This window comes from Lacerta agilis, chromosome Z, assembly GCF_009819535.1.
Source record: "Lacerta agilis isolate rLacAgi1 chromosome Z, rLacAgi1.pri, whole genome shotgun sequence".
In the NCBI taxonomy this organism is placed as follows: domain Eukaryota; kingdom Metazoa; phylum Chordata; class Lepidosauria; order Squamata; family Lacertidae; genus Lacerta; species Lacerta agilis.
In genome coordinates this window covers 1,845,447-1,955,176 of record NC_046331.1, presented here as the reverse complement: position 1 = coordinate 1,955,176, position 109,730 = coordinate 1,845,447, and the positions used below count along the sequence as shown (strand labels likewise).

The window sequence follows — 109,730 nt, the reverse complement described above, 5'->3', positions numbered from 1 at the left end:
AAATTATTATTTGAGGACCTTAAGGTCATACCTGGCACATACCAGGAGAGGCGGTCCCTTAGGTACGAGGGTCCTAAGCCACATAGGGCTTTAAAGGTCAAAACCAGCACCTTAAACCTGACCAATTTATTGTGTATCAATTTCCCAAAAGACTTTGTTATCTTACATGACCACCACATGATAAAAGGTATCTTCCTTTTCTTTACACTTCCAACAAATATTGGAGCTTGTTCTGCACATTTTGGATAACTTAGTAGGAATCAGATCATTTTCATGTAATTTTCTTTCAGCGAACTACAAACTGTGAATTTCAGTTCTGTTCTCCATAGCATCTCCCAATCTGCCATTTGTATGTTATGTCCTAAGTCCTTTATCCAGTAGTTTATCATAAGCAATTTAACCTGTTCATCCTTTGTACACCATTCTAGGAGCAAGTTATACATTTTGGACAGAGTCTTAATATTATTTTCTAGAAGTTCTACAGTTCTTAAGTGTTATGAAGCTGTCATATGGAAAGAAATACTCAAGAGAGCTTTGAAGGGAGAGTGCTTTGAAAATGCAGATTGGGGAAGACCTGTGCTTTCCTTTTAAAAAAAATATATTTATTGATTTTTTAAAACTAGACATACATAACAACAAGAAAACAACACATCACAACAATAATACAATACAAAAAACAGAACACTAAACTAATCTAAGATTTATCTCAATTTCTCTCTCACATCTTTGTTGGACTTCCTCCAACCACTCCCTCCTGGTTTCCCATATAAATCTTTCTTTTCCACGATTTCATCTTCCTTTTTACCCGCCATTTCAGTTACTTAAACCTCTAAATTTTACCTCTAATAACTTTATCCTATATCCTTACTATCCTTAACTTATTTTCATATATCTGAAGAAGTGTGCATGCACACGAAAGCTCATACGAAGAAAAAACTTAGTTGGTCTCTAAGGTGCTACTAGAAGGATTAAATTATTATTATTATTATTATTATTATTATTATTATTATTATTATTATTATTATTTTCATATATCATTATCCTCTATATCTCATTATTTTCTTTACTCCCCAATTTCCCCAGGAACCCCTAGACCTGTGCTTTCCAGGTAGATGTCTCCCTAGAGAGCCCTTGATGAATATATTTCAGGGGCAGCTCCCCAGATGTGCTGCATTCAAACTTCCATCAGCCCCAGCAAGCAAAGTCAATTATTAGTGATGATTGGTGCTGTACTCTAAAACATGTGGCTTGGTGATCCCTGAAAGAGTTTGTTAGAGCATCAGACTAGGGCCTGGGAGAGACCAGGGTTCAAACGCCCACTCAGCCGTGAAACTCACTGGGTGACCTTGGGGGCCAAGTCACTGCTTCTCAGCCTAACCTACCTCCCAGGTTTGTTGTGGGGATTAAATGAGGAGTGGGGAAGAACCATGTGTAGCAGCTTGAGCTCCTCGGAGAAAAAGGTGGGATAGGAAACAAACAAACAATTTTTATTATTATTAGCAGCTAGCAGCATTGGACAGGGAAGAAAAGGGAAATCTATATCATGGCTGGCCACAACATTAGTCAAATATCACCGAGCAAGGCAAGTTAGGAGTTGCAGTACCACAGATAGCTTCAGGTGAACTTTGTTTCCTTCCTGTGGTTTCCTCAATCCCCGTACAATGGTGACCTGGTGACTGTAGAAAGGACAAAGACTAAAGTGGTGAAAACCAGCTTTGCCTAAACTCCATATTCCTCATCTGAGTGGTTACTGTTCAAGTGTTATGTTTAAAGAATAGCAATGACTGCTGCCGTTATTTGAATGCAACATTTTTACAGCAACATTTGCATTCTGAAGCATTAATGCAGAATGGGAAAGGTACACATGCGCCAAACTGCAGGCTAAAATATATATGAAATCATCATCGTCGCCTGCCCATGTTCCCATTGGATGCTACCTGGGCCAGGTGTCTAACCTGCCTCATCTGAAACGGAGACTCAACCTGAATCTCTATGGCAGAAGACACAAGCAGTTTCCACTTGACACCCCAAGAGCTCAAAATGGTTAGATAGAAGCATCCTGTATATTATAGTCGGCGCTAGGCCTTCACATCACCCAAAGGTGCACTCTGGAATCACTTCCCAGAATCCTCTGGGCGCAAAGATTACTGTACTTGGCAATCGAAATCAAGGCAGAAGAGAGTCCAGTCCCCCAATATGGAAATCCAGCATACTTCCTTAAATATGCCCTTTAAACCAAAGGACCTAGAAACCAGCTTATCTTTTGAGTGCAAGTGGGTTAAGAAAGAACAGGAAATCATGATTTGGTTTGAAATTTAGTCATTTAATAAAACTTCCCCTTCTTTAAAGTAACACTAAGCACAGTCCATACATTAGTTTGGAGGAGTCACATGTAACAGAACAAGAAGAGAGAAATAAATCAGAGAAACTGGATATCTCCCCCCCCGCCCCCAACACACACCCTGGGCTTAGCCCCCCACCTCAGTAAGACTTGGGCGGGGGGCTTTTGAAGCTCTTTGCAGATGCCAAACAAGGAGCAGGAAGAGTGCAGAGCCTTCTCAAATATCCTGACTGTGTGCTCAGGATATTTAATACTGTAGAGCTATAAAAAATGTTAGCATACAATCAAGGATTCCTTCCTTCTCTCCTTCCCTCACTTTATGATTTAGGAACCTGCATGCCCCACAGCTGAAGTTAAGACTCTGAGCTGCACAGTCCGGCTTCGAACGCCAGAGAGCTGTAGAGCCTCAAGCAAGTTATAGCCTGGAGAGTGCCCTACTTTGCAGGGCTGTCATGATGGAAAATAAGTTAAAAGAGTACTTTGCTAAATTCAAAGCCAAGCAATAGAAAGCAGAAGGGACTGCCCCAAAGATGCTATGACCCCCATCAATACATTTTCATGACACTTTCCAACCCCTTCCACAGTTTTAACAGTGTGGCTCACTCACACTGTAGTATACAAGGGATAATCAGCAATGGTATATTTTAAACATCTGAACTAAAAATCAGTCCAGCAGCTGAAGAAGGAGCTGCGGATTCTCTCGCACCAGGGGCTTACAAGGAAGGAGGATGCGGAACATCAGATCTCTTCCAAATTTGTGCATTTAAAATTGTATAAGGTTGCCATCTCTTTTCCCGGTAGATCTTGTCTCTCATTCCACAGGCCCAGACTCTGCAGCCGTAGCAGAGGAAAGCAGGTGGGAGGAAACCACAGACGTGGCTATATATGTGTACACACACACACACACACACACACACGTGTTGAACCTCAGATACACATTTGGCAAAGCTTCCTAAATGCCTCTGCCCTGCAAATGCAGCATGAATCTTAGAAGGCATTGGGTAAGACGATATTCAAGGTTTCTTGGGTCAGTGTTGTAGAGGTACACTCCTGTTTCAAGCATTGCTTCCTTCCCCATGCCAACCAGCTAAGCATTAAAAGAAAATTAAGAAAGCCAAGTTTCTAGACCTCTTGACTGGGGCAAAACTTTAAAGGGCCTGGGGCTGATGGGAGGTAATAGAATCATAGAGTTGTATGGGACAATGAGGGGCATCTAGTCCAAACTCCATGGTGGGGCTCGAACCTGCAACCGTGAGATTAAGAGTCTCATGCTCTACCAACTGAGCTATCCCAGCATGTAGTCCAATTCATCTGGTTTACAAAGGCTGCTCTATGAACCAAGGTCTCCCTCACCCCAATCTTCTCTTAATGCAAAACAACTGAGTTACCCCAAAGTTAGGAACCTCATCCTCTCCCTGTTCAGCAAATTAGGAGAGGAAAAACTTTCAAAAATTGTGTTTCCAATTGTTTTTTTAAAGAAGTGTCTCAGAATCAGCATTAGAATATCCCCCCTCCCCCCCAAAAAACCAGGGTTTCAGCTTTTAGAAACACAGCTCAATCCCAAAACCATGAGGAATAGTCCCATTTTGGTTCTTGTGCAGCTCAGGGGCATGATTGTCAGGAACAGTCGACTCAGACCCCGATTCCATGTAGCTCAGCACTGCCTACACTGACTGGCAGCAGGGGCTGTTCAGGGCTTCACACGTGGGTCATTCCCAACCTTACTGGACCCACAATGTGATTTTAACATGGAGCCCTCTGTGCAAAACAAAGGGGTCTCCAGCAGGGGCCCTCCAGAAGGGCCGGCTGCTTCAGAAGCCACATTGGACATCCCTTCTGCTGCTCTTGGCTGAACCAGCTGCAAAAGTGATCTTACCAAGGACACGGACACACACACACACACACACACACACACACACACCACCGCCCCCTGCCAATAATATCTCACTTATCACAAAGAATGACAAGGGGTATCCCTCATCAGCTAGATGCTGATGGGGTTAGTGGGGTAGAAGAAAAGCAACAGAACAGAAGTTGTCACCCCTGTTGTCAACTAGGGTAGAAACAGGGAGGTAAGCACTACTGTGTGGTGAAAGAAGGGGAAAGAAGCCAGTGTTAGGGGCAGCAAATTTGCACGGGTGTCAGGGACGGCCTGCTCATGAGACAGCTGCCTCAGGCACCAGGGTGGGGACAGCTTGGATGGGTGGCAGATCAGGGCTCCTGAGGAGCGCCCATCTCACCTCCCCCTCCGCTTGTTGCCCTCCCACCCACCCACCTACCTGCTCCTCTATGGAGCAGATTTTCTGTTTTGCCTCAAACCATCCTGTGCCAGGCCTGACTGCTGCACACCCAGCGCACGAACACCCAGCACTGTCCAGCTTGGCAACCTCCTGTGAACACCAGTATGTTTTATTTGGTTCCTGTTAAAGCCCATAGGCTGGATCACTCCTGCCCCCCGGCAGTCTGAAATGGCCGGCCAGCCACCTTTGAACTGGGCCTTTAACTTCTCCCTCTTGCTAGCAGGGTGGATTCTCTAGACTCTAAAGGGGAAGCATCTTTGCCACCCCCACGCCCTGCCCCCTTGCAGCACCAGGTGGGGCAATCTGTGAAGACCAGATGCAGTGCTCTCCCGCAACAGTGCTTCAATTAAAGCACAGTGATTTGATGACTTTAAGGGCACACTCTGAAGCTTGGGAGAAAGTCCCATCAGTGCAGCAAAGCTTACTTTTGGGTAAATGCACCCAGGATTGCACTGTTATGTTTTATCTGAAGAAGTGTGCATGCACACGAAAGCTCATACCAAGAACAAACTTAGTTCGTCTCTAAGGTGCCACTGGAAGGAGTTTATTTTTTATTTTTTTATTATGCTTTAAAGCAGTTCCACTTGTGTTTAACTCTCCCCTTCCTCCACAATTTTCATTATCCCACAACATGGCCATGATAATGAACGAAATCTTGTGAACCACAGTTCTGCACAGAAGACCCCTGGAACCTCTGGAGTTCTCAGCAGTCTTAAAACTGCAACTCCCAATTTTATTTGTGAGGGAGACATCCTGAGTGTTAAAGGGGCATTAAAAACGTGGTTTTATTTTTGGCATGTAGACAGGCTCTCTCTCTCCTTCTCAAAGGGACTGTAACCCATCCTAGGATGGGGCTGGACCTTGCTGTAGATACTGCCTGGCAGATAAAAGCCCAGAAGTGATTTGAAATTGTTTCATTATCATGAATGTCGTTATCCTTCTGCTTTAGCCTGTCCCCCTTCCCACCTTGAAAATGGGCATTTTAATGTCCTAGGAATACTATTGGGTAGGAAGGTCAAACTTCCCTTTCAATCTTCACAAAATACAGAAAGTTGGGGTGGAGGGGCACGATCCCCCCCATACTGCTCAAATAAAGAACTGCAAGTTATAAGCATTTGTGTTTTTATATATTACAAATTGGAGGGATGACACCACTGGGTTAAAAATAGATTTGTAGCATTTTATGCACGAGGCTGTGGGTGTGGATTCTCATTTCGGGCTTTTGCTCTGAGGGCTGACAAGACGACTTGGCCTCCAGGACAACGGCCCCTTGCAGGAGTTGGGGGGTGGGTCCGAAAGTCAGGGAACTCCCCTTCCTTCTCTCACACTCCGCCCCCCCCACCCCACTCTACAAAACAGCAAATAGGCATTTCCAACCCCCCAACCCCAATTCACGTGCCCAATCATCTAAATAGTGATAGGTTGTTGTATCTAAGAGGAGTTGGGGGGGGGGGGTTGCAGTGGTAGCAATGAAGAGCTGAAGAGTGAAGCCCCGCCCTCCCGCCCTCCCCAGAAGCCAATAATGTGCATTTATTTCAGAGATTCATTTGTTGGCGTGGGGAGGGGGGGAGGGGAGATGTGCATTCGGGCATCTGGAGGTGCTGCAAAGGAGACTCTTTCTTTAGGTAGTGAGGGTTCGAATGTCAGCAGGTTGGGACATTCCTACACATAAGGCTCGGCAGACACAGTCCACAACATGCTCGGCCGGAGGTCATGGGTGCAACTTGGTGGGTGGGGAGTGCAGCGAGGAGTCGTCAAACAGAGGATTCTTCACTTCCATTTCGCCAGTCTGCATTGAGTCCAGGGTGGCGCAGGTTGGGGGGGGGGGGGAGAGAAGAGAGAAGATGTGAAAAGCAGCAAAAATTAATTGCCCACAGGAATTTTTAGTCATCTTCTCCCCCCCCCCCAACTCCCAGTTTTTTCAGCATTTTCTTTTAAAAATCTTCTTCCCTACACCATAGCTGTCAACCTTTCCCCTTTTTTTCTGGAAATTCCCTTAATATAGCATTGGGAAACAGCAGGGAGGGTTGACAGCTATGTCCTACACTGTTCAGCTGGAAGAGCTCAAGAGTTCTAACACACAACTGAAATGCTCTCTCACAATAGAGCAAGACTTGGCATTCCCCTTCAAGAGCCAGCATGTGGTTAGAAGACCAGACCAGGGAGCCAAGGGTTCAAATCCCCCTTTCTTTTTTTTTCTTTTTCTTTTTTTTTATTAAAGATTTTCTTGGTTTACAAAATGTCTCTCGCATTTTTCCATGTAACATTTTTACAGATCAATTTTAGTTGTTGAGACATTAGGCAGAGAAGGGGGGAAGGAGGTGGGTGGGATGGGGGGAGGGTGGGGTGATGTTTCTATTTTCCTTAGTGTATGTAGAATTTGGTGTCAGCGTCGTTTGTGTTGGTTCTCTGTTGCTCGCTTGTGTTTCTTTGGCGGTGAGAGATTGCGATTGGCGTAGGGTGTGCTTGTTCCTTTGTGGTTGGCTGTGTTGATCTTTGGTTTTTTGTGTGAGTGGGGTGGGTGGGTGTTTTGGATCAGGTTAGCCATATTGATTTGTATGCTGCCGGTAGATTTTTGTCATTATCTTGTTGAGCTGTGTGTGTGATGAAGGGGGACCATAGGCGATCTCGTCAAATCCCCCTTTCTGAGGCCATTCCCCTCACCAGTCCTGCTCTACGCTCTCCACAAGGACTTCTCCCTGGGTAGAAGGTGTCCTTAAACTGCAATCCTGGCTCTGGCTTGCCTGGATGGAGGACTGAGGGCTTATGAGGGAACCCTGGAACATAACCCTCATATAATTGAGGAATCGCCTGTATTAATAATTATTAGTCTGTGAATTCAGTCTGGAGGATACCAGGGGTTCCTTCCCAAACCTGCAATCCTGTATCTGTGAAGCTATATTCTGCAAGAGAGAAACTGCCAAATCAGTTTCTTTTTCATGGTGATGGCCTTAGCAGTACAGCTAAGTACTCGCTCTGTTGCCATAGAGACAAATGGGTGTACCTTTTCTGAGGACAACAGGCCAAGTGGGAGGGGCTAAGGGTTGTGTGAGTGAGTTTGGGTTGATGCTGGAAGCTGGGGAGACTGAGGCATACCTTGCTCTGTGCTGGACCCCAAAGCTGTGACTTGGAAACCTACTGAAGTAGCAAGATCTGCTGGGGCACTGATACTGTGAGCCCCTCCATCCTATGCTCAGGTTGTATATACCCGTAAATAAAACCATGTTTCAATGTCTCTGTTGATCCTCATTCCAAGGAAACTGAACTCTGGGTAAGTGCAGGAACCCCCGGCCACTTCCAACACTGCTTGGAGGTGTGGGTTAAAGCGCAACAACAATTATCTATCCTAATTTGAGTGTGTGAACCATAAAACAAGCAGAACTTAAGTTATCAAGAAGCACACAGAAAGAGTTAAGAAAAAAACTATCAGAGGGCCAAGGGCACTCTTTGGTGCGTGGAAGAGGAAACACTTACAGGAGCAAGGCCCGGGCACTCATAGACGGTGAAGTCTCCATCTTCGTTTTCTTCATCCGATGACGCAGATTCTGGAACTTTGGCCTCCTCTTTATTCCTATTGATGGGGTGGAGGAGGTGAGATGGTGGCAGGGCAGGAAGGGAGAGAGAGAGTGCAGCACACACATACTGGCACACCACTGCCTTTCACCCGTTCAGAAGACCCAACCCACTCTCCCCACGGAGTTGGGCTAGAGGACCCTTTGGGTCCCTTCTGACTCAGTCCTATGGCTCTATGACTCCACACACAGATAGCCAAAATGTCTTGGGGGGTGGTGTGGTGATGGTTCAGAAGCTCCAGGAGTTAGCTGGAGCCACTCACAGGTTTTAAAAAAGTCCTGTGTTGAAACCCTGGAGTATCAAAAGCTGCGTTTCAAAGCTTAGCCATCTGCAGAACTCTGGCACTCCGACGTGACACGTTTCTGAAACTCGGCTAGGTGTGTTGGGGAAACTCAGCACCATAAATATGGCCTTGCTGGGTCAGCCCACAGGGGACCTGGTCCAGTGTTTCACTTCTAACGGGAGCCACCAAGGATAAAGATTGGCAAGCAGGTAATAAAATGAGACTGCTACCCCCCCCATCCCACCCTCCTTGACCTTGGCACCTGGTACTCAAAAGCGCCCTGCCTCTGAACACAGAACACTGCACTCGGCAATTTTCAGGTGTATACACAGACCTTCCATCCATTTAACTACACCTGTCCAAAATCTGTCATATAAGAACCCGACAAGAGCCCTGCTGGATCAGGCCAGAGGGGGCTCACCTAGGCCAGCATCCTGTCCTCACATTGGTCACCCAAATGCCTGTGGGAAACCCACAAGCCAGACCTGAGCACCAGAGCCCTCTGCCCCTTCTGTGGTTTCCAGCAACTGTTATTCAGGAGCTTTGCTGCTTCTGACTGTAGTGGTCATGGATAGCCCCCTCCTCCTCCTCCTCCATGAATTTGTTGCATCCGTTATTAATAATAATCAAATTATTATTATTATTATTATTATTATTATTATTATTATTATTATTATTATTATTTCCATGCTGTCCTTCATCCAAAGATCACAAGATGGTTTACAATGCAAAAACACAAAACATAGTAACAAACAAAAACAATACCCTCCCCCATTATTATTTTTAAAATACATTGTTTAATTGGTCAAAGGTCTGTGAGAAGATAAATGTTTTTGCCAGGTGCCCAAAGCTGGTGGCCATCCCTGCCTCCTGTGGGAGTTCCACAATTTAACTATGTGATGTGTAAATAAGCACTTTCTTTTGTCCGCCCTGAATCTTCCCAACATCCAACCAGCCTTCCCCAACCTAGTACCTTTCAGGTGTTTTGAACTGCACCTCCTATCCAGCACGGCTATGCTAGCAGAGGTTGGTGCAAGCTGCAGTTTGGAGGTTTGCTGGGTTGGGGTTGAGAGGCTGACCTAAGCTTTAAAAAAGGCTATCTGAGCCAGAGGCCACATCACATAGGCCAAAGGAATGTAGAAAGCCAGTGTGGTGTAGTGGTTAAGAGCGGGAGACTTGTAATCTGGTGAACTGGGTTCGCATCTCCGCTCCTCCACATGCAGCTGCTGGGTGACCTTGGGCCAGTCACACTTCTTTGATGTCTCTCAGCCCCACTCGCCTCACAGTGTTTGTTGTGGGGGAGGAAGGGAAAGGAGAATGTTAGCCGCTTTGAGACTCCTTCAGGTAGTGATAAAGCGGGATATCAAATCCAAACTCTCCTCCTCCTCCTCCTCTTCTTCTCCCAAGTGAGTCCACATTAAAAAGACATTAAAGATGTGGATGCAAGGTTGTGGACTGACTGTTCCAGACGTTTTTGAAATGCACCCTCTACAGGAATCCAGTCCCAGAACCATGGATGGAAAGGAAGAGGCCTAGCTGAGTTTGCTTTTTTCCTATTTCATCCAAATCCATTCCCCTCTCTCTCTCTTATATCATGCCTTTTTAAAGATTGTAAGCCTGAGGGGCAGGGGATTGTCTCCTCGATGACATTGGGGAGCTGCTCTAAGAGGACTTCCCTGTTTTTTTAGGGCGAAGAGTGGGATAAAAGTCTTTTAATAAGGCAGACTTGTTGCCATGGGGTGAGGTGGGGTGTGTGGAAGCTGCAGTCTGAAGAAAATGCTTTAAAAATGGGAGGAAAAGGTGCTACTCACTTCTCCATGGAGAGCATCTGTTGTTTCTGGTGTTGGTAGTGGTACATCTGGGCACTCTGTGCCAACTTCTTATCGCCAGGCTTTGGGGAGAGAAAAACAGACACAGTGTACACAGCACTGCAAGTTGGGCTGTTGCAGTGAGTTTGGAAGAGAAGAGCATGCAGAAATCACCACAGCCCAGTGAAGTATTTCCTATTGAGAAGGAGCCAGGTCCAGAGCAGTTGTTCTCAAAGGGAAGCAATGTGCAGACTCCTCCCTAGGGAAGGTAATTCTTATGCCCCAGGAGCAATTGTATTAACTGCACCCAGTGCAGAAACATGCCAAATGACTTGCCCCTGCTAGCAGAGATGTATTGGGGAGGTGGTGACGCCAGAACAGTATATGATACAGAGATGCCAAGGCAACCCCCTGCTGTGGCTGGGTAACTGGGGCTCATTACTGCCTGGAATTAGGCATACAAGTGTTTTTTTCCACATTCCCTTTAAACAGTGAAGAGCACCACGTTTAGTGCATAGCCAGCAAACAGGCATCAAAGAGGAAAGGACATACTGAGATCTTGTCATACGATGGAGGGCCCGGGAGCTTCTGAACTGGGTAGTCCGCTTTCTGAGCGAGGCGTATTTCCTTTTGCAGCCTAGGAAGAGGAGGAGAAGAGGAAAGCAAGCGAATAATTAGACACACCAGCAGCTTGCTGGATCAGGTGAGAAATCCACCTAGCCTGTTACCAACAGTGGCCCGCTTACGAAAAGCCCGAAAGGGCAGCATTCCACGTCCCTCAGCACTTGATAGTGCAGCAGTGCATCGCACACAGGGCTGCCTTGTTTAGTGCTTAGAGTGCAAGGCTTGAACCTGGGAGAGACCAGGGTTCAAATCCCTACTTGGCCACTCATTCACTCTCAGCCCAAACCTACCTCACATGGTTGTTGTAGCGATTAAATGAAGACGGGGAGAACCAGTGAGCTCCGTGGAGAAAATCGTGGGGTGCAATTGCAGTAAGTAAGTAAGCAGCTCCTCATTCCAGCCATTGTTATACCTGCACCCCCACCCCTCCTGGGGCTAAATAAAGCTGCTGGCCTCTTGCCAAGTAAAGGTTTTTGCATGGGCCTACCTGCACCAGCAGACAGCTGCCACCACCAGAGCTGCGATCCCTGCAGCTGTGCAAACGACTATCATCCCTGCAGAGACACACAGGCGGAAAGTTTGTATAGAGACACACCGGGGAAGGAAGGAAGGAAGGAAGGAAGGAAGTGGGGGAAGGAACCAGCAGTAACCTCCTGGGATGTTGCAGGTGAAGCATCGTCAAAGAACGACCAGCCTTTGTGATCTTATTTTCTTCATTAGCATTTTATTTGTTTGCTTGAACACTGTCCTTGTTGTAAGTGTTCATATACTGCCCCTCATGGCAGGTGGAAGCATAAAATCACTACCTGCAAATCAGCATCCAGTGTTGTATTCAGCAGTGTTGTGGGACAGTTGTGTGGAACCCTCTCATGGTTAAGATCAGGGGAGTCCCCTCCCTATTACACTTCTGGCAGCTGGAGATGCCCTTTCCACCTCAGCGGACAATTTATGCAAGTTTTGTGACTCTGTGGTTGAGTTTAAACTGATTTATCTTCATTGTGTCTTTTCAACTTTACTGTACACCGATTAAAAACATCATCGGCATCATTATTATAAAACATTTTTTTCTTTCGTAAGACCGCCGCTTCTGTGGCCCCCTTTTGAGCCGCAGAGCAAAAAGGCGGCTCGTGGGGCTGCCGTGCACAATCAGCGGGGAGCTGCCGACAGTGCTTGGCAGCCCCACGAGCCGCCTTCTCTCTCTGCGACTTAAAAGGGGGCTGCGGAAGCGGCGGCGGCCCACCGATCGTGACGTCATAATTAGACGTCACAACGCCCCACCCTCGGGGCATTTTCTTTCGCCGCCCCGGGTAGCGCGGAGCCTTCCTCTGCCACTGTCCATTAGTTCCACGCGTATTGGGACCAAAACTCTGTGGTGGGAAGGGGAGGCCCACCCCCAAGTGGAAACAACTATTTGCCTCTCTGCTGTGCGTTCAAAATTTGGATTGATATAGTCTTCCACTGTTATATTATATTCTGCCATATATGGAACACCCACTTGCCTTGCTGAACCGCTTACCCAGTATGAGAGCGTCATTTGATGAGAGTGACGTTTCCACTGGAGTACTTTTGACTGCCTCCGTGCGAAGGGAAGCTGTTGCAGGAGGGCGTCTTGCCCACCCCTTTGGCAAGGACTCTGACTTTGGTGCACCGGTCCTGGGGTGCTTGCCTGTCGGGGCCGGGGTTTCTGTATAAGGCAAAAATATGTCCACAAAGGTTGGGGTGAGGGTGAAAGATTAATGCATGCAGAAGGACAACCCCCCCTGCCCCCCTGGATGGTCTCGCCCTATCTGAGAAGAAAGCAAGGACCAACCCTAATGGTTCATCCAAGATGTGCGGAGTGGAAACTGGTCCGCAGGAGAGACTTACCATCCTGGCGAGGATTATCCTGCTTGGACAGCGCATCCACCACTAAATCAACTTCCTCCTCTAGGTTGGGAGCACTGGGTCGCCCTAAGAAGGAAGACAGGACGTATTTTTTTGGGGGGGGGGGACAAAGCCAAAGAAAAGTTATCAACAGATTATTTCATAAAATTCATAGACCAAACAACTGCTTAAAATAAACCCTCAGAGTGGTTTACTGATAATTACCAGTAAAAATAGTTTTAAAAGATGTAAAACGTTCAAAAATAATAATTAAAATCAACAATAAGCTTGACATCGCTTGTAGGCACTGGCGGAGGAAGAGGGGTGGTGGTGGGAGCGCCCCACCCCCGGCAGTGCGATCCCAGTGGGGTTCCACCGCGGCTGCCCCCCCACCCACGCTGGGCACCCTGCCCCGCCCCCTGGGATGCATGCCAGCCCTGCCCCCGCCTGCTCTCCGCCCCCGGTGCCAGAGCACGAAGCTCCACCACTGCTTGTAGGGTTAAAATAAGTTTTGTAAGGAGCAATGTATAAATTATTGTGAGGAGAATTAAGAATAGATGTACTGGAAATTTGAGTTTATAGCAGTAACTATAGCAGTAACAAAATGCATAATTAGAAAGACTTTAGAAAACCATCAGTCGAGGTTGAAGGAAGTCTCAGGCTGTTTAAATTTCGAAATGATGTTTAAAAGGATGTTATGCTGGAAAATATGTGTAAAAACTAATTTAAAAAAAATATAAAATCAACAATAGGCTAAAAGTAAGATTGACTGTGTTTCTTCCCCAATCAAACAGCCGTTGGACTTTTAGCTGACATGTCTGCATCCTGTTCTCTCCCCCCCCCCACTAGCAAGTGGCATTTCACCCTCACAGCAACCCTGTGAGGTGTTGGGAAGTGAACTGGACTTTCTCCCATACTGAAGTCTAGTGCTCTTGCTGCTGGAAGACAGTGGCACATCTAAATGTTAATATGCTTAAATATCCATTGCAGAATCACAGGCAAAGTTGTGTGTGCTACTTCACCTGTTTTCTTTTGGCATAGGTTCGATCACCACTCAATAGATCATCAAGGTGGGAGTCTTCGTTGATGTTAGGACATAATTCCGAACCAAGATGGCGGACCAAAACATGACTGCCATGATAGGTCCAAACTCACAAATTACACTATCCATTTTTTAAAATGTAGTATTTTTCAGTTTCTAAAAAATCCTGGGCAACACTGGGCACACTCTGCTAGGCAGGGGGGGGGGGACAACTTGAGTAAAATATTGGGGGGGGGGTAAGCTCTGCCCTGCATAATTGATCACATGAAGCAGTGCACACACACCATTTCAATGGCAATGCCCGTCAACTTTGGGGGGCCATGGCCCCCTCAAATGTTTTATGGAGGACAAAAACCCCTCAGCCCCCAGGAGTTGGCTGCTATGTTGCTAGGAATTATATAAAGCCAGGCTTCTTCGAAAGGATGGAATTGTAGATCTCCCTCCCTCCCTCCACTCCAGGTCACTTCTTCAAATTCAGTTAGATGCAGTTCCCTGAGTGGCAATTATGATGTTCGCCGGAGGAGCTAAGTGTCCTCAGATCAGAGTGAATGATTGCCAGGGTTTCTTGTGCACAGGGCGTGGGAGGGGGCTGGCATGGGGGAGGGAGGGTCAAGGAGCACCTTGCACAGCCAGCTGGCTTTGGCATCACACTTTTCTTTAACAAAAAACAAAACAAAAAAAACACCACCCTAATAGTGTACATGAGAAAAGCTTATACATGCCAGCCTACTCCTAGTGGTGCTGTGGTCTAAACCACTGAGCCTAGGGCTTGCTGATGAGAAAGTCGGTGGTTCGAATCCCCGCAATGACGGGGTGAGCTCCCGTTGCTCGGTCCCTGCTCCTGCCCACCTAGCAGTTCAAAAGCACATCAAAGTGCAAGTAGATAAATAGGTACCGCTCCGGCGGGAAGGTCAACGGCGTTTCTGTGCACTGCTCTGGTTTTGCCAGAAGCGGCTTAGTCCTGCTGCCCACATGACCCGGAAGCTGGACGCCGGCTCCCTCAGCCAGTAACGCGAGATGAGCGCCACAACCCCAGAGTCATCCACGACTGGACCAAATGGTCAGGGGTCCCTTTACCTTTACTCCTAGTGGTAGAGCAATAAAACTGCTACCACATTTTCAAAGCTAAGCAGGGTCTGGTAGTTTCAGATTAGATGGACCCCTGCGCTGCAGGGGGTTGGACTAGATGACCCTTGGGGTTCCTTCTAACTCTACAATTCTATGATTCCTTCAACCTGCCCTCCAGATATTTTGGACTATCATTCCCATCAGCCCAACCAGCATAGCGGTGGCATCAGGCTGGGGAAAAGCTGCCACACTGTCTGTAGACTTCTGTCTGGAATTTGATGGGTATTACAGTCACCCTGCAAGGTAGGCCACTAATATTATTCCTGGTGGAGAGGATGGGGGGGGGAGATTGAAGACTTGCCAAAAGCAACTTGGTAAGATTTGAACTGGGGACTTGTAACTTCATACTCAACCTATTTTATTCTGCAATTGCTTTTTTCATATATTTATTCATAATAAAACATAACAAAGTACAAAAACGGACGGCGAATAAAATAAAGCAAAAGTTGAAGAGAATATCTAGAACCAAACATAATGGAACAAATTTACATACCAGAATCAAATATAATAAATTAGTAATCACAAGGTTCCAAGGAACATAAATAGGTTCAGTTTATCCTGTCCCCTTATTGTTTAATCTTTATTTAGCAAAATTTAAATACTCCCCGGTTTAGGTTTTATTACAAAGCAGATTACCAGAGGGGGGGGGAAGGAAAGAAAAATCTACTACATGGCATTAATCCTTAATCCTTTCATCAGGGATGGGGAACCTGCAACTCTGCAAATGCTGCTGAACTCCCATCATCTCGGACTACTGGTCAAAAACACCTGGCCTGCCACCAATATCTCCCAGCCCAGACTGACATGAAGCCCTGATTCGAAACATGACTGAGAAGTTGTAGCTTGCATTTCCCTCACCACCAACCCAACATCGCAGATCTTGGCCCCTGCATCACTTTCCCCTAGATATCAAGTGTTTGCCCGCAAGGCTCTCTTTATTTTAACCACTCATCAGTTTCACTCTTGAAGCAGGCAATACTGTCCTCACCACTTAAGTGTTGATTTCTGGAGGTCCCCTCCCTCCCACTGCCAGCCAGAACAGGGAAAGTTTGAGACTGAGTTTTACAGGCTCAGCTGAATAGCAGGCCAATGGGCAGCTGTGCTCGATCGTCCACCAGCAGCTGACCAGCTATATTCTGGGAGTTGGTAGAAATGAATTGAGTTGGAGGAAGTGGATAGAGAAAAGGTGTCCTTCCCTCTCTTGTAACGCTAGAATTTGTGGAAGCTGAACACTGGAAGATTCAGAACAGGTAAAAGAAAGTCCTTTGTGGAACTCAGTGCCACAGGAGGCAGCGATGTCTGCCAACTTGTTGTTGTCGTTCAGTCGTGTTTGAGGCAGTGATGCTTCTGAAGATCAGTTGTTGGAAGCCACAGGAGAAGAGAGGGGTCTTCTGCTCAAATCCTGCTTACAAGTTCCCCATAACAGGCATCTGATCAGATACAGTGAGAACAGTATATTGGTCTAGATGGGCTACTGGCATGTCCTTATGTTCTTTCCTACACTCAAGAGCCCCAAATTCTGGATACCAGCATCCCTTTGCGGGGGTGGGGGTGGGTGGGTGTCCACTACCCAGGGTACACCTTGTGTCCCATGTAGTCCCTGTGTTGCTATTTTTAGAACTCTGTGAATATTTCATGACTCCGGCAAGCTTTCCCAGCTTTTCATTGCTTGGGACATGAAAATGTGTCTTTAATAATGCAAACACATAGCACAGAACACACACGACCGAGGAGACCTGCTCTCTCTCTCTCTCTCTCTCAGGTTGGCAGAGTTAACAGGGCTTTACTCTGAACAACTAGTAGAAACAGACACACCAGCCCTTGCTCAGTTCACATTCTCTACCCTTGAGGTGGCTTCCACCAAAACATCACCAGGATCTCATGCTAAGATTTATTTGCTTGGAAGGGTTAATAAACAGTTTCACCAATAAATAAATAAATAAATCTTTTAGCACTGTACATAAGCACAGTATAAAGCAATCACTGGTAGTACACAAATAAGACCAGACACATTTAAAAATAAGTGTAGCCAACTAGATGGTGCGCCCTGGTAAGGTTTGCTGAGACAAAACTTCCAGGCACGCAAAATCATGCAAAGAGGGCCAAATCTGAAGTGTCCCAACCGACCTTGGCTGTAGTGGAATCCCTGCAGACCAGCAGCTGATGGCTTCTGGGCCAGCACTGATCCATGGACCACCACTTTTGAAGAGCTTACTCTGTTTCATCTCTCTTCCCTGCCCCCCAGTCAGCCACTAGGGCTGTTTTGTGAATACGTGTTGTGTTCCCATCCCTTAAATGTTTTTTAGACTTCTGCAAACTGGTACCTCCTCCTCCTCATGCACTTGTGGTGGTGTTCTTGTTATTATTAGTTCATTTATTATCTGCCTTTCACCTACGTGTTGCAGCATTGAAATCAGTATTAAAAATATACAAAACAATTTACAACCATAAAAACAAGGTGAGGCCTAAAACCATGCCCCTCATGTATTAAACGTCAGGTAAAGACGTGTGCCTCCAGCATTCCACAAAAGCATTTGGGACTGAAATGTGGGTCCATCTTCAGAGAATCCAGTTTGTTATTCCTCTGTCCGATGAGTGTGCCTCTGCTAAGGGGGATATGAGTTGTCTAGGGCAGGGGTCTGCAACCTTTAAGACCAAAAGAGCCACTTGGACCAGTTTCCGAAGGGGGAAAAAAAAACTGGGAGCCGCAAAACCATTGCGACATTTAAAACAAATATAACACTGCATTTTATTTTTAAAAATCTGATTTAAATTTTAAAAAATCCGATTTAAATAAAAAAAATCCGATTTAAATAAAAAAATCATTCATTTTTATCCACCCTGGGGACCACTACCAGGTCACAGCCTGATCCAAGGTGGGTTGCAACAGCATACAAATATTTGATTTGTTGTTGTTTTTTTAAAAAAATGAGTCCTCAACTGCACACTTGTGTTAAATGTTTGTCCTATGACTTATTGAAGACTGCTGGCTTTTACAATAATCTTAGTGTCTTTTACCCTTAATATTCCAGACCAGAGGCTATGTTCACCTCTTCCAACCTCCTCTCTTGCTAAATAAAGCACAGAATTGCACCAGAGAAGCCTGTGATGTTTGTGCTGACTTGCATACAGGTGGCTGTAGTAGTTCGTAGTGTTCAAACCTTTTTAGGGGAGTTCCCTGCCCCCTTAATGACAATGGCGATAGATTTTGCACATGAACACAGATCCAAGTTAGGACTCCTCTCTTCCACGCCAACAGGTGCTTTGTCAAGGCTCCCCTAACACACACTCAGGACAGAGGAAAAACTGCAAAACGTCCTGGCCTTGCTCCGGGGCGGAGAGAGACGCGCGCCCGCGAGAGCGCGGTCTGAGGCTGCGAGCGGAACCAGGAGTGAAGGAGGCAGCGGCAGGGAAACAGGCGCCGCTTCCTCAACCATTTTTAAAAAGAGGGCTTCCCCCCTCGCCCGCCACCCGCCGCCCCTGGCCCAGCCCGCAGCTGCCTACCTCGTCGTCGCCTCGACTCAGCAGCCAGCAGCCTTCCGAGAGGAACCGCGGCCAGCCCTCCCCGCGGTCCCACGACCCAGTCAAGGAGTCCTGGCCTCCAGTGCCCGTGCGGGGATGCGTCTGAAGACCCCCTTCTTGCCCGCATCCCGTCCCACCTCCCAGCTGCCTCTGGATGCCGCGGGGTCCCGCCGACCCTGGAGCTCCCCTGTCCGCCCCAAGGCCGCCTCCCATGCTAGGAAGACTCCCGGAGCTGGGCAGGGTTGGTCCCGCCAGGCAGGCTCGGGGGGCGGCCTCTCCCATGGGCGCCTGCTTCGGAGGTGGGGTCTTCAAAGTTCCCCCTCCCGCTCGCCCAGCTCCATCTCTTCCCGAAGGAGCGTGCGCACCTCAGGCGCGCTCCCCGCCAGAGCCCTCGGCTGAGCTGCGCCACCTCTACTGCGTCCCCACCGCCTCCGAGCCCCGCTGCCCCGCTGTTCAAGGCCAGGTGATCCTGGGTACGCCCCTGAGCAGCGCCCTCAGCCTCCGGAGGGCGGGCCGCCGGCCAGCTGGAGGGCGGTCACTGCCAGCTGGAGAAGTGGGCGGGCGTATCCGCCCCGGAGTCCCGGAGCCGCGGCAGCCGTGTAAAAGAGCCGCATGCGGCTCCGGAGCCGCAGGTTGCTGACCCCCGGTCTAGGGCAAGCTGTTTCTCTTGAGGCTCCATTAGAAGTTAAACCACTGCATGAATGTTAAAGGAAATTACAAACAGCGCAGTAACAGAGAAGCCCCAAATCTCCAGCATTTTAAAGAGGAAAGGATGTGCCACTCGCAGTACATAATCTCCCCGGGTAACTGAAATGCAGTCCAAACACCAATCCGTTAACAACCAAGCTCTTATGTAAGCTCCCATCTGTCACTAAGAATCATCACTTTGCATGAAGTCATGTTTCAGGCAGGAGACTGAACACCACAGTGTACAAACTGCATTCCTTTCCAACACCGCTTCTCACTTTTCAAAACATGGGTAGGTGGAAGGCAACTGTACCCACATGTGTCCAGTACATTCACCTGGGACAAATAGGTTACTTGTACAACAGGTGGCAATATCTTTAAACTCGGTACACCTTACACTTCCAAAACCAGCTTTTGCATCAGGCTAGAATGAATAGCACCAAAGTGCACTGAAGAACTTTTTCCAGTTATCATCATCAGCTGCCTAGAGATGGCGCTATTGCTTAACACGAACCACTGAGTTATGAAACTGGGGGGGGGGGGAAGCCCTGAGAAAAATTAACGCTTTCTGCTCTGCCTGGGAGGGCCTATCTAGATGTGTGCCCTATCACTGGAGCTGCTGAGCTACAAAGGGATAAGAAACAGGTCAGATACTGATGCAACAAATGTGTTACTGCAAGGATTTGGACCTCCTCCCCATAAATTTTCTAGTAGGAAAGTTTCAGCAAGTTTCTCCATGCTGTAGGAATCCTGGTTTCATGTTGTCATGAGTTACAATTGTTTTATTCTGTGTTCACAAAACAACAACAACAACAACTCCTTTTTAACACCCAAATGCATCCTCTGGGTTTAACGGCTTTCGCCTTTCACACCAATGCATGGAAGCTGCCTACAAGTCTCCCAAGGGAATGCAGCTCTGAGGAAATACTATACAGCAGAGTGTGGCACCAGAGGGAAAGGGCCTTTCTTCCAAACAGAAAATGAAGCAGCAGAGGGCAACATGGACACCAGACTTCTGATTCTGGCATGGATCGTCCAGAAATAGCTTTACTGGGTTGGAGCTGGGGAAAGAGAACTGGCAATATTGTTCTGGCGGAGGCATTCTGCACCCAGCCCTACCTACCGCTGGCCGCCCGTGCCTTCGGGATGCATTGGCCGTCTCCATCCTCGATGAACTGAGAGAGACACGGGCCACAGGCAAACGTTCCGGGGATGCAGAACTCACGCCGCAGCAAAGCGCATTCCAGACTTCGAGGGCATGACTCTGTGTGCGAGAGAGAGAGAGAACCCATTAGTGATCTGTATGCATTTTGCACAAAGTTGTCATCCCCAACGCCACTGCTAGATAAGACAAAAGCACCACCTAGTCAGTGGCGGAGCTTCATGCTCTGGCACCGGGGGGGGGGCAGAGAACAGGCGGGGGCAGGGCTGGCTCACGTCCCGGGGGCATGACTCGCCGTCTGCGGGGGGCAGCCATGATGGCACCCCACCATGATCGCACTGCTGGGTGCGGTGCGCTCCCCCCGCACTCCTCTTCCTCCGCCAGTGCACCTAGTAGTCGAACTAAGCCAAACAGAGGCCACAGGGGCTCCAGCCCTCCTGCTCCCCCAGCAGCTGCAACCCAACCAAATATCACTGCTAAACAGAGACAACATCACCAACAGCTCCGTGGAAACTCCATTTTAAAAAATCACCTTAGTTAGTGGCCATCCCGTTGTTGCATAAATTAATGCAACACCGTGGCAGTGAAATTAATGTTGCATTCCTTTATTTGGCCTGAATCTACCATCCACTTTTTGGTAGACACTGGCCTCCCAAGTTCTAGTATTGCGGGTGGGGGGGGGATACCCAAACCCACTTCCTGCACACCCTGCATTCTGTTATAAGTCTCTATCACACACACACACACACACACACACACACACACACACACACCATGGATGTCTGCAAATTGTCCCCAGGAGCAAAACAAAGTGCTGAAAAGGCTGTAGGGAGCAGGCTAATTTCTCAGAAGAAAAATATTAATACCACCAGTATGTTTCACCCCATATCTCAGATTCTACAGATCTACAGATATGTATATTTTTCAAAAAATGAAAGCTAGGAATCTGGGGATTTGGGTTCACCTAAGTGGAGGACCTACCACTCTCCTACCCTGTGTGGGTGCCCAATCCCTTTTCACCAACTAGAATGTAGAGCTTTGCACAACTGGCCTATTCAAAATCAACTTACCCCATGTATAGTGGAGGCAGGGGCGTAGCAAGGTAAATTGGTACCCGGGGGCAAAAAAAAATTGTCACCCCCCCCCCAAAGGCATGGGAAGGTCAGGTGGTACCCGGTGCGGAAAATTTCTTGTCAACCCCCCATTGACTCTCCCCCCCGCAAAAATGGTTTTACGTTATTTCATGTTTTCTTACAAAGGAATAATAACAAGTAATAATAAAAAACCCTTTTATTTATATCCTACCCTCCCCAGCCAAAGTCGAGCTCAGGGTGGCTAACACCAGATACATAACATTGGTAAAAAATCAAACAATAATTAAATTACCTGCTAAAAACCTCTCAAAGTCTAATTAGATGGCTTTCCACAGGGTTAGGGTTGGGAACAGTAAGTGTTCTCTGAACTGAAATTTCAGCCTTCATGACATAGGAAAACAGCCAAGTGAACAGCTCTTTTGGTGGAGGAGGGTCAAGATATTAACCGATATGCATGAAATTTCATATATAGCTATATAATCCCTAGTATAGTAAGATAAGACCTTCGGAGCAGGCATTTAATTTTTAAAAAAAAAAATTCAAAAAAAATATTTCAAAATTCCCCCCCCCCTTACTCATTTGTCACCCCCTCCATTATGGAACCCGGGGTGGCCCGCCCCCCCTTGCTACACCCCTGAGTGGAGGGAAACAGCATGTGGTTTGTGTGTGTGTGTAACTTAAAAATGGTCACGAAGAGTCGGACATGACTACAACAACAACAACAACAACTTTAAAAAAAGCAAACAATGCAGATTTTTTTTGGGGGGGGGGGCTTAAGACTGGGAAAATGCAAAAGTGGCAGCAACCAAGACTGATGGGATCTGCCATCCTTACACACAGTCACTTGCCACACACCAGCTTTAAAATGCTCCAGAGTCTTCCAGGAGGAGAAGGTGCAACTCACAGGAGCCTCCCCCGACATCCTGCTCCCTTCCAGGAACTGTTTGCTTAAACGTGGCCCAATGGGTGTGTAGACTGAATTTCCCCCACCTGAAAAGCAAACAACCCATGCCCAGCCTGCCAGCAGAGGGAGAATGTGATGTGATGGTGTTGCCGCAGGTTACTATATTCTTCGTACTGTGGGTTATTAGTGGTGGAGAGAACAGTAAAGCAAGGAGTGTTTACTATGTACTTCTTGCAAAGCAATGGTGAGCATGGGGCGGGGAGAGAATGTTGAGAATTTGCTGATTAAAAAGAACCGAGCAGCTTTTTTTTTTTAATTAAAAAAAGTCACAACAAGGTGGTGATGCGAGGGGAGGTGACGACACAGGAGCAGTGTCCATCCACCGCAGACACAACCTGGCTGCACGTGGTGACTTTGAGCTAGATCTCAGGACCACTGGCTGCCTGTCCACAGGGCTGGAAGGTTGGCAGAAGAGAGAGAGAGAGAGAGAGAGAGAAAGAAGGGTTTTGCAAAGGAAACCCAATGATTGCTCCAGTTACAGGTAGGTAGCCATGTTGGTCTGCCATAGTCAAAACAAAATAAAATAAATTCCTTCCAGTAGCACCTTAGAGACCAATGGTATACCAATGATTGCTCGTTTGCTTAGCTGCTGGGCCGGCATAATGCTGGAGGCACAGAGACGCAGTTTCCAGTGGGGTGGGGAGGTCGTTCCTCTAGCTGCGCACGCACGGACGCACACACCGGACATCCATTTCACGTATCTCCTAGCTGTTTTATAGCATTCTTTTAAAATTAAAGTGTACAACTGAATAATGTATGGGTTAAGTGACTGCCTTTCCTCCCCTGTGTAAAACTTGATTTAAAAATGATGGCAAGCACCTCTCCTCCTTTGACACTGCTATTAAAGAGCAACAGCAGCAAATCCCTTGTGGAGAAGCCATCAGGGCCAGGAAGCCGGCCAGCCAGAGCACCAAACAAGTGCTGGAAACCACAGAAGGAGAAAGTTGCTACTGTGCTTGAGGTCCTGCTTCTGAGCTTCCCATTGGGACACCTGGTTGGCCATTTTGAGGATGCTGAACTAGGTGGGTGCTCTTTGGCCTGATCCAGCAAGTTCATCTTAAGTTAACAGGAGAGAATCCTCACACCCATCCTCCAGACAGAGGGGATTCTCCAAGCGAAGCTCTCAGGATCCTGCAGCTGTCGCCAGCTTCCTGTTAACAACAAACATATCCTGCTGCTGCTTTGCCCTCTGGGAGGTTTTGGCACAGTTCTGCTTTGCCCTCTGGGAGGTTTTGGCACAGTTCTGCTTTGCCTCCCTCTCCCTCCTTCCAACAAGGATTAAGCAGCAAGAGAGATACTTCTCAATCTAATTAAAGCTCCAATAAGGTTATCGGCTGCCATTTACAGTCTCCGGTTGCAACTGAGTCCTCTGCTCCGCTACTTACGATGCAATTAAATTCCCATTTGCTGGTGGTTAACGGTGCTGGAAATTTAGTTTCTAGAAGGGCAGCGGGTGGGGAGGGAGGCTGGCCTCATTTACCAGCACCTGAGATTTTCGTAAACATGAACTCTTCAGCACATCCTTGGAAAAGAATCAGACACATTTGCCAAGAATTGTTTCCGTCAGGTGCCATTAGTCATGTTTGCTATAATGGAATCAGAGCCTGTCTGGCACAGGGGGGTGATGCAAGATGCCAGGCAGATCTGAGGGTCTAGTCTAGGACCAGCTTGGAACCCCACAAATTGAATTAAGCAAAGCCTCCACACTCCACACTGCAAACACGTCACACTGGCTCTCAGCATTAGGGTAAGAACAGGAAACAGGGAAACTTTTTCATCCCGAAGGTCACATTTCCTCATGAAGAGCCTCCTGGGGGAGGCTTGCCAGAGGTGAGAGTGGGCTGAGCAAAGGTTGCATATCTTACTTTCAGGTAAGGCAGAGGTTTCTGTGCATGTATGTGTGAGTGTGTACCTATGTGTGTGCACGTACAACCCACCCCTCTATCCTAGCAAGCAAGAGCATTAGGTTGACCGGGTAGGTTGACCATGTTAAGGACACATTCTGGTTGGCCAAAAGCACTCAAGGAGGGTGCTGAGCAGGAATTGGTAAGGAGGGATGTCTGGCCTACACCAGTCCCAAAAGCTTAAACAGAGAGGCAAGGGGGAGACCCGGGTTCAAAACCAGGGGTCAGCAAACTTACCGCGCCTCGGGTCGGTGTCTCCAGCGTGATAGCGCAGCGGGCTGGAGGGGCGGGGAGCGCGTGCGCATATGCTATTTCTGGTGCACTTCCCGGTTGGAGGAGCACCGGAAATAGTTTGTGCGCATGTGCATGGGCCTCCTCCAACCCGGATGTGCACCGGAAATAACGCTTGCGCATGTGCACAAGCTATTTCCGGTGCTCCTCCGACCTGGAAGTGGGCAGCTGCGCAGCGCAGTGCCAGTAAGAGTGGGCGGTGGCAGCGGGGGTCGCTGCGGGCCGGATAAACAAGTCCCTTGGGCCTTATCCGGCCCGCGGACCTTAGTTTTGGGGACCCCTGTTCAAAACCCAGCTCCAACCATGAAGCTCACTGGGTAATCTAGACCAGTCACCATCCCTCACCCTGATCTACCTTATAAAGTTGTTGTGGGGGTAATAGAATAATAGAGGAACAACCATGAATCCTGGTTTTCTTTTGGAGAAGTGGGCATACAGGGGAGCAGAACATTAGGAGTATATCCAGGCCTCTGAGTTTCAAATCTCCAGCACTGCCCTGTCCTTCTCCTTCTCCTTCTCCTTCTCCTCCTTCTCCTTCTCCTTCTCCTTCTCCTTCTCCTTCTCCTCCTCCTCCTCCTCCTCCTCCTCCTCCTCCTCCTCCTCCTCCTAGCAGAGGTGGTGTGGGATTCACCTTGCAAAGGATCAGTCAGCCTTCCATCTTCATTTGTCCAGTGGCACCCACACACATACAAATTCCTCTATGGGGATTTGTGCCATGGGCTTGCACCCCTAAGGACCTAGCAGCACCCCTGCAGAGAGGAGGGCTGCTGTCCTGCTTGAAGGCTTCCCATAAGCAACTTGCTTCTGAACATGGTCAGGAACATCACCTGCTGGACTAAACGAAGCCTTGGCCTGATCCAGCAGAGTTCTTTGAAAACAGTTTGGTGGGGGGGTTGATGAGTCAAAGCTGCACAGCAGCTCCTTCAGTCGCACAGAATATCCTTTGCACTGCTCTTTGGCTTCAGTACAGCCCAGCAACTCTATGAAGCAAGCAGGAAACATGCCCATTTCACAGATGGGAAAGGGGTGCCAAGAGATAAATGGCTGGCCCATGGCCAATACAAATCTTACAAACCAGCACAAATTCGACCCTTCATTTATAATAGCCTCCAAATAATTTATAATTCACTGACCACTATTTTATCAGCCTCACGTTTTAATCATTTTAGTGTAAGTTTTCCAATTGGAAGGGGGGAGAAGCACAACCTTTAAGCAGAGACTGCTAAAAAATAAATAAACTGAAATTGGGGGGGGGGGAGGGGAATCGCACAAGGACACATGGTCAAGAGGCTTTCAAAAATTTGGCCAGGCAGACTGGACAGCAAGCTCAGGAGGAGCAGGCTCAAAGTGCAGCACACAGCTAAACTATGGAACCCACCGGAGGGAGTGATCAGAGCCTTCTTTCCCATTTGGTTTACTGGTGTGTTGCGCTAGGGCACCAGCCTCTCAGGGGCACCCCAGCGAGTGGGGGAGCTGCGTGGCTTTGCTGGCAGCCTCCCCTTTCCCTCCTGCACATCCGCCAGCTGCGCCCTGTCAACCATATGGCTGGTGGGCGTGCAGCTTGCCTCCCAAGCCCCCACGGGAGGAGAGCGATCTCTGCAGAGGCTTGGGAAAAGGTTGACAACTATGGGAAACAGGGGGTGGGGTGCCGGAGGGATCTTTGCACCACAGCGCCGGATATGCTTAAGACGGCCCTGGGAGTGATAGTGACCAACTGGGAAAGCTTTAAAAGAGGATTAGATGAATTCATTGAGGAGGAAAGGGCAATTGATGGCTCCTAGCCACAGCGGCTATGCTCTTGTGCTCCAATCCTGCTTGCTGGTTGCCCACCAGGCACCTGGTTAGCCAACACGAGAACAGGCCTGATCCAGCAGTCTCATTTAATGGTTATGTTGCAGTTCACTACTTGCTCAGGAGTCAAGCCGCACAAACACTAAGGAAAATCCGAACTCCTCCTTCTGCTGCAAATAAAAGAAAACAGTTCTAAAAATTATTTGTCTGCCTTCCAGAAGGCCTTATATAACGGCTGCTACAAGCAAGCTGAACGCCTGGTAGCAAGGGAGAGCAGGAGGAAGAAACACCAAGAGCTTTAACACAGTCCGGAAAGCCAGGGAGAGGCTGTGACGTCCTTCTGAGGGTTGCAGCAGCTAAGAGGGAAGGGGGCAGAGCCAAGCCTCCCATCCTGCCATTGTCCCAGGCAAGCTTTATGTCCCCAGATTATCATCAAAGGCGAGGCCTTGATAGCACTGCTCTCTTCAAGCGAAGAAACAAACAAGCTTTTCAAAGTGTCAGCTTTCTAAGAAAGAAAAGAAAGAACCACGGAAGGAACAGCGGAAACTGACTGAGCTTTGGGAGGGGGGCGGGTGGGAGGGAAATGTGCCATGTACTTGTTACAAAATATTCAACTGTAATAGTACTACTCCATTCTGCCTTGGTCAGGCCCCACCTGGAGTCCTGTGTCCAGTTTAAGGAGGATATTGACAAGATGGAAGGTGGGGAGAGGAGGGCGACCAAGATGACCGAGGGTCTGGAAGCCCAGCCTTGTGAGGAGCTGGGTATGTTAAGAATGGAAAAGACAAGACTGAGAGGAGATATGAGAGACATCTTCCAATATCTAAAGGGTTGTCACATGGAGGATGGAGCAAGTTTGTTTTCTCCTGCTGTGGAGGGTAGGTCCCAAACCAATGGATTCAAGTTACAAGGAGATTCCGACCAAACATCAGGAAGAACATTCTGACAGTAAGAGTCAGCCAGTCAAACGGACTCATTCACTGAACGTTTTTAAGGTTGGGTGGCCATCTGTCATGGATGTTTTAGTTGAGATTCCTGCATTGCAGGGGATTGGACTAGATGACCCTCTAGGAGGTCTCTTCCAACTCTACAATTCTGTAAAATCGCTGCTAGATTGGATTATGGGAATTAGCTAAAAGTGGATTTGAAGTCTATGAATGGCTACTAGTCTGGGTAGCGGAACAGAACCTCAGTTTTCCAAAGCAGTCCACCTGCAAGCCTCTGGCATGTAGTGCCTTCCTTATTTTATTTTTTCAAAAAGTAAATGCTGGAGCAAACAAGGCTGTTCCTGCACTGCTATGTCAGACACAGAGCTGAAGTGGAGGAACATCAGAGTCTTGTTTCTGAAAAACTCCTACCATACAAATGCACACTTACAAACTTTGTGACAAGTATCCACCCTCACCCCACCCCAAAGAAGGTAAAGTGGATGTTAATATTTATCAAGTGCACACACAAATTAACAAGAATAAAAATCAGGACTCTCCACAGTAAGTTGGAATATATGTACTATAGCAGGGGCCACCCCTCCAGTTGAACACTAAAACAAGTTTGCACCCCAACTTTGTTTTAAAAAGACACGGCCGCTCCACTTTTCAAAGAATTAAAAATGTGTGTGCAATGTTTAAACACCACTTGCGATGCCTCACCGGGTTGCAAAGACGCTGTGAGCTTAAAACCCAGAGAACTGAGAAATTAAACAACAGGTTTGCAGGTTCTCACGGAGGGTGTTCTCAGCTGTGCAGCAGCAGTTGGACACGTCAGCCGAGTCTGTTACACACACAGGGGAGTAAACAAGGGCCCGCCAACCACGGCGAGGAAGAAAGAGCTTTCATCAGACGGCAAGTAGAAGGGATGGTATTTGAGATCAGAACAACAGTTTTGGTAACTGTGACACAAGGCTAGGTCTCTTCAGCCCCCCAAGTCAGAATCTGGGCAATGTAGGTATTTCATTGTATGTCAAGATTGATAGGAAAGTTGTACAATTGCGGGGTGGAGGGAAGGGGATGTGTCCCCCGCCCTTTATTAAAAATGCTCTTAAAAAAAAAAAAGAAAGAATCTGGGCAATGGAGAGCTGAATTTTGCAGAGAAACTTGGGAGCATTATTTCTGCCTTCATCAGCTATGTCCCAAACATCTGGAGGGAACCAGGCTGGGGAAGTCTAGTATATTTTATACAAAATATTTTAAAAAAATCCTTCCAGTAGCACCTTAGAGACCAACTAAGTTTGTTATTGGTATGAGCTTTCGTGTGCATGTGCACTTCTTCAGATACACAGTCTGAACAGGTTTTCCACACCTATCAGCCAATCACCCATTCACACCACCCTTCTGAGTAATACCCCTCCCCACCCTCTCACTATATATATAAGGGTCTGGTGAATTCTGTTTCAGTGTATCTGAAGAAGTGTGCATGCACACGAAAGCGCATACCAAGAACAAACTCAGTTGGTCTCTAAGGTGCTACTGGAAGGAACTTTTTCATTTTGTTTCGACTACGGCAGACCAACACGGCTGGCTACCTACCTGTAACTAGAAATATTTTATACACTTTGCTTGGTTGCCAAGTCAGAACAGGCTTTGAAAGCACATATTGGCAGTACTTAAGACAGCCCCAGAAATATTTGGGGGCGCAACAGGAAGCACCAGTGCTAGCTTCCAACAACCAACTTGGTTTAGATTGCAGACCCCAAAGGGTTGTGTGAGTGGAGGCCCTCCTCCAGGTGCCCCTGCCATCAGAGGCACGAAAGCTGCAACGCCAGAAGTAGACCTTCTCTGAGGTGACGCTCCCCAGAACAGATCCTACCATTAGGTAAAGAGATGTGACGGCCTTGGGCACCTGATATCAAGTATCATAAAGGACAGTAAGTTTGCGGAGGGGGCGCCATTTAATTCATTATGTTTTTAAGCCAGGGAGGAGAAGAAGAAGAGTTTGGATTTGATATCCCGCTTTATCACTACCCGAAAGAGTCTCCAAGCGGCTCACATTCTCCTTTTCCCTTCCTCCCCCACAACAAACCCTCTGTGAGGTGAGTGGGGCTGAGAGACTTCAAAGAAGTGTGACTAGCCCAAGGTCACCCAGCAGCTGCGTGTGGAGGAGCGGGGACGCGAAGCCGGTTCCCCAGATTACGAGTCTACCGCTCTTAACCACTACACCACACTGGCTCTCTTTGCAGCCTTGGGTGCAAAAAATCACCTGGCCAAGCCTTGGGCACTCTGCTTGAGGTTGCTGCATTTGCTATCCTGTACATAACCTTGTACCAGCCCAGCTGCACCCCAGGACATTTTGCCTGGTGGCACGGTTTTTGCCACCTCTCAACCCTCTTTTTTTCATTTTACCAGGACTTCAAGTTCAGTTTCAGTGAGATCATAAAACTATGTGAAACTGTTTAGGGGTGCAGCTTCTATTTGGCATGCCAGTTTTTAGTGTTGCTGTAATTTGTACCTATTTGTATTTGCTCCTCCATTTGATAACCCTGCCTACACCCTCCAGCCCCCTTCCCCCACACCTGGCCAACCCCTCCTCCCTCTGAACCTGACCAAGCTCCCTTCCTGTCAAGCCACTCTCCGAAATGCCTCCCCCCTCCATTAAACCTCGCTGCAAGCTACATTTAATGGAGGGGCTGCCGTGAAATGCCTTACCCTCTGTAAGACAGATTGCCTGGGCTGCCTGTCACCCACGCTGCTTGCTCACGCGCCTGCCCGTAGGTGGCCATGCAAACTGTGGCATGACGACAGTGTTACATTTTTATCTTATGTATGAAGAAATGATGAAAGCAGTCTTGGGGCACAGCAAAAAAGGGTGTTCTGTTCTGAAGTGCAGGATAACCTAAACTGGAAAATAAACTTGGAACAATGATTGCACCACTGAGAAAAACAAGGACATAAACAGATCACTCGGGTGTGTGTGTGTGTGTGTGTGTGTGCAAAACTCATTTCATCCCTACCTCTTCCATCTTCCATATGCACTCACAACCCCAGCAGTCTCTGCCACTTGCTTTAAGCAGTGAAATCCCCAGCCCCTTGAATAATTGATCCGGACACAATTTGTACTCAAGTGTCCCCATTTCAGCACAGTTCAGGGTACACAGAAGCCATGGATCAAACCAGACTGTTTTAGGAAAACCCATCCAAACAACTTTCACTCAGGCGCTCTGATGCACAATTTCATCACTTCTGGACCTGGGATCAGGGAAGGAATCTCACATTTACCTTCACTTATTTATTTCATATGGTGCTGGAGGAGACTCTTGAGATTCCCATGGACTGCAAGAAGATCAAACCTATCCATTCTCAAGGAAATCGGCCCTGAGTGCTCACTAGAAGGACAGATCCTGAAGTTGAGGCTCCAGTACTTTGGCCACCTCATGAGAAGAGAAGACTCCTTGGAAAAGACCCTGATGTTGGGAAAGATGGAGGGCACAAGGAGAAGGGGACGACAGAGGATGAGATGGTTGGACAGGGTTCTCCAAGCTACCAACATGAGTCTGACCAAACTGCGGGAGGCAGTGAAAGATAAGGGGTGCCTGGCATGCTCTGGTCCATGGGGTCACGAAGAGTTGGACATGACTAAACGACTGAACAACAACAACAAATTTATTTCATTTACTTACAACATTTGTATACCAACCAATAAATTAACCTTCTCTGTGTGCTGATCAATACAATTCACAAAATCAACCTCCCTCCCTAATTAACAAAGCAAGCAAATCACCACAGCATAGTAAGCAGAAGAAATAAAACCACCAAGCCATACAAAGAAAGTGCAAAAAGATTAACCCCAAACAGCTGGGAAAATATAAAGGTCCCCCCCGATGCTCAAAGAATGACAATGTGGGTGCCAGTCCACATTGAGGGCATGAGCAATAAAGTCCTCTCTCCAGGAACCCACCAATCATTCCATTTAAAACACTGTCGTGCCACTTCAAACCGTCATGGCTTCCCCCAAAGCGCTGTGGGAGGTGCTGGGGGTTGTTTCTCAGCTCTACTGAGATGCAATTCCAAAGAGGGGCTTAACAATCAACTCCTCTTTCCAGGAAACTCTGGGAATTCAGGTGGAGCTCAGGTAAGGGAACAGGGTGTGAATGTGGCCTAGGTGGGACTTTGGTCTGATTCCGCAGCCAAGTTCCTCTTCTGCTAAGCTCTCTTAAAATAGGGCCTGGGAACACCTGTGACTGAGAAGGCAATGCTGCACTTCTTGCCCCCGGCCACCACCAATGACACAAAGCAGGAAGGGTGGCATTTCCCATTTGGCTCCGCCACCCCTTTCTTTGTTCTTTTGCAAGGCTCTGAGCAGCTCCCCTTATAAGCACTGCTCTGCCCACGGCAACAGTAAGCCATGTAAGCAGTGTTGAATTATTGATGGTGTTCTCCACAACTCTGAGGAGCGGCAAAAGAGCAAAACAGAAATAACCCCCATCAAGGTAACCTTCAGAACCACCAATGCCACCCTTTGAAAAGGGGGAAAGCAGCCTAGCCTTTGACACACATTGTAGTAGCTGCTGTTGTTGTTGTTGTTGTGTTTGTTTGTTTTTTAAGGTTCTCTCTCACTTGCATTTTCAAAATAGGAAGCTGCCTGTAAATTCAAAGGGCTTTGGGATGCCACCAGAGAAATCCACTGTCAGGGAATGACAGCAACAGGCCTCCCCAGCCAGCTGGAATTCAAGGCTATGCTACCTCTGAATGTGGAGGTTCCATTTAGATGCCATTCTGTTTCTGATGCTCTGGCATGAGCCCCAAAGCTTTTTTTGTGAGAAAGAACCCCCAGTTCCCACTGATGCTCAAGAGGGAAGGATCAGAAGCTTTGGTGGAGCCCTGAGGTTCACAGAAGTGAGAATCTTTAAAGGTGTGGGTGGGAACTAGAGGAACAGCCCCCACTCCACCCCACCCAAAAAAAGTTCAATGGTTAGTAAGCGCACAAAAGAAACTCTTTCATGTAGCACATAGTTACACTTTTGAACTCACTTCCACAAGAATTTGTGGTGGCTGACAATCTAGATTGCTTTATAAGAAGATAGGGCAAATTCGTGGAGGAGATATGGCTGTCAAAGGCTACTTAGCCAGGATGGCTCGGCTCGGCTCTGCTCCCACAGTCCAAGGCATTAGTGCTTCTGAATGCCAGTGGCTGGAGCACGGAGGAAGAGTAAGAGGAAGAGGAGGAGGAGAAAAGGAGAAAAGGAGAAAAGGAGAAGGAGAAGAAGAGTTTGGATTTGATACCCCACTTTATCACTACCCTAAGGAGTCTCCAAGCGGCTCACATTCTCCTTCCCCTTCCTCCCCCCCCCCCACAAACACTCTGTGAGGTGAGTGGGGCTGAGAGACTTCAGAGAAGTGCGACCAGCCCAAGGTCACCCAGCAGCTGCATGTGGAGGAGCGGAGACGCGAACCCAGTTCACCAGATTACGAGTCTACAGCTCTTAACCACTACACCACACTGGAGGGGGGGTCCTTGTGCTTATGTCCTGCTTGCAGGTTTCCCACAGGCATGTGGCTGGCCAATGTGAGAACAGGATGCTAGACTAGGTAGGCCACCGGCCTGATCCATCAGCCAGGCCTCTTGTGAATGAGATGTTGTGCCTCGGGGGGCGGGGGGCGGGCACTGCTGCCTAAACAGAACCCTGAAGAAGAGTGCTCTACGCTGCAACATTTTGTTGCAAATCCCACTCCTTATGACTAGTAAAGCACTGATGAGTAGGCAAGGATTCCTCTCTCTTTTAACAGTTCACTATGGCTATTCCCTATTTCCCTCCAATACACAAGGGGATATTGCTCCTGAACTTGGAAGCCCCATTTGTGTCAACCTGTTTGCAGGCTAAACTTAAGCCGCCAGAGAAAGAAATGAGCCGCTGGTTTTCAAGCTAGATCAGCTGCAGCTACTCTGGTGAAGGTTATGCTTCTGGATCCCAATATCTCTTTTGACTCAGCTGCTTCAATATTTGCTCAAGCTCATGAAATCTGCCTGTGCTCCATGAATACACATGAAGCTTTGCACAATATTTCCTCCGTTGCAACAGGAACTGTTCCTACCCAGGAAACAAATATACTCCCGTTCCTTCCAATTACGGGGAGTGAGACAGGGAGAAAGTTACCGTACTAATTGCAACCCTGCTGCCTCCCATTAAGCATCCTTTATCACATTAGCCTCCTGCTCTTGTAATAATATGGAGCTGGCAGCCCATCATATAACAGCCCAGGAGGCATCTTTGTCTGACTGTCAGATCTGCCTGCAGCCACGGAAGGAAGGAAGGAAGGAAGGAAGGAAGGAAGGAAGGAGGGAAGGAAGTCGCTCTCATGCCCAGGACAGGCCAATGGACCTTCCTGATCTAGGAGCCCCTCCTTATGCAAACCCAAAGCAGCTGAATCACCCACTCTCCTGTCATCCACCAACTGCATGGGCATTTATTTTATTACTCATTTGAAAACACTGACATACAGTTTCCCCAGAAGTTTCAGCACGGCTGTTGTTCCACCCACCAGACACACAAGCACAACACAACAGCAGCACTTCAGGAAGCAGCCAGAAGCAGAAAGATCTGTAGGAAGGTCCTGCCATCATGCAGGAGGCAGCTGATATTGTGCCATGTGGCCAGCCACTGAGCCGCCTAGGCTAGTCTGCTGCCTTCAGGTGTGTCCGTGGCTCCTTGGCAGCAAATCAGCAACGCTCATTAACAGAATGCCTCCATGCTCAGTTTCTCTCAAGGAACCAGATCCCAAGGAGGGCAACTGCTTTCCTGTGCTTCCTAGAGCAGGGGTAGGCAACCTAAGGCCCGTGGGCCAGATGCGGCCCAATCGCTTTCTAAATCCGGCCCATGGACGGTCCAGGAATCAGCATGTTTTTACATGAGTAGAATGTGTGCTTTTATTTAAAATGCATCTCCGGGTTATTTGTGGGGCATGGGAATTCATTCACCCCCCCCCCAAATATAGTTTGGCCCACCACGTGGTCTGAGGGACGGTGGACCGGCCCATGGCTGAAAAAGGTTGCTGACCCCTGTCCTAGAGGCATCTAACTCAGCCGCTGTGGGATGTTGGATGAGATGGGCCTGCTTTGGTCCGATCTAGCTGGGCTTGTTTTCAATTCAGGTCAGAGACACGGAAATTTTCAAGGAGGGGGCTGGGCCCCCTCAAAATTACGCAGCGGCTGTGCATGCACACTGCGTGTCATGCTCGTGTCATGTGCACAAGCCACGCAGCATGCCATGACATGTCAGCATGCCCTGAAGCGTGCGCAAGTGATGTCAGCACACCATGTGGCATGTGCGCACGGCAAGCGCATGTCGCATGGTCACAGCAACCTCATCTGCAGGGGCAAGCCGGGGCACTTGGTTCAGATGCCAGTTTCTCTAGGAAAGGTGTGGCTTTACAATTATATGTTAGTTGGTAAAGCACAGGGGTGCCAGCTCCTGGGGGCAGAGCTGTTTTGGGCCCCCTCAATGTCTTTTTTTGGCGGCTGAGTGCAGAACTGAGCATGGCGCAGCTCCAGGGGCTGGCTCGTCCTCCTCCTCCCCCTCCTCCTGCCACAGGGACAAGGAGGGTGGAAGCAGCCTCCCACCAGTGGCAGAACCAGGCAGCGGTGGAGGAGCCGTTGAAGTTGCCCACCCCCCTGTGTTTGGCTCTGTCCCCAGCTCCTCCCAACACCCTGACATCACCCATGCCCTCACAATTGGGTGCCTCTGGTAAAGCATGAGACTCTTAATTTCAGGGATCTGGGTTCAAGCCCCATGTTGGACAAAAAGATTCCTGCATTACAGGAGTCTGGGCTACATGACCGCTGGGGTTCCTTCCCAGCCTAGAATTCTATGATTCTGTGAATTCTGTAGGCAGCCATTCTCCTCCTTCACCCTCTGCCCGCCAGCATAAGCAAAGCAATCCATGCACCCTTTCCTCTAGCCCAGGTGCCTGGGCATCGCCAGAGCGAAGCCACAACTCACAGCACAACAAAACGGCACAAGAGTTATTATTACTATTATTAAGGAGCCCAGAGTTGCAGGCACTACAATAACAAAACTTTCTTTTTTAAGAGAGTTGTAAAACATTCTTTAAAAAGCTAAAATATAAATATAAATGCAAGGTGGTAGAGGGTCTGCAGCAATTGTTCACACACTGTTTTGGCCCCTCCCCCTCCCACCCCTGGTTCCATAAACTCACTCTCAGTGCCCCCTACCCTATAAAAAGCTTAATTCAGAATAGCAGTTTGCAGCAACCACAGCACAATCAAATTCAAAACAGTAACATCTGTCCATTTATTTGTTCTGGAAGAAAGCATGTTATGCTTGGTCACTGTTTTGAAAATTTTCCCATAAAGTTTATATTTAAAGGGAAACAGTAACCTATAATTGCACGTTTATTCAAAATCCAATTTAAATGATTTTCTTTGACCAATAATTGATGAAGTTGATCCAGTGATGCCAGTGTGATAGTCATTTGCAGTGCCTCCAGTGCCCCCCGCTACCCGCTTGCTTCTTAGAGCCCCACTAGGGGATCTTGGGGGGGGGGTGTACCAGTCACTTTGGAAACCCCTGGACTGAAGTACCCCTAAGGTTGGCTGGGGGGGGGGAGGCTGAGCTTCCACAACTATGGTCAGGGAAATAAAGCAGCAGTTTGTTTTTCTTTTTATTTCATTGCATTTATATACACCTTCACTGTAAACAAACAAACAAAAAAACAAGCTACAGAGAGCAGTTTATGAAAAGACAGGTGTTGTAGCCAGGTAAGTGTCATTCAAGTTTCACTTTGGTCAATGGCTAGTTGTTGTTTTTTTTAATTCAAAGACGTCATGATTATAAACTCATTTCAGCTACACTGAATACCTTTGGCTTTGTTATTTTCCCATAACAAAAAGTCCTGAAAAGTACGCCTGCTATCACGGCCTGGAGTCTCCTCCACACACTTTAAAAATGAATGTTATCACTATGGCAATTAACTTTATCTACTCTGCACAGCAAACCCATAGCCTGGGCAGACAACTTGCACAGCTGTGATCACCTTGCTAAAGAAAGGAAGAAGAAGAAGAAAAGAAGAAGGGGGGAACCACATTGATAGGGAACTGAACTGTTCACCAAATTGTGTAGGCTACACAATGCAGGCAGAAACACAATTATTACTGTTAGTAGTAATTTCATTTAATAACACACACCTTTCTGACACCTCTTGAACTCAGAGCAAGCAAATCAGCAACGTTCATGTAATTAAAAACAGATTAGGTGACACACAAGCCCTGATCCTGGTACCATTAGCTCAAAAACAAAGTGGGGCTGCTCACCCCCACTCCCCGCCACCAAGGCTCTGCATTAAATAACTTAATCTCTCCTCTTCAAATATTATATCCAGTTCAGCAGCACATAAGGGCTGGGGGGAGTGGAGGGGGAAAATATGAGCTCCGTGGTGCTCCTAAAGCTGGAGATTTACAGTAGCTGGGAATAAACACTAAATCTCTTTCTTCCTCAGCCGAAAAAGGCACCTATAGCTAAATTTGCACAAGGCAGATTTAGAAGATTATACTCCTCCTCTCTTGGGTTCCATGATCACTGCAGATGGTGACAGCAGTCACGAAATTAAAAGACGCCTGCTTCTTGGGAGAAAAGCAATGACAAACCTAGACAGCATCTTAAAAAGCAGAGACATCACCATGCCGACAAAGGTCCGTATAGTTAAAGCTTTGGTTTTCCCAGTAGTAAGGTATGGAAGTGAGAGCTGGACCATAAAGAAGGCTATTCGCCGAAGAATTGATGCTTTTGAATTATGGTGCTGGAGGAGACTATTGAGAGGCCCATGGACTGCAAGAAGATCAAACCTATCCATTCTCAAAGAAATCAGCCCTGAGTGCTCACTAGAAGGACAGATCCTGAAGTTGAGGCTCCAGTACTTTGGCCACCTCATGAGAAGAGAAGATTCCCTGGAAAAAAACCCTGATGTTGGGAAAGATGGAAGGCACAAGGAGAAGGGGACGACAAAGGATGAGATGGTTGGACAGTATTTTCGAAGCTACTAACATGAGTTTGGCCAAACTGCGGGAGGCAGTGAAGGATAGGGGTGCCTGGCTTGCTTTGGTCCATGGGGTCACGAAGAGTCGGACATCACTGAATGACTGAACAACAACACTCCTCCTCTAATGCTCCAAAACAGGCAGGAAGAGGAGACCTTTCCACAGATTCCCTCTTAATGAACAAGGCAAGACTGTACACACACACCCTTCATCTTTCCTGCCAGGAAAAGCAAGCCCACCCACCACAAAAAAATCCAGGCACTGATGTTTCCCTAAAAGCAAAGGAATCCCTTCCTATATAGTGCTGCAATGGGGGGGGATTTGAGATCCATTGCAGCTTTCTGACAGTACTGCACATTCTCACACCAGTCATGCAGGTTGCTGGGTGACCTGGGCCTAGCCTACCTTGAAGGGCCGTTGTGAAGGTAAGATGGGGAGGAAGGAGAACTGCTTGGTAGGAAACACGTGGGCTGCAAATAGACCTGTGTATGCTTTTATTGTGTTGTAAAATCGCTCCACAGTGCCTCATCGAAAGAAATCCCTAAACTGAAATTAAATGCAGGCGGCTCCCTACTTGTGCGGGGGTGACTTTCCAGGCCCCCGTGCGCGTAAGTGAAATTGTGTAAAGCGGGGAGCTCCCTCTAAACACCCTCTCTGCCACTCTCTCTACAAGCAATACCAAAAATACTGTGTCCAAAATAACTAGAATTGAAGCTCTGGGGCCGGCAAAAGGCTGGAGGACAGGCAGGAACGTGGCTGCTGCTGCGGCTGCTGCTGCGCCACATCAGCTGTTAGACGGGAAGGCTGAGCAGCGTAAAAAAAAATGCCCTGCTCTGGCTTCCTCCACCCTCACCAACATCCAGGGAGAGTCTCCTTATGAACCACAAGGACTCTCTGGATCTCTCCCTCCCTTTCTGGGTTTGAATTATTTATTTTCTGGCACTATGCACACACCGAGTCACACGTAAGTTGATTGCACCTAAGTGGGTGAGGAGAAGCCTGTAAATAAAGTAGGGCCTGCCAGAACAAGGAAAATCAATGTTTTAAAGGAGAAAAAAATAGGTTGGGTGTTATAGTAATGAGGTCAATTTACAGATTATATGAGGTCAGGATAGGGCCACAGCCCAGTGGCAGAGACTCTGCTTTGCATGCAAAAGGTCCCAGATTCAATCCCTAATGGTATCTCCTGTTTGGGCTGGGAATGTCGCCAGTCTGAAACCCCAGAGAGCCGCTGCTGGTCAGTGTAGTGGGTTGGGACCTCCTGGTGGTCTGCAGGCTGACCCAAGTGGGTTATAACAAGAGCAGTAAAGGTAAAGGTACCCCTGACCATTAGGTCCAGTCACGGACAACTCTGGGGTTGTGGCGCTCATCTCGCTTTACTGGCTGACGGAGCCGGCGTTTGTCTGCAGACAGCTTCCGGGTCATGTGGCCAGCAGGACTAAGCCACTTCTGGTGAACCAGAGCAGCGCACGGAAACACTGTTTACCGGTACCTTCCCACCGGACCGGTACCTATTTATCTCCTTGCACTTTGACGTGCTTTCAAACTGCTAGGTTGGCAGGAGCTGGGACTGAGCAACAGGAACTCACCCCATCATTGTGGGGATTTGAACCACCAACCTTATGATTGGCAAGCCCTAGGCTCATTGGTTTAGACCACAGCGTCACCCGAGTCCATTTTAACAAGAGCACTACCACCATGCAAACATATGGTAAAAGTATGTTTCAAGGTACTGTAATGTTTGGCAAAGTTACTCCCTGGTGCTGAGAAATCAGCTAAAAAAATGACTGCTGCCCAGTTCTATGATTGTCTGACTTAAAACAGATTCCAGGGTTGGTTTGTTTTCTTAAAAAAAAACTGGTTTACTCTTGTGCCTATTTATTACATATGGTACCCAATGCTGTAACCTGCCCCTGTGACCTTAGGGTGAAGTGTGGGATATAAATTTAAATATGCACATAAAAATTAGTCATCATTACATCCAGCCCTGTGGATGGGTCAATGCTCATATACCCATTTAAAAGTCCTGCCCCCCCACCCCTTGCACCACACGCACGCAAAAAGAACAGACAGCTTTCCCTTCACAAATCAAACCAGGTGCCTCCAAACTGAAAGCCAATCCATACACATTGTAGGTTCACAAAGGTGCCTTCACCTTTGGCACACCAAAGAAGAAGAAGAAGAAGGAGGAGGAGGAGGAGGAGGAGGAGTTTGGATTTGATATCCCGCTTTATCACTACCCGAAGGAGTCTCCAAGCGGCTAACATTCTCCTTTCCCTTCCTCCCCCACAACAAACACTGTGAGGTGAGTGGGGCTGAGAGACTTCAGAGAAGTGTGACTAGCCCAAGGTCACCCAGCAGCTGCATGTGGAGAAGCGGAGACGCGAACCCGGTTCACCAGATTACGAGTGCACCGCTCTTAACCACTACACCACACTGGCTCTCACAGATCTCCAAGGCTCAAAAACATCTTTCCCCAACCTGGTGTCCTGTCGTCATCCCCACTGTTTCAGGCTACAACTCCCACCGGCCTCTGCTGGCTGAGATTGATGGGAGTTGCAGCACAAAATATCTAGTCTGGGGCACCAGCCTGGGAAAAGGCTGAGCTAAGACACACCTCAGATTTCTGTTGGAGATGCATGAGCCATGCAGAATCAGATGATGCTTTCAGGAGGCAAACGGTGCTCAGAGGCAGCTCAGGAGCCAGGCCACAGATGCTTGCCTTCCCCACACAACGAGCTGTTCTTGCATGATTCATGCAGCAATAAACCGCGGTTCCCACCGCCACATGGGGTGCCAGCAAGAGACCTGGCCCAGCCTTCTCCTCCTCTGCCAGGCCATCCAGCCCACCTCCCTCCCCACAGCAGATGCTCCTGCTGCCCAACACCACCCACCCGTGCCTCCCTCTGCCAGGTGCTCCTGCAAAAGCCAGGCTCCTCTTCTGCTTGCGAGACAGATAGATACTCTATGAGGCAATCCCAGAGGCTGGAGAAAGAGCAGGGGAGAGGACAGGCAGACAGGAAGGAGCAGCACAAGAAGAGAAGGTTTCAAGAGAGAGAGAGAGAGAGAGAGAGAGAGAGAGAGAGAGAGAGAGAGAGACCCCTAGAGTCTACAGCTCTGTCAGCTTCCATTTGACTTGTCTCAGAAGAGTTTATTGTGGCACAGGCCTCAGAAACACAACAGGAACAAGGATGAGTGGGTGAGAGGTGGTGTGGTCTAACCAGGGTAACATGGGGTGGTGGTGCCAGGAGGCTGTGGCCCCAGATGCACAATTTATGAGGGTGCACAAACCAGGCACCCCATGCAGGTGCCCCCAGTGCAGCCCAGCCCAGTGCTCCTTTCCACCCACCAAGGGCTGCATGAGCTATATGGGCTCCACCCTGTGCGGGCGGGCAGCTCAGTGCGGCCCCACTTTGTTCCAGCAGGAGGGGTGGAGGTTGCTCCAGCAGCATCAGGCTTGAGGGCTCGGCTGGCACCTGCTCTGCACATGCACTTCACCCAGCATGCATGTGCATGCCCACCCCAGGTACTGGCAACCAGCACTACGCCACTGGGTCTAGCAAGGAGCCTGGGTTAAAGTCTGCACTCATTTCTAATGGGGAAAGAAAAACGAATGTGCAAGGCCAACAGCGAGACAGACCAATGGCTCACCTAGCTCAGAATTAGGAAGTTTGCAGGCTAGTACTGTTGTGGGCTCATTTGCAAGGCTGGAAGGCGAAACCTTGAGGTTTTCCAAGGGTCACTTCAAAAGCTTGATTACTGAAAACATCTTTTTTGCTTTTTGTATCAAAGCTAACACCACCATTGTCACAGGATGTAGGAAGCTGCCTCATTCTTAGTGAGGCTAGCTCAGTATTGTCTACACAAGGGGTCAGCAAACTTTTCAGCAGGGGGCCGGTCCACTGTCCCTCAGACCTTGTGGGGGCCAGACTAGATTTTGAAGTGGGGGGGAAATGAACAAATTCCTATGCCCCACAAATAACCCAGAGATGCATTTTAAATAAAAGGACACATTCTGCTCATGTAAAAACACGCTGATTCCCAGACCGTCTGCGGGCCGGATTGAGTAGGCGATTGGGCCAGATCTGGCCCCCAGGCCTTAGTTTGCCTACCCATGGTCTACACTGATGGGCAGCAGAGGCGGAGCAAGGTGGGTGGGGCGGGTGCGGTGCGCTCTGGGTGCCATCCTGATGGGTGAAATTCCGCCCCCCCTATGACTCCCAAGCCTACAGCGAGCCGGGGAAAGGGGGGAGCAGCAACGCAACCCTACCTGCTAGCCATTGGCTGCACATGCTTTGCAGCTCCAGCTCTCTCAGAGCTGCAGCCACGAGCAGAGGATCCCAATCATAGTGGCACCATGCGTGCGCCATACGTACAGCGCACACACATGTGCTACTGGGCGGTTTGCCCCGCCCCCAACACCCTGCACCGGGTGCCAGTTAACCTTCCTTCACCCCTGATGGGAGATGCCACTAGGGACTGAGCCTGGGACCTGCTCTACCCACTGAGCTATGTTCCATTAAACTCCCCATCTACCCTCATGTTTACAACCCTGAGCTCTTTGAAGGGGAGGGTATGATACAAAATACAAAGGGTGAAGAAGGAAAACATAAGGAGAACCCTGCTGGATGAGGCCAATGTCCCATCTAGTGTGGATGCAACCCCACACTGCCGTTTTGGGCAGCGCGGAGCCTGCAGGTGCCCAAGCAACCACATCACACCCAGGAGAGGCGTGTGGCTCAGGCAAGTGTCGCCCCCTGCTCCCCCCCCCCCAGCTACGCCTCTGAAGCCTGCAAGCAGGATTTGAGCACAAGAGCAACACTTTCCCTTCCTGTGGCTTCCAACTACTGGAGGCATTCGGTTGGCCAGTGAGAGCAGGATTCTGTTTCCAACGAATTGGAACATCAAATAAAAGAATCCATTAGTGAAGAAAGCAACCATAAAGTATACATTCAAAGCAACACAATCAACAAGCAATTAAAATATTATTTAAAATATTTCAAAATAAAATACTACAAAGAAGGTCAACTACAGAATGCACATTTAACGCAGCAAAGCTAACAATAAATAAATTCTGAAACATTTCGAAGTGAAGCATTTCTAAAGCAAGTCAAAATGCACATTAAAAAACAGCATTATTAACAAGTGAGTTATTATCATAAGCACAGAACAGGGCTGTTGCTGCCAGTCCTGGCTGTGGTGGTTCGTGGCAGTTGGTGGCTGTGGAAGCTCAGGCTTGATGACCTGAGTCTGCACTAAGAGGCGGCCAAGATGCTCTGTTAGAATGCTAGCTCGTGAGTGGCTCAGCCCATCGTTAGTCAAGGTAGGGTGCAGATGGGGACAAAACGGATCGATTTATTAGAGGACACAAACTTCCAGCCTCCTCCTGATGGCCTGTAACAGGGGTTGGCAAGGTTTACCTCGCCTAGGCCGGTTCACTCCAGCGGAGATCCCTCCATGGGCTGGATCGCTCGTGCAGCCACAATTTCTGGCATCTGCGCAGACACAATTTCCAGCACCATGGAAGGGTTGAGCACAGCGCACAGGGACTTACCGAGCGGGCGGTTTGGTTCGGGGGCAGCTCGTGGGTCAGTTAAACAACCCTGTGGGCCGCTTGTGGCCCATGGCCCTTAAGTTGCCAACCCCTGGCCTATAAGCCCCAGAGGGAGCCACTAAAGGAGAGTGGGGGAGAGGCCAAAGCTGGCCCTAGGGGGAGAATCAAGGAGCTGGTGGGGCTATCTACCTTCCCCCACGCTGAGGACAGCTTCTCTGATCCAGTGGGCAGCCTGGGCTCCTGAAAGAAGTGAGGGCAATTTCCCTCAGCTGCAAGGGGTTTGAGATCCCCTGAACCAGAGACACCACGCCTGTATTTTAAAACTTCATTGTTATGGGAACACTGTTGAAGAACGGCACATTCCTTAATAATAAAAATACATTGATTGCTCCTCTTAGGAGGAATGAATTTGCTCCCCCCCCCCCAAAAAAAATCTCTTCTCCTTCAGAAGTTGCTCAAATGGGTCATATAACCACCCATTCCCAAAAGCTCCCCCCCTTCCCCCCCCCCCGGGATTACAGGCCTGCCCTTGAAGCGCAGATGTCCAGAACGCGGGGAAGTTACAGCTCTAGCTCCAGATTAGAAGCTGGGTTTTCGAAGCAACCTTGGGAGTACTTCCAGGAAAGGCAACTCCTTAGGGCAGCTTAAGGGATTATTCGAGCAGAGCCAGCCATCACTAGGCGCTATTAAGGTAGTGCTTTATTTGGGGGTAAGAAGAAGGAGAGAATCTCCACGCAGATGTCCTTGGGGCCCTTGGGCTCCCCAAGCACAAATTTGTCAGAACAGGACAATCTGCAGAGTGCTACTGGTTATGAAGACCTTCTCTGCAAAACCAGGGGTTTCTGGTTGCTCTAGATTTTTGTGTGGCAAAATGTGAGTCAGCAATATCAAAGGCAACACGATGACCACAAACAAATACAATATGAAAAACTTCATATGAGCAGTGACTACATAATTGCATGAGCTCTGTTCCAGAGCATTTTCATGTTTATCATATGTATTCGCGAAAAAAGACTGGTTAATGAAGAAATTACATATCTTTCTACTAACAAGCGTTGAACTAATTCGCTGATGAAGAATTCAACGAAACAGCAGTTATTATCCGGAAACACTGTACATAGTTGGACATCGGAACTGGACATTTGCCGATTATACAAAGCTTCACAGCTTGTTCTCCGCTGGGTAAAGTCTGGCATCGCGATTCATTTAAGGACTTTCAGAGACTTCAGTTTGTTAGTCTTGATGTTTCGAATCATTCTATAAAGTTTTTCATATTGTATTTGGTTTCCGGTCATCGCATTGCCTTTGATATCGCTGCTCTAGATTTTTAGCAACACGGAGTGTTAAATTTTCAACAGCCTTATCCGTGTTTCACCTTGGGTGGCTACAAAAATGTCAAAATGACCACCAGCACACGTGGAGGTACTTGAGGCAAAATTTTCAAAAGGCTGGGGAGGTCCAACATCCAGGCAGTTTCTCCTCCATCCCAAATAGATTTCCCAATACTGTACATTAATGGAAGTGGGAAGGAAAAGGAAGAGAATTTAGGGGAGAATGATGACCTACACATGGTGCTCATAGTTTGTCAAATATATGACACAGTAACAGCAGAGGCTGCCCTATGCCAATAGTCCATCTACACTGACTGGTCCCCAGATATTGTTGGACTACAACTTCTATCATCCCTAGCTAGCAAGACGAGTGGTCAGGGATGGTGGGAACTGTATTCCAACAACAGCTGGGGACCCAGGGTTGAGAAAGGCTGCTATAGAGAATCTTATCATTTGAAGCCTCAAGTGGGATGTAAGCACTACGAAGAAGAGAAGAAGAGTTTGGATTTGATATCCCGCTTTATCACTACCCGAAGGAGTCTCCAAGCAGCTCACATTCTCCTTTTCCCTTCCTCCCCCACAACAAACACTCTGTGAGGTGAGTGGGGCTGAGAGACTTCAGAGAAGTGTGACTAGCAGCCCAAGGTCACCCAGCAGCTGCATGTGGAGGAGTGGAGACACGAACACGGTTCCCCAGATTATGAGTCTACCACTCTTAACCACTACACCACACTGGGTGGGGTGTAAATATTTACTTAAATCAGTCTCAACCAGCCCCTGGTAAAGTACATCAGCACAATTATCACCATATTACAAATGAAGATTATAATATGTCGGGGTCTGGGGGAGGAGGTCAGAACCCCAACTCACAGTCATCTAGAGACACCTCCTGTACTAGTAAACTGAGATTTTAGCCCAGGACTTCCCACTCACTGCTCATGCTCTCAACCACAATGTCAAATCAGCTCACCAAATCAAATGAGGCAGCTACATGGGGGGAAAGGGGGTGGTGCTGTGGTCTAAACAACAGAGCCCAGGGCTTGCCAATCAGAAGGTCGGCGGTTCGAATCCCCGCAACGGGGTGAGCTCCCATTGTTCGGTCCCTGCTCCTGCCAACCTAGCAGTTCGAAAGCACGTCAAAGTGCAAGTAGATAAATAGGTACCGCTCCGGCGGGAAGGTAAACGGAATTTCTGTGCGCTGCTCTGGTTCTCCAGAAGCGGCTTAGTTATGCTGGCCACGTGACCCGGAAGCTGTGCGCTGGCTCCCTCGGCCAGTAAAGTGAGATGAGCACTGCAACCCCAGAGTCGGACACGACTGGACCTAATGGTCAGGGGTACCTTTACCTTTTATCTAGGCCACCCAGCTTTCACCAACCTGGTGCCTTCCAGCTGTTTTAGACTACAATTCCCATCAGCCACAGCATTATACAACCACTCTGGCTGAGGCCTTTGGGAGTTGTAGTCCAAAACATCCAGAAGGCACCAGGATGATGGAGGTTGGGCTAAGCTATCCTGACTAGGGTTGGGAGATGCTGCAAATTTCAGTTTCCCTGGGTTTCTCATTTTTCCAATTTAAAGTTCAATTCTCCAGTTTATTGAACTTATATACTTCATTTACAACAGAGCTTTCCAAACTGTGTGTGACGACACACTAGTGTGCCAGCTGCATTGTGTAGGTGAGTCGTGTGAATGCTCCCCGCGCTCCTCCCGGGGCTGGAAAGGGGTTAGTTTAACCTCCGGTTTGCTAATAAAACTGAATTACAGTACTGTGTAGCAATATGATGCATGTCTACAAAAGCTTTGTAACCAACATGAAAAGTTTGGAAAGCTCTGGTTTACAACATAAAAGTTACATAGTTTGTGAATTTTTGAGAAAAGGGACTCATGAAAATCTATTAGCATTTTAGCGCAAATTTATCTCACTAATGCCCATCTGCACATGGTATTTACAATAAAATATGCATTTTATGGAGATTTTACTATATGCATTTTTTTTCATGTTACTTGGCTGCAGAACAGCAGTGCAAAAATTGGATAAGGGTGATCTTTGTTTCATTCTCGTATCATTTCAGAATGTGTGATTTGGGTAGGTTCGCCTATCAATGTGAACTTACCGTAATTGAATTTCTCCCCATCCTTAATCCTGGCCTTCCCCATCTTGGCCATGCTGGTCCATAATAGGTTCAGGATTCCCACCCACCCCCCTCCTTCCTTCCTGCAGCCAGGGGTAGCAGAATCAAATATACTGCAGAGGTTTAGAATTTAAGGGCGCTTCACTGGTCCGTATCCTTGCCCCCAAAATTTTGCATTCAGTTAACAGGAAAAAAATCTGAAGGAGGAAAATGAGGATCTGACACACTTGAAAGGTAAAGCCCCACAGCTCAACAGCAGAGCCTGCCAGAAAGTCTTGGGTTCAAATTCCCAGTGCCAAATGACTGGCTGAAACACAGGCCTTACACTGGAGAGCCAGTGACAGGCCAGAGACCTGGGCTGATGGGCCCATAATCCTGTTTGCCTGCAGAAGCCCAGCCCAATCCTACAGCACCTCCACTTAAAAGATCCATTTCAATTCACTTTAATATTCAAGGCCCATTGTCCTATCCAAAACAAACCCAGTTTTTAAATATAATATGACAAAATCAATAAAACAAAACATCCATTAAAACACAATGATACAGCAGAATGCAAAACGTCACTGAAGGAACAACAAATGCAGCAGGTCACTTATTTAAAGCTAGCTTGGCTTCAAAACGAAAGAATTCACCATCCAGCTGAAGATGGAAAGAGGGAAAGAGCTTGGGCGGTCTCCAAGAACAAGTTCCACAACTGTGGAGCCACCACTGAAAAAGCCATGAAGGCTCATCTCAAAGTCCAGGAAGAAAAGAGACACCAGAAAGATTAAGAAGCTGCAACAACAACTCCTCTATGAGGAAAGGTCACAACATTTGGGGCTTTTTAGCTAGGACAGTGACGGCGAGCCTTTTAGAGACCGAGTGCCCAAACGGCAACCCAAAACCCACTTATGTATCACAAAGTGCCAGCACAACAATTTAACCTGAATACTGAGGTTTTAGTTTAGAAGGGGAGGTTGGCGCACCCGTGTGGAGAGGGAGTGGAGCAATACAGTGGTGCCTCAGTTTTAGAACAGTTTAGTTCTTGAACTACTTGGAACCTGAACACTTCAAACCTGGAAATGAGTGTTCCGGTTCTGGAACTTTTTTTGGAAGCTGAACATGCTCTGTTCTAAGTATAACTTCCATAATTTGTGAGTGCCACACTTCCGTTTTCCTGGTGAGGGAAGGTGGGCCGAGCGGCAAGCAAGCAGGCAAGGGATGTCGCCCCCCCCCCCCCAGCCTGCTCCTACTTGCAGGCAAGTACCGTATATACTTGAGTATAAGCCTAGTTTTTCAGCACATTTTTTGTGCTGAAAAAGCTGCCCTCGGCTTATACTTGAGTGAGGCGGGCAGTGGGGGCGGCGAGAAAGAAGCCCTTTCTCTCCACTCGTGCCGCCGCTGCCCGCTCACCCGTCAACCATTTCTTAAGAAGTGTACAAGAACAGCGGTTCTTTACTCTCCCCAGGCAGCTTGTTCCATTCCTGAACTGCTCGCATAAATGCAAACTTGGCAAAGGAGCAAGAGGAAGGAGCAGCCCAAAGGGCTGCTTTCGGGCTGCTCGTTCCTCCTCCTCCTCCACAGTGGCAAAGGTGAATCGGCTTATACTTGAGTCAATAAGCTTTCCCAGGTTTTTGTAGGAAAATTAGGTGCCTCGGTTTATATTCGGGTCGGCTTATACTCGGGTATATACGGTAGGTGTGTGGGATTGGGCTGCTCTGCTAGGCAACGTTGCTGCTTGCACAGGAACAGGAGCTGGATTGGGGCTGCTCAGCACACTTTCCATTGAGGGGTTTGCGGCTGCACTCCCGTCAAGGGAAAAGTTTAAAGGAGCCCCCACCTCCGCATCAGATCCCCTGCAACCCCATGAAGGCAGCCACTCAGGCTGAATAGTTGCTGGGGTTGGGGAAAGTGGAGGCAGCCCAGAAGCTGCATCTGAGCCCCTGCACCACCTGAGCTGCCTGCTCTCGCTCCTACTTGCGTGCAAGCAGGAGTGGAATCATAGAATCACAGAGTTGGAAGAGACCCCAAGGGCCATCCAGTCCAACCCCCTGCCAAGCAGGAAACACCATCCAAGCATTCCTGACAGATGGCTGTCAAACCTCTGCTTAAAGACCTCCAAAGAAGGAGACTCCACCACACTCCTTGGCAGCAAATTCCACTGGAGGTGGGGATCCCTCAGAAGTGGAGGCTTCGTGCTTCCAAGCTGAGCGGGATCGGGCAGCTCAGCTGGGGAGCAGTAAGCCTCCACTCCACTTCTGACTCCACTCCCATTGGACCCTCAATGAACTTAGCACAGATATTTTGTTTCTGCAAGAACCGGGGGGGGGGGCCTTCCTCCCCATCACTCTGAGCCAGGTGATCAGGATATTGCAGGAGAGGGCCAAGCAAAGAGGCAGCATTTGAACCACAGCCATTAATAACAACAAACAACACATGTTCCTTGTCCTCAAATCGTGTCACTCTCATGCCAAGCCCAGGACGCATTTCTCTGGCTGCAAACCTTTGGCCTCCTGTGAAAAGCTTCAGGAAAAGCAGGTTTGGCAACCCTGAATGTTCAAATCCAGATAAGCGTAAAGAAACATCTGCCCCTTGTTTCCTTATTCACAGGGAGGACTCTAAATTATCTAGGCCAGTACCATCAAAGCAGCAGCCTGATTAAACATATATGCATATATACACATATGCATATATGTATATCTAGGTTTTACACGAAGGGCTTTAAACACTCAGTCATAATAAAACTTCGAAAACCACATTTCTCTGAATGTTGCAGTGATGTTCTCCAAACAAAAAATGGGTGCAAACATGCTAAGATGACGTACCTAAAAATGGATACATTGGTAAAAAGAACATACAGAAATGCATTATTTTACAGGAAACTGCTTGCAAAGATGTGTGTATTTGTCAGCACTGCATAGAAAAATGTGTTTATTAGGAGAAAGCTGCAGTAAAATGCTGGTGGATGCAGGCCCGTCTTAGAGGGATCAGCCGCCCTGGCGCAGCGATCCCTCGGCGCCCCCAGCCTGCCGCCTCTCCGCCCGCCTCCCTCCCGCGCTGGCCGCCCCTCGGGAGGGGGGGTGGGCGAGCGAGCGGGGGATGAGAGGCGTGGCGTTGGAGCAGGCGCTCGCGCGCCGGCGGGCGGATGATGAGGGGCGGGCGGGCGGGCTGTAAGCCGGCCGCCCTCGCCTCCCAGAGCCCCAGCTGGAGTGCTGGAAGGTCGCGCAAAGCCCCGCACCGCTCCAGCGCTCCAGCTGGGGCTCTGGGAGGCGAGGGCGGGCGGCTTACAGCCCGCCCGCCGGCGCGCGAGTGCCCGCCTGCCCGTGGGGGCGGGGGCGGGTTGGGGAGGAGGAGCCCGGTATGCCGGCGGGCTCGCGGGGGCGCCCCTGGGGCGCCCAGCGCCCTGGCGCACCGTGCCACCGGCTTCTATGGATGAGACGGCTCTGGGTGGATGTTAACCCAGGATCAAAATTTGTGAACTGCTGGGCCCTAACCCTCTTCTTGCTGGGAAACGTATGAAGTTGCCTTACGGAATGCAACCTAGTTCAGTTCTGCCCATATGAACTGGCAGTGGCTCTCTGTGGGCCTCCAACAAGAATCTTTCCTCAACATAGAAGGGTCACGCCAGGGAGCGAACCTGGGACATTCTGCACGCGATGCAGGCACTCTGCTGCTGAGCGACAGCCCTGAAACAGATTTCCCTTCCACCTAAAATTCAACTGTTTTGAGAACCCATTCAGTCTGCCCACAAGTCTCAGCTTCAAAAACCTCTTTCGCTTCCTGCTCAGATCCAAGAGGATGCTAGCTGGAAGATCAGGAAACAAGCAAAGAGTGCTAAAAAAGAACCCAGAGGTGCATTTTAAATAAAAGGACACATTCTACTCATGTAAAAACACGCTGATTCCCAGACTGTCCATAGGCCAGATTTAGAAAGCGATTGGGCCGGATCCAGGCCCAGGGCCATAGTTTGCCTACCCTTGTTCGAATCTAGGAGCTCATTTGTACAGCATCACCATATGTCAGCCTGGTGACCTCCTGATGTTTTGGACTACGTTGGTCCTCCCTGCAAGGCAGAGCATCCTGGGAGCTGATTCTGACAGGGCTGTGCAGAAGGTTCAGAAGCATTCTACCTGCTGCAGCTGCTCTAGGTGCCACCCTTGCCTGCAGCCATGGCATCTCGACTCAATGGGCTGTGCTACCCAGGAATGGGCAGCAAACAGACTTTCCCCAGAACAACACCACACCCCTGTAAGCAGATGCCTGCAGCACAGGCCCAAAATACTGAGGGCACCACCTCCAAGCACACAACTTTTGCTGCGCCATCCAATGCGGCACTAATGCAGATGCAAGGGAAGCAGTGCTGGCAGGGAGACGGGTGGGGAACTGGCAGAAGACAACTGCAGTGCCTGGATGGACAGACCACCTAGGACAGGGATGGGGAACTCCCATCATCCCTGAGAGCCAGTGTGGTGTAGTGGTTAAGAGCGGTAAACTTGCAATCTGGGGAACCGGGTTCGTGTCTCCGCTCCTCCACATGCAGCTGCTGGGTGACCTTGGGCTAGTCACACTTCTCTGAAGTCTCTCAGCCCCACTCACCTCACAGAGGGTTTGTTGTGGGGGAGGAAGGGAAAGGAGAATGTGAGCCACTTTGAGACTCCTTCGGGGAGTGATAAAGCGGGGTATCAAATCCAAACTCCTTTTCTTCTTCTGACCATTGGCCACCTTGGCTTCTGGGGCTGATGGGTCTGGCAACATCTGGAAACTTCCCATCCATGGCCCAGGAGAAAGCCAAGTTCAACCCTCCCACTCAGCCATGAAGCCCACTGGCTGAAACTAGGCCAATCACTCTCTGTCAGCATAAACTACCTCACAGAGTTGCTGAGAATATAAAATCGAGGTAGAGAGATTGAGAGAAGATGGAAAAACCATGCGCTGTGCCCTGAGAATCTTGGGTAATAAATGTATCAAAACACACATGAAAAGCAAATGTACTAAAAATAAACAAACAAACCAGTAAAGGCATGTCATCAGTTGTGATGTTAAAACTAATACCTTGACTCCTTTACCCAAATCATGGTTACCAGAGTGTCCTTCACAGGATACTAATAGGCAAAATGGTTTCAAACCAGCTCAGGTTTCAAATTGTGACCTGCATATGCACAGCATTCAAATGGCCCCTTATGGGCATACCTAAAAATAATGCATGTACTGTATTATTGATTAGTATTTGCAAACTTTCCCTCAATAAAATGTAAACAGGAGGGTCCTTTCTAAATTATCACTTTACACTGCACCAACATGCACTTCCTGCATGTAGAAATACCACATAAAGGAGTGGGGAAGGAAATATTATATTCCCTGATGAACTAGCTTTCTATAAGTAAGGACTTAAAAAAAAGGAACGAACACAATTGCTCTTATGAAGTGGTTCAAGCCATTAAAGACTCTTATTATGAATGTGCGATTTAGCACATGGCCCTCAAACACTCAGGCTATTTGGACACAGGCGTAAAACCGAGCCATTAAGCTACAGTCTTATCAATTACTGTGCAATGGAATGGATGTGGGTGGAGCATAGATGAGCCCCAGATATGCTCTGCCAAATGCCTTCGAGCTAAGGAAGGATATACCTATTTAGCTCCCCAAGAATAATAATGTTAATAACTCTTAATTCGTCATGTTCAGAACAGATTTGGGGCTGGCAAAGTGTCAAGATATGACCAGCTCTGCATGCATTTTGCTCCACTGAATCTGAGTGACTTCTGAGACTGTTTTTGCTTGGAATCTGGAATCAGAACAGCAAATCTGCACAATGCTTCACTTGGGGCTAAATTCTCCAGAGCATTTCCACAATGACAAACCCCCACAGATGAGGTCTCAGCTGAAGTCTGCTCACTCCACTCCCCCCCCCCCCCGCTCCTGTATTGAAGAGTTGGACCCTCCGGGTGCCTTCCAACTAGTATGATTCTAAGGTCCTTTAATTAGTCAATTCCCATATAGCACCTGGCCACAATCTGTCTCTTAATTGGTGCTTTAAAGCCCAAACAATCACACCAATTGCTTGCTTGCTTGCTTGCTTGTTGCATTTTCAGCTTTCACTTTTAAAAGACACATAAAGAGACAAGGTCCTGTCCCTCATCACCAGCAAATATAACAATGAAAAATATGTGGAAGTACTTGGCAAAAACCTCAAGAGCAAGAGGGGAGCTGAGCAGGGCTACCTGCTGTTTGTGTGTGTGTGTGTGTGTGTGTGTGTGTGAGAGAGAGAGAGAGAGAGAGAGAGAGAGAGAGAGACTTATCCTGCCTCTCTTCCCCATGAGAGGCAGTAGAAGCCAAATAAATGAGGCAAAACAAGCCAAATTTGCCTTTTTTTTTTTTTGCCAATCGCAGAATTCAGTTTTTCTTGGCACATAATTCTTTGCACAGAGGATAGGCAGCCCTGGGTGCATGCCAACAAGTCAATGATCCCCCCCCCACACACACACACTCACTTTTTGCCAAACTGTCTGTTAAAGCAATTTAATTCCTGCTTGCAAAGCGAGTTTAAAATAGCAAAGTTGAGACAAGCCCCCCCCCCCCAATTTCCCTTATGGTGCCAGCCAGCACTGACTATGGGAAGAGGGATTGATTGCTAAATCACTTTAAGAATTGGAAACTACGCTTCCAATAATCCTTTGCAGGAAGCCATGACTCTTTAATGTGGTATCGTATTTATCATTTATTGCACACACATATTCACCCCACCTTTCCTCCAAGGAGCTCAGGTTGGTGTACATGGTTCTCCCCCTCCTCATTTAATCCCTACAAGAACCCTGTGAGGTAGGTGCAGCTGAGAGGAAGTGACTGACCCAAGGTCACCCACTGAGCTTCATGGTTGAGTCACAGTCCAGCAGTCTAACCACTACTCCACACTGCTTTTAATGCTATGGTGTGACTGGGGCCAGAGTTGCAAGAGAGCAACCCCACATATTAGCACAGCAGCTCTTCTTAATTTTGCACTGTGCCAGGCCAACAACAGCTTTGTTCAAAATTATGTGCTTCAATGATGCAAAGATGGCCTCAGCATTATTATGAAGGCCAGACACCCAAGAGGACACCTAAAACATTTGCTCTAAACTGTCTTCCACATCCACTGCCTGAATGCCTCATAGAGTTGAGCAGTACATCCACAATTTCTACCACAGAGAAGGGTCGCTGCAAGATTCCAGCATCCTGCCGCCCATCTTGAGATAATAATGCTTCCCAGGCAGCCACTTCAGGTAAAAGTCAAGATGTGTCAATCCACTGAGTGAGGAAAGTCAAGAGCTTTGCTGCTATCTGAAGACAGCGGCAGCTCCTCGGGTGAAGGTAGCAGAGAGTTCACGAAGTCCACAAACCCAAACAGCTGAAGGGGGAAAGCTTACTGCATCTCAGAAGCCAGGCCCTCTAACACAACAACTTCCACACAGTGAGAAAGGAATTCATTAAATTTTCACAATCAAGAACAGTCAACTGCAAGCTGCAACCCTGGCTGATTTACTGATCTGACTCCACCTCCTTCCAATCACGCCAAGTCTCTTCAAGGGGTCTAAATGGCTTATTCTGCCACACCAGCAGGCCTCCCTTAGAGGACGCCGCCCTGTGTCTCTCTGCAGGAGCCTTTACTGTGGATCAGTAACTCATGCAGATGAACAACATGCAGCATCTTCCAAAGGTTGGGCCACCCTAATCCTGACACTCTACTGGGAACACGGGTAGCATCTCTGCTATTAATCAATCAAGGAGCTTTGTGACTTATGTGATGTGTCCAAGGTTGTATTCGTGAGAGTCAGAAGTTGCAAAGCCAGGAGGGTGAGCATGTGTGTGTGTGGGGGGGTCTTTGCCAATCTGGTGCTCTGCTGGTCTGTCGGACAACAACTACCATCAGGCCCGTGCTGGTTTGTGTGGTGCAAAACATCTGGAGGTGCCCCAGATTAGCATAGCTGTCAACTTTTACCTTTTTTTAAAAGGGAAATTCCCTTATTCCAAATAGGATTCCTCGCAAGAAAAGGGAAAAGTTGACAGCTATGCAGATTAGCAAGGACTGCCATGCTGCAACATTTGCAGCACGGGCAAACGGGTATGATTCCATACCAAGATTAAATTGTAAATTAGCAACAAAAAGAAAGCTACCTGCCCATTATACACAACAAGAAGAGAGGCCCTCTTTTCCAAAATCTCTTTCTTTACTGGATGACACGTGGTTTTGGGCGCTCCATCCATCAGATTGGGAAGGAATGAAGCCCCTCTCCTCTAGCGAACACCAGCGGGTGGGGTGGGGGTGGGGGCGGGGTGTGAAATCCACCAGTAAGCAGGAGCTTATGCTCCAAGGCCACACATGGAAGTCACATCGCAAAGGGACCTTGGATGGATCAGGGGCACCTTCTTCCTAAGGGCACAATAAGGGCACTCCCGTTCAAAACAACACCAAGGAAACCAGCCTTGAGGCCACATATCAGCACTGTATAACTTTGGCAGAAGCTATCCAATCCTGCAGCTAAACTCCCCGCCCCCAATATAAGCCAGTCCGCCTCAGACAGAACTGCCAACGGTGGAACCCCCTCAACCCACCCCCCAAAAAACCTTCCCTCTAACAACAGAGTGCTTAAATAGCAGCACATAACTAAGAGGAAATTATTCGGGCAGGGTGGGGTCAGCCAGCCAGGCACAATCAGGGTTGGGTAGAAGCGAGAGGAGACAATTAAAGCTTCGGAATAGAATCATTAGGAAAATAAAGCGGGGGGGGGGGGCATGAAGGAAATGGAGGGAGAACGGGAACGAACCCTAGTAAGAGAAATGTTAATTAAGGAAAGGACGGGTGGGGGGGGGGGCGTTTCTAAAGGAGAGCAAGGGGTGTGGGGCGGGGGGAGGACAAAGTGAAGCAGGGCGGAGAGGAAGGTGTGTGTGTGTGGGGGGGGGGGTTATTCCAGCTAGGGGAAAAAAGTAATGGTGGGGGAGATTATGACTGAGGAGAAAATCCAGGAGGGGATGGATGCGGGGTGAGGGGGGGGGGAGGCAGCGACCGGGAGGAGAGCAAGAAGCCCGCCGGCGGGGGAGGCCCAGAGAGAGAGAGAGAGACCCCCCCTGGGCGAGGGGGAGGGGGGCTTACTGAGGAGGCCCCAGGCGAGGGGCGTCAGGAGCAGCAGGCGGAGGAAGGGACAGGCGCTCATCCTTCAGCGGCTGGCCCGGCGGAGCATCGCGGCGACGTCGGCGGGGCGGCAGCAGCAGTAGCAGCGGCTGCTTGGAGATGCGGCACAGGGGAGCCGAGGGAGCAGCGCTGCGCTGCGCTGGCAGGAGCAAAGCAGAGCCCGGGGCGGGGCCAGCCGGCGGGAAGGGACCAATGGCAGCCCTCCTCCCATCAGCTGGCTTCGCCCCGCCCCGCCCACCTGGCCGCCCGTCGCCGCGAGTGGCCGCAGGTGCAGCTGGGCTTCGCAATGGCCCCGGGACGCAGGAGGGAAAGGCCGAGGCGGGGGCCAAGCGGAGCGCGCAAAGCTCCGCCCCCGACTCCTCCACCTGGCGGCGCTGGTGGGGCTTCAACCCCGGGACATAGTTTTTTTTTTATGTTTGGCCAATAATATCAAAGCATACTCTAGTAGTACTAGCATTTGTTCATGATGAAAAAATGAAATACTCTCGCCGTTATTTTATATTTATTGATGATGATCAGTTGCTTAATACTAAAGCCTGATCTATTTTTATTATTATTAGTCATTAATACTGAATACAGGAGTGCTGCCCTGGCGTGTTCTGGTCCATCACGGGGTCACGAAGAGTCGGACACGACTAAAAGACTAAACAACAGCAGCAATCGCTAATACTAAACACTAAATACCCACACGACTTTTTTATTGCTATCAATGCTGATGGGTTTATTTAATACTAAAACATCTTTATTATTACTATTAGTCATACATAATAAAAATGAAATACACTCCTGACCATCTTACAGTTAATTGATAATTGGTTGATTAATACTCATACTCTATTATTATTAGTCATTGATAATAAAAAAGAAATACTCCCCTAACTTACAGTGATTAATAATGATTGCTGCTATTATTAGCCATGAATAATAATCAATATTCTGCTAACTATTTTATTGTTATTAATGATTATTGGTTTATTTTAATACTAAAGAATGCACTGTTGTTGTTATTAGTCATTAGTAAAAATAATGAAATACTCTAATTATTATTCTGTTGTTATTTATGATTATTAGTTGATTAATATTGAAGCATATTCCATTATTATTATTATTATTAATCATTGTTATTAATGATTCAGAAGTTTAAAAATTAGAATATTACAAAGTACCTAATAATGCAATTCTATTCATGTCCACTGAGAAATAAGTTTGTTCAATGGATTTAATTCCTTCTAGGTGTGTGTCTATATAGGATGGGGGCCTAAAAGGGCTAGCAACTGCATTAAAATTTAAAATAATACTATTTAAAATTGTGGTTGTGTGTGTGCCAACTTGAATAAAATATGGGGGCCCCCCCAGGTAAGACCCACCCTGCATAATCAGTCACGTGATGTAGTGCACACACACAATTTGAATGGCAGTGTCCTTTACCTTTGGGAGGGGGCAGCCCCCTCAAATATTTTATTGGGGTGGGCATGAAAACCCCTCTGCCCCTTAGAGTTGGCTCCTATGCTGTAGCTAGTCTCGTTGACTAGGCCTGTGGCCATCTAGATGCAAAGCCCCACGCAGCTGCAGAGCTCACTGGGTGACTGTGGACTAGCCACTGTTACCCTAAGGAACCTACCTCACAGGGTTGTTGTGATGATGAAATGGAGGGGTGAGAGGGAGCCAACCTCACTGCCCTGTGTTCATTGGAAGGGCAAGATAAAAACAAATTCAATAATAAGAAAAAAAGAATGCATTGTTTTTTTATTTATAAAAATGGTACCATTCTGCTATCAGAGGCAAGCTGGGACATTGCTTCACACCCCACTTCCCCATCTTGGTTACCCACAATGCAGTGTGTGCACTCCACTCCCAAAACAGGAATACCTGCTACATATGAGCTGGCAGCAACTCAAAAACCACTGGACTGTAGAGCCCGCCCGTTCTTAAATCACAGTTCATTTCCCTACAGCATAACATAACAATGCCATCTTATGGCCAAAAACCTCCACACCAGCTACAGATCTAGAGGTACCTAAAGCCCAACTGGACAAATACTTCACCACATCTTAACTGTCAGTTTCAAATTTGTCCTGGAAGCAATTGCTGCACTGCCCAGAGGCTAGGGTCATCCCTCCCCCACTTTTTTGTTTTATTTAATCTTATTTATTCAAAGCATTTGTACTGTGTGCACTTCAGTTAGGAAAGTCTCCCAGAGCAGCTTATAGGTCAGTGGAGATAAAGCAGTCCCTGTCTCTCAGGCTTACGGTCTAAAAAGATGAAACACAAAAGGAAAAGTGGATAGGCGGGGAAGAGGAAAGCAAGTGAACTTGGACACCCCAACTAGACCCACTGAAATGGACCTGTGTTAGTCATGCCCAGCAGCATAGCATGGTTTGCTGGTGCTTGGGGTGGATGCGTGCATGCGCTGGTGGGCAGGGCATGAAGGATGGATGGATGGAGTCATCCTTGTGCCAATGTAGCCCTCACCACCAGCACTGCCAGAGCAACTTTAGCTCTGAGCCGCTTCGTGAGGCTGGGATCTGAGTAAGCCAGAAGAAGAGTAAGCCAGCCAAGATTTTCCATTGTCCTGCCTGTCTCTTAGCAACAGTCATTCCGTAAGGGTACCTGAACTGGTTATTGATGCACAAGTTTGCTTTTTGTTTCCACCCCTTCTCCCTCCTTATCCCCTTTTCCTTGTGTGTTGTGTCTTTCAGAATTGCAAGCCATTGGGTGGCCTTCAGCTGAAGAGGGGTTTTTAAAAAACCCACATAATTCCCGCCCAGTTTGAGAAGAGGAGGAGGAATCCGTTGAGGTTTAACCGTTTTGGAGGACATTTCACACACACACACACACACACACACGTGTTAGATTCATTGTGGGGGTTGGCACATGCAGTGTGCTGGGCACTGAAAATCCCGGGCACCCCATACCAAAAACAAAGCCAGAGTTTGCATGCCCCTCCACCTCTGCTATCTGAAGTTCAGCCTGAATTTGAAAATTTGTGTCCTGGGCCTGTGGCCCAAGATGTCTGAGTACCTAGTAGTACCCCTGGCCAGAGGTGTGAGGGGACTGAGGCCCAGGGGTGGGGGAATCAACCCCTCCAGGTCTATTTGCCTGGCAGGAATGTTCCTTCAAATTGTGACATGCTTCTGGCTTGCTCGGATGGCGAGATCCATACATGCGTCAAAACCTCTTGGAATGTAGTTGCAGCATACCACCCAGGGGCAAAAGTCACACCCATTGCTCCTCCCACTTTTGTCTTTCGCCCTGCCCACCATTGGCATGTGGTGTCACAGGAGGTTGACTGTGGAGGAATTGTGGCCCTTGGTGTCTCAAAAAAGGTTCCCCACTGTGAAATTGTAACCTGATTTGTTGGGAAGGATCTGTGGTAGAGAACCTGCTTTGCAGGCAAAGGTTCCACGTTCAACCCCTTGCACCACCAGCTTACAGAATAATACCCTAACCCAAATCCCTGGTCAGGGCCCTGAAGAGACCCTACTTGGAATTTGCATTTCACTTTTCAGCCATTCCATCAACAGCATTCTGAGGATTTTAGAAGCGCATTCTTGGTAAAAGGTAAAGGTAAAGGGACCCCTGACCGTTAGGTCCAGTCGTGTCCGACTCTGGGGTTGCGGCGCCCATCTCGCTTTATTGGCCGAGGGAGCTGGCGTACAGCTTCCAGGTCATGTGGCCAGCATGACTAAGCCGCTTCTGGCGGAGCAGAGCAGTGCACAGAAACGCCGTTTACCTTCCCGCCGGAGCGGGACCTATTTATCTACTTGTACTTTGACGTGCTTTTGAACTGCTAGGTTGGCAGGAGCAGGGATTGAGCAATGGGAGCTCACCCCATTGCGGGGATTCAAACCGCCGACCTTCTGATTGTCAAGCCCTAGGCTCTGTTGTTTAGACCACAGTGCCACCCGGTCCCAAATCAGGGCATGCCCCACTACACATTTGCAAAATGCAAAAGGTATCTGCTTAGGGGAGGATGGGGAAATACGTTTCAGTTCACAGTTGAACCTAATGGGCACGAACTGAAACACAGCTCTCTTTCAAAATCCATGGGGTATTTTCGAAACTTTGTGGTCCATTTTGCCAACCAATTATTATCAGGGAAACGTCTGCAGTAGTAGCATGCAGCAGTGCATTTTATTAGGCAAGATTGTGTTCAAAAATCTCTGTGTTAGGAGAAATGAAACACAAATGCATACGAATTTTTAATGTTTTTTTTAATAAAAGAATCACAAACATGCAAAAATGGAGCAAATTCAACATAATGCTGGGGGCAGGGAATGAGAAATGGGGAGCAACTGAAACTGACAGGCTTTCTCTTCCACAACACCAGTGAATCTGTCTGGAAACCAACCCTAAAAGCGATGGGTTCTAATGGTAGAAAACTGTTATTTTGTCACTCTCCTGATGCTGAAGTCGCTGTTTGGAGGCAAACCAGGGGCTCACAATGATCAATAACTAACTCCTCAGCCCAACACGCCAAATGTTGGTATCCATGAGATGTTTTCATTTGGTTTTTTTTAAAGACATGCAGTGTTTTTCTTCAAAAGGAAAACAGATGGAATATGCACATACAGCTGCATTTTGTTTTAAGAGTGCAGAATATGCTAATGAGTCTTGGGGTGGGGAAGAAACCAATGAAAGCTTGCCTGTTTTGCACCAAGGTCTAGTCAGCCACGGTGAGACCAGGATGCTGGACTAGATGAGCCACTGGCCTGATCCAGCAGGCCTTTCTTCTGCTTTTACACGAGGGATCCGTCATGTGTGTGTGTGTGTGTGGGGGGCATATTTAATGTAAAAAACAGCCAGAAGTTGTGAAGGGGGTGGGGAGATGTTTTATCTCTACATCCCTCATCAAATTATTTCAAATCAAGTTAGTATATTTAAATGCAGTATCCCAGCTGCCCCACCTGGAATTTTGGCGGAGCAATTTTTCATGGGGAAAAAATAGTGATTTCTTTATCCTGGAATTGCGGCTCCTCTTTCAGAGACCTTCAACCCACTTTCACCTCCATCTGCACAGTTCAGAGTTCCCAGGAAAGCAAGCAAATAATAAAAATTATAATATTCTAAAAATCAGTGGTGCATTCCTGCTACCCACATTTACGCAGAAGCAAGTCCCACTGAGTTCAGTGGAGCTTACGCCCAGGTAAGTGAGTGCAGGATTGAAGACTAAACCAGAAGTCTCTACTATGGGTACCGCTTTGATTCAAAAATTGTCTTTGGTATTTAATTTTGGGTGAGACTTTTGAATGCAATGTTAGCAGACTATCATAAGAAGTTTTAAGAAGTCAGGTGTGGCTTGAAGTAAAAGGCAAGAGAAGAAGAAGAAGAGTCTGGATTTGATATCCTGCTTTATCACTACCCGAAGGAGTCTCAAAGCGGCTCACATTCTCCTTTCCCTTCCTCCCCCACAACAAACACTCTGTGAGGTGAGTGGGGCTGAGAGACTTCCGAGAAGTGTGACTAGCCCAAGGTCACCCAGCAGCTGCATGTGGAGGAGCGGGGAAGCGAACCCGGTTCACCGGATTACGAGTCCACCGCTCTTAACCACTACACCACACTGGCACAATCCCAGATAGTTGACTAGAGTGGCTGTCCCATCTTACTTCAACCATGGCAGCGTTCTCCAAAGCTCCCATGGGCAGCAAGTTGGCTCAGGGGCCAAGAACTTAGGAAGCTACCTTCTACTGAGTCAGGTCAATGATCCACTTAGCTCAGCCTTGTCCACACTGACTGACAGCAGGGGTTCAGGCAGGGCACATTCCCAGTCCTATCTGGAGATGTAACCAAGGACTGGACCTGGGACCTTCTGCATGTAAAGCAGGAGCTCTACCGCTGAGCTGCACGCAGGTCTCTCTGCCGCCTCTCAGCCTTGCTTTGCTCAATGGTAAGGTGTCCCTGGGGGAGCTCAAAGAAATCAGAGCCACAGGTGACCACATCACAGGTGCAATTTGTGCCGCACCTGGTGCTTATCTACAGTGCCAGATTTCAGGCACACTGGTCTATTTGTAATGTAAAAAGTTGGTGTGGTTTTTTTCCCCAATCCCCCCACCCAACATTTCTTCCCAGGGCTGGAGCCTTGCCAAGAACAAAGCAGTCATGGCAGATTCAATATGAATCTAACTTGGGGGTCCCTGAGCTTCAATAAGTAACAGATACGCAAGCAGAGCAGAGGAGTGGGTGAAAGTCCAGAAAAACCTTGCTTTCAGCTGGAGTCCACATTAAGAGAAAACAAGAACAACCACAACCACTCCTCTTCCAGAAGTTGTGATTTTTTTCACTGGCTCTTCAACAATGGAAGAAAACGAGGGAAGCCGATTGTTCAGGCTGCAGCACTCTTGGATCCAAACAAGGGCTTTGTCACAAGCCTCAGGTAAACTGTTCTTCTATCCAGCATCAGTCTCCATCTCCTCTCCCTCTAGGCTGTAGTTGTGGTTTTGGTGGGGAGGGGGCACGTGAGGAATGGGTTCTGATCTCCACAGGGGGATCCAAGCCAACAAGCCGTGAGGTCAGGCTGGACACTGGATGTGGCCCAGGGAGACCCGCCATCTTCACATAAACCCCACCGTTTATGGGCTCCCACCTGCTCAGGGCTGCCCTTACATCACTCCCCGTCCCTTGGAGGATCTCAGCAGGCAGAAGATGCTGGCCAGAGTGACCAGGATGATGGCAACGAAGAGGAGGACCAGGGCAACCCAGGGGCCGTACGCTGTGCCCTTCCAGAAGCCGGTCTCCTCGGCCGGGATCATGTTGGTGAGGTTCAGCATGTATCCCAGGGCCCAGCCGATGGATGTGTCCCCAGCCTGCAGGTAGGAACAAAGAAACTGTTGGAAAAAAGACTCACACGACTTGGGGACGCTTCCCCTGTGGCTACTTCCACCACAAAGCGCTCTCTCGCTTGCGCACCACAGCGACCAGCAGGTCCCCTCTCAAAGCTCCCTGCATCACCATCAAACAACAGGGCTCTGCATGTTCCAGAAGAATTCATGTTGCTAAGAACATAACTGCATTTTTTGCAGGCAGAATACAGGTTACCAAAAGCACAACTGGGTGGTTTTTTCGGGGGGGGGGGAGCTCATATTAGTTATTGAAACACTTTGGTTGGAATCTGAGACGAATGACAGATAGCAAGCAGCAAAAGATAAACTTAGGAGGAAACAGAATGCACATGTTTAATTTAAATATAGATCATTCTCTACCTAGGTCTACATCTAAATTCAAATTGTGTGCTTAGGCACACTCTGTGTATGTATTATAGACTTGGGCCACATTCACACCATATGTTCAAAGAGGCATGATACCCCTTTAAACAGTGCTGGTTTCTTCCAAAGAATTATTTGGGAGCTGTAGTTAATTAAGGGTGCTGAGAGCTGTTAGGAGGCCCCTATTCCCTGTCTCAGAACTACAATTCCCAGAGTTCCACCACCTTCAAGTTCCACTCTGGGAACTGTAGCTCTGAGACGGGGAATAGGGGGCCTCCTAACAGCTCTCAGCACCCTTAACAAACTACAGTTCCCAGGATTCTTTTGAGGGAGCCAGCACTGTTTAAAGTGGGATCATAGGGCTTTAACGGCATGGTGTGAATGTTGCCCCCAGTCTCATGTTTCATGAGGACACACAGTGCTGCTAAGCAAGTTCAGCCATTGGGACTTCCCTACATACATGCACATCCCCCTACCCTTGTCCTTCAAGCCCCACTCTCAGCCTTCAGGGCCACACACACACACACACACACACACACACACACACCTTTCCCCTGCCCCTCTGAGCCCACGCAGCTCCATTGCTGTGACATGTGCTACAATCAAGCCTCACCCATGAGCATGCAGGACGCAGTGACCACATCGTTTCTACACTCCTTGCTTGCAGCTGACCAAGGGTTGTGTGATGCTGTTATACAAATACATTGTGCAACAGCATTTGGATGTGCAGATCTGGCTGCCTCAACTCGAAATGATATTGTAGAGTGGGGGAAAGGTTTAGAAAAAAACAACTACAAAATGATTTGGAGAATGCAGCAACTCCCCTGTGGGACAAGGATGCAGTGTTCAGGACTCCTTAGTTTAGAGGAAAGCCTAGTCAGAGGGGAAATGATAGAAGTGGACGGAGAAATGTTTTTATTCCTCTCACATAATGCCAGAACCCAATTTGACCTGAAAGTTGGAAGATCCAGCACCGATATAAGGAAGTCATTTTTCACACAGTGCCTAGTTAAACTATGGAACTCTCTCCCACAGGAGGAAAAACAAAATAAAAAAATTCCTTCCAGTAGCACCTTAGAGACCCACTAAGTTTGTTCTTGTTTATGAGCTTTCGTGTGCATGCACACTTCTTCAGAACACACTTCTTCCCACAGGAGGAAGCGATGGCCACCAATTTGGATGGATCTGCTCTGCGCCATCAGAAGTAGGAATGCTTCTGAATACCAGCTTCTGGAAACCTCATGAGGGGAGGGGGCTCTTGTGCTGGGCTCCTGCTTGCAGGCTTCTCAGGAGAGGCATCTGGCTGGCCACTGTGAGAACAGGATGCTGGACCTGATGGGCCATTGGCCTGATCCAGCAGCCTCTTCTTAGCTTCTTACCTTTTTCTGGAAGGCGATGTTGGGGAAGGTGCTGTTGTCAAATTTGTAGCCCCGCATGAGAATGAGGTTGATGAAGGTGGTCGCGGAACAGTAATCTGGAAGCCTCTTCTCTAGGCCTGGTGCTTTCTCAAGAAGCTAGATTTGCAGAAGCATGGCAGGCAGAGAGGAGGGAAGAGAAGACGCTTGGTATTCTTCTCAAATGCAAAGCACAACTCTGACTGCCCCCCTCCCAACCTTCTTGGGTCCTGTGCTGCCTGAGGGGAGGGTGTTCCTGGCTGTCACAGGCTGTCACAGGGTACTCCTTCTGCTCAACCCATTCTCCTACCCCAGACTCAGTGGCCTGGGGGTTTTCCTGTGAGGAAATGCAGCCATCTGGCTGAAAAAGATACCTCATCACTGTGTTAAGAGCTGTCTTCTAATCTCAGTTATGTCACCCACAGAATTAACCTCCCAGCTTCCAGGACATCTCCAGCCATCCAAAAGGGGGCATTGCAGAGCCCCCTGCCCTTTCCTCAATTATCTGTTTGCATGGCTGTATCTTTCCTTTGTCCCTGTTTCTGCCTCTTTCCCGGTCCTTAAGGAAAGCAACCACAGAATCACAGAAATGAAGAGCTGGAAGGGAGTCAAAGGGTCACCTACTTCAACCCCCTGTGATGAAGGAATAACACAACAAGTATGGTCCTTCCTCTACATACATCCTGCCTTTCCTCCAAGAAACACAAGGTGGCACACAAGGTTCTTCCTCTCTCTCTCTTCCTCTCCCTCCCCCCCTCCCATACCCACACACCATTTTGTCTCAACAGCCCTGTGAAGTAGGCTAGGCTAAGCGAGAGAGTGAGTCACTCAATGTGAGCTTCGCAGCTCAGGATCCTGCCCCAATACTATCCACTTCTCATCAACTGGTGGGTTGGGACCTGCCAGTGGGTCACAGCCTGATCCAAGGAGGGCCACAGCAGAAATAAAAAAAAATTAAGATATGGGTCCCCCAAATGCATGTTTGGGTAAAACTGGGTCCTGGGTCTAAGAAGGTTGGATGTATCTGCACTATACACCATGCCACCCTACAGCTGAAATCGAAATCTTTTGAAATATCAGATTTCTTCTTAAACCACCAGGACCTTAAAGTCTGGTGCGTGCTTCAGTTTTCATTGGAAAAGCTCCCCCTTACGAGGAAAACCCACCTCAGACCAAGTTGCGCTGCATATTTCATTAGCAGCCTGCTCAAGGTCGCTTGGCACGGCCACCCGTCTCTTCATTTGCGACTGGATGAAGTCCACAGTGTAGAAAAAGGCAGAGAAGGCCTGTTGTTGAGGAGGAGGAGAAGAGGGGAGAGGAAGAAGGTGAGGAGGGTGTGGCATACCACTGGTCGCACTTCCTGGTCACTATAATAATCAATTTCATTTTATTATTATTATTATTTTATTTTTTTAAAAAAATGACTTATTTACATAGCACCAAGCTAAGCCATGGAACAACCTTGATGGCAGAAAGTGAGGAGGAATTAAAGAACCTTTTAATGAGGGTGAATGAGGAGAGCGCAAAATATGGTCTGAAGTTCAACATAAAAAAAAAACTAAAAATGGGGGGAATGGGGTGTCATCCAAACATTCCCCAGTAGGGGGCAGTAGTTAACAACATCCCTGAAACTAGAAAACAGAGGCAGGTACTGTATTCATTTAAGTAATCCAAATGAATGAATTATTCATTACAGTCACAGACCAATGAAAGGAAACACCCAAAAAAATCATCATAGGAGCCAACTCCTAGGGGCCAAGGTCCCTTCAGCCCCCCCCCCAATAAAATATTTGAGAGGGTCACCACTACCCCCAAAGTTGATGGGCATTGCCATTCAACTGGTGTGTGCGCACTGCATCTTGTTATTTATTATATGGAGCAGGGTTTATCTGCTGACTCCCCCCCCCCCAATTTTTTTTATTCAAGTTGGTACCCTGCAAAGCATGCAGCTATGGTTTAATCCAGGGGTAAGCAACCTAAGGCCTAGGGGTTGGATGCGGCCCAATCGCTTTCTAAATCCGGCCCTCAGACAGTTCAGGAATCAGCGTGTTTTTACATGAGTAGAATGCGTCCTTTTATTTAAAATGCATCTCTGTGTTATTTGTGGGGCATAGGAATTCGTTCATTCCCCTCCCAAAAAATATAGTCCAGCCCCGCCCCCCCAAAGGTCTGAGGGACAGCTGAAAAGGATTGCTGATCCCTGCTTTAATCTAACAACTGCACTGTCCAGGTTCACAGAATTTGAAGGAGATTAGAAACTAGGAAAAATATGAATAGTCATAGAAGTTTTGGCCAGATCAGGGTGGAGGGCTGAAGGCTGAACTATGACTTGGAGGTCACTGTCCTCCCTTCCTCTAAGGAAAATAGGAAAATGCCTTACACCGAGTCAGACCAGTTAATCTTGCGCAACATCACCTACGCTGAGTGGCAGCAGTTCTCCAGTGTTTCGGACCTACCTGGAGATGCCACTAGGGACTGAACCTGAGACCTGCTGCATGCAAAGCAAGCGCTCTAAGCTGCAGCCCTTCCCCTTAAATCCTTTGCAAGACCCTGATTAATTGGCGGGAAATGCAATGTGCTCTACACATGCCCAGAGGCACCCTTATCCATCTGTACTTGGTGTATTCTGAATTCTGGTCCTGCTATTTGGGCCAAGGCTCAAAGAGGGCCTCCCTTCTCCCATGACATTCCGCCGCCTCGAGCTACTCACGATAAAGTTTCCTGTGACACTTGGCTGGAAGATTTGGTCAAAGGAGCAGTGGGAATAGGGGCACGCAGTGAAGTGGAAGAGGCTCTCCACGTGCTGGTGGCACTTGGCTGCATTTCCAGAGCCGCTCATGTTGACTATTGCGGTGGGGAAATAGCTGGTCGGCTTCTCCGCTTCAGTGCATGGCGAGTCATAGATGCTTCCCACTGTGAAGTTCTTCCAGTATCCTATGGGCCAGCAGGGGTTGCTCACCTGGAGAACATACCTTTCGGCCTGTTGTGGGTGAAAATAACCAGTCTGAGTCAACCAACCAAACACCAGGCCCTTTGGGGTTCTCTGGAGTTTGTACTATCATTGAATTGTGGAGCTGGAAGGGACCCCAAGAGTCACCCAGTCCAACACCCTGAAGTGCAGGAATCTCAACTAAAGAATCCCTGGCAGGCAGCCAATGAAGGAAAGTCCAGAGGGAGCCACTTCCACTGTCAAACAGCTCTTGCCACTGGAAATTCTGTGCTAGGATGGCGCCCTCCAGATGTTTCTGGCCCGCAACTCATGGAAGTCCAAAACATCTGGAGGGCACCAATCTCTCTGTCCTGGAGCAGCCCTCAATTGGCAGGCATTGGTGGGAATTATAATTGTCCTGTCCAGCACAGGTTGAAGTGCCACCACTAAGGGGGGGGGACTTTTGTGGATGGGAGTCCCAGGTAGGTGCCCCCAGTGGGTCCTGATGGTTGGTGAAGCCTCCACACATATTCATTTTCAGCTCCAAACATAGGTCTAACACACCGTCTTGAGCTGGCTTCGATTCTATGTGGGCAATGACCAGATGTTCACATAAGCACAGCTAGAGGCCCAAAAGTGATTATTTTTTTTAAAAAAAGCCCAACAATACCTTCTGTTGCCTCTTTCTAAACCTTCTACACCTTCTGTTGTCTCTGCCTCTCAATACTACATGTGATGGATGTTCTTCAAATGCTGCTCACTCAGTCCACAAGGACTGACTGGCCCAATCCTTCCTACCCTACCCAACCCTAAACCATTTGCCCTAAAGAGACTCTCGTAGCACATAGGTCTGTGGGGGGGCATGGGGGTGATGGCCTTGGTGTCAAACAGAGTCTTCCAGAATTCAAGCAACTTGGGAACAGGCAGTGATGGCCACCAACCTGGATGCCTTTAAATGAGCTTTGGACAAATTCATGGAGGAGAGGGTTACCAATGGCTACTGGGTACAATGTCTATGCTCTGCCTCCATGGTCAGAGGCTGCAATACTTCTGAATACCGGTTGCTGTTTGGACTCTACTTGAGGGTTTCCCACTGGGGCATCTGGTCAGCCGCTGTGAGAACAGTATGCTGGGGCCATTGGCCTGATCCAGCAAACATTTCTTATGTTCTTATGGCCTCCAGCCCTACTCCCTTACCTTCAGCACCTTGGACAGAAGCCTCTTCAGGATCTGGTCCCTGCCATAGCAGAGGAAACTGTGTGTGTAGACCTTGTAAGTCTGCCCGTACAGCCGCAGCATCACCTCGTTGGCAGGGCGGCTCTCGATATCCTCTGGTGTCTCAAAGGTGATTTGGGTGGAAGCTCCCCCCAGGTCCATGGCGCCCAGGGTCTTCTTCTTGGGATGGACCCACTGTCCAATCCATCCATACTGAATTAAAAGGAACAGGAATTGTCATCTTAGAGGAGCTGCCATCAAAGCACAGAACTAGCCTGGTGGCTCTTGACTTAGTTTGCCAGAGCACCTGAATGCTCAGCCTTTCTACGAGACGTGTTTTTCTCTCTGCATGGTGAGTTCCTCTTATGAGGCCCTGGCAGATGTTGGTGGACCAACTCCCCTCACCCCTGAGCACGGGGCCTGCAGGCAGGAGCTGGTGGGAGCTGGAGTCCAGCAGCATCCAGAGGGCACCCCAGCTTTAGCCGCTGTATCATGCAAAGCCTTTGGGGCAGAAACTGCACTGTCTCAATGTCCTGTTCCACACCTGGCAGCGAATGACTTCGGTTCACGTTTAATAATAATAATAATAATAATAATTTTATTTATACCCCGCCCTTCCCAGCCAGAGAACCGGGCTCAGGGCGGCTAACATCAATTAAAATCACAACAAAAAACATAAAAACGATCAATTTAAAATAACAGATTAAAATACAAATTTAAAATTCAATTAAAACTGCAGGTCTCAATTTCAAAATAACCCACCAATAAAAGATGAAGCATAAATATTAAACAGAAACCAACCCAAAGGCCAGGTGGAACAGCTCCGTCTTGCAGGCCCTGCGGAAAGATGCCAAATCCCGCAGGGCCCTGGTCTCCCGTGATAGGCTATTCCACCAAGTCGGGGCCAATATTGAGAAGGCCCTGGCCCTAGTTGAGGCCAACCTAACGTCTTTGTTGCTCGGGACCTCCAAAAGATTATCACTTGAGGACCTTAAGGTCCTACATGGGACATACCAGGAGAGGCGGTCCCTTAGATACGAGGGTCCCAAACCGCATAGGGCTTTAAAGGTCAAAACCAGCACCTTAAACCTGATCCTGTACTCCACCGGGAGCCAGTGCAGCTGGTAAAGCACTGGATGAATGTGGTCCCGCGGCAAAGACCCGGTAAGGAGCCTCGCCGCGGCATTCTGCACCCGCTGGAGTTTCTGGGTCAGCTTTAGGGGCAGCCCCGCGTAGAGCGAGTTACAATAGTCAAGTCTGGAGGTGACCGTCGCATGGATCACTGTGGCCAGATCAGGGCGAGAGAGGTAGGGGGCCAACTGCTTAATACGGCGGAGATGGAAAAATGCCACCTTTTAATATAGTTAAAAGGGTTTCAAAGAAAGAAAGTAGGACTCTTCTACCTTGATGAAGTTCTCCAGGAGATAGTTAGCTGTGACCCAGCCAAACACACCCTCATCCTCTCCGCTCAGGATCCTCGCTCCACGGAAGTCAAAGGGGTACTGTTTCATAGTGGAGCTCACAGCTGCAAGGACCCTGTCCGAAGCCTCAGGGTTAGTGAGGCTGCCAAAAGAACAAGAACAGATGTCTGGATCAGGCTGGAAGTTGGACAGCAGTGACCCAAGCAGCCAGCTAGATACATGGGTGCAGAAACATGGGAACATAGGAAGCTGCCTTAGTCAAACGATTGGTCCACCTCACTCAGTACTGTCTGCACTAACTGGCAGCAGCTGTCCAGGGTTTCAGGGAGGGGGTGTCTCACAACCCTACCTGGAGATGCCAGAGATTGAACCTGGGACTGTCTGATTGCACGGCAGATGCTCTCTGCCACTGAACTAAGACCCTTCCTTCAACTCTCCCTACTCAACAGCAGATAGTGCAAAGCGGGCAAAACTGAACTGGATGGCCAGTGTTGTCTTGTTGCTGTTGTTGGTGTTGTGGTTCATTCATTTCATTCCTATGCTGTTTTATATTTTTAAGGGGGGGGCGAACCTCAGGGCTGTTTACCACACAGAAGCATCAAATAAAATAATCCAGAATAAGACAGTGCTGAAGAAAGTCAAACATTCAGAGCAACATTCAAAGCAACAGGAAACTAAAACATAATAATAATAATAATAATAATAATAATAATAATAATAATAATAATAATATTTATTTATACTCTACCCTCCCCGGCCAAGATCGGGCTAAATATAAATACAGTAAAAACATTAAAAACAACAACAACAACAACAACAACAACAACAACAACAACAACAACAACAAACAACAAAACAGTTGATTAAAATGTAAGTTAGGATACAGTTTAAAATGCAGCTTAAAATGCAGCCTCATTTTAGTGGTAGCCTATAGATCAAAACCATAAGGGGAGAAAACGTCAAATATTCACCGGGGCCAATTATCCATGCTGGTCCTATATGGGCCAGTAAAAAGAGCCAAGGGGAAATTTATATACATGTCCCATATAAAGATAAAATATAATCTAAAAGGTTCGAAATGAAACACTACTAAAGGAAGTCAAATATAAAATGAGCCTTTAAAACAGCATAATTAACAAGAGAATAAAATATTATCATAAGCATACTGTTAACAGTTTTGGGAGTTTGTTAGAACCCCAACGCACACAGTGATTGCTCATGTGCTTACTCACTGGGTGCTGATGATGGTCAATACCCTTCAAAGAAACTGCGGGAAGGAGAAATTGTGATCAGAGCTACGTGTGCAAATGTAACAATTGATCTTTTAGCGCCCAGCACCTACACTTTGGAATTCCCTGCCTCTTGATATCTGTGCTTTTCTAAAAACACGGCTGCGCCTACCCAGTTGGTGCAAAGTTTTGATTTGTTTTTAGTCTATTGTTATTTTAACTTTTCAAAAGTCTTAAAATGTTGTTAATTTTTCTTATTGACAATTTTATTGATTTATATTTTTGTGAACTGTTTTGCAGTGTGTGTGTGTGTGTCTGTGTTTTACAATCAAACGGGGTATAAATTTAATGAAATAAAATAAATGTGTAATCCTATGTGGCAGAGATAAATCATGCTCCAAAACAATAAAGTGGGTTATAATTGGAAATTTTAAACAAACACACAAACATGCATGTGATATTAAAAATGCATGTAGTGTGTGTGTGTGTGTGTGTGTGTGTGTGAGAGAGAGAGAGAGAGAGAGAGAGAGAGAGAGAGAGAGAAGTTCCTCCCCCGCCTTGTAATACTATTGTAATACTAGAAGTGAGGATCATCCAATTAAGTTGATGGGCAGCAGGTCCAAGCAAATGATGGAACTCACTGCCACAAGATACCGTGGGGGCCCACTGGCTTAGGTGGTTTCAAAAAGAGACTAGACAAATTCAAGGGTGGTGGAGGAGGAGCCACCCATGATGTCAGTCTCCCTCTGAAAGCCTGGTGCCTGGCGTGCTCTGGTCCATGGGGTTACGAAGAGTCGGACATGACTAAACAACTAAACAACAACACCTCTGAAAGACAGTTCCTGGGGAGCTGCAGCCGTGACAACCAGTGATGAGGGTGACACGGCAATGATAGATAGAAGCATGGAAAAAATGCCCCGAGATGCCAGGATAGGCTACGGAGTTCTCACTTGAGCAGTCGCATGCCGGCCGTGGCTCCCAGGTACAGAGGGGTGGCTGCATGCCTCTCCTTCGGAACATCAACTTGGGCCTGGTCAAGACAAGCCTGCAAGCTCCGTCCAGCTGCTGAGGGGTCTGCAACGTAGCTGGAGATGCCTCCACCTGCAGATTCAACCAGAGACAAAGCCATCATTCCCAGTCTAGGGGCACAGTAGGGGATGGGCATTCAAAGGAGAAGGTGTACTGGTCATGCCAGTTGATCATTGGTCACAGGGAGCCTCTCTGGAAGAGCATTCCCAGTGCCAACCAGACAACGGCACAGAAAGTGCATCTTCAGAAGAGGCTTCTGTCACCTCCAATCACACAGTGACCATCACTGAACTCCGCAGGTGTCAATCGTCTGGTGCCATGGTGACATCAAGTGGCTGGCAGGTGGGTGGTGTGGTGTGGTGTGTGGCCGTATTGACGTAGGCATATGCAGGAACATAGGAATCTGCTTTGTATCAGCTCAGGCCTTTGGTCTATTTAGCTCGGTATTGCCGGCACTGACTGGCAGCAATGGCTCTCCAGGATTTCAGATAGGGAGCCTGGAGATACCACTGAGGATTGAACACCTGGGACCTTCTGCTTGCAAGGAAGATGCTCCTGAGATAGCAGTTCCAAAGAACATCTGAAATTAGACTCTCTGTGTTAGGGTTCATCCACACTTCCTCTGGCCCCTAGCCTAGAAAGCACATGTCCAAGCAGTTTTCTGCTTGTTCCGCCACTTTCCCTGGGAAAACTCACTATTTGGAGTTGAACTGGGCAAACAGTCATCTGTGGTGGAAACCGGATCGGTGTTTGCTCCAATTCAGTGGTAAAGAATAGGTTTTCCTGGGGAAAAGCAGCGGGACAAGCAGAAGTGTGCTTAACCCTCTTGCTGCCGTGGCAGAGTCTTGTGTGCTGAGAGAGAGAGCGGGAGCCGGGCCGGCCAGACGCCCGGTGCATTGTAGGGCTGGCTGGCTGGGCTGGGGGGTCAAGGTGGCGGAGGGGAGTCCCGTTCACGGGAGAGCAAGGAGCAGCCAGGGAGACGTGAATAATTATTACCAGGAAAGCACACCAACAAATTTCCTGAAGAAGAGAAAAAGCTTCTCGTACTTATTGTGTGAGAATCATGTCTGTCCAGGAGTCCTTTAATCCAGAAAGTTATGAACTTGACAAGAGCTTTCGGCTAACAAGATTCACTGAACTTAAAGGCACTGGCTATAAAGTGCCTCAGGACATTTTACAGAAATTGCTTGAATCTCTATAAGAAAAACAGTTTTGGGGAGCTGTTATGCCTAGATTGGGAATTGGAATGGACACTTGTGTTATTCCTTTAAGACATGGATGCCTATCTCTGGTCCAGACAACAGATTACATTTATCCTATTGTGGATGATGCTTATGTCATGGGACGTGTAGCCTGTGCCAATGTTCTTAGTGACCTTTATGCCATGGGAGTATCTGAGTGTGGCAACATGTTGATGCTGTTTGGAATAAGTAATAAAATGACAGATAGGGAAAGGCACAAAGTAATGCCTCTAATTATCCAAGGTTTCAAAGATGCCGCAGAAGAGGCAGGAACTTCAGTGACTGGTGGCCAGACAGTATTAAACCCTTGGATTGTTTTCGGAGGTGTGGCCACAACAGTCTGCCAGCCTAATGAGTTTATAATGCCAGGAGACGTGCTTGTGTTAACTAAACCCTTGGGAGCGCAGGTTGCTGTAGCTGTCCACCAGTGGCTAGATATTCCAGAAAAATGGAATAAAATCAAGTTTGTCGCTACACAAGAAGATGTGGAGCTAGCCTATCAAGAAGCAATGATGAATATGGCAAGACTCAACAGAACAGCTGCAGGACTGATGCACACATTCAATGCACATACAGCCACAGACACCACAGGCTTTGGAATCCTGGGGCATGCACAAAATTTAGCCAAGCAGCAACACAATGAGGTTTCTTTTGTTATAAACAATTTTCCTGTTCTTGCCAAAATGGCTGCAGTCAGCAAGGCATGTGGCAACATGTTTGGCCTTATGAATGGGACGTGTCCTGAGACTTCAGGAGGACTCCTTATTTGTTTACCATGTGAACAGGCAGCACGTTTCTGCGCTGAAATCAAGTCTCCGAAATATGGTGAAGTGTAGGGAAACTGGCCATTTGGGCGTATATGACAAAAACCACTAACTGCCCTTATCAGAAAGACCATGCACCAACGTGCACCACACCTAACTGGGTGTAGTGAGAATCATATACAGACAGGCCCATTGATCCACGCAGACATGGCATGTTACCTACGTAAGCAAGAAATAAGCCCAACCATCCATATATGGTACTTCCATATCCTATGGCTGATGAAATGTAGTCCAAATATGATGAAATGTTCCTGTATGCTTTTGTATAAATAAGGCTCTTGCAGCCCAAATAATCATCAGACCCTTTCAACCCACACTGTTGTGAGACTGATCATTTTCGCACAAGACGAGCAGGCCTCGTCAGTGAAGGTCACCAAGCATGGATTATTGGGATTGTAGAAAAGGGCAACCGCACTGCCAGGATGATAGACAAACCTCGAATCATTCAGGTAGCACCACAAGGGGCTACTCAGAACGTGAACCCAACGCCTGGAGCAACTTCTTAATCTAGATGAAATAGCTTTTTAAAAAATAAATAGATCTATTCCTTTATCATTTTACAGCCTAAAGAACTGTAAAAGGAGAAAAGGAAACAACAACAATCTTTATTACGGTCCATAGACCCATCAATTAATTACAAAGCGATACCCAATTTGGCATCCTTCCTTCAGGTAACACAAGACATTTTGTTCAAACTTAGAGTAGGGATCATTAGTTCTTGCAACCACAGATAGAAACTTCGCCACTGCTAATGTTCTGGCACTTGACCGGTCTTCCAAAAGGAACCTGATATAGTAATCCTCTGATTTTCCTGGGAGCGGAGCAAGCAAGGGTAAAATCAGTTCAGCCCTAGCTTGCTCGAACTTCACACAGTGCAGCATAATATGTTTTATAGAATCTGTGTCTTGGGCGCACGAGCACCGTCTGTCCTGGTAGGGGACTCTTCTCAACCTGCCCTCCAACACTGCAGAGGGGGGAAACGTTTAGTTTGGCTTTTGTGAATATCCTTCGGTTGTTTGGTACAGTCAGGTTTTTGATGTAAGATGTTAACTGGCTGGGTGGCCGTTCAGCGAGGGGGCCAGGGGGCAAAGCAGCAAGGCCAGGCCAGGCTTCAGGGCCCAGGGACACCTGGCAGCAGGCAGGGCAGGGATCCATGTGTGGGGTAGCTTGGCTCGCACCCCCTCAAAATCATGTGCCCAGGGCTACAGCACCCCTGGCCCTCCCCACCATATGGAGGGAATGCCTCCGTATAAGCCTGTGTAATTTATGGAGCTGGGGGCTCCACTTTTGTGGGTTCCCAGTGGCCACTGCTGTGGGCAAGTAAGTAAGTTGCCTTAAACATCACAATGGCATGGTTATTGACGAAATTTACTACACCACCATTTGGATAAAGTTCTCCTAAAGGTAAAGGGACCCCTGACCTTTAGGTCCAGTCGTGGACGACTCTGGGGTTGTGGTGCTCATCTCGCTTTATTGGCCAAGGGAGCTGGCATACAGCTTCCGGGTCATGTGGCCAGAATGACTAAGCCTCTTCTGGCGAAACCAGAGCAGCGCACGGAAACACCGTTTGCCTTCCTGCCGGAGCGGTACCTATTTATCTACTTGCACTTTGACGTGCTTTCGAACTGCTAGGCTGGCAGGAGAAAGTCCTCCTAGCTTTCCCCAAAGCTGTGTAGAGCCAGCATGAAATGGCCAGGAGATTAACTTGTGCCCCTTTACATCGCCGAGCCACGCCCTGTTGAGCCACCTTCTGGATCCCAAAACCATTTGTTGGTTTGGCACGGGCAGAGCACCCACCTGGCTCTCTGCCTTGCCTCCCATCATTGTGACATATTATTTTATGTTTTGAAAACAAGCACCTGGGCCTTTTGTGCCATTTGCCCAGCCGATGCCAGCTCTGGAACAGAGACCACATTGCCTTTAAAAAAAGAAAGAAAGAAAGCTGGCACTAAAGATTTCAAAGCAGGTGGGCGAGGCTGGTTCTTTGTCTGGCACTCCGTGGGAAAAGGGAAAGGGAGAAAATGGTGGACTGGCCAACCCAGCTTCTTCTGTGGCATGCCCACTGTACAAAAGCCAGATTGGAGAGCTCAGACAATGGGTCGACCAGATAAGAGCCAGCCGCCACAACGCACTCCCAAGGCAGGCGGCACCAGTTTGACCCAAGAAGGAACAAGTGCCGCACAGAGCAAGATGGAATCCCAGAGTTGTGCTCTTAGGCCGTTGTCTGCTGCATCTTCGCAAGAGTCTTCCAGTCAGGGCTGCAGATAATTCTGCCACATCACTAACTCAGAGGCAATTTGAGCCCTATTTAGAAGACGCAGGTGGCGCTGTGGGTTAAACCACAGAGCCTAGGGCTTGCCAATCAGAAGGTTGGCGGTTCGAATCCCCGCGACGGGGTGAGCTCCCGTTGCTCGGTCCCAGCTCCTGCCAACCTAGCAGTTCGAAAGCACGTCAAAGTGCAAGTAGATAAATAGGTACCGCTCCAGCAGGAAGGTAAACGGCGTTTCCGTGCGCTACTCTGGCTCGCCAGAAGTGGCTTAGTCATGCTGGCCACATGACCCGGAAGCTGTACGCGGGCTCCCTCGGCCTATAGAGCAAAATGAGCGCCACAACCCCAGAGTTGTCCGCGACTGGACCTAGCGGTCAGGGGTCCCTTTATCTTTTTAAGAAGAATGATGATTTCTGACTAGAGTTCCCATTGCCCCTCCAGGAGTCCCTGTTCTCTCCTATCTTCTCTCAGGGAAAAAGGAAGGGGGTTGCTTTCTCTTGGGGGCAGATCATTTTCTGTCACTGCGCCAGAGAGCTTTTCAAGAACAAGAGTAGACCACCGCTTCAATTTTAATTGCGTAATTAAAGTTACAGGTAGGTAGCCGTGTTGGTCTTCCATAGTCAAAACAAAATACAAAATAAAAAAATCCTTCCAGTAGCACCTTAGAAACCAACTAAATTTGTTCTTGGTATGAGCTTTCGTGTGCATGCACACTTCTTCAGATACACGGAAACAGAAGTTACCAGACCCTTATATATAGTGAGAGAGTGGGGAGGGGTATTACTCAGAAGGGTGGTGGGAATGGGGGATTGGCTGATGGGTGTGGAAAACCTGTTGGCGACTGTTAACGACTGCAATTGGTCTTACAGGAAAAGGCAAGGGGTGAGATGGCTAAAGATAGCTTTGTCGTGTATAATGAGATAAGAATCCAATGTCTTTGTTCAGACCAGGTCTCTCCATGGTTTTAAGTTTGGAAATTAGTTGCATGCTATGGTCCATGGGGTCACGAAGAGTCGGACACGACTGAACGACTGAACAACAACAATTAGTTGCAATTCAGCCACTTCTTTTTCCAGTCTATTTTTGAAATTCCTTTGTAGTAAGATAGCTACTTTGAGATCTTGTATAGAATGTCCTGGGAGACTGAAGTGTTCTCCTACTGGTTTCTCTGTCTTGTGATTCCTGATATCAGATTTATGTCCATTTATCCTTTGGCGTAGGGTTTGGCCTGTTTGTCCAATATAGAGAGCTGAAGGGCACTGTTGGCATTTGATTGCATACACAAGGTTGGAAGATGAGCAATTAAATAGTCCTGAGATGGTATGTTGGATGTTGTTGGGACCAGTAATGGCATTCTCTGGGTGTATGTGGCAGCAAAGTTGGCATCTGGGTTTATTGTAGGCTCTGGTACCAGTGTCCATGTTAAGTCCTGTTGTTGTATTATTGTGGGTGAGGAGCTGTTTGAGATTGGGTAATTAAAGTGAGAGTTAAGTCTGCTTTCAGAAAATATGTTTCCTTAGTGCAGAAGCGATACAGGTGGGTCTGAGTTAAAGGAGGATCCTCTAACAAGTTCCAGGCAGTGGCAACAAACAGAGTCGACTACAGATCTTTCATAAGTCTAACCAGCTGACGACCAGCTAAGATTTAAGGTACAGTGGTGCCTCGCAAGACGAAATTTATTCGTTCTGCGAGTGCTGTTGTGTAGCGAAAATTTCGTCTTGCGAAGCACCAATGGGGGAAGAGCAGTTTGACACACACACACAAAAATCGGAATTTTTTTTCGTCTTGCGAGGCAAGCCTATTGACAAATTCGTCTTGCGAGACAGCCTTCCGCTAGCAAATGCCTTTCGTCTAGCGAGTCTGTTAATAGCATGACGGGAGGTGCAGGAAGGGTAGAGCCCCCCCCCCTGCAGACTGGGATGCAAGCCACACTTACCCTCTACTTCGCACATGCTGTGTTGACTGACGATCCCGGTGTCGTTCTCCTTGTCCGCAGGCCACTTGTACACGAACATGGCAGTGTGGGAGGATCCTGCATCCAGGACAATTCCATACTGGGCACAAAGAGAGAAGGGGTGATGTTAGCTTCAGAAGGAACTCCGGATTGCAGATGGCCAAGCCCTGAAACTCAAAAGGTGACCCTTGACAAGAGGCTTCTCTGCCTCGCAAATTAAACCACCTCACAGGGCTGTTGTGAAGATCCTGCAAGAGGAAAAGCCCACCTATCCGACCCAACCAAGAGGTAGCAGGCATGGGTGTGTCATTAAAAGGGGATCAATGGGTAAGTATTATATTTAACACCTTACAAGAGGAGGCATTATTGGAGTTTATAAAAACGATGCATAGCATGGGGAAAGTGCACAGAGAAAAGTTTTCCTGTCTGCTGGAAGGTTCAGGACAGATTAAAGACAGTCCTTTTTCACGCAGTGCATAGTCCAACAGCAGAACTCCCTCCTGCAGGAGGCAGTAGTGGCTACCAACCTGTAGTGGCTACCAATCAAATTCATGGAGGAGGAGAGGACTATCAAAGGCTACGAGACACCTTGCCTCTTCTCTGCCTCCACGGCCAGAGGCAGGAATGCTTCTGAATAATGCCCAATGCTGGGAGACACAGGAGGGGAGAGAGGGCTCCGGTGCTCAGGTAACTACTTGCGGTTTTCCACTGGGGCACCTGGCTGGCCACTGTGAGAACAGGATGCTGGAGGGGCCACTGGCCTGATCCAGTAGCTCTTCTTCTGCTGTCATGAATATTATATTTTTAACCATGGTTGGAAGAGCAATCTCTGGGTTCAATCCTACTCCCTGCCTTGCATAGCCTCTTTCACTTCCAGTTTAGGAGCAAATTGTGAGAGAAAATAAAAATTAAGAAAGGTGTGTGTGGGGGGGGGGGTAAGTACAGTCCCCCCCTCAATCATGAAACTCATTGGGTGACATTTAGGACAGTCACTCCTTTTCTCTCTCGCCCCCTACCTTGCAGTGTTGATGTGAGGAAATGAAGTGGGTACCTGGCGACTCCCTGGGAAGGTAGCGGGCTCTCCTTCATTGGAGGCTTTTAAACAGAGGTTGGATGGCCGTCTGTCAGTGAGCCTTTAGCTGTGACTCCTGCCTTGCAGGGGGTTGGACTAGATGACCCCTCAAGGTCCCTTCCGACCCTACGGTTCTATGAAAACTATGCACGCGGCCCCAAGAGCGATGGTAGGGTTAAAAATAATAATGAATATATAAAATAAATATAATTTATTTAATTAAATTCGAATTAATCAATTTAATACAATTTAGGGAGGCCATAGGTAAAGGCTTGCCTCATTCATATACTTTGTTTTAAGCAACAGGGCTCCTGTTGCTTTGGGGTGGGGAGTGGAGCCACCACGCCCCTCTCTTTTAAAGTGCAAACTGAGCTTTGCCCACACTTAACTACGCTTCAAGTGGAGGATTTCCATACAGGGATTACAAGGCTACTCACTTCAGAGCTACGGTAACATCCCGGGCTTTGCTCTTTGCCAGAGAGAGAGCGTCAGGAAAGATTCGGCTGTCACCTGAGCAGAGAGACCCACAGCTCCTTCTCAAAACAGACCATGGCAGGAGAACGGCAGGGTTCTCAACGATTCCTGTCCTTTTGACCATCTATGGACTGAACAGCCATTCTATAAATAGGTCCTTTCTTCTCCCTCCGGCTTGCCAAAGCAAGCCCCACCAAACGCCCATGAAGAACGGGGAACTGAAACACACAAGGCTTCCGCAGGGGGTGGAGAAGGGGAACCCCATCACCAATGAGAGGTGCAGGAGAAATTTGGTCCTCATCATGTAAAGGCAAACCTACCCAATTCACATTTCCCGAAGCAAGAAGGGAACCGAAACAGAGCTGTGCATCAGAATCTCTGTTTCCCTGAATCTTGCAGTGCAGCCTTTTGGCCAATCAAAAAGGCCAAGCTGAAAACCATGCACAAATATGCATATATCAGGGGAAAGTGCGCATTAAATAATTCATATTGTAACATACAAAACAAAGTGTGTTGTATTAGGAAAACTACATACAGAAATGGATATATTAAGGAGAAAGGTGCACTAAGACACTGCTGAGTTTTCATGAGGGCATGAAAAAAATTATGCTGCACTGTCAATAATTGGACTACACAGTCCATACACCTCAGTATTGCCTACACTGACTGGCAGGGACTCTTCAGGTTTCAAGCAGGGAGTTTCTCCTAGCACTGGCTAGAGATGCCACTGCAGACTGTACTCAGGAGCTTTTTTATGCATAGCATGTGCTGCATCACTAAAGGGGTGAAGGGGCAAGAGATCCCGTGCCCACTGCAAAAGAGGGCAGGGCTTGGGCCACCCTCTAACAATGCCCCTGAATTGACCCATACACCTGTATTACAGGGGAGGAATCCTGAAGGTAAGAGAGAAGCTCTGAGCACAAGAACAGCAATGGAATATTTTATTATTACTACGACTACTTGGTGTTAAACTGTTTGGGAGCTGGAGAGCGTTTGCCCAGAGATTTTCCTTGTGCGGCGCACGGGCCTTTGACACACCAAAGCCATGCAACCAGAATGTGGTGCCGAACTCACAACTCCTTGATAGCCCCCTGAGTTAGCAGGCACTTCCGTCCAGTTTCATGTCAAGTGGGATAGGAAGGACGCTGATAAGAAGCTTGCAGCGGGTAGGAGAGATTCCATTTGCTAGGCAATCTCAGATCCATTCCCAGATGGCAAAGTCCAGCAATGTCTGCCAAAATGCCGAGTAGAAAGAAGGGAACGGGACTAGATGACCCTTTGGGTCCCTTCCAACTCTACAATTCTATCATCAAGTGCATTTGCGTCAAATCGTTCTCCCTGATTAGAGGAATACATCGTGAAATGCACTTGCTCCAAACTGCCCTCCCCACTTAGAAGAAAGGCCCTCAGGATTTTGCCGCAATTGCATTGTTGGCAACTTAAGACTTATACAGGAACATAAACTATTATTTATTTAGAAAGCTACCATCAAAGGAACAGAGAGCTTAAAAAAAGAGAGGCCCCTGCCCGAAGAGGTGAGCAACCAGAAGCACCTGAACATTTTCATCCCAGTTAACCCTTCTGTTTCCCCCTTCTCAGAAACTCAGATTATCTGTCCTGTGAGGCATATATGGGAATGTAGGAAGAGAGACCCACTGGGTCAGTTTTGCTGCAGTTGCATCAGCTGAACTTTGTAAGGCACAGGCAGCAGAATACTGTTGACAACCCAAGGTAACCCCCCCCCCCAAAAAGGCCAATGCAATTCTAGGCTGCATCAATAGAAGCATCCAAATCAAGGGAAGTAATAGTCCTGCTCTCTTCTGCCTTGGTCAGACCACACCTGGAGTCCTGCATCCAGATCTGGGTACCACAATTTAAGAAGGATACTGACAAACTGGAAGTTGTGCAGATGAGGGCAACCAAGATGATCAAGGGCCTGGAAACTAAGCCTTATGAGGAGCGGTTGAAGGTGCTGGGTATGTTTAGCTTGGAAAAGAGGAGACTGAGAGGTGACAGGATAGTCATCTTCAAATATCTACAGGGATGATGGAGCACAGTTTTCTGCTGCTCCGGAGGGTAGGACCCAAACCAATGGATTTAAAAACAAGAAAGGAGATGCCAACTAACCCTCAGGAAGATCATTCTGACGGTAAGATCCATTTGGAAATGGAACAGACTCCCTTGAAAGGTGGTAGACTCTCCTTCAGTTGAGATGTTCAAAGAAAGTTTGGATAGCTACCTGTCAGGGATTCTTCAGCTGTGATTCCTGCATTGCAGAGGGAGGGACTAGATGACCCTTGGGGTCCTTTCCAGCTCTAAGATTCTATTATTGTATTTAGCCACCCATCAATAAACATTTCTTGGGAATCCTACAGCATAAGATCAGAAACCCAATACTTCGCTACCTGGCTGCTCTTCTGCATTTGGTCTTGCTCCCGTGTGTCCAATGGGCAGGTTTCTTCTTCCAGCCTTTGCCAACTTGGAGTCCCCACCCACCCACCCACAGCCATTTTGGACTACATCTCCCATGAGCCCCTGCCAACGCAGCCATCAGGAGGGCCACAGGCTTTTGTTCATGGAACCACAGGAAACTGCCCTGGCCCATTAAGAAAACAACAACAACAACAACAATTCATACCATCAGCATGAACGTAATCCTTGGACACATACTCCTTCCAAGCCTCCTCTCCCTCAGCCGTCCCCCGGGGGCAGCCATTCCACCAGGCTGCCTCAGCAGGAGAGATGGGATGCTTTGCCGAAAGACCGGCTGCACCAAGCACCTCCTTCCCTTGAACTGCGCCAGCATTTGGTCATTTACAGGGACAACTGTTCAAGAGTTGGTGCCTGAGTTTGATCCCCTGCCCCCTCCTTGTCCCTCGTGTGCCATGTTATATTCTGTTCTTTACATTGCAAGCCTGTGTAATTAATTAGAAGAAATGGCTTTAGCAGATTAATGAAAGATATAATTGCTTAGAAGAAATTTGGGATGTGAATGATTTAAGGATATAAGATATTTTTTAAGATATAGAATATAAGGGAAGATTTATATTGGATAAGTAAATTTAAAGATTATTAAGAGAGTTGGTAAAGGTTAATTGAAAAAGAAACAAAGCTACCGAAAGAATATATATGATTTTAAAGGCAGTGGAGGGAACAGGGGAAGTCCCCTGAAGTTAAAGACAAGAGAAAAAACAAAGATAGGTGTTGAGTAAGGTTTGTATGTGATTTTTCTTTGTTTGTTTGTTATCTTCTATTTTGTTTATTGTTTATCATGTATTATGTTTCTATTGTGTTTATGTCTGCGTAATGTTGTTTTTCTTACTTTGTTTATTGGAAAATAATAAAAAACTTTAAAAAAAAATACATTGCAAGCCTGTGGACAGGGGCTGTCTAGTTTTAACGGAGTGTGTGTGTGTGTGTCAGCTACTCTGAGAGCCTTTCTGGCCGGCAAGCACAAGCACTTGGGACACAAGTACCGGTAGTACTCTACATGAAAGAAACAAAAAGCAATATTAAATGGGAAGGGAGATAAGCCTTCTTCGCGTTCCAACAAGTAACAGGGCACAATGGAATGAAATAGCGGCTTGTGCTTTGGCACTGAAGGGTGGCGGCGGCTGGCAAGTGTCCATCATCTCCACAAGGCAATGAGTCTGCCACACGGAACTCAAGAATGTCAAAAGGCAGGGCAGCTGAACACAGTCTCAGAACCAGCAAGGTAACCCCTGGAGGTCTTCCTTGTTCTGTAAGCTCTCTCCTGATGAACAAAACGCAGCCAAGAACCACAGGACTATAAGGGACCCCTCAGATTACATCCAAGCTAAACCCATCATTGTTATTGTAGGCCGTATCAGTTGCTTGGAATCGCAAGTGGGGAGTGAGCTGCCGTTGCATTCAGCTCCTGCTTGCCGGCTTCCCATAACGGGCCTCTGGTTGGCCACTGTGAGAAGAGGATGCTGGACTAGATGGGCCCCTCTGGTCTGATCCAGCTGCTGCAGGGCTCTTCTTAGGATACGTTCTCAAATTTGCAACAATGCACACACAGCACCAGCCTTCCACCCTCCACTTTGCAGAGAACCTGGGGTGATCCAGTTCTCTGTCAAAAATCTGGTGGAGATTCTTGCAAAAGGGTTTTTTTTCTTAATGCCTTCTGATTACTTAATATGCACCTCAAGGGCATTTAATTTTCTAGGGCGAGACTCGCTGGTTTGCATTCAAGCAATTACTTGATTGTCCTAAAGAGGCTGCCCAGACAACATGATGGTATCCAGAGCAAGCAAAAAATGCATTGTAACTGGTAACGCTGCTTCAGTTTCCTTTCAAACAAGTCCTGGCACCTCACTTACCCTACTAGTGCCTGGCTCTGTCTTAACAGGATGGGGGAGAAATTCCATCCAGATCACCTTTAAACGGGAGCCTGCCTAATTTTTTGCTTTCTCAAAAGAATATGCAGACAAAAGCACAACCACCCTCCAAAATATATGTTCCTCTGAATTTTGCAATGCCATTCTCCTCCAGTCCAGCAATGTGCACAAAAATACATAAGACTGGGTAAAGTGTGTGGAACAGTGTGTGAAACAAAACAAAACAAAAAATGTTGGGCAAAGCTGTGTATAAAGATGAATATATTAGCAGAAATTGGCATTAAAATGCCAATAAATTTTCATGAGAACTTAAAGAACAAAGAGCAGGCTAGTGTGAAATTGAACTCAAGATCCAATTCAGATTTAAGATTCAAGACAGGTATATCCAAACTCACAGAAGCAGGTCCCAGTTGGCCAACATTCTATGACAGACACCATACACCTGAGAGGAACATTTGCAAATACTCCAGGGCATTTGTGTAATGTGTGTGTGTGTGCGGCTGCGCTCAAATCGTGGTGGTTTCCTGCAGGAGCTTGGGCTTCTTCCCTTTTTTTGGTACCTGCATTGCAGGGGTTTGGACTAGATGACCCTTTGGGATATCTTCCAGCTCTACAGTTCTATGATTTCCAAAGCAGTTTGGCTGCAGTCAGGGGCGAAGGGCATTATAAACTCAGAGCAGCAGCTCGCTTGCTCTGCCCCCACAGTTTGCACATTGGTTCCGCCTATTGCAGCATCAGCAGCTGCCCCTTGAAATCTCTTTCCCATAACCTCTGACGACTCCAAGCCGAAAAGGGACATTCAGATCGACAGCCAGCCCATGTTCCCTTGTACATCTGATAGTCATCTATGCCTCCCGCCCTGCTCCACAGTCCAGCCTCCCCTCCCGTTTTTAAGCAAGGCTCCCCTGGAGCTTATTTAGCTACAAGATTCACAAGGCAAATCTTTCCGTAAACAGCGTATTGTGAGCTCAGCAACAACAGAGAGCGGCCCATTTCCCAGCCTGCACATCTGTAGGTCAAACCTCAGCCAGGAACACCCCACCCCCCCACCCCAAAAAATCATCTGCTTCCTTGACAGGCCCCCGCAAAAGAGCCTGGAGGGAAGTCTGTTTTTTTTATTACCCTCCTTTAGGTGGAAAATCTAGAGTTGGGACTTGGACTCTTGCAAATTCCAAAACAATACATGCTTTGGATTGCCAGATGCATGACTTGTAAAGACCACAGAATTCTTGGAAAGCTGACGCATTCAGGAGAGGGGTGTGTGCGCAAAGAATAACAACATATCCTAAGAGGAGCCTTGCTTGCTGGATCTGGCCAAAGGTCCATCTAAACCAACACCTTCAGCAGCCAACCAGGATGCCTTCACGAGCAGAGCATAAAGGCAAGACCCAAAGCCAGATTCTGAATTTCTTTACACCACTGAGAAAACGTTTCCTTTCAACTTCACAATGCATCACAAATTGAAAGCTGGAGGTGGCAGAGTGGGTTTGTGTTTCCACTTCAGAGAATGCCCTTATATAGCAAATTTTGAAAGGTGCTTGCATGAACTCAAAGTTCAAGCTTTTAACCATTTACCCACACCCACTGACCAAGCCATTGCAATTCATTGTTATGGCAGGATAGACAATGGGCCGTCAAGGCTAATTGGCTGGCTCTAAGAATGGGAGGACACGGGGTGAAAGAGACCCCAACATTACCACATGGATCACCTGAGCTACCCTCTTGACCAGCCTTCATTAACCTGGTGCCCTCAGCCCTCCAGCTCCCATCAGCCACAGTCAGCATAGGCAAAGGCTGCTCTTGACCAAGCATAGGCCCTCCTGATGTTTTGGGACTACAATTCCCATCATCTCTGACCACTGGTCTTGTTAGCTAGGGATCATGGGAGTTGTAGTCCCAAAACATCTGGAGGGCCTAGTTTGCCTATGCCTGCTCTTGACCACCTCTCCCCCCACACACCAGTACACAACCTCAACTTTCAGAAACTGCACTGGCCTGTCAACCAGCATGTATTAATGACATCTTCAGCCTGAGAGTAATCTTTCTTATGCATCAAATGCTGTGGGGAGGGGGGATTAGGCAAGACCAGAACAGGGATGCATACAGAGATGCATTGAATAACCACCTGTGGATGGCTACTTCAGGCCCAGGATGGGGAACCTGTTGCCCTACCTCCAAGGTGTTGCTGGACTACAACTCTGGCCATCATTGAATATGACAGCTGGGGATAATGGGAGTTCAACTGCATCTGCAGGGCCACAAGTTCATTACCTCTGCCTTAGGCTCACAGGTGCCTTTTATGCAGCTTAGGACCAGAGTTCTTTCTGTTTGGGATAATTCAGACTGAAATCCCCAGGTGTCAAAAAAAGTTATTTATGTATGCTACAACTGTGGCTTGTGTTTTGTTAGCCCCCAAATGAAAAACGAGCGACGTCCCAACCAAAGAAGAATGGCAACTTAAGTTGACAGAAGATGCACAACTTGCAGACTTAACATACAGAATAAGACAACGAGATGAAGATGTGTTTAAAGAAGATTGGAAAACGTTTATTTAATATATGGAAAGTAATTGTGTACAGCTGAAAACGCTGGTAGCATTAAGATAAATTCAACTGTGTAAATAAGTTTTGATGGATTCAATAATGGAATGCTGATTTATATTTGTAAAATATAGCCATTCCTCTCCCTCTCATTTTGAAAAGACCTCTATGCATATTGTGCCAAAAAAAGAAGAAGCCCTGTTTGATACCACACTATACAGGGTGGGGTACGCCCCACCCCATATAATCAATCACAAGACTTGGCACATGCGCACCATTTGACTGGCAATGCCCATCAATGGGGGTGGGGGTGGGCTCCCTCAAATATTTTTTTTTGGGGGGGTGAAGACCCCTCAGCCCCTAGGAGTTTGCACCTATGTCATGGCCCAACCAGAACTCTTAGCAGAAATCCTGAGAAAGGAAATAGCCACAGAGGCAGAGAGAGAGAGAGATAATGAATTCAAGATATCCTCATTAAAACAGTCTTGGAGAAGTCCTGGCACTCAATCTGCCGAACAGAGAAGAATTTTTCTAAACGCAAAGGGGCTTGTTCTGGCAGCGGCTGAATATGACCTCTGCAAAGAACATCTCTAGGATTCCCAGAAAGAAGAAGAAGAAGAATTGATTGCAGCTTCTCTGTGTCCTGATTTGAAATAAAGAAGGGAAAGACCTGGAGTCTCTTGCAAGCCCTCCAGGATGCTGCTTGACACTTGCAGCTCGTAGTAGATCATAAACTGTAGATTTGGAAGGGACCTCAAGGGTCATCTACTCCAGCCCCCTGCAATGCAGAAATACGCTGAGACTTGTTGCAAGGCAGCATCTAGAGGGCCACATTTATTCCTCGGGGCCCTGGAGCACCAGGAAACTTGGCTGCCTCACTGCACATCCCTACATATAGTTTGTGAACAAGTTAAAAAGCAGAGGTCACAACACCAATCCTTTGGGGTCTCCATTTCCTACATCTCTTTATTTAGAGAATTGTCCATCTATTCCCACTCTTTGCTTAGTGTTTCCCGTTTCTTAATAGGTTCCTGGTTCACACAAAAAAAGATCTGATCTTTCATTCTGTGACTTACTCAGGAGTCCTTGGTAAGGTGCTTAGATTTTCAAAAATATTTTGACAAAGTACACGATTTCAGCTGGGTCACCTCTATGTGCCTGTAGATTCTATCAGATAACTCTTAAAAGGTTAGTGAGACATGGCTTGCCTTTGCAGAAGTCATGCTATTTCTGCTTTCTACTTTTGAAGTCAAATATGAATGTTACTAGGAACGCGGGTGGCGCTGTGGGTTAAACAACAGAGCCTAGGGCTTGCTGATCAGAAGGTCAGCGGTTCGAATTCCCACGATGGAGTGAGCTCCCGTTGCTCGGTCCTACCTCCTGCCAACCAAGCAGTTCGAAAGCACGTCAAAGTGCAAGTAGATAAATAGGTACCACTCTGGCGGGAAGGTAAATGGCGTTTCCGTGCTCTGCTCTGGTTCACCAGAAGCGGCTTAGTCATGCTGGCCACATGACCCGGAAGCTGTACGCCAGCTACCTCAGCCAGTAAAGCAAGATGAGCGCCGCAACCCCAGAGTTGTCCGCGACTGGACCTAACGGTCAGGGGTCCCTTTACCTTTATGAATGTTACTGGCAGTTGTCCATTTACATATGTGAAGTTATGGCTCTATGATCACTGTTGCCAATCAGTCCAGCAACAGTTAACATATTGCACCAGGCCATGGGCACCACTTAAGGTTCAGTCCAGGGTCACCCCACCCCCACCCTCTGCTTCGCTCTATGGCCAACTGTTCTGGGGTGTGGTCATTCAACTGCCTTACACCATCAGACCACTGGGTGCATCTTGCTCAGTATCTCTACATACACTGACTGCCAGCAGATCTCCTGGGTTTCACACAGGTAAAGCAGGTGCCCTTGGACTGAGCTGCAGCCCTTCCCTGACCCAGGTCTTCCTTGTATTCCTAAGATATCATGTCAGTTTGTGACAGCACATTTTGTCACTTCCCAAAGCTCTACTTAAACCCACCAGTGCTTCCAAGTGAAGAGAGATTGAGAAACAGGGCTTCAGGATTGCTCATTGTCTCTGTTTGGGAGGCTGCAGATGAAGTCACACTTTGGCAGAGTTACAGGAGAGCCAGGGAGAGTTCCAGCTGGAAAGTAGGAATGGAAGCAAGGGAAAGAGCACAGCATTTATATAACTCCTGAGTGACTTGAATGCTAATCTGGAGGAAGAAGGAAGAAACACCAGAGGAGGCACCGTCAGACTTGAATGAAGAACCGAGCAGAAGGGGATGGAAGGAGATTAAGTCCTGGGAGGTCACAGAGCAAGGCTCCAAATCATTCCTTCGACTGATAGATTCAGGCTATGACAGTCAAGGTTTAGGTAGCCAAAATAACATCACCCTCCCCGCACAAGAAGGAAGGAAGTCAAGAGGCTTGGGGCTGCCCCAAAGTTTGGAGAAGTACAAAAATAGTAATAAAATTAAAAAAAAATACTCAGTAAAAAAAACCAAACCACCCAGTGCAGTCGGAGTGGTGGAAAGAGAAAACTGCTGAATAAAGACCGAGCCTCAATCAAAGGATACTGACTGACAGAGTGGGGATGGAAAACAGGGGCATGGCTGACTGGAATGGCTCAGATCCTGATCAAGTAGCACTCCATATGGCAATCTGTAGCCCTCCAGGTGTTTATAAAAATATTTACATATGATGATTCATAAAATCATAGAATTGTAGAGTTGGAAGGGACCCAAGGGTCATCCAGCCCAACCTCCTGCGTTGCAGGAATCTCAGCTAAAGCATCCCTGACAGGCGGCCATCCAACCTCTGCTTAAAAACCTCCAAGGAAGGAGAGTCCACAGCCTCCTGAGGGAGTCCCCTTAGTTGCTTCTTCCTATATATATCAGAGCCGTTTACAACAATTGTGTGTAAAGGCATACAATAAAAACCATATCAAAAGGTTAAAATCAGAAATCAGCTAACTTTTGTGGAAATATGTATTCCAAGCCTGAAGGAATAGAAATTTTCAGCGGATATTTAAAAGTTGAAATGGAAAGAATTTGCTGATTCTCCGGTGGTAGAGTGTTCCACAGGACTGGCTCGGTTTCTTGATGCTTTCAAATGAACTTAACCAACTCAGAGAACGACCAGCAGTGCTGCTGCAGATGATCTCAGTGACTGAGATGGGATATAAATATACAGGTGGTACCCTGGACCAAAGCTATTCAAGGTACTGTAAACAGATACAAGGACCTAAAACCTTGTTGGACTCCAACTCCCATCATCCCCATCCAGTCTGGCCAATGATCAGGCATGATGGGAGCTGGAGTCTGATAATATCTGTAGGGAACCATGCTGAAAGAGAACGGATTAGGGGATCATGGTTAATGCAAGCCACTCATCCTTTTACTGTGGTTTAGACTTTGCAAACTGACTTGAAACGTCTCTAGTAAATGCAGTCCACGAATTAGCCCCAAGGCTTTCCTGATCTCCCTCCAGCAAAGTCAAGGTGCCAAAAGGCTTCTGTGCATGCAGGGCAGGTTTCTGGATGCAGGCCTCAGCAAAATTGTGCAAGATTGTTCCCAGGCTTCTTAAAAGGCTCTCTCCTGCCCTGGCAAAGCAGCACTCTTAGACTTGGCTGGGGTGCCAAGGGATTTAAAGAGATTTACATACCAAGCATGGTAGGCAGGGTGCCCGTGCAGAGACCGTGCCTCTCCCCCCCCCCCCCCGCACCACCAGGAGACTCCAAATGCAATGCTCCCACAGCAACCAAAAGCAGAAACCCGCCCTGAACCATCTCTATATTATTTCACTTTTCTCAAACAGCTTTCCAGTAACTGTGTAACATAGGTCACTGTGGCTCTTCCCATGGTGCAGATTAAAGGGGATGATGAGCAAGAATACTGTACTTGAAGCAAGGTAAAGGTAAAGGTAAAGGTAAAGGTAAAGGTAAAGGGACGCCTGACCATCAGGTCCAGTCGTGTCCGGCTCTGGGGTTGTGGCGCTCTTCTCGCTCTATAGGCCGAGGGAGCCGACGTTTGTCGCAGACAGCTTCCGGGTCATGTGGCCAGCATGACTAAGCCGCTTCTGGCAAACCAGAGCAGCGCATGGAAACGCTGTTTACCTTCCCGCCAGAGCGGTCCCTATTTATCTACTTGCACTTTGACGTGCTTTCAAACTGCTAGGTGGGCAGGAGCTGGGACCGAGCAACAGGAGCTCACCCCATGGCAGGGATTCGAACCGTCAACCTTCTGATCAGCAAGCCCTAAGCTCTGTGGTTTAACCCACAGCGCCACCTGGGTCCCCCCACCACCTGGGTCCCAGTGGAAGCAAGATATGAACCCACAATTCCCCCTCTCTGTCGTTCATCCCCCTTCTATGGATCCACAGATCCCATGTCCACAGGTGGGAAATCTTGACTACCTTTAAATAAAAATAATTAAAATAAAGTGACCCACCCTCGATCCTATGTTCTGGCAGTGCCACCTCAGAAATCAGCAGGAGATGTAAGCCTGCCAGAGGCAGGAAGTAGGTAAACCACAAACAGGAGCGGAAAGCAATGATCTCACTTAGCCAGCACCGTGGGTCCCAAAAAGGGCAATCAGGGGGTGGTAGTTGATGGTGATCTACTGTTTGTCTGCCCTATCTGTTCTAGAGATAGACTGCCCCCGCATGTGGAAATTCCATTTACCTTTCAACTCTCTGCGGCCCCGTGGAATCCATTTTCCATTGGCCTCAACATGGCAGTGGGTGGGGAACAGCGAAGCTGCAATCCAGCAACATCTGGAAGGTTACAAGTTCCCCATCATTGTGCTAGGGTTAACTCCTCTCCCCTTCATTTTACAGCGTCCCTTCCAACTCTACAATACTATGATTCTATGGATGAAAGGTTGGCTATAAATGCAAAGATCCATAGAGCCCTAGAATCTTTCTTCCATAGAATCATACAACTGTAGACTTGGAAGGAACCCCAAGCGCCATTTAGTCCAATTCCCTGCAAGACAGGGATCTCTCAACACAGTTTCCCATCCAGTTTGAAACCACACTGGACGCTGCTACCATAGAAGCCAAGGTGGATGTGGCTTCCAGGTGCTCACCCACCCAGTCCAAGACCAGACCTAGATCCCATCAGCACCAGCTAATGTGGCCAGGACCAGCACCAGCTAATGATTGGGAACACTGGGAACACTCCAGTCCAGCAACGTTATCTAACCATATCTCTCTCTCTACATCGAAAGCCACCTAAATGGCCTCCATCATGATGCAGGGCAGTGAGATATACAAAAGGAAATGCTAGCAGATTTGCTTACATTTATGCATGTCTGCTTTGTGCCCTACAAGGAAGATACAAGTATGAGATTTCCATGGTGCAAAAATGTGGTCAAAGAAAACGATGACTACAAGGAAGTCTCTTTCGCAATCTCTCCACACAGCCTCGCTCCATTTGCAAACTGCACCAGCAAGTATATATATTCTTAATGTTTAACCTGACCCAGCCTAAATGTGCCACTTCATTTCCTAACCTCACGTTGCCATTTCACAATAGACCCTTGTTGCCGAATAGCTGGGATACCTCTCCCGCTTGCCTCCTTTCCTCTGGGGAGGGCGTAAGCAGCAGTGCCGCAAACAATTTAAACGAAAACAAAATCCAGGAGGCGGAGAACTACCACACTGCCCTGTGTTTATTTTATGGCAGGAATTGCACGTGGCATGAGGCATGCTTGGCAACAGTTTCCACTGTGTGGATGACACAAGAGGGCTTCCCCGCTCTAACCTCACCTCATCTTCCCTGACAGCAGATATTGTGCCTGCCCTGCTGATGGGAACACAGATAGGCCCTGAACTTAACTGGGAATTTGTGATCATATGGAAGGCATCTTGTCTGTCTGGCATGGTGCTCAGCACCCAAAAAGGGGCCAACCCAGATGCCCAGATGGAAGAGGCTCCCAGGGAGAAAAGATTAATGCAATCTTGTAGTGTTTATATAGTACTGAAATGCTACTGTTGTTGTTTATGTTGCTCTATTTGCTATTGTGTTGTTGTTGTTGTTGTTGAAAGATATGGAAGGAGCAAGCAGAACCTTGATGAGTGTATAAAAGAGAGTGGGGAGCTTTGGATGTGAGGCTAAGCTCATGGATCTAGTACAACCCTCATCCCTTTGATGCAGGAAATCTCCTCATACAACAACCCTGAGAGGAGGCCACGCAGCCTCTGCTTTAAAACTTCCAGTGCAGGAGAAACCACAGTCTGTTCCACTGTCTACCACAGGGGTAAGCAACCTAAGGCCCATGGGCCGGATGTGGCCCAATCGCCTTCTCAATCCAGCCCACGGATGGTCTGGGAATCAGTGTGTTTTTACATGAGTAGAATGTACGCTTTTATTTAAAATGCATGTCTGGGTTATTTGTGGGACATAGGAATTCGTTCATTTTTTCCTCCAAAATAGTCTGGCCCCCCACATGGTCTGAGGGGCAGTGGACTGGCCCATGGCTGAAAAAGGTATTGACCCCTGGTCTACCACTTCATTCAAAGCCTTTTTTCTTGCAACGTCAACCCACTAATCTGGGTTCTTATCCTCTGGGAGCAAGAGATAAAAGAGAACAGCATTCCAAATATTTGAAGATGGCTCCTATTGCATAAAAAAAATATCAGGCATCTCTCCAAAACAGAAACTACAAACTGTCCAAGAAGATACTTCACACCAATCCAATAAACCACCATGAAAAAGGAAGGCACAGAAACTGGGAGTATTTCCAGCAAACAGGTTGCTTGTTCAGACGCTGCCTTGTACCAGGTTAGACCTTTTGTCCATCCAGCCTCCTCTGACTAGCAGCAGCTTCCCAGGGTGGTCTTAGGCCTTTCCCATGACCTGGGGTCTTCTGCATGCCAAGCAGATGTTCTATGCCAGCAAAGTCCTTACCCTCCCTGATCTAAATGGATGATCCTTGCATTCTTAAAATGTTTTGGAGCGCTTGAGCTGGCTGTTTGCCTTTCTCTTCAGGGAGAAGGGAAGAAAGATTGTGGCCATTACTCCATGCCAGTATTGGGAGGGGGTTGGTTTCTGTGGTGAGAGGGTCAAGTGCAAACCCTGGTCCACTGAAAGATCTTGAAGGAGCTGATGTGTGTGATAAACTGGGATTTTTCTCCCACAGGGTGAAGCTGCCCACTAGGCCAGGTGTGAGGAACACCTGAGGCCATTCAGATGTTGCTGGACTATAACTCCCATCATCCCTGACTGTTGGCAGTTCTGGCTGATGGGAGCTGGGGGCCAGCAGTACTGGGTTCCCCAAAAACAGGACATTAAATATTCCTAGCAGGCTTTGCAACTAAATGAGTTCACCTGTGTCTCCCTCACCAGGTACCAAAGGCCTTGCAGGGATAGCAAGAAAGTGCATTGTCATCCAGTCCATTAATATTTCTTAGCAGATTCCCCCCCCCCACACACACACACCTCCTTCAAACTGTTGATAATTGGTTTCAAAAGGGGTGGGTGGACAAGGTCAGGGGGTCCTTAGGTCCACCCAGCAATCCACTGTTTCTTAAAAGAACACTCACTCAGAAGTTGTTCTTGTTAATATCTCAGCTTGTTAATATTAACTAGGAGATGTAAAGATGGGTAATATCCAATGATAGATTAATGGGCACATTCAGTGGCACTTTGTTGGAGACAATGCATGACCTTTTAATTCATTTTAACCCCTTCTGCTTTGAAAAAGTGTGGTGTGCCATCTGAAAGATTTGCACCATGGCTTGTTTGTTGGTTTTTTGTTATAAGTAAAGGTAAAGGGACCCCTGACTGTTAGTTCCAGTCGCAGATGACTCTAGGGTTGCGGCGCTCATCTCGCTTTATTGGCCGAGGGATCCGGCGTACAGCTTCCGGGTCATGTGGCCAGCATGACAAAGCCACTTCTGGTGAACCAGAGCAGCGCATGGAAACGCCGTTTACCTAGGCTCTGTGGTTTAACCCACAGTGCCACCCATGTCCATGCTGATAAATAAGATACTAATGCAGAGTTCCATGTCCAATGTCCTGGACATAACCCAGTTTTAGCACCCAGTAAAGCCACCCACGACCCTCGCCTCCCCCACATACATAACACAAAGTATTTAATTAATACAACAGAGGGATTATAGGCATTCAATCCTGTACTCAAATTATTCTGTCACATTCAGAAATATTAGCCTCTGGTTTTAGATGGTGCAGCTTGGGTGTGGTTATTCAACAACAACAAGTTTGTTGTTTGGTCAGCCAAATACAGGTTATAGCCAAAAAGCAGAAAATGAAGAAAATGAAAGATGTAAGCAAACAAAGCAATCTCAAAAGATTGTTTCCTTCCCCAGTTTAATTATATTTATTGATACTTGTCCAAAGATATACAAAAGTTCATACCCAGTGCAAAATATATTTTTATAATACACTGAAATACTGTAAATGTTTAATCTAAAAAGGAATAAGGGCAGAAAGAAGAAGAAAGGGAAAAGGGAAAGAAATACTGTATGAAAAAGACTCCTGGTTCTCTGTCCTGCTGGTAAATATAGTTTTCACTCATTAACTTCCAACCATTCTATCTTCTATAAACCATTTTTTTAAATCTTGAAATCCAGACATTACAAGTTCATTTTCTCTTTCATACGAAAAGTCCATATGAAGTTTCCAGTCCTCAATAAATGTCAGTAAATATTTTTCTCTAATTAAACACGTTAACTTTGTCATCTCAGCTAAGTACAAAATCTCAGGAGCATATTAAAACACAGGTGATAATTTTATTTTATTTTAAATAAGCAGAGCATGAGTTTATTCAGGAGTAAGTAGGGTGGCACTTTGGGTGTGCTCAGAGGTACTGTTACATTTTTAGCCATCACTTCACAGCTATGGTGGCTGGCCTTCCAGAAAATTTGTCTTCCACTTGACTGTTAAAACAACAACCAAATCTCAAAGCGGCTTACAAATATTATATTATATTATATTATATTATATTATATTATATTATATTATATTATATTATATTAATCAATAAGAAAAACTAACAGCAGTTTAAAACTTTCAGAAAGGCAGAAAGCAGGGAGACCAACAGTAGGTGGCGCCAGAGGCAACAACAGACAGGGCCTTAAAGGACCGTCCTTCGTTGCGCTGCACGAAGAGAGACTGGATTAGGTCTGAGTTCCAACGAAACCCCTAAAGAGTTGCTACCATTGAATCACAGTGCAAAGCGCTGGACTATCCCACTTGTTCACCAGAAAGCTAAACTTTAAACTGCCCAGAAGGAGCCTGCCTGCTGCCCTTCCTTCGCCACCCGTTCAAGTGATCCCCTCTCCCTAGTAACCCATTTCCCTCCCCAACCCCATTAACCCTGCCCGCCTGCAATCAAACCGCCTGGAAAATGCATCTAGATCGACAAACCTTTAAACGCCGAGACAACAGAACGCAAAGCAAGGAGATGTCCCCACGCCTGTGAAAGACCAACGCTTTTAACACAGGCGCGTGTTTTTGGACCCAACATATTTTTATGGTTGCAAGTTGTTTTAAAGTTGTTTTAAATATTGGTTTTAATGCTGTAACCCGCCCTGGGACCTTAGCATGAGGGGCGGCTAATAAATTAATAAATAACAATAATGATAAAAGAAAATTTGAGCGTTGTCCCTAATGACTCTCCACACACACACACACACACACACACAAACTGGAGATAGCCTACTTCTCCACAGCTTTTGAATAGAAAGATGAAGAGGTTCCTATGGAAACTGCGTAATACACTGAGCTCTCTCCAACTTTGCATCCTGGATGGGGCCCTTGCATTTCATCTTCTGAACTCTTCAATTGGATAAAACATTTAAGTTGGTTTGCTTTTAACTCAAGAGTTCGGACTGAACTGGAGGTCATTAAATGGGTTTGGAAACTCGAGGCGGGGAGAAGCGATCATGCCACCACCCGCAGAAAAGTGGAAGTTAGAAACAACACCCTATCCCATCTCCCTGTTTGAGGAACTGGTCCTCTTACACTGACTGGCAGAAGCTCCGTGCGGATCCACTTGGAGACGCCAAGGACTGGACGAGGAACTTCCTGAGCGCAAAGCAAGCGTTCTGCGGCTGAGCTACAGCCCTTCCCCTACTGAAATAAGGTTCCGGTCCTGATTGTTCTGAATAAAGAGCTGGATCAGAATGGAACCATAGGAAGCCGCCTTATACTGGGGTGAGGCCACTGGTCCGCCTAGCTTAGCGCTTCTCTCCAAGGTCTCAGACGAGGGAGGCTGCCAGCCCTGGTGGGTGATACCCATGACTGCGCCTGCGACCTGCCGCGCATAAGGCAGATGCTCTGCTGCAAAGCGCTGCCCCTAGCCCGCTCAGTTTGCAAAGCTGAGTGCCTCTGCACATGCTCGGCGGTGCTCTTCTTCCTGGAGAAGACAGAGCTGTGCCCCGATTCAGGTATCTTCCCACCACCAGCTGCAGCGGAGGCTACCCCGGACGTCTGGATTGTGCCGGGCGCTGCGCGCACGCTACCTACCTTAAAGGCGGGAGGCTCCCGCAGGTCCTTGGCGGGCAGGCAGAGGAGCAGGAGGCCCGCCACGGCCGCCAAGCCCAGCCCGCCCAGAACCACCGCCACCTTCTTGTTTCCGCCGCTGCCCATCTTGCTGCTTTGGCCGCCTGCAAATCGGAGCTGATGCGCCTCGCCTGGGCTCCGCCGCTGCTCCGAAGCCTCAGCTCCGCCTCCTTCCTGACCGGGCGGCACAAGGGGCTGGCGCAGCCAAAGAAGGAAGGCGAGGCGGGACCTGACTGGGCAGGTAGGGGAGAGTCTCCTCCTCCTCCTCCTCCTCCTCCTAGCAAAGCTGCCAAGTCAGCTTGGACTGGGCTTCCTGGGAAGTATCAGCGCCCCATGCGTGGGGATGGCAGGTCGGTGGAACCTCTCTGTGCAGGCTCAAGCTACCGCCGATTTATGTGCTAATGTCTCTGTTTCATAAAATTTGTGCACCATTTGACTGTTAAAACAGCAGCAGCAGTAGCAGCAACAACAACAACAAACAAACAAACATCGAAGCAACTTACAAAAAAGATAAAACAATAAAATTCACAGTAAGGAAAAACTAACGCAGAATGTTACATTTTCTTAAACATTCTGCTAAAAGCATTCTTGTTTAAACAAAGCTGCCCAGATGTTTAAATCTGTTTTAATCTATTGTTTATTGTTTTAAAAAAGTATGTTTTTAGCAGGTGCCACAAAGAGTAAGGTGAAAGCACCATCAACAGGCGGGGAGTTCCAAAGTGTACAGGTGCTGCCACACTAAAAGACTGAGTACTTACAATACGGAATGGGTACAGCAGGTATAACAGTGCCCAACCTGGCAATCAAAGCAGTCAAGTGGGCATATATGGGGTAAGGAAATCTGATAGATACCGTTCATTTCCATCCTACCCTTTCTTCAAGGAGCTCAGGGTGGCACACAATGGTTAGGATTGATGGAGGTTGCCTTCCTCTTCTTCTTCTTCTTCAGCAACCACTCGTAGCCAAGTAATATTGTCTTCAATGAACACAGGCTTAATGGTCAGTGTGGATGCCAATTTTGGATCCACACCGCCTTCCACAGTGGGGACACAGTTTTCCGTGTGAGAGTTGATCACAGTGAGGATCTGCCAAACATGCCTTCTTCTTAGCGTGGCTAAGATACCCCAGATAGGTGGGGTATAAATATTATCATCATCATCATCATCATCAACATCATCATCATCTCGTTTCTTCCTTTCATCCTGAGTTCATGCCTCTTCAAAGTCCAATACACATTGGTAAAGGATATCCCCCAACTGTAGTGCTCGCAGGCCAGTGTTTCCCAATGTTCCATGCTTATACTGCATTTTAAAAAAGATTTGCCTTGAGAGCGTCTTTAAACCTCTTTTGTTGTCCACCTGCGCTTCACTTTCCATTTTTAAGTTGGGAATAGAGTAGTTGCTTTGGAAGATGATAATCAGGCATCCGAACAACACGACCCATCCAACCAAGTTGATGGAGGTTGTATTCCTAGGTTAGGGCGTCAGCCTAGGAAGAAGGAGTGAGTGGGGTCCAAGTTAAAATCCAAGGCCACCTAGGAAGTTCTCTGGGTGGTGTTGTGCCCACTGCTATCTTTCAGCCCAACCTACCTCACAGGGCTGTTGTTAGGAAGTGAAGAGCCGCCTAGCCCTCCTGGGAGGGAAAGCAGGCTATAAATGTCATAAAAATGAGCCTCTTTGTGGGCTCCCCTTCAACAGAGGCATCTGAAACACCACTGTAGGAATCCCGGGTGCCAAGCTACTCTTTATTTGTTATGTACTTTTTAGTAAAGATGCCCATCGTCTGCCTCAAGGTCACAAGGTAGTAGGATACATGTGCAAGAAATACTAAGTCCCATAAAAATGTGACCATTTATTTGTTCCAAAGATGTCTAAACAGTGTAGTCATCCAAAGCATGAATTTCAGGGCAGGGCATATAAAGATCAAGTATTAGGACAATTTTAAAAACAATATACTATACACTAGAACAGTTGTTCTCAAACTTTTTACCTGGGCCCACACTTTCAGAATAAAAGTTTGCTCACACCACACCAATAAAGGTAAAGGGACCCCTGACCATTAGGTCCACTCCTGTCCGACTCTGGGGTTGTGGCGCTCATCTCGCTTTACTGGCCGAGGGAGACGGCGTACAGCTTCCAGGTCATGTGGCCAGCATGACAAAGCTACTTCTGGTGAACCAGAGCAGCGCACGGAAACGCCGTTTACCTTCCCGCTGGAGCGGGACCTATTTATCTACTTGCACGTTGAGGTGCTCTTCGAACTGCTAGGTGGGCAGGAGCTGGGACCGAGCAACGGAAGCTCACCCCATCGTGGGGATTCAAACCGCCGACTTTCTGATCAGAAAGCCCTAGGCTCTGTGGTTTAACCCAGAGCGCCACCCGCGTCCCACACCACACCAATAGATAGATAGTAAAATATTTTCTTGGATAACAAAGTCACACACAGCACCTCTGTTTTCAACTCATAGAGTCCTTCCTAGCTTTTTGGGAGTCCAGCAAAAACTGGAGGACCACAGGGGCTTGCCATCCATGCTCTAACCATTCCACCACACTCCACCACTAGATAAATAGGTACCGTTCTGGCGGGAAGGTAAACGGCGTTTCCGTGCACTGCTCTGGTTTGCCAGAAGCGGCTTAGTCATTCTGGCCACATGACCCGGAAGCCATATGCCGGCTCCCTCGGCCAGTAAAGCAAGATGAGCGCCACAACCCCAGAGTCGTCCACAACTCGACCTAATGGTCGGGGGTCCCTTTACCTTTACCCAGGACACACGGTGGGCAAGGTCCACTTTTTCTTCTGCAGATGCCCCTTCCAATTTAGGAAAATGGAACTGGTGATATCTGGCATCTTCTGCTGGGAAAACTAACTAATAAGCGAGTGTTCTTGGGGGTAAAAAAAAAAAACAAAAAAAAGAGGATCCGGATTTCATACCTGTTTAGTCTGAGTCTATTTTACTTGGAAGCAAGGAGGGACCTGGTCAAGGACACCTCTTGGCCTACAAGCTGATACAGCTGAGACGGTGACCTTGATTACTCTACCTCAGCATAATAGGGTCCTTGTTTTGTAACCTTGCTTTGTCTAACCACAATGTCTATGGTACATACAGTTTTAGTCGCTATATTTGACACATACCTGTGGTTTATCTGTTTTGGTTTTATTTCATGTCTGTATGATCTATAATTGCATATGGACTATGTATCTTGTCGCAAGATCCTGTTCTGCACAACACCATGTTCTGCAGAATTAATAAAGAGTATTTTTTATAATTAAAAAGTGTCATTGAAAAACTATGAAGCCCCCCTCCGTATGTGAGCAGAATGTGTTTTGCTATTTGGACAAATCCAGCTGCTGGATAAGGAGAGCATTTATTGATAACTCTTGCTGACAGCTCTGTACCTCCTTTGGCAGACTGCATCATGACCGGCCTTGATTCCTCTCACATGCAGAGAGATAAGGGGGGGGGTCTCCCAGACAGTTCCTTCTGAGCCAGGCTGCATCACCCAGAATTCAGAGGGAAAGTCACCTAGGTCATTTCTTCCCAATGAGTTTTCAAATTGCATTTTTTATATTGCAGGACACATCATGGGGGAAGCAGGGAAGTGATTCCTCACTCGCTAGGTAAAGGTAAAGGGACCCCTGGCCATTAGGTCCAGTCGCGGACGACTCTGGGGTTGCGGCGCTCATCTCGCTTTACTGGCCAAGGGAGCCGGCGTATGGCTTCCGGGTCATGTGGCCAGCATGACAAGCCGCTTCTGGCAAACCAGACCAGCACACGGAAATGCCGTTTACCTTCCCGCCAGAGCAGTACCTATTTATCTACTTGCACTTTGACGTGCTTTCAAACTGCTAGGTTGGCAGGAGCAACAGGAGCTCACCCCATCGCAGGGATTCAAACCGCCGACCTTCTGATCAGCAAGCCCTAGGCTCTGTGTTTTAGCCCACAGCACCACCTGGGTCCCTCTCCTCACTCGCTACACATTACCTAATTTCTTCCCCCCCACCATGCTGAACTGCTATTCAATGAAGCAGTTCATTGAATATGTACATTGCACAATGGCTGCTCAGATGTACACACACACACACACACACACACACACACACACACACACACTAACTGTGGCCTCCACTCACAAACTGGGTGGAAGCTGGTTTGAAGGAAAAGAAAGTAATACACACACGGGGAGGGGTGGTGTGTGTGGAAGGGAAGTCTGTCTGGATGACACACATTTCCAAATGTGTGGTCCTGTGTATGAGAGGCAAGAATCTATAGGAGGAAGGTTGCTAAAACAGTGAGGCCAGTTACTTCATCAAGGTGATGGCCTTAAAAGCTCAACTAAGTACCCATCGTTCACATCTTAAAAGAGTGAGCTCTCTTGCCAGAGACAAATGGGTGAGCCTTTCCCATCTCACCTGGCAGGATGCCAAGTCATTTTAGGATGGAGAACATTCCCGCATTGTAGGGGATTAGACAGCTCAGGACCGCCATACCACAAGGACCACCTCTTTCCATATGAACCTACCTGGACTCTGAGGTCATCTTCAGAAGCCCTCCTTTGTGTGCCTCCTCCACAAGGGGTCCAGAGGGTGGCAACATGAGAACGTGGCCTTCTCTGCAGTGGTTCCCCATTTGAGGAATGCTCTCCCCAGGGAAGTTCAGCTGGCACCTTCATTATACAGTACACCTTTAGGCACCAGGCAAAAACATCCCTTTTTAACCAGGCCTTTGGTGGATCCGAGTTACATCCTATGCCCTTTTAAAACGTGTTTCTGGGGTGGGGTGGGGGTGCGCTATTGGGTTGTTGTTTTTATTTTTATTAGGTATCTTGTGGTTTAACAGTACATCTTGATTTTATTCTGTGAACCGCCGAGACCTCCAGGTATAGGTCGGTATATAAATTCAATAAATTAATAAATATAAATATAATAATGATGATGATGACAGATGACCCTCGGGGTCCCTTCCAACACACTATGATACTAACAATAGGCTGGGAGGTGGGGGCTGTGTGAGAGCGAGTTTTGGCTGATGCTGGAAGCTGGAGACATAGAGATGTAGCTTGCTTTATGGTGGACTTGGGGCTCCCCTGGAAACTTTATTGGAGAAGAAGAAGAAGAAGAAGAAGAAGAAGAAGAAGAAGAAGAAGAAGAAGAAGAGAAGGAGTTTGGATCTGATTTCCTGCTTTATCACTACCCTGTGGAGTCTCAAAGCGGCTCACATTCTCCTTTCCCTTCCTTGCCCACAACAAACACACTGTGACTTTGGGACTGACTCCAGGTGCTCCAACCCTGGACCTGACCTTATGGATTGACTTTGGACCTTACTCATTGTATTGGGCCTGGAACATTATTTGACCATTTGAACAGTCTGACTACTCTCTGGATATATTGAGGTTCAGGACAGGGCTGTTTTTACCCTTTCTACACCTTTTTTGCAGTTTAAATTGATTTATTTAATTATTTCCTGGTGCTGCACATACATATGGTTGTGCATGAGCTGAATGTATAAGTGGAGAGGTGCCTGTACATAGTGTGAGTTACAGGTAAGTAGCCGTGTTGATCTACCATAGTCGAAACAAAACAAAACAAAAATCCTTCCAGTAGCACCTTAGAGACCAAGTTTGTTCTTGGTATGAGCTTTCTTGTGCATGCACACTTCTTCTGAAGAAGCGTGCATGCACATGAAAGCTCATACTAATAACAAACTTAGTTGGTCTCTAAGGTGCTACTGGAAGGAATTTTTATTTTATTTTGTACATAGTGTGGTTCATGCTGGACTGTACACACAGGCTAACTATTAAAGATCTGTTTAACATCCTTGCAACGGATTTTGGGACACATTCAAACCATATATTTAAAGTGCTATGGTAACACTTTAACAGGCATGTCTTCACCAAAGAATTCTGGGAGCCATATTAGTTTAAGGGTGCTCAGAGTTTGTTAGGAGATCCCACTATTCCCCTCTCAGAGCCACAATTCCCAGAATTCCCTGGGAAGAGGGACTGATTGTTAAAGCGCTCTGGGATGAGAATGCGGGAAGGGTCTCCTAATAGCTCTCAGCAGCCTTAGCAAACTACAGCTCCCATAATTATTTTGGGGAAGCCATGACTGCTAAAGTGGCATTGTAGTGCTTTAAATGCATGGTGTGAATGTGGCCTTTTATTTGTATTTCTGAAGCATTTCAGCTGGAACAAATGACGCATGCCCAAGGGCATATCAAGGACTCCACCATCACCCCCCCCCCCAAAACAAGGACAGAGAACAGAAAAGGCTTTGTCACACTAAATAACCCTCCCTGTGTGGGGTGGTGGATAACAGACTCGCTAATTATAGCCATTTCCTCCTAGCATCTTCCTTTCTTTTATTCCTCTTCCACAATTAGCCTGGCAAACACATAGCCTCCGCAATTCATTGAAAGCGGCCTTCGTGGAAATAATTTGCTGGAGGAAGAACGAGGAATCCTCTGCCCCCCCCCCCGGCACCCTCCACTCCACCAGACTGTACAGGCTGCCCTTCAGTTGGCATTTTAAAAGGTCCCAGAAGTCCAGTCCGTTGGGGCTGGAAGATGACAGTTCGTAATGTCCCAACCACACAAAAACAGAGAAGGGGACGTCTGGCAAAGTGTGCCCAGCGGCGAAGATGGCAGAAACTGAGAAATATTTGTTTGAAGAAGATCAAAGCACTTTTCACTCACCACCTCCCGCCATCACCACACAAGCAGAGAACAAAATGTCCACTAGACAGAACCACTGGTACTCTGCTCACACATTCTGTTCCCAATGGGTATTCGCCAAAAGCTTCCAAGAAACCCAGAAGATGGGCTCACTGGAGCCTTTCCCAACCTGGTGCCCTCCAAACATTTGAACCAACTACTTCCATTGACGTCATACAGCTGCGCTGGCTGGTGAACATGGTGGTCTGGAACATCTGTAGGGCAGCCCAAGTTAGGGGGAGGCTGGCTTAATGGTATGTCCCCAGAACCTGACACTCTGGGGTCACCCACACTTCTTCTTCACTCAGCGCTCCCCAGCCCCCCAGAAAACCTATAGCACTGATGATGTAGCAAATGCTCTGATTCAGTACTTAAGAGCAGGTTTTCTGGGGGGAAACAGTGAGGCAAAGGCAAAACTGCTCAGACGAGTGCTTAGAAAGCATGGAACAAGTGGAAAGTCTCTTGGGCCTGTGCTTTCTAGGCTTAGGCCAAGCAGAAGAGTGGATGAGCCCTCAGAGGCAGGCAGCTTTTGAATGTGGATGATCAGTTTCTCCCATCTGCTTTCCTCTTTCACGCTCTTTTCAGCACTTGAGGTAGAAAAGAGCATCAAAATAACCTGGCCACTATAAAGAAATTCTGCCCCTGGTGTACTCATTTTCCACCCTCCCATTTTGATTCTCTGGCTCCATATCTGTATAAACTTATTATCCCAAAATACAGACTTGCTTTCACACTTGCAGGACTGGATGTTTTGCCATCTGCTGTACTTGAGGGTCGATTCCAAAAGATCTTACCTGAGAAACGACTTTGCCCCTGCGGAGATGGTAGTACAGAAACAGTGGCACACGTCCTCCTGTCTTGCACCCTCTACAAAGATCCGAGGAATTAGATCATCGCCCCCCTGGTCCTATTAACCATCCCAGGGCGCCCAACCACGGCCATAATGTCCTTTCTTCTATCAGACCAAAATGAGCAGATAACGGCTAAAGTTGCCAGCTTCATAGCAGGGGCAATTAGAATAAGGGCCACTAACTGATTGATGATTCAGGATTTTAAAATGTGCTTTTATATCAAATTCTCTTTTCTGTGTACATTGTAATGTTTTATTGTTGCTATGGCCATTGGCCAGTGGCGTAGGAAGGGCAGGGTGTAGGGAGTGCTGCGCCCCGGGTTCCAGGGGAGGGGGGGTGACACTTGGCAGCCCCTCCCGCCACTCCCCACCACCAGGCACCCCGTCCGTGCTGCCCCACAAACGGTCGGGGCAGCCCCACGAGCCTCCGCTAGCCCAGCGGTTCCCCCGCCACTGCTACTGGCTAATGCGAATAAAGTTTTATCTCTCACACTTGAGGTTGGGCCCCATGTGTTTCCGCTGACTGAAGTTCAGCATGTGACTATCACGTGACAGTACGTGCCAATATGGACCTTTTAAGTGGTTTACTGCTGTAGATCAGTGCTTCCTGAACCTTTTCTGGTCACCACCCTGCTTCCACGAATTCATCTTCAGTGCCTGCTACCCTACAGAAAAGATACGGACATCAAAATTCAAAACAGCAATAATTAATAGCACATTTATTCAAAATCTAATTAAAACTAACAAAATTCAACAAAACTGATTAACTTTATGCAGTGATACCAGCTTTTCAAAGTCTGATAGTCCTTTGGGGTCCTTTCCAACTCTACATCCAGCACCCCTTGCCCTCTACTTGCTTCTTAGCATCCCCTAGTAATTCCACTGTCCGTCCGTCTGTCCCCCCCCCCCCCCGAGGTATAGATCATGGCATCCATACAGCTGCATAACATGTGTGTGTGTGTGTGTGTATACACACACACACTTCAGGCACAAGGCCCATTGGCAGACCAACTGTGCCCTACAAACTTTGGCAATGGTGATGGGTGCTCTTTGCAGCATTTGAGGGTTCTTGGTTTAGACTTTAGAGAAAGGGAGAGGAAGAGAGGAGGTGATAGATGGGTATCAAGTTAGGCAAGGTTCAAGGAGAAGGGAGTTTTTGTCCTGCATTGTTTTGGAACTCCATGGAGACATCAGGGGAAGATGAATGCCAGGAGATTCAGGACAGACAAAATAAAGCAGATTACAGAACCATAGGGATTTTAGATTTGGAAGCAGCCTAAAGGAAAGGGTCATCTAGTAAAAAAAACACCCTGCTTTGCAGGAATGACTGCTAAAGAATATCCAACTAAGTTCTTCTCACTGAAATTAATGAACCCAAGTTCATGGACATTAACTTCAATGGGTTAAGTAGGACCAACATTGGATACAACCCAAAGCACTTCTTCATGCACTTCACATATTTAAGCTATGGGATTTGTTCCCATTGGATGTAGAGATGGCCACCATCTTGGATGGAGCAGACCCTCCAATTGTCCCTATTTTCCAGGGACATTGCTGATCTAGAGAAGCTGTACCAGTTTCTGATTCAATCCTGGAGTGTCCCACTTTTCCTTAGGATGTCCCTATTTTCATTGGAGAAATGTTGGAGGGTATGGAGTTATCTGACCCCCGAGCCGTATGAAGGCAATCCTATATAGGGAAGGGGTTTTTAATGTTTAATGTTTTATTATGTTTTTTTATATATGTTGGAAGCTGCCCAGAGTGGCTGGGGCAACCCAGTAAGATGTGCAGGGTATAAACAGTAAAATTATCATTATGGAATGGGACGTCCCTATTTTCATTGGAGAAATGTTGGAGGGTATGGATGGAGACTCCATGATCACTGCAAATGGTGACAGCAGTCACGAAATTAAAAGACAGCTGCTTCTTGGAAGAAAAGCAATGACAAACCTAGACAGCATGTTAAAAAGCAGAGACATCACGTTGCCGACAAAGGTCTGTCCGTATAGTTAAAGCTATGGTTTTCTCAGTAGTGATGCATTGAAGTGAGAGCTGGACCACAAAGAAGGCTGATCACTGAAGAATTGATGCTTTTGAATTATGGTGCTGGAGGAGACTCTTGAGAGTCCCATGGACTGCGAGAAGATCAAACCTATCCATTCTTAAAGAAATCAGCCCTGAGTGCTCACTAGAAGGACAGATCCTGAAGTTGAGGCTCCAGTACTTTGGCCACCTCATGAGAAGAGAAGACTCCCTGGAAAAGACCCTGATGTTGGGAAAGATGGAGGGCACAAGGAGAAGGGGACGACAGAGGATGAGATGGTTGGTCAGGGTTCTCGAAGCTACCAACATGAGTCTGACCAAACTGCGGGAGGCAGTGGAGGACAGGAGTGCCTGGCGTGCTCTGGTCCATGGGGTCACAAAGAGTTGAATACCACTAAGCGACTAAACAAACAAACATGGATGGAGGAGGATGAGGAGGCTATCAGTGGCCACTAGTCATGATAACTATGTTCTACATCCACTGTTAGAGACAGTAGGCTTCCAAATACTAGCTGTTGGGAATCACAAGTTGGGAGACAGCTGTTGTGCTCAGGTCCTGCTTGCAGGCTTCTCATTGGGTCACCTGGTTGGCCGCTGTAAGAACAGGAGGCTAGATCAGATAGGCCTTTGGACTGATCCAGCTGCAGAGTTCTTCTGATATTCTTTAACAACTAACAAAATGTGTTCCCTGATGCCAGAACTTCAGCTGATTTATCCTCATAGCAAACATATGAAAAGATTGCAGCGCATATGAAACATATGAAACAATTTAAAACACAGATTGTCTTTGTTGCTTTTGCAAACAAGATTAGACACTCCAGACACTAGAGCAGCTGAGTAGGGAGTATATGCACAGAGGTTCAGCTGTGGCACACCCTACTATCCTGGAAGGACAAAATGATCTGTTCTTCCAAGGCAGGCAAGGCTGTTGTGTTTCTTTGAGCAATTTGTGGAGAAGAGGGCAGGATCCTGGAAATCTTACAAAGGCAATGTCCCTGCCTCCAAACACACCCCTAACATGTTGATTCTCACAGTTGGGAAGGAAGCATAAAGAAAAGATAACAAAATGAAATGAAAGAAGCTATTGACAGGGCAGCTTTGTTCATCTTTTACATTCATTGGTCTGTTTTGGGATTAACTGTATCTTTTTTATATATATAACTGGCACTGAAGACACAAAGAGGGAAAGGTCACCAGGCAGCAAACTTTGTGGAAAGTGAACAAAAAGGGTGAACTACAAGTTGCAGTGACCTTGGGCCCAAGATCTAGGCTACAACATATTAATGGAACAGTGGGAGAGATTGTGGCAGGAGGATATAAAATTTACAGCCTGCTACAATCTTAGAGAAAATACCTTTAAAATGATGTATTGTTGTTGTTGTTCAGTCGTTCAGTCGCGTCCGACTCTTCGTGACCCCATGGACCAGAGCACGCCAGGCACGCCTATCCTTCACTGCCTCTCGCAATTTGGCCAAACTCATGTTGGTAGCTTCGAGAACACTGTCCAACCATCTCATCCTCTGTCGTCCCCTTCTCCTTGTGCCCTCCATCTTTCCCAACATCAGGGTCTTTTCTAGGGAGTCTTCTCTTCTCATGAGGTGGCCAAAGTACTGGAGCCTCAGTTTCAGGATCTGTCCTTCCAGTGAGCACTCAGGGCTGATTTCTTTAAGAATGGATAGGTTTGATCTTCTTGCAGTCCATGGGACTCTCAAGAGTCTCCTCCAGCACCATAATTCAAAAGCATCAATTCTTCGGCGATCAGCCTTCTTGATGGTCCAGCTCTCACTTCCGTACATTACTACTGGGAAGACCATAGCTTTAACTATACGGACCTTTGTCGGCAAGGTGATGTCTTTGCTTTTTAAGATGCTGTCTAGGTTTTTCATTGCTTTTCTCCCAAGAAGCAGGCGTCTTCTAATTTCGTGACTGCTGTCACCATCTGCAGTGATCATGGAACCCAAGAAAGTGAAATCTCTCACTGCCTCCATGATGTATAGGTGGCATCTAACGCCCGAAAAATTGGCAAAAATGTACAGAAACAGATCCCCTCTGTGTTGGAGGTGTAGTAAAGGAAATGGGTCATATAAACATATGTGGTGGACGTGTCCTCTTATTTGTAAGTATTGGAATGATATATACGAAGAACTTAAAAAATTGACAAAATGTTCATTCAGAAAAAGACCAGAAATGTTCTTATTAAGTATCTTGCCAGAAGAAATAAAGAAAAAAGAAAGAGTATTATGTATGTATGGAGAAACAGCGGCAAGAGTTCTAATAGCTAGAAATTGGAAAAACCAAAATGTACCAACCATGACAGATTGGCAAAACTTAATGTTAGAATATTTACAATTAGCTAAGACAACTGGAAAAATAAGAGGACAAACGAAACAAACTGTATGGAAAGAATGGAGTTTATTTAAAGAATACCTCCTAGAGAGTAATGGCATAAGTGGAATCCTAAAGGCAGATACTGACTGAACCTGGATATAGATGAAAAGAAATAAGAGGAAGAAAAATTTGTGAAATAATTGATATACATAACTGTACAATATACAAATGTAAAAATATAAAATGCAAAGAGGATAATTGGAAGTTTAAGTATGTGTGAATGTAATAGAAATTAGATGTATATATTCTAGAAGATGTAAAATGTATGTGAGGTATATGTAAGTGTGTTTATGATTTTAACCAATAAAGAATTATTTAAAAAAAAAAACAAGTTAGGTTAGATTTTTTTTTTTAAAAAAAATAACTATTGCTCTTTGAAAATAACAAACAAAAAACTAGTTTACAGTTATTCATATAATTAAGAATGTAAGAAAAGTCCTCCTGCTGGATGAGGCCAATGGCCCATCTGTTCCAGAATCCTGTTCTCACAGTGACTAACCAGATGCCCACTGTGAGAAACCTGCAAG

The 109,730-nt window shown here is 47.5% G+C and overlaps 2 protein-coding genes and 1 pseudogene across 2 annotated transcripts; 1 reads left to right on the top strand and 2 right to left on the bottom strand.

The window, feature by feature from the left end:
- Positions 1–6,097: 6,097 nt before the first annotated feature.
- NPDC1 (neural proliferation, differentiation and control 1) lies at positions 6,098–55,626 on the bottom strand. The gene is made up of 9 exons (XM_033138020.1): positions 55,484–55,626; positions 20,295–20,435; positions 12,796–12,879; positions 12,446–12,613; positions 11,417–11,483; positions 10,858–10,942; positions 10,309–10,388; positions 8,116–8,212; positions 6,098–6,430 (listed from the first exon to the last, which is right to left on the bottom strand). The coding sequence occupies exons 1-9, from the start codon at positions 55,542–55,544 to the stop codon at positions 6,353–6,355; spliced, it is 861 nt and encodes a 286-aa protein (XP_032993911.1). The 5' UTR covers positions 55,545–55,626; the 3' UTR covers positions 6,098–6,352.
- Positions 55,627–61,318: 5,692 nt separating this feature from the next.
- Positions 61,319–97,354, bottom strand: ENTPD2 (ectonucleoside triphosphate diphosphohydrolase 2). Its single transcript, XM_033137853.1, has 9 exons — positions 97,178–97,354; positions 78,212–78,329; positions 71,863–72,013; positions 69,666–69,825; positions 68,245–68,475; positions 66,829–67,098; positions 65,285–65,404; positions 64,104–64,238; positions 61,319–62,325 (listed from the first exon to the last, which is right to left on the bottom strand). Exons 1-9 carry the CDS (start codon positions 97,298–97,300, stop codon positions 62,122–62,124), a joined length of 1,512 nt encoding a protein of 503 aa, XP_032993744.1. The 5' UTR covers positions 97,301–97,354; the 3' UTR covers positions 61,319–62,121.
- LOC117040224 lies at positions 72,939–74,542 on the top strand (annotated as a pseudogene).
- Positions 97,355–109,730: the final 12,376 nt, after the last annotated feature.

Bases quoted from the DNA above. Each gene is read 5' to 3' on its own strand.
- NPDC1 (XM_033138020.1), bottom strand. From the start codon at position 55,544: ATGAGCGCCTGTCCCTTCCTCCGCCTGCTGCTCCTGACGCCCCTCGCC. The intron at 12,880-20,294 runs GTAGGTAGGGCT...CTTCCTTCTTAG, and splicing joins GAAGGCACGGGCGGCCAGCG to GGCGACCCAGTGCTCCCAAC. The intron at 12,614-12,795 runs GTAAGTCTCTCC...TGCCTTATACAG, and splicing joins GGATAATCCTCGCCAGGATG to AAACCCCGGCCCCGACAGGC.
- ENTPD2 (XM_033137853.1), bottom strand. From the start codon at position 97,300: ATGGGCAGCGGCGGAAACAAGAAGGTGGCGGTGGTTCTGGGCGGGCTG. The intron at 68,476-69,665 runs GTAGAAGAGTCC...CTTTTAATTCAG, and splicing joins TCCTGGAGAACTTCATCAAG to TATGGATGGATTGGACAGTG. The intron at 67,099-68,244 runs GTAAGGGAGTAG...CACCCACAACAG, and splicing joins TTCTGTCCAAGGTGCTGAAG to GCCGAAAGGTATGTTCTCCA.